We start from the raw sequence: 141646 nt of genomic DNA, 5'->3' as shown, positions 1-141646 counted from the left end.
TTTTCAGAGGTGTACTGAACACTAGCTGCATTCCTCACCTCAGTCCCACCAGTCCAGACCAGGTGCTCTACCCCAGCTGCCTGCTTCTGGTTTAAATACTCTGTGGGACTGCAGTTACCAGTGCCAATAGTCTGCTTATGTTATGATGGAGCAGCCTCTCTGTCCTGTACATGACCCTTGCATCCAAGAGGTGGTCCAAGTCCTACCATAGTAAAATGTCCCCTCTCTGACCCACCATCTCATCCCTACCTTGAGACTCCAACTCTCCACGTTTCCTGAGTCACAGCCCCGGGACTGACAGGGTTTCAGAAAGCACCACAGGCAGGTCCTGGGCACCAGCATCTGGCCAAGTAGTCTGGATGTAGCTGCCAGCCTGATATTCACCTACCACATGGTGTGGCACCATCAGCTTCTCTGCTGTAGTCAGAACATCTCCCTGGCAGTGCATGAAGGCAGTGAGCACCAGGGCATCCTGGTGGGCTTGCTTATGGCATACAAAGTGGCTGCCACCAGTCACTGCTTTCCACAAAGAGCCTGACTTACTGCCTAACCCTGTGATGAGTAAACGGGCCATTTTCTCCCAGCACTTACGAGCTGCCTTTGGCTCGTCTTCACTTGCTCAGCAAACGCCTCCAAACAGGTCAGCACTTTCTTCACAGCAAAGCTATGTGAGGAATTTCTCCTAAGGCAGCTGGACCCTTTCCAAAGATGGTGAGCTGCCAAATTCCCACACACCCCCAGCCCCCACCAGCGAAACAAGGTGCAAACTTGGCCCCTGAAGGCTTGCTGAATGCTTCCACCTCTGCCCTTGTGTCCACTGGAGCTGGAGAAGAAGGGACCCTCTCCTACTCCCCTCGCCATGCCTGGGTTGACTGCCCCAGGGAAAGGGCTAGTCCTGCCCCATCTCTCGCAGAGAGAACGTTAGATGTCACACCTCTCCCCAGATGCAGCAGGTAGAAGACACAGGTTTGTAGCTCTCCACACCCCCCTCTCTGCTCTTAGGCAGTGCCTGGCAATGCTGGGTGGTGGGTAGCGGGCAAGAGGAAGCTCCTGATGTGCAGGCTGCACAATCCTTGGGCACTTGCTGGTATTGTTGCTTCCTGTGATCTCTTTATTTTTTAATCTTGATTTGCTTCACAAGTTCCAGCTGTTGGGTTTGTCAGGTGAGATGCCAGGCTTTCCCGTAAAAGCACACAGCCCTCCCGGCACAGAGAGACACTTGCAGATGTGTCCCCACAGGCATGCTTTCCACCTGCTCCCACTCGGCAGGTCCTGCAGGGTTTTTGCTGGCAAGGCACAGAGCCCTGTGGAGCATGGTGAGTGCCCTGGCCAGGCAGAGGACCGACATGCTTGACGAGTTGGTGAAGAAGCACACCCTCCAGGCATGGATACCAAACCACCCGCTGTGTGTGGCAAAACCAACTACAGCTGAAATTGCTTATCCAGGTATCTGAAACTTCCTGCTATTTATAAGCATGGCTGCCAGCTGCAAAAAGAAGGCTGCTCATCTGTGTTGTGCTGTGGATTCACAACCTCCCTGCCTTCCATGTCCTCCCCAAGGCCCCTGGGGAAGGTGCAGCCCCCCACTGCCTGGCCCCCAGGCCCTGAAGTTGGTTTTTTGGCCCATTGCCCCAGCAGCACAGCTGGCCACTCATGTGCTTCATTCCTCTAGCTACAATTCATGGGTAGGAAAGTTGGCATTTTTCTCCTGCCTGTCTTCTGGGAAGGCAAAAGAGCATCTCCAGCGGATGTGACCCCTCTGTGCATTCACTAGGAGAGTGCCAAGGACCCTTGAAAGCCAGGAATGTAGGAGAGCAAATGAGCAAGTCAGCCTTGGCCACCCAGTGATATTTTCCAAAGTCTGGTGATCCAGATGCACCTGGGATTTCACAAAAGAAAAGATATCAAGCATTGGAGCTACTCTGGGTTCTGATGGAGCATCTCTGCAAACATGGTACCCAGCTTTTCCTCCTTCCCTGAACTGACAGATATCCCCAGAAAACATTCACAAACTCCACTTTAGAAGAGCGGTGCAGGGAAACACATTACAGGTAGCTGGCCACAACTAAACATAGGGACAAGCACCACCACCATGCAGCTTCCCTCAACCCCCATCTTGAGGAGTAGTCCCAGCTAGACCTGAACCCTTGAAGCACTGGATGGCCCACACCTCATGCTCAAACGTGGGGTTGCTCCAGGTGTCAGGCCCTTGAGGGTGCTGATGGGTCTTGACAACCCTGAACAGCCTCACCTGGGGCCCCTACCTACACATCTTACAGCTGTGGGCCCTGCACTCACTTCAGCTCAGCCTTGAGCACCTAGTCCCAGCCTGAGCTCTGTGAGGGCATGTTTATTGATGCCCATGTCTCCAGATGGACCTTGGACCTGTGTAACAGGTAGCTTATCTCAGGTGCTGTCTCCTGTGTGAACCTCATACTTGCGTGGTAGACAGCTTGTGTTCAGCCCATCTGCTGGATGGCCCTGGCACAGACATTGCAGGTAGGTGGTCTTTGTGTCCAGCCCCATCTCCTGGATGGAGCTCTCAGGTCTAAGCTCAGCCTTGCTCCTGGTGTTGCCTCCAGACCCTTCCCCTGCTGCTCCTGTTTGGACCTCGGCACTGGTCCATCGTCCTGCCGTGGCTGCTGACAGACTCTGTTACCTGCTCATAGCACAGCTGGGAGTGAGCTCCTGCAAAGCAGGTCGGGGCTGGAGCGCAAGAGGCACTGGGCTCTTCTGCGCTCACTCTGGGGAGTCTCCTGGGCCAGCTGCCAGAGCAGGGCTGTGCTGCCTGCCTCTTACCCAGGGTGGGTTTGTTCCCTGTTCCCCAAAGGACGCAGGTTTTAAGTGGAGAGTAGGATCTCTGACATCAATGAGAGCAATTTCATTGGCACCCTGCCTGTTTTCTGGCAGGGACCCTGCCCGCCTGGCTGCACCCTCCTAGGGGATGAGGTCAGCTGGGTATGAGATGGATACCCCTGCCTCCTCTTCATTAGCAAGCCACCATCTGTAGTGGGATGATCTGGCTCCTGGGAATTGTCCTCAGTCACCTTTTAGTGGGATTGCCCTGCCCTCTGCCGATCTTTGCAGCAGCAAGCCAAGAGCTGAGGAACAGGCTAGCAGCCAGCAGCCTAGCTGGGCTCCCGGGCAATGAATGCAGGGGAGAGACCTCGACAGCTGCCCTGGAGGGGGTAAATATTCTGGAAGTAAGCAAGCAACATGCACTCTCAGCCACTTGCCTGTCTTGTGCATGTTCAGCAGGGCAGTTGTTTGTAAAAGTAGGCTTCTGCAGCAAGGGACCCCTCTTCCCTGGGTGCTTGCTGCCTTGCTGGAAAATCACATGGATTTGGTCTCGTGGAGATAAACAGTAACAGACCCTGACCAGCAACAGGGATGCTTATCCTGCTACTCCAACGAGAGGGGTTGCTGTTGTCCTAGCTGTGCTGGGAATGACTGCCTGGGGGTGCACCCTGCCTGGCAGGAGCTGTTGCCTCTCCCAGCAGTACTACACAGGCTGCAGGGCAGCAAGGCTGGGTCCTACCAGCTTCCGAATATGGCAAGGTGTTTTCTCAAGACCTCCTGGGACAAAACAGCTCCACAGGGCAATTACCTGGTGGGTGAGCAGTGAGGCTGTGGGCTCCTCCCGTGCTTTGGGAGTCACTCAGGCCGGCTTCCCAGGACAGGAGGGGCCAGCTGGGAGCGCTGTAGTCTGAGAGCCAACACCCTCATGACAGGACGTGCACCCCATTGTGCCATGCAAACATGAGTTCCTGAGGCTGTGTAACATCTCTGACATGACACCTACCTGGTGTGGGCTGAGCTCTTCCATATGCCCTGGCACAAAGGTCCAGGAAGGACAGACAAGCAGCCCTGCTCCCCTGCCCAGCATCACCTTCCCCTTCCAGCACCACCTGCTCCAGCCCTGCTGCTGGGGATGCTTTGCTATCCCGCCTTGCTGTCCGTGTGTAGGAGAGGCACACACTGCCCTTTCTTTGGGGAGCACAGTCCCGTGAGGAGTGGATCAGCCATGGATGGACAGGGCAAGGCAACAGCCCGAGGAGCTCAGAGCTCTTTGATCCTGCCAGGTGCTGGAGCTCACAGGGCTGGCACATGCCGCCCTGCAGCCACCCCATGGGCACTGGGAGGTGGGTGCATGAGTCAGGTAGGTGTGGCGATGAAGCCACATGGAGGGAGTGTGAGCACACAGGGAGGGGAGTGGGGGGATAAATGTTCCTACGGCAGGGACCAGAGCGGCTCCCATCCTATAAGGTGGGAAAAAGAGTTGCACAGGGTGCTCAAAGGAGACCGAAGCTGACCTGAGGGTCATTTCTGAAAATTGCTGTCACCTTTTCTCTGCAGTGTTGAGACCCAGGCCAGATGGAAGAAGATCCTCTTGGGTCACCAAAGGTGATGGGACCTTCAGGACAGGGACCCACCCCACTGGAGGACCTTTTGCTGCGTCCTGCCCTCATTCACCTCAGCACTTGCATCAAAAGACTCTTGCAGCAACCCCTTCAGCCCCAGTGCCTGCGCGCCGGAGGCCATGGGGACAGAAATGGCTGGCACTATGGGCTGTATCCCATCCACCCTGGCTCCATGAGATGTGAGCACTGCACAGAGGATGCCTGGGAGGCAAAAGCTTCTCCCTTTTTGGGAGCAGTGCCCATTCCTCCATTGCCACCAAAGCAGGCTGATTTGCTTGCTTTTAATGTCACTAATCCACGAGCTCATTTTTGTTAAGAACTCCCTGGAGCTGCAATTCTCATGTCTTCCTCAAGAAGAGGAGGATCAAAGCACCCAAATCCCATAGGCTTTTCCTCCAAAAATGAAAGAGGAAAAAAGATTTCCTCTTGCAGCCTGCAGGCCAGGCCACAGGGTGAGAGTATGGCTGGCACTGGTGCTGGAAAGCAGGTATGGCTGCTCACTGTCTCCTAGAGGGTCCCAGTTGCATCAGGACCTGGATTTTCCACTGTTTTGTTTCCACAAAGACACACAGAAGGCAGCACCTTCTCCACAGTCCCGTGCTCAGAGATCACCACCTTCCATACAGTCATGCCAGCTCTGTTGGCTCAGAGCAGGGTCTTGGCCACAGTGCCATGGCCTGTGCAACCCCGGGGGCCCAGGATGGCTACCAGCCTCACCTCAGCCTGCTGCTCCTCACCAGCAGCACCCAGCCAGCCTGCCATGGTGGACCCCCTTCTCCTCCTCCTGGCCAAGCCAGGCCAGCCTAGGCATGGTGCTGGTATCCCTGCTGTCCTGCCTCCACGGCTCCTGCCACAAGGGCGGGCAATGCCTCAGGGAAGCACCATGGAAGCAGGGTGGCAAGGAGTGAGGTGGCTGTGTCTGGGCTCCTTACGGCCTCTGCCACCCCAGCGCCTCAGGGCCCCTCTGACCACCTTGTTCCCTCTGCACCTCCTGCCACTCCACCACTTCAGGGCCTTCCCACCACCTCAGCCTTCCACTGCCCTGACACACCTGAAGACATTCCACTGCCCCATCCCCTCATGGCCTCCTGCCACCTGTCCCCTCATGGCTTCCCAACACTGTGTCCCCTCAGGGCCTACTCATCCCCTCATGGCCTCCTGCCACTCACCCCCCATGGCTTCCCAACACTGTGTCCCCTCAGGGTCTACTCATCACCTCATCAACTCATGGCCTCCCACTGCCTGTCCCCTCAGCATGTCCCCCTGCCCTGCAGCAGCACAGCACTGAAGAAGCTCCTCAGGAGCAGATAAAAAGGTTCTTCAGACCCCTTAACAGCCCAGCCAGCAACACGCAGGAAGAAATAAATGGTGGTTCCTGGCTGGGAGAGTATTTGTGGACATTGCCGAGGGCAAGTTTGTCAGGGATCCACACACAGGCAGCCATGTTTACACAAACAGGAGCCAGTACTGAAGAGGATACAGAGGATGGCCAACTAGTCTGAAAGCAAACCCAATCTGTAAAATGGGTGGTTTTCTTTGGAGCTGTTCCTGGCATCCTATACCGTGTGATTAAATTGATAGCAGGCTGCCCCAGGGCTGACAGCAAGCTGCATATGCAGCGTCATCTGTGATCACCTGAGGCCAGCACTGAGGCAGGTGAAGTGCCCATTCCACCACTGCCACCAAAGCAGGCTGATTTGCTTGCTTTTAATGTCACTAATCCACAAGCTCATTTTTGGTAAGAACTCCCTGGAGCTGTGATTCTCATGTCTTCCTCAGGACAGAGAGGATCAAAGCACCGAAATCTCATAGGCTTTTCCTCCAAAAATCAAAACTGCATGTGCCTTTCACTTCCGTGCTTCAGTTCACAGCTTCCAAGGTGCAGGGTCTCAGCTAAGCTGACAAATATTCAGTGTGCTTTGTTGATGCTTCCTTCCTTGGTTGATACTCTCTAAGCTGAAAGAGATATAAAGAGTAATAACAAGAACCGGTCAGTGAATATAGCTGGAGAGCTTCCACTGCCGCCTCAGTGCCAGCAGTCTGTATGCAACCCTTCCAGAATATAAGGCCTTAATCTCATCTGTATTTACTTTCTATGGCTCACCTGACTCAGGAGGACTGGTATTTATCTTCATGTTTTAAAAAGAAGAAAAAAACCCCCCAATGTTCAGGATCTTTTTTTTTTTTTCCCTTTGTTCAATACTGAACCTGACATATAGCAATAGCTGTTGTTAATTTTAATAAGACTTAAAAGCTGGAGTCTGTTCCTGGAGAGGAGGTTGCCATGAGCATACATTTATGGATAGAGAGATCATGTTCATACAGAAGATGTCTGAACTATAGGCAAGCATTGCTTGGAGGATGGCTCCAGCCACGTTCTTTACCTGGATTCTCTGTCTGATCCTTTCTTGAGCCCCCATTTCTTTATTCTGCAGAGTTTCCCCCTTTGCCCCAATGGGTTAGACTGCAATTTCCCCCACAGGATTCTCATCCTACAGCCCAAAGAGACAAGGAGACAAAATATATGAAGTCAAAGTCACCTCATTTGTAGCACAATAAAAGCACAACCCAGAAAGCCCGTACTGCTTCAGCAAGACATCAGTACTGGTAACAAAGCCAACAGCAGGAATACTGGGAGCATAAACACACATGGTTTAGCAGAAGGCCTGGAGAAAAGTGGCCATAAGAGCTTTATATTGTCTTCCCAGCCTCACAGCAACACTTAGCAGCTTCAGGTGCAGCCCATCATCTTGTCTGCCTTTAATTACAGTGCTTGAGGTCAGACTCACCTTCCACAGTCAAGTGCCTCAAGCCAGCTGCATCTGTGCCATTGTTAGAGACTGTGATGGGACCTGAGCCTTGAAGTGTATCTGCTGTACCTCAGAAAGGGAAGAGCATCTTTGGTCATAGGCTGATGAAGAAAGCTTTAAACTAAGGTTGTTGGAGAAGGAGAACCTCAATCCATCCCACTCCTACCAGTTTGATGCTAGTGCCAGCAATAGGTGCCCAGGCCCCAAAAAGGGCTCACAGGTCAAGAGGAGAGACCTGAAAACCAGCACAAGGGAATTCCAGCCACTCCAGCCAGTAAGTCAGCTTCATTAGGGGCCCAACTTAAATGCCTCTATGCAATGTGTGTAGCATGGGGAATAAACAAGAGGAGTTAGAGATGTGCACACCTGCAGGACTACAATCTTATTGGCATCACGGAGACATGGTGGGATGAATTCTATGACTGGAGTGTTGGAATGAAGGGATGTAGGCTGTTTAGGAAGGACGGGCAGGAGAGATGAGAGGGGATGCTACCCTCTATGTCAGTGACTAACTGGAGTGCATGGAACTCTGCTCTGGCATGGATGAGGCACTAACTGAGAGCTTATGGGTCAGGATTAAAGGGAGGGCAAGGACAGGCGATGTTGTAGTGGGGGTCTGCTACAGGCTGCCAGAGTAGGCAGACTGAGTGGGTGAGGCCCTCTGTAGCTAGATAGGAGCAGCCTCACATTCACAAACCCTGGCCCTCATGGGGGGCTTCAATCACCCTGATATCTGTTGGAAGGACAACACAGCAGGGTGTAAGCAATCCAGGAGGTTTCTGGAATGTGTTGACGGTAACTTCCTTCTCCAAGTGATAGAGGAGCCAATGAGGAGAGGTGCTACGCTGGACCTTGTTCTTACCGACAAGCAGAGGCTGGTGGGGAATCTGAAAGAGCAGCAGACACTGAAGAAAAGCAGGGACTTATGTGGATGAGATTCAGTGATGGAGGGAAGTAAGCACATTGCTTTGATCTGCTTGAGAAGATGGATCACATTGCTGTGCTCTAGAGCCAAAGCCTCTGACAGCAACATGGGGGAGCTCACAAACCTATCAAAGATAACTAAGAGAGTATCAGAACTGTGTGTGCATGTGCCGAATTTGGTATCTGCTGAAAAGATGGCCCATTTCACAAACTCAGACTTTGCTGCTAGAGGATCCTACTCTGGTCTTGCTGGAGCCCATTCCTTGCCAATGTATGGCCATCCATTATTCCTGGACCAAGTCTTCTGGACAGATGGAAACAAGTCTGCCCAGTGTCCATCTGGCAGCAGAAACTAGCAGAACACATCTGCTTCCAGCACTTCTCTTACCTTCAGGGTGGTGGCATCATAATCAGAGACACAGAACAGGTTCTCATCCCAGAGTTATCCCCATCCTCTGCACTCCCTGAAATGTCTCCTTTCTTATTCACCAGGGAAGCTTCCTCTTCATGGCTGTACATTTCTTTGCACAGCAGGCATCTAGTTTTGTTTGGATATCAACTGCTAGCAGCAGCTGAATACACAGCAACCAGTGTTGAACACCAAAGACTGGACTTATTTTTTTCCACAATGCAAGAAAAAAGCCAAAAGAACACAAGGAAACTTGAAAGTATCTCTGTACAAGTTTAATTGACTTGTGAAACTCAGCAGCTCACAATATTTTTGTGCTGCAGGTAATCACTTCCGTGAAAAATCATTCCAGGGAAGACCAACAGCTTCTACATTCTGACAGATACCAACTAGTGCCACCGATTCCTCCAGCTCCTCCTCACAACAGCCACCTGCAAGAGCCAGACATCAATGCACTTTGACTTTGGCTGCCCACTTACAGAGAAGTCACCCAAGGCTACAGGTCTTTGGGGCAGAGGCTGGGTAGCACAGTCTCAATAATCAGTGGAGTGGCAAATCTCCTTCTGTGAGGACACATTCTCCACCATATCTACTGATTTTAGTACACCTGAGACAAAAGGTGTCAGATGAGCATCTGGGCACTTGTTCATTTGGACACACGTTCCTTGTCTGTGTTACAGACAATGTATTCATGGTTATCACAACCCGTGACTTGTCTCAAGGAGGCCATACCAGCTTCTGTGGAAGGCCTCATGCCCTTCCTGATGCGGCTGCTTAGGCAGTCATGGGATGCTCCTTCTGCTGAACTGAGCAGTCAGAAAAGGGACCCATGAGTGAGGTGAGTGTTTGCTTATTTTTTGAGCTGTTACTAGGGTTCATTTCAGCTGTCTGAGACAGTTTCGAGAACAGATCCTTCTCCCAGACACAATGCAGTTGATGAATTGCAGCCGTACCTCAGCTGTAGCTGGAGGGGATGGGCTGGGGGAGATGGAAGCAGACATTTTGCCTATACTTGGCTTCCTGAGACAGTGTTTAGAGCACTCTGCTGTCACATCAAATCAGAGGAAGATGCCATGAATGGCTCACGTCATTCCCCTCTTTCCAAGAGGGCAACGTGCTGTTTTCTCTCATGTTCACTTCTTAAGGTGCTCCTCAGCCATGGCTGTAAGGAGAACACTGGAGCTGGAGAAAGGCCACCTTCTCTTTGAAGTCAGCCTTAAACAGAAGGGAGAAGGACTGTGTGTATCTTGGAGCTCTCCTTCACCTCTTTGCCCTGATGTAATCAGGCTCTTCCTTTTTTCAATAATTAATAGCAACAGTAATAAAGGCAAGCAAGAATAACTGAGGAAACCTGCATGAGCATATAGGACCGTGCATTAAGAGCAGTACAAGGGAACATCTTTTACTGCATTTACTGTCTGTGTGACTCACAGCGCTGTTCTTGCTATGACCTGCACACAGCCAGGTGAGTGCAGGATTTTCCAAGGTACTATGGTGCCAGCTTTCCAAAGTAACTGATGGTTCTGGTTGGCTCTGGTCTTGGCTGGCCAACTCAGAAAGTTTTTAAAGCACCCAGTTTTGCAAAACCAGAAACAATTTCAGTGAAACAGCTTGGGTTGGTTGAACAGCTAAAACTTGCAGGCTCCTCCCTGTCCCCTGCAAATCAGATCAGTCGATATCTCTATTCACACTCACAATCCTCCCTCCTCACCTAAAACTACCAGAATCAGAGGGCAGCTAACCCCAAGACAGCAGGAGTGAGACAGGTGAGGAGTCTCTCATCATAACTGTCAGGACCCTGAGGGCACTAATAAGCCTTGATGGCCCTGACCAGCCCCTCCAGTGGGGCCTCCACTCACAGCCCCAGCTATTGAAGCTTAGCCCTGGATCTTCAGTGCCTGAGCTAGGCGGTAGGAGTGCCAATCTCCAGCTCAGCCACATGGCTGCAGCAGTTTATCCAGATACCTAGGCTTTCCCTAACCCTCACTGCTTCTCCTCTCCATGATGTTCCTCTGGGAAGCACAGGAAGAGCCTTTGTCCTCTCCTTGTCCCTGTCTTTTTCTTTTGCTGAATCTGGAGTTCAGCTCTGCCTGTAATTTAGGTTATGGCCTCTGCCTGCATGCGGGGGCCCTTGTTACACTGGATTGCACTGCAGCAATTCACAGTTGCTATGTTTGACCTGCAATGGCACATGCCGGCCAACACACATTGATCCATCTAGTTTCATTTCTCCCAGGTCCTGCATCTAGCGTCCCCATAACCAGCACTGGGCTACAGTGTTCACACTTGTGATGCTTAGAGGTGCCCCTTCTGGCTGTGATCTTAAAGATCCGGCAAAGCCATATGCATCCAATTTCCCCGTACGGGGCCTTTGAAGAATAGCTCCTATGCTTCATGAAGCAGCAATGTTTTATTCATGAGTCTGCCAAAAGATTCAAGGCTCTTCGAGAGCAACATCAGGGAGAAGGTGGCTACTTCCAAACAGATGGCTCCAGAGGGGTAGGTGCTACCGAATCAATTAAGAACCCCAGGCAGTAAAGGCCTTTGCTGAGATTTTCCGGCCAAGCCATATGTCTGGCATCTAACCCTGGAGATTTGACTACAGTCCCAGGGAGATGTCAGGTTTTGGGCCTGAAAGAGCTTTGCCTCAGGGCAAAAGCTCATGGGAAAAAAGCAAACCACCAGTATCAAACCCTTGTGTTGCTCTCTTAGACCCTTGCCTAAATTTCATAGACTATGAGAGATTTCATTAACCTACTGGGCACAGGGGCACCATGCCTTATGCTTCCATGTATACCTCCAGAAACAAGTATACCTGGAAACGTATGTATACCACTTATGCCTTATGCTTCTGTGTATAACTCCAGAAACATGTATACCACTGGGCACAGGTACACCATGCCTTATGCTTCCATGTATACCTCCAGAAACATGTATACCTCCAGAAACATGTATACCTGGAAACGGCCTTCCTGCAGTGATACCCCAACTCCAGAAAGGCAGAGAAGCACGGCAATTTTTGTTTTAAATCACTTGGACTCAGTTCTAACTACTAATGCAAAAAGGCTCATTACTCGGGATTTCAAACACATCTATTAAAGAAAGACTCTAGGAAACACAGAAAGAGCATTGGGACCTTTCCCAGAGGTGGGAGAAACACTTCTGCAGAAACAAAGGATAAAAACCCATAAAGAGCTTTGCCTGTAGCTTGCAAGAATATAATGAGTAGAGGACAGGATCTAGAAGAGATCATAAATTAATTTAAAATTCTAGATAGAAAGCCAAAACAGCTTCCTTTGAAAAACAAAACATGTTTTAAATGTTGACTTTTGGCAAAAATGTCAGCATTTACCCTGGAAACAAGAAGCTCTTCATTGACATTTATTGCATTTGAAACCCAGCTTCCTATCTGAAGGTTTTTTTAAAGGAAAATGTTGGCTAGCCCTGCCAGTCCTGTGTATAGATCTCTTCCAAGCACAGACACAAAGTGTTGGTTGCAAATCAGAATTTTCCCTGCTAAACAGATATGGCAAAGGGAGAGAAAATATGTACCTGCCATCCCCAGAACAAGCTTTCCCCCAGACTACAGTTCAAAAGCACCAAAATGCTTAATTCCCATAAAATCCAAGCAGATCTTGAAGTACCACAGCCACACAATTATATCAATATCAGGTCAAATGGGAGCAAAAGGTTCAGAAAGTCACAACAGAGCACGTTCAGCTATGGTGAAGCCTAACTTTTCATTAGGTTTGAAGAAACAAAGAAAATTTTAAGTGTTTGATTCAGTGCTTGCTTGTTAATAGGCGAGTCAGCACCGGTGCACCGCAGGGGACACTTCAATGACTGTCTAACAGCAAAGGTCTTGCTGTGTTGGCACCTGGGAGCTCTCTGCCGTGTTCCTGTAGGAGGTTACCAAGATGCAGCCCTGACCTTTGAACCTGCATGGATAAGCTTTGTGACTGTCTTGTTCTTCGTGCCAGCTGACATCTGAATAGTCTGTGGTCTGTCTGACAGAGCTAGGGGCCTGCCTGCAGGCAGATCCTGCATGCTCATCTTTGGTGTATAAAATGCAAGCAGCTCAACCTGGTTTCCATGTGTGCACTGGATGTGGCTGATGTCCGAGAAGATAACTGGTTTGTCAGTGCATGTCCTGCTTCCAAGGACCTCCAAGGGATACAGTCTGTAGGGCAAATAATCCTCTGTATTCATACATTTGTCATCAAATTACTTGTATTTGGAGAGCTGCTGAGTTTAACTTAGCACTGTGCTGCCTGGAAGCAAGTAAAGAAGGTTAGCAAGGAAGCAACACGGCCTGAAATCTCTGAGAGAACTGCTCATTTCAGGGCCATCAGACGTGCTCTTTCCCAATGGGTTAGACAATGGGAGGAGAGAAAATAAAGAGATGCTTGATAGAAGCCACAGTCACACCTAGCCTGCTGTAAAATTATCAGAAGGTCGAGTCCATTTGGCTCTGCTCTGGGTGCAGAGCTTTTTTCAGCTAGATGTTTTGTAATGAAACAATCTGTTTCATTAGGATATTTGCTGAATGCATTTTACTGATGGGGTCTGTCATGCCACAGCCACCTCTCCCTTTTCTACGCTGTGTGGGTTTCTCTCCCTTCCCTCCACACTCTGCTGGAGTATGGCTCTGCTGTCAGCAGGCAGAGGATGAATCTCATGTCCTGCAGCACCACCTCATCACACTCCTTAAGAGGATAAAATCCCTCTGAGACCAGGGAGGGGCTGGCCGTGAGGTGGTTCATGGCTGCGGGACAGCCCCCCATCCCCTGGTTGTGGTGCTTGGGTAGAAGTGAGGCCAGAGGCACCATGCAGACAGGTTCGAGGCTAGAGCAACACACAGCACAACTAAACGAGGAGGCTCCCCGTGGTGTCCCCATGTACCTGGCCAGGTGGGGACTGTGATGGCCCAAGGCACCCTGCGCTGGCCTGCCTGCTCTGCAGTGCCTGGCAGCAGCCTCAGGCTCCCTTTCCATCTCCCCCACCTCGGAGGGCAACGTCTGGCATTGCTGCCATCAACGTCACTGTGTTTCAGGACAGACTGCAATAAAACCCAAGCAAGCAGAACAACCAGCCTGCTGACAAGGTTATTCATAAAAACCAGAGTTTGTAATTGCCTCTGGCAGCTGTTTGCCCAGGGTTTAGTATAGACAAAAAGACTTGCCCATGTCACAGTTCATTAAATGCTGTAGCTCGTTAAGTGATAGCTAGTTTACTTGCACAGAGGAAAGGCTGTTGCTAGAGCTGCTGTGCTCTTCGCATTTCAGGACTGAGCTGAAGCCTTGTCTTTTTGACAGTCAATTGAAAGACTGCTGCTTTCGATGACGTCCCTGTACGGAAGGGAAGCCTGTGGGAAAAGCCAAGGACCCCAGAAGGTTATAAGCAGGTTTCTCTCTCATTGCTTCTGAAGGAGTTTTTGGCTGACTCAGCAGAGTGTTTGGGGGGTACATATTAAGTAGATGGTTGAAAATATTGGAAGTGTTGTCCACAGAGATCCTGGTGCAGATCAGGAGACCAAAGGTTAAAGCCCCTCCAGCTGCCAGCTCAAAACCAGTCACTGAGGCTGGGGGTGCTCACTCACTGGGGGTGACGGCAGGAATTTAAGGGACTGAAATTTCAGTGTAGCCAAACCAAATATAGACAAAAGCATAAGATGATGGCTATGTTATCACATCAGCGGAGGGACTTGCACTCTCATGGAGTAGGAATAGCTGTCCTTTCAAGAGAGCCCCGCGGGCTTTCTCAAAATTGTGAGCAGTTTCTTTTTAGAGGCTGGTGCCACAGGAGGAAACTGAGGACCCTTTTTCATGTTGAATGAAGCCTTCAGTTCCCCCCCAGATGGGTCCTTGAAGATACGGAGCAGCAGAACGGCTGTACTTATTACAGAGACTGCACCGAATGACACGGGATGGCAGTATGCTGCATTCATACAGCTCTGAGCTCACCACGGGGCTGATCTTGCATAACGCAATACACCAAGGCTAGGACACAGCAGCTAATAAGGGGCCAGTTTTAGCAACTGCACAAGCACTTGACAAGCAACAGCACCAGGCCTTGCACTATGCTGTTTTTAACCACACAGCAGAAGATCTCAGCTGTAATTAAGCATGGGAAAAGATACCTTCATCAGCCTATGCCATGCGTATCGCTCTGAGTCTGTCCTGGAAGAATCCTTAGCACCAAAGCAAGTCCTGCCCTTAAGGAGAGGGGAAATAACATCGGGATGGAGAGCAAACCCTGCGTTGCCCAAGCAGATCCCTTGTAGGCTGGGCTCCTCCAGGCAGACTGTCAGCTCAGATCCCAGGAAGCAGATCCTTGGAGTGGCTTATAAGAGCCAAGGCAGCTCTTCTGGCTCACAGACTCAGTGACACAAAGCAGGACTGTTTGAAAGCCCACATTTTTCCTGGTTCATAGAATTGTGATAATTCTATGGTTCCTAATGACATGACATCCTCAACACACATGAAGCATCTCTCAAGCCAGCATGCATTTCACTTGTGGAAAGCAACAGGCTTAGCAGTGGATACTATATTTCTAGGGACACTTAGTCATATAATCCCTCCATGGGAGACAACACCAGAACATCAAACCAAGTGGAGAACCTAGGTGTGGTGGGTTGACCCCTGCCAGCAGCCAAACACTTACCCAGCCTTTTGCTCACTTCCCTCTTTGCAGGATAGGAGGAAAATAGAAGGAAGGTGAGGAGACTTGTGGGTTGGGTAATAAAAGCTTGGCAGCAAAACCAAAAGCTGTATGCATAAGCAAAGTGATAAGAGCAATTCAATCTGTACTTCCCATTGGCAGGCAGATACCCAGCCACTGCCTAGAAAGAAGGGCCTTAGCATAACAGTTGCTTGGGAAGACAAATACCACAACCACAAATGTCCTCCCTTCCTCCTCCTTTCCCTGAGCTTTTATTGCTGAGCATGACATCATATAGTATGGAATATCCCTTTGGTCATCTTGGGTCATCTGTTCCTGACTGAGCAGTGATGTTCATGTTGCCCATACATGAAGAGCTCCTAGTCCATTCTACATCACACAACATTCACTGGACAGTGAAATGGTTTTCCATCTATTCTGTATTCTGATTAACTTATGAGCACTCAGCTAGATTCATTGTTTCTTGAAATTCAGAAGGATGCTTTTGGTCCTTGAGGTCATACTGATGTTAACTCACGCAGATCCCATTCCTTCCACATAGAAAGCCAGCAGAAAAACATACACACCCAATGAGTTTTAAACAGCTGGACAGAAAGACCATCGTCTTGCTTTTTTTCCTAGCCACTTTCAGCTAAGCTCTGAAAAAAAAAAATCATTTATTTTTCAGATGGAGAATTTCTGATGTTTCCTTTTCCTATTTAAAAAAAATCTGGTCTTGGCATCCAGTTTTGTAGTTCTGAGCACTTTGCCTTCTACCTTAGCAAAGGGAAGTCAGTTGCCCTCAAAAAGAAGATAAATTAAAATCCCATGCAGTCAGCCTCTGCTGCCCGCCCCCCCCCCCCCCCTTTTTCCTTTCCCATAGATTAATAGAGTTTGGTTTCCCAGTATTTAGGGCATACCATTATCTGCATGTAAGTGAGCTGTTACCACCTGGAAAGCAGGTTGTGGACTGTAGCAGCTGACTCACAGCACAGCAACTGTCAAAACACATCGAGAAATGCCCCCCCAGCCCAAATGATCAGGATAATCAGGAGGAAGAGCAGAGCCAAGGGGATGCTCCAATGCCCCTGGAAGGGTGCCCACTGCTTGGTCACCTCATCACACAACCATGCACCTCTTCCTCAGGGCAGGTGAGTCTCTACATGCATCCAAGCACGCCACAAGCCACAGACTCTTGGGATCCTGAAGCCTGACTCTTCAACCTCATCTCAGCAGAGAGGAGAAGGACACCCTGGAAGCCAGACAGGGTGTAGCCACCTCCTCTCTGTTTTGCCCTTTGCAAATTGACTTGCTCTGTGCCCTCTGCTCTGCTTAATTGATCTGCTGCCCATCTCCAGCAAACAAATTGTTCTCCTGTCTCATTCATAATATGCTTCAAATAAAGTGTGCTTCTGCCTGAGTGAACACCCTTTGGGGGTACTTTAAACTGTCACAGTGCATAAGGCTTTCCATGAAATCTGCATTTTTATAGTGCTGGGTCTCCACAATGGCCCCTGGAGCCACACTTAATGTATTTCAAGAGATGTAGAGAATTATCTTGCTTAAAGAACTTGGTTAGGAAGGCAAAGCTAGCTATAAACCAAATTCTTTCTGTCCTCCCTTTCCCCCCAAATCAAATGAGTTTTGCTTTTTCATCCTGAAAACAAAGAAAACCAAACTCAAAGAAGTGTTTCTTGATCCAGCTCTGAGAACCCACCAAATCAAAGCATGACCTAGTTGAAACAGCAATGATTCAAATCCTTGTGGCATCTGAAGACCAGCAGCTGTTGCAGTTGATTCATCCTGGTCTTGCTGCTTGAGGAACATCACTGAGGAAACTGGTGAGGTTGAATACACCCCAAAGCATGCTTCAAACAAGTAGCCAATGTACCCAGGAGATACAATACGCAACTGAAATCCCATCACAAGCTTGTAATGCACTCCAGACCTAACGATGGTACAGAAATACTGCTGAAGGAGCAGCCATCACTGCTGATGAGCAGGGAGGAGCTCAGATTTGAGCTTCTTTGCACCTTTCTCATACTTCCAGGACACAGACCAAAAACAAGCAGAAGGTGCCCAAATGCCATCCAGTCTGCATTTCTTTAGTGATGCCAGACCCCTCTGAAGAGCTTGTGTGCTAAGGAACTCAATGAAACGCTTAGAGACAAGGGGTCTAGATTTTGCTTGTGTTTGCACAGATTTAGAAAGTGAACCAGCTCCAACACATCTATTATTAGCACAAGAAAGCCCTAAAATGTTGTCTGTTTTGCTGACAATCTTGCTAAGAAGCATCTTGCATGAGAGAGTGCTCCCATGTTGGTGCAGGACAGTTTTGGGGAGTAAGGAACTCCTCAGCATCAGGAGGCATGGATCCAACTGCTCTGTTTTTGTGTTTGAATCTGCATATAATAGAAAAAAAAAAAAGACCAAGGTCTCACAGCCTTTTCCCAGGAGCTCTGAGATGGGCAGCAAAGCACAAATGCACACCTAGCAGCATGGAGCAGTGCAAAGGTCTTTCACCTCGATTGATGCTGGCAGCTTCTCACCATGCAGTCTGCCTTGCTCAGAGCCAGCGAAAGCAGATTTGGAGCATGGGCTTGGCAGGATATTACAAAAGCTGGGATCAGGGCTGCTTCCCAGCTGGAGTCTAAAATAACTATGAGATTACCTCCACAGGGGCACAGCCAACACGTATAATGCTTGGCCTGTTCTTCTCTGAGCTTGCCACAGTCTTGCCTGGCTTCCCTTCCACCTTTCTTCAAAGCCTCCTTCACTGCAGGAACTTTATTCCTGCAGAGCAGAAAGAGAGGGCTGAGCTTTTCCTGAGTCTCCTCCTGCTCTCCCTCAGGTGCCATGTCCCATGGGGGGATGCTCCGGAGGGCCCCTCTCCCTGCCAGGCTCTCTGGCTGCCAGAGGCTGCACCATCCAATGTCCCACCAGACTCCCAGGAGTGCTCCTTTCCTGCCTGCACTGGGAAAAAGATTCCTGAGTCAACTGCTAGCAGGCATATGAACACCTTGGGAAAACAACTTTGAAATTAACTGCAGGCAAGTACTTGAAGGGCAGGATCAAATCTGTAAATCCCCGGGGTCAAACCCATAAAATCTCCTCCTTCTCCACGTGTGGGAGAGAAGCTTGTACAGGCTGCTATTCAGGGGTAAAGCTGACCCAGCAAAATGCTGCTGATCTCCCTTTGGGGGTAAACTGAACCACATGGGATCACTGTAACTCAGAGTGCACCTCAGAAGAGTCCAGCCCAATGTGTCTGTTATGCTCCACAAATTAGCTCAAATAACTCTACCCACAGGAAGGCAACAAGATCTGAGCAAAAGCAAGGATCTTCCAAAGACACTACACACTGCGACAGCCTCACCAGAAGCAGAGATGACAGGTTTGGTGTCACTTCTGTCCCTAGGGTTGATGTAGAGCTCATTCCACCTCTGAGCTCCTCCACTTTGTGTGCAGATGTCGCATTGTTTGTTTGCTAGATCCTTTAATGCTGGGCTCTGCTTTCTGCAAAGTAATACCAGCTATTGATTTTGCAGAGGGCCAATGTGCAAATGGATTCTCTTCTCCCTCTAGAGCTGCAATTCCCTTTCCCGTGTGTGGCCAGGCCACCATCAGATTGGGCTGGGAATTATAAAACTAATGCTATTTCATACTCAAGCCAAGGGTTTTTCTGGCGTGAACCGTCCTGTGAAAAGGCAGCAAGCACAGAGACACAAACTGTTCTTGGGCAAGTTTGCAAGAGCCGTTTCCTCCCCCGGAGAGCCAAAACCACTAGAGATATCTGGAACAGCTGGGGCTGGAGCCCAGCATCAATGCAGAGGACTGTGCAAGGTAGACATGACACTTGATCCACCTGTTCAGTTTGGAAATCCTCTCAGATGTGTTTGAGGGTTTAGCAACCACTGCTAACAGCTGGCCAGGAAGAAGGGAATTAATGATTTGGTGGAGGGGGGGGCAGGGACGGGATTCAAAGCAAACATGGGACACCATGACACCAAACAGCCCTGGAACACCTCTCTGCTCAGTGGAAAGACATGTGGGAGACATCAGCAACGTAACAACAGCAGTACATCTGTTAGCAAAAGCAGGAGCTTCTCACAGTTGCAGAACAACAACAGACTGCCCGCATGTCAGGAGAAGGGGTGAGAACAGTAACACACGGTTGTAGCCAACAAACAGTGTTAAAGTAATCAGGCATTGGTGACTCCAACATCAGCAGATGCTAGCTAGAGTTTAGCATAAAGCTAATTCTGTTCATTCCGGAAACAGCAAAGTCTCAGGAGAAGAGATCCAACAGACACAGCCACAGTGATGCTGGGGGGGTGTGTCCAAATGAACAAAGTAATGCAGCCCCCCTCACCTCCCTCAGGAAAAGGGGTGAGTCTGCAGATGCCAAAGCTTACGCTCCTGAGGAACCATCCCATCACAGCTGCACATTAGCCAAGCAAGAGCAATGACAGTGCTCCTCCATGAATCAGTGCTGGAGAAGGATAGGTGCTCCTTCTTGGCTTCCCCAGTCTACTGGTGTTGCACTGGTGAGCAAGACTGGCACAGGAGAGGATGACTTCACCCTGTTGCCATCTTTCATTACAGGTATGTCAGCAGGTCGGGTCCTTGCCTGTCTTGGACACACTGTTGCTGGTCCCCAGGCACCTCTGGTGATTTAAATCGCTCCCATGTAGGTGTTCCTCCTGCCCACCTAAAATTAAAGTCCCTTCAAACTTTGCAGAAGGTAAGAAATATAAAATGAGAGCTAATATGCTCTGGGTCGAAAAGAATGTTTCACTGTAGGTTAAACAGAGTGGTGAGTTTTGACTTCAGCTTTCTAAACCCCATTAAGTAAACTGAAGTAAGTTTCAGCAAGAAATAATTAAACAGAGGAGCTGAAAACATTTCCTTTAGAAAGATTTCATATTAGAGTTAAGATTATTTTTTGTGGCACACACATATATCAAACATGGAAAGTTTCAGCCCATCCAAATCTAACTTTCCTAGGTCCAGAAAATAATAATAATGATGATGGTAATATAATAATAATACAGCAGCAATGACAACAACAATAACAACAACAACAACAATCCCATTATTCAAAAGTACCTCCTAGCCGTGAGCTGGTCATTCCTTCCAGGATGATGGCTGATGTGCTCCATCATTCTTTGTATCAGCAGTCAGGCTTGGAAAGTCTTTGGACCTACCAAAAGGACACACAAATGTCTGTCTTTGGGCAGATGACTGGTATGCCATCATACAGGAAAATCACGGCCACAGAGGGCTGTGTACACGGCTGGCCACTCAGCTCAGTATTGGGTACAAAGCATTGCACGTTCAGATGTTCTGAAGTGCCCGCATATTAGGAGGGTCTTTTTACTTTGTCTAAGTTGTTTTTTTAATTATTTAAACCAAAGTGAAAGGTGCCTCAGCTGTTCTCCAGGAACACACTAGTTAACTTCACACCCACCGTCCCAGGTGTCGGCTCTCCTCTCTCCTCCTGGTCCACAGCTCTCCTCTCACCTGCCACAGGAGCTCAACACACCTCTGGCATCAAGCTGCAGCCAACGAAGAGGACATGGGCCAGGCGTGAATGAACACCACCTCCCTACATCCTCCCTCATCTCTATTTAATGCATGAACCATCAGAAAGCATTCTGCTCTGCTGCCCACGGCTCCAGCCCCTATGTATAATGGATGGTGCACGTACGTGGTGTGGGCAAACACCAGGCTGAGCTTTTATAGAAATATTTACCTTGTTCTCCGCTGCTTTGGGGCCCTGGGAGACATCTGCTCCTGGCCTCTGTGATGCCGTCTGGGGACCAGTGCTTTCAGCTGCATGGATGCAGGCAGCAGCAGACGTTACCTCTCCCAGCTGGCTCAAGCCAGGAAACTCCTTTTGCTGCAGGCTGTGACTCGCAGACCCCTGCCCTGGCTGGCATTTGCTGCAGCTTGGGAAAACGGTGGGCATGAAGGCAAGGGAGGAAGACGCAGAGGAAAAAAGTAAATCCCCTTTGCTCTCCTCCTCCCTTGTGCACATGCCATTAAAAGTGCTAAATCTGCTCCCTCCCCAGTGATAATCCAGCAGGACTTGAACAGAGCCCTGACACTCTCACCATTGTTCCCAGGTCAACCACATCCCCTGTTGGGGTGAGAGGATACCAGGGGCTATTCCTTGAGAGGGCAATGGGGCTCACCCAGGCTCAGCCCCTCCTTGCTGCTGACCTCCATCTCCCCCTGCAAGGTGCTGCATCTCATCAGTGCCGGCAAGGCACTCAGACCACAACTGAACCTAAATAAACCTTTGCTTGGGCTGTTCAAACATTAACTTGACTAACAATAAGTTCTCTTGGATCCACATGTAAGTCACGTGGTTTTGGCTGCTCACAACCGCACCAAACAGTCACCAGCAGGCTTGGGCCACGGAGGCAGTAGGGCTAGGAGGGTGTAGGCTGAGCAGAGTGCCAGGTGTAGGGTTTTCACCTCCCTAGTACAGCTGGAGCAAGACCACCCAGAAAAGTCTTACCCTGCTGCCAGGAGGCACCACAGCTCTTCCTGCTCTTTCCTGGGTGGATCCAAGCCCAGAGCTACATAAGCATCCCCAAATCTCTTCATACTCTTTTCTCACACTTTCCTCAGGCTCATCTAGCTCTTCAGGGATGAACACACCCCACGAGACAGAGCTCACTCCAAGTTTGCAAACAAGAGCGTAACAGCCCACCTGCCTGACCCCCCTTTCCTACTGCCACGGCTCAGGGCAGGCTGCAGATGCCGGGATGCCGAACGGTGGCTTCTCCTTTGCTGCAGCTCACGTGGGAGGTTTTGCTCCAGCCAGGCTCCCCGGGCTGGTCCTGTGTGTTGCAAGTCATTGCCATAAAGCCCTGGGGAGGACAAGCAGCAGCTGGTGGGAGGACGGGCATGAATTATGGATGTGCCAGGCTCCTTGGAGAGCAGAGGGCACCTGCTGCAGGGCACCTCCCACTGCAGAGATGATTGCTTTTGCTCCACAGACCTCAGAGAAACACAGCACTGGGCAAATTGACACTGTGGTCAAGGAAATCACAGCACCCTGGTGCCAAAGTTCTCCCTAGCTCACTTTGGCTGCTGGAAAGCCCTTGGGGCTGTGGAGACAAGTGGTAAGGAAGAGGAGAAATCAGTCAGGGTTTTGGCAATGGTATGATTGCCTGTACGTCCAGGACCTGGCTCAAGGAGAAAGTTTGCTAGCAGTCAGGTTGTTCTCAACACTTGGTATTCAATGGACCATTGGAATTCAGTGACCTGCAGCTGCAAGGATGCTTTGGTGCCTGTGCCACAGTGCTGAGAGTGGCCGTCCCTCCATCCCCGCCAGCATGTGTGGTGCTGTCCATAGCCAACTCCCTAGGAAAGAAAAGAGAGAAAAAGCAGAGCAGGGCACAGAAACTGTAAAAGATCTAATTCTCCCAGCCTGTCTCCATCAGACTTAAGAAAAGTTGCAATACTGCCTTGTTATGGAAAAGCAGGTGCCAGGTGGGGGTGGGAATGTTCTGAAATTTAATATTCAGCAAACCAAACCTGTGGTTTTTCTGACTTCCAGATTTTATAAAAAACATCAGAGGGGAAAAGCATCAGCTGGTTTATCTTAAAAGACACTTTATATTATATAGACATTTTATAAATTTATAAATACATACATTTTATATTTTGATAGATCTCTGTATAACTATATATGCAAGGCTGCATGACTACCTCATAGAAAACTTGGCACTTTTACCCCCAACCCGAGCAAAGCTCACATCTCAAACTCCTCTATGAAAGAGAGCTTTCCTGGCCTGGCCCAGAGGAAGCTTCTAGTTCTGCATATTGCAGATACCTTCTTAAATCAGGTCATGCTGGTTGAGCAAAAAGCTTTTACAGAAGTCTGTTGTAACCACACGCTCATCCTTCTCCATCAAATATCTCAGTTAAAAAAAAAATAATCAGAAACAAGTTTGAAATTAACTGGAAAAACAAAACAAAACAACCAAAAAACCCACCCAAATATTATTTTGCATGAAGACCACACTGTACAATAAGAGCAAGCTTTTCACTTTAAAGCAACCAGCTGCCATTCTGGAGAATTTGCCCTGGTCCATATAAACCCACCTGATCTGACCTGCTGGTCTCTAGTTATCCCACCTGATTCTTTCTAAATACTGGCAGAATATTTGCTTTTCCCCCCATTCCTTTAAAATCAGCAGATACTCAGATCATCAGATCAGAGACTCAGCTGATTCTTTTAATACCCCTGGGTACTAGCTCTCCAAACCTACTGAGATTTAAATATTCAGTATATCAGCTGATTTTAACCTCCTGGCTTCTCACTATCCCACCTATCACCTCTCTCCACGTGCCTGTTGATTCCCAAAGGACAGAAGGGGCACAAGAAGTCTGCTTTCTCTAGAGAGAAGTCACAAGCTGTCCCACTAGCCCTCTGAAATGCCACATCCCCAGGGTGTACAAATCCACAACCCACCTTGACGACCGGGTGGCATCACCCACTGGAGCTGGCCACAGATGCTCCCACAATGAAGGGACGACGCTCATGACCTGGACAGGCAGCAGCTGTGCCCACTGCATGGCCCAGCCCACCAACCTCTCCAGCACTTTGGAAAGTGCTCTCCAGGTACTTGTGGGGCTGCAGGCATGTCCATGGCAGGAGCTGGAAGATGGGTGCTGTGCACTTAACATTCCAAAGGCTATGAGTGTTGCTGCGGTGCAGTGGCTGCAATCCTGGCTGCTCACCATCCCAACGATGCCTTCACCTTCAGCTCTTCTAGGCTACACATCCTGCAAGTGGCAGTCCCCAGGATCAGATGGGACAGCAGCACTGAACCAAAAGCAATTGTACACAGAGGAAATTTTTGTTGCCGAGGGATAAGCATCACCTAGAAGCAGCTCAAATCTCCCTGAGCAGAGGGCTTCCTACAGGCAGGGATGGCAGGAGCCAGAGACTAGTGCCCAAACCAGACTGCACACCAGACTCGCATGCAAGCTCAGCTGCCCCCTTCTTCAACCTTGCAAACCTCAGCTCTTCACCGAAGGCAGTGGACAAAGGTCCCCAGGCTGGGCTCTCTCCACCACATGACCTGGGCAAACTCTCAGGAAACAGGTAAAGCAGGTACAAGCTAAGAAAGCTCCTTTGTAGGAACCCTTGAGGGGCTCTGCCTTCCTCTGATGGGGGAAACACTCAGAAGAAGGTCTTTAACCACCCTGATTGCACAGCTTGCAACTGCCTCTACCACGCAGGGGTGAGCCCTGCCTGTCTCCCTTGCTGCAGCTCCTGTCCCGGGTCACCAGCAGCAAGACCCGGGCTCCAACACTGCAGCTGGACAAACCCTGACATGCTTGAGACTGGGAAGAGACACACAACCAGCAAGGGAGATGTCAGGGGCTGAGGTCCAAAACCATTTATTGAAACGAAAAGGATAAAAGTTCACATGAAACCAAAGCCGGAGACGCGGGAGGAGGGATGATGCTTTGTCAGGTTTCTTAAAGGGTCACTGTACTTCCGATCTTTTGAACAGCCAATTTGTCTCATTCCATAGGATGCTACTTTGGGAAGGTAAGAGGGTTTTTTCCTCCACTGGAGTGGCATAAAAATAAATCTGTCAACTCATATTATATACATACATATGGGCTGTACTTATTTTCTGTGGGAAAATATCACTCTATCAGTACTTAAAATTAAGTCTCATTATACTTTTTTTTTTAGCTTACTGGACTTTTTTTTTTTTTTTACAGTAAATCTGAAATATTCTCCTTATGTTAGGCAGCTCCATTACTTATCTGCAATCTTTTTAGGCACAGATGCAAGGTATGGCTTACATGACAATGCCAGCCTGCTCCTGCTGTTTGCGAATGACTCTGCTGCCTGCTCAGGTACTTCGGACCCCATCACCCAGGAGAAAATTTGCTTATCAGCCTACCTGGGCATGTCACATACAGTACAGCAATACCCAGGGTGTTTGCTACAGGAGCTCTAATCTGGATCCTAACAAATGGGAACATCTGGGACACAGGAAAAGCTGGGATGGGGAAGGACCAGTGCAACACAAGAACACAAATCAGGGTTCACTTTCTTTATAAAACAGGCAATATCTGTACAGTTTGGCCACAGGTGTCTGGCTGGAATGGCAGGATATTTAATATCAGAGGTTAAAATCTGCCTTCTCTCTCTCTCTTTTTTTTTTTTTTTTTTTTTTAACAGACGAGTCTTGCATCTGTGTTGGATCATGCATGTAAATGCAAAGCTTTGGTGAAGCTGGAGGACATCAGCCATCAGAAACCTGCCTGTCTTTTGGGGTGAGGGCTGCCTTGCACAGGCACCGCTGGGGACTACCAAACCATGGGAGCCAAGCAACAGCCATAGGAGCAGCCTATGTTTCCAAAAGCCTGGCAAAACGCACCCAAAAATGTACTCAGTTAACAGCGGAACTGCAAAGACTGGTGCGATGGAGAGCTTGCTCACCGGCTTCACAGCAAAGTGTGGGATTTGCCACACAAACATCACACCTTCAATGCAGAAACCTGGCTGGTGATAGAAAGCAAGCCTGTCTTTCCTTTCAGAGCAACAGTTAGTCTCCAAATGTAATTTAAAAGACTGCAGCAACCATACCAGGCCCCAACGTTTCTAAGTTGACTCCCAGTAAGATGTGCAAGCACGATGGGCAGACACTTGCCCCACCAGGGAAACACGAGTAAGGAGGTTGGGTGGGTAGGATGAGAGACAACAAGTGACAAATGTGCTCCAAGATCCTCCAGCTGACCAAGAGCCACACAACTCTTGAACACCATGAGATAAAGATGAGGCTGCGTGAACCGGCTGAACCCCATCACAGCCCAGCTTGCTCCTGTGCCCTAGGGAAATCTGCCTTCCAGCCCTGCTGCCTGTTACTGCACTCCCCAGGCCAGGGACACCTCCACAGAGCTGGCACCGGGAGCCTCAGCAGGGGCAGGATGGTGGGAAGTTGATAAAAAATTTTTTTAAAAAAAAAAGAAGCAAAAAGTCCAGCTGAACCAAAGCGACCAACTTCAATAGCAATGGCAGGACATGTGTGGCGGGGAAGGCTTGTCATCTACAACTTGAAGGCAGCTGCTTCCCCAGGGAATAGTCCTGCTTTGTCCATTCCAGTCTTTTTCTCCTAGAGACAGAAGTCACCGCTGGAGGCATGAGGGTGATCTGGCAGCGCTTCTGCCCGGGGATGTGGCTGGCAGGGGGGAGCCAGGCTCCCCCCCAGCATTGGGTGGTCTCCAGGGTGTCCCATGGGAGAGCTGGGCAAAACACAGCTGCTTTCGGGCTAGGAGAAGAGAGAGAAAACAGCGTGTTGAAGCATTTTGCAGGGTTTTACTAGCACTGGTCAGGCTGATGCCCAGAGGAGGCTGGTCGGAGGGGGAGCAGGTCTGCTCCTGCCATACCACCCCTGGCGGTACAGGGGCTTGGCAGTGACCCCATACAGGTCCCCACACCTTCCCCCAGGTCCTCTCTACAAATGCTGACCCACTGCTTCATTGACAAGAGACTGAAAGCACACAGAAAGCAAGTGCATCCAACCTCCTCAGCTAGCACTGACTTTCACCTACTGACCTGCTAACTGACCTCTGCAGAGCCTGCCCAGGTACCACAGCCCTGCAGCTCACTCATGAAACCTGTCTGTAGATCAGCAGCACCTGGACTGCATCTGAAGCAAGCACCTGGGTCTTGCACCCTTGCTACACTCCTGGCAAGCCAAAACCACGCCAGCCACACAAGGCAGCCACCAGGCACTAGGGATGTGTTGGGGCTGTTCGCTGGTCCTACAAGCTCCCAAACCTCTATGCAGGGCCGGAGTCAAGTTCTTAAACAGAGCTAGAAAGTGCCTGGTATTGGAGGAGATGGATAACGGGAAGACTTGAGGTTAATGCAGAGATGCCTGTGAGACAGCAGGGCACCCCTCCAGTAAGAGAAGATGTCTGGCACGATGCAACAAGCTGCCCTGGGGATAGTAATCACCAGAGCAGGGCTGGGTAAGCAGGGAGGCAAGACAGAACCCAGACATCTCACCCTGCTTGGTGGTGCCATGGGCTGGGGAAGCACCGCTGCAGGGACAGGCTCCTCCAGGACTTAGACCAGCTCTCCATGCTGCCAGCCCCAGCCCAGAAAGTTGATGGTCCTTACAGACATGCACAGCATCTGCATCAGGGAGAAGGGAAAGGGCCAGGCAGCTTTCACTCCCTATGCCCTCCCCAAGCAGCCCCGCTTTGGGCTGTTGGCCCCAATTCCAGGGGAGTCACTTGCGAGGACAGGCCCTGAAGGGCACTGTGACACTCAGATCCAAGGCTGCAGACCTCGCCTTGTGATGCTGGAGGGCTAGCACCAAGCCAGACAGGCTCTCAACAGGGGTTGTGCGCAGGCCAGGGTACACTTCCACAAAGGAAAAACCTTATGGTACAGAAGATCTTCATCTCACATGTGCTTTGTACCACCTATCAAAGCTTACCAGCACATGGCTGGAAAAACTCCCTGTACAGAAACGGCAATTAAACAAACCATATGGAAATCAGACCCAGAGACAGCCACCTTCTAAAGGGAAGAACCCACACTCTGATGTTCTGCTCTTCAACTCTTAGTGCAAAGGAAAGCTCCTAAAGTCTTCCTTTCTGGCCGCACACCAGCTAGACCAAGGCGACTCCTGTCTACCAACCAGACAACGCATGCCTCCCTGTACTGAGACCCGCAGGAAATACCAGCCCAGAAAACACTGAGCACAAGAGTGGAGAAAGGCCCTTACCCTGCGCCTGCTCTCCTGGCACAGTGTGGAGGCGTATGTCCCGTAGGAGCTCACAGGAATCTCCAGAGGGCTGCCGATGCTCCCAAAGCGCCCTGCAGCTGAGCTAGAAAAAGGGTGCTGGGGCATGGAGGGAACAGGGCTCAGATGCTTATCAGGAATAAGCTGGTATGAGGAGGGGGAGAAAAGACTGGAGTATGGAGCTATCTCTTCCTGGGATCCCCCACTGCTGCTGCCCACAGTTTCAGCGCTGCATAATCTGTTCAGGTTTAAGTGTACTGCTGGCGCCCCAGGCCCTGGACCCAAGCAGCCCTGGTGCTGGGAGATCAAGTCTTGGCTGATGCCATAAAAAGCAGGCTGAGCTGGGGACCCCAGGAGCGGGGAAACATAGTCCTGCCATGGGCTGGGGCTGCTGCTGGGAAGGAGGTGTGGAGTGGAGTCAGGGCTGTGACTGCACAACCCATTCATCAGCAAGTGACGGTGTTTCGGCTGGCTGGCCGGTCCCACACGGCCCTGGCTGGGCAGGGAGAAGGACTGGCGAGCATCTTCTTGGGTGGGCGGCATGGCCAGGAAGTCACCCTCCAGCTGCCGAGCACTGGGTGGCTCCTGCAGGCAGGGATCTGTTGAGGGTGAGCTGGGCATCTTGTCCCATGGGGTGCCCCATGTTGGCTGGAGGAAGCGGAGCAGAACCTCCTCCCCAGCTGGCCTCCACTGCACGCCGTCACCCAGCTCTTCCCCCTCAGCCAGCTCCGGCAGCAGCGGGGGCGGCTGGCCCGGCACCATGTGGAGGGGCTGTTCCCACAGCGGGGCGGGGGGCTGGCTCGGGGCAATGTTGGGCTGCACCACATGCTGGGGCAGGTACCGCGTGTCCTCATTCTCTGCGTGGGCCTGGTATGTAGCAGTGCCTCCACCTGGGCTTGGGGATGTGCCTGGCAGGGGGCAGACCTGTTGCCCTTCCTCGTGCTTGTTCACCAGAGTTGCGTGGATGTAGGAGAGAATCTCGTTGCTGGCCAGGCAGTCGTTCAGGGACCGGGTGCGGTCAGGGTCCATATTGACCATCACCATTTTCTCGTCCAGCAGCAGGAGCTCCAGGTCCTCAGCATTCAACCCCAGGCCCTCCAGTGCACTGAAGAGCTCATTGTTGGAACAGCTCTCGTCACTCTTAATTGAGAGTGAGTCCAGGGTGGCCAAGAGAGGGTCCTCCTGCTGCACATCCACCAGCTCCTCTTTGAGGCTGTCCCCCCTTGAAGAAACCGGAGCAGCGCCTGTACTCCAGGTATCTCTTCCTGCATCCAGCAAGGACACATCCTCTAGGTGTCCACAAAACTGCTGCTGAAGGAGTGGTTAGATGTGGGAGCTGGATGGGAGGCGTACACTGCCTTGTCCTGTTGCATCATGGCACCCAGCAGAGAACTGGGGTCAACACCATTCTTGTGGGAGTGCCCTCCATGGGTTTGGGTGGTCTTCTTGGACTTGCTGGTTTTCCCTTTGCTCTGCAAAGGGTCGTGGAAGCCCGGGAGAGGGTAAGCGCTTTGGTATAAGAGCGCCTCTCCTGTAGCAAAGGTAAAGGGAAGATGCATGGACCGTTTCCGAAGGTGCTCTCCTCCTTCTTCATCTCTGCAGGGCGGGAAGAGGAGACTGTGGGTTGCACATGCACAAACACACCCTGCAAAGTGCTTCTGCAATGGATAACTGTGATTCCTTCAAGCCAAAGCCCTTTTGCTCTGACCAGCACACATGTGCTGAGCAGAACCACACACACATGCATTTATGTACAGCTACACACACTCATACATATTTTTATATACACACACACATAAACCCACATATCTTTAGCATAACCAAGATGATACATAAAACACAAAAGGTAACAGAGCTCTGCCAGGCCCAAGTCACACCTTTTCCCTTCTCATCTATGCTGCAGTCACCCCTTAGGACAGGGATGTCAGGCTGCTGCTATACAGCAGCCACATTTGAGGTCCTTGCTATTCCTGCACCCACATGTCCGTACAGCTGCTGGAGAGCCACCACCAGTCTCCCCAGGGCAAGCCTGGACCGGCACCCAGTACACCAGGGCAGGGGTGTGAGGTTGCCTTGCAGAGGGGGATATGACTGAACAGCATCAAAGCACAGTATCCTACAGCTGCTCCTTTAAAAGGCACAAGAAACAATGACAAATCAAACATCTTGCCCTGCTTGGGGCATCCCAGAGCCCACACTGATGGAAAAAGTCACATCCCAGCCTGGGCTGACCCAGATGGCACTTACACAAGGGGTCTCTGCGTGACAATGATGTACTCAGGCTTGCCGTTCTTGTAGACGAGCCGCGCGTTGGCCTGCACCCATTTCCAGCGATTCTCCTTCGTCAGCAGGCGGAAGACCGTCAGGCCACTCTCACCCGTCTTCATCACTGTCAGGAGGAAGCACGCATGCTGAGGGCTGTCAGCACGTCACCAGAGACAGAGCTGCCTCCAGTGACACTGCCATTTCCATCTGGGATCATAAGCAGGTGGGGGTCATAGCAGCAGCATGGCTGGCACATGCAGGGGACACCATCCCAGCTAAATGCCCCTCACTACGCTCCACCCTAAGCTCCCCACAGTGGCAAAAGCATCACAGTAAAGCATAAAGCAAAGCATCCTATGGGAAGAGAGCTGCTGGGTTCAACGTGGCAGCCAACAGAGCTGCTCATAGTCCCAGCCCACTCATCAGCCTCAGAGGCGGGCACAGAAGGGACTCTTACTTCTGACGTGGTTCTCAGCACAGTACAGCATGTCAGCAGCATGGACAAACTGGTAGCCGGTGCCACACATCCGCAGCTCCGCCTCAGTGTAGCCCAAAACGATCTTCCCCCTGTGAGAGACCGAGAATGCACCTAGCCCAGAGGCAGAGCTGGGGTGGGACATCACCCAGGCAGGGTATGGAATGGCACACTGGAAGCCCCCAAATCAGTTCTGCTGCTTACTTGGCATCACACGCCAAGGGGGTGAAGTCCAGCTTGTGCTTCGTCCTGAAGATCATGTTCTTGGTTCGGATCTGCAGGATGGATGGGGGCTGCAAGGGTGTGGAGATAGCGAAGAGAGCAAGCTGGGGTGGCAGTATGGACCCGTCTTCAGACTTTTTGTTCTGCCCATGAAGGAACTTCAGCCTGCCTTGAAGGTTTAAAGCCTGGGAAGAGAAGTCACACAGTGTCACACAGAAAATTGGATGGAGAGAGAAGAGAGGGAGGAGAGCTGCATGGAAAGCAAGCCGTCTTGCTGCAGAGTTGATGCAAACAATCCTGTGACTAGTCTCTTGCAACTCCAGTGCTCCCCACTAAAATACGAGGATCAAAGGGATCCCACGCTGAGCTCCCCACAGCAGCAGCCCACTGCTTTCTTCCCCTGCAGCTGCTCACTGCTGGCCTGGGGCTTGAACACACGGCAGTTGCAGGACAGAGCACACGCTGCAGTTGCATCAGGGCATCATGCAATGCACCAGCTGCTTTGCATTATAACTAGGCTATTTCACAGCCCCATCAGGAATCATAGATTGCTTGTAAACAGGGGACAATCAGGACTCTTCGTATTGAGTTTCCAGACTAAAGCAGTATGAGAAGGAGAAACAGGGCTGCTGAACCCATGGTTATGAAGGCAAGAACCCCATCAACTTGCAGCAGAGAGGAGGAGGAATGAACACCACCCACGTGGTCTCAAGACATGCCCTTAACAAAAACCTAGCAAAACGTGTAGAGGAAAAGCACTTTTTGTTCAAGATTCAGCATCTCTGTGAGGAGAGGAACAAAACCCACATGGAGAGGCTGTAGGTACAGACAAAACCTACGAAAACCAGCAGAAATACCTCCTTGTTGAGACAGACAGGTGCTGTATATGGCAGAAAGGAGTGCTGCGTCTTTCAAAGCCAACTTGTATGCTTCAGTAGTGGCACGAACCCCCTGGGGCAAGCCTGCACCCCCCTCCTGCTATGGAGGTCACAGCATGGGTCTGTACTCACCAGGAAGCCGGAGGAATTATCCAGGAGGCAGCGAAGCGCACACGAAGCTCCTTTCCAGAAAGGAGGAGTTTTCTGGGGGGCAGTTGATCTGTTTGTAGGCGACAGCAGAGAGCCGAGACTCTCCCCCTGGAGAGAGAGGGACGAGAAAGGAGCAACAACGATCCCCCCAGCGAGGGCTGAGGGCCCCAGCATCAGGCACTGCAATAGTTTGCACAGCACAGCAACAGAAACTTGGGGAAAGCCATAAGTTTGGATGAAGCCGTGGCAGGGAGCTGGCCTCACCCAGTCTATGTGGGGATGCTACACATCTTGTGCCAACCAGGATGCCTGCTCCCAGCCTCTGTTTACTCTGGGAAGGCTCACCCTCGGGTGCGTGGTATGGGTTGAGGGCCCAGTGGAGGTTGCGTCTGAATTCCTGCTGGTCCTCGTATGATCGCTCGAGACGCTCTGGTGCATGACATCTGTCTAGAGGAAAAAAGCAGTGTGTGAGCTCTGCAGCCTGTCCCCAGGCACTAGTTTTCACATCCCACTTGGAAACGTCTGTCACAGCCCCAGTTGGCCATATCTTATCCAGTTCCCTGGTTGCTCAAACTAGGTCCCTGGCTGAATGAGGTGGACATCTTCCACCAGAGCTAATGCTGGTGTGAACAGACAACATATCTGGCTCTAAGGACGCCTTGCCCACGTTGAGGCAGACCTCCTCCCCATCCTAAAGAGCCACTAGCATCTGCAATACAGCTCCCTCTGATACACTCATCTCTGTAATGTGGTGTCCTTCAAATCCTAGTGCTGACTTACAGGATGAGATGAAAGCATAGGTTTGGGAATAAACCACCAGCAAAGCCACCCCATCCCACCACTGTTTTCGAGAGAGCAAGGCATCTGCTCCGGGACTTGCTCGCTCTGCCCAGGTGGACAATTCTTATCTACCCCAGATGTGGGGAAGCCAGATGTGTGGGAGCAACACCAAACCACAGTAAATTAAGTAGGTAAGTCCCACTTCCCCCGTAAATCGACCTAGTGCCTTCCAGCTTACCCGGGTGCCCAATAACCACAAAGCATTGGAGGCCATATGGATTTACCAGGGTCACCAGAGGCAAACTGGGTAGGGAACCCCAGACATCTCCCATGGCATCTCCCTCCCACAGCGGGGCCATGAACCTCATAGCCCATCAGGGTGGCTGGTGGAAAGCATCTGTGGGCTACCAAAGTTGCTTTGATGCCTCCCGTGACCACAACTGGCAACACGGGGTCCAGATTTACAAGATGAAGGAAAAGCCCCATGCAGCCACCCAAGACCCTGTGATCCCTGCAGAGCTTCCTCCCTGCAAGGAACTTGGGGCTATTCTCCACCACCAAGGAAGAACCCACTCTGCATACCCACCGCGGCAAGTCAGAGGTGTCCCACCAACCTGATGAAATCCCAGATAGTCCTGTATTGTATGCGAGGAGTAAAATATCAGTCCTTCTGATGTAACCACCAGCACGAAGCCGTTGAGCGCCTAGGAGAGGGAGGAGATCAGCAGGTACACCCCATGCTCTCATCACCCTTTTCTGGCAGGATGGTGAGCCTCATTCTGCTCAAACACTGGTCACCCAAGTCCTGTCCGGTCCCAGCTAGCAGGCAACTGAGCCACTGCTCCACCAAGAGAAAGGTGTAAGGCAGGAGACAAAGCACGGGAAGCCCTGGAAGGAAAGGACACCCTTCCCAATGGCATCTCGCTGTTGTAACCGTGGGTACTGCCCTGGCTCTCACGAAATCCTCCAATGCACTGGTCAAGCAGCTTCTTTTCATACTCTTCCTGCAGGGTGGGAACAGCACCAGGTACCTCCCTCCTTGCAATTGCCTCTACACACGTACCCTGCCACGATGCCAGAGCACGTGTGCCTAAAACACAGGTCTCTGCAGCCCTGACACGTCTGCTTTACCGAGCAGAGGTCAAGGCCTGCAGCTCATTCGCAGGTTTTCCTCTGCTCTGCCTTGCTTGAATAAACTCCACCAACTGAAGGCTGGCTGGACAAAACCGGGGATCAACACCGGCAGAGCTGTTCTCACCGTGAAAACAGATGGTACCTTCTGCTGGGTTTCTCTGAGGTCACGTAGCTCTTCCGTACAGCTGCCCAAGCGTATCCTAATCCAAACTGATGGAAAACTTTGCTTCCATCCCGGAAGTGTTCACTCAGACTCAGATTTGGACATTTATACTCATCCTATGCGAAGAGCAAATACAAATCTCAGAACTGCTTGCAGAACGAAACCGGACACCATCAGGCACTGGTCCATTCTGGTATTCTGGCGGAAACAAGCTTTTCTGACAACCTTGAATCAAAACAGCGTTTCATGTCGGCTGCATTTAATGTTGAACTGCATCTACCTGGGTGGCTCTGCTCACGTGGTTCCCGTCCTCCCCACCACCCAGGAGGGTCTGGGCAGCTGCACGTGGCTTAGGACAGCGTGAGGCTGGAAATGCAGCAGGGGGATGTTCAGTGAAGAGCAAACCCACCGCAGATGGCTGCGTGCTGCCAGCGTTGGCTGCGCATTCCCTGCTGCTGCTTGGCCCATGCGGATGGGGATACTCCTGCTGGTTTGGGAGAAACCCACCCAGCTCCTGCCTTCATTTGCATCCCTCCTGTCCCTGCCAGGTGCCAGGGGAGAGACCTGGAGAAAGACCGTGGCATGCCTACCTGGGCTGTCTGTGGACAAGGAACAAGGCAAGAAAGGTGTTATCTCCATTGCTCTCTCCCTCCTCCAGCATCCATCAATCACCCTGCGGTTGAGGTGGCCAACCCAATGCTGCAAAGAGCCTTAACCAGTGAAAATGGGAAAGGTGAAAACTAAAGAATAAGAGTATGGGTTTTGAAACCATAGCAAAACCATCTGATTTCTGAAAAGCCATCTTCTTCCAAAACAGGAGGGAGGACAGACTGAGTCTGATCCCTGGACTTTGGGGAAAACCACAGAATCACTGGTTGACCTCAGAGCACCTTCTCCTTCCGGCAAATAAATTATTCACCCCAAACTCACAACCAGCAACAACCTGCTGCAAGGCACTCATCCACCCTGTACAGCACTGTCCTTCCAAAGCACCACACAGCAGCAAAAGGACCACGCATCCGTGGTCATGGCGAAAAGGGATGTCTGCAGCCACCTGTGCCTGGGATGCATGTGTTAGCCACAAGATGCTCCCAGCCATGCTCCTCTTCCTCTGGAGCGCTCTCTCTGCGTGGTGTGCAGATTTACACAACGGCAACAGTCTGTCCTGGAGCACACGCTCATTCGTGCATGCCCTCCACCCAAACAGGCTGAATGCTGTGCTCTGTTCTCACAAAAGAAATACTCAAGCTGCTTCACCCATGCAGGTTTGAAGCGCTAAACCTGCCCCACAGAAAACAGCAAATGCAGCCATCAATCTGAAATTTCTGATGCATTTTTAATGTTACACAACTTACATATTTTACAGTTCACTGGTCCTTCCATCCTCTCCTCGAGCTCCAGGACTGCAAAGTCAATATCCAAGGGAGCATTGCATTTCCTGGCAGAAATGGACTGAGCTGCTCAGAGCCTTCGTCTTCCTCAAGAAGGGCTCATCCCTCAAATTTGGGAAGTAATTTGGGTGTTTTCTCTGAGCGAGCAGCCCCAGGGCTAGCAGGGAAGGACACGGTAGAAGGGACCAGGGTGCTGGCTGACAGTGTCCTTTGCACCTGGAGATCCATGCAGTTTAGAAGGTGCAGAGGAGCTTCCCTACCAGTTTGGGAGTGTAGCTGCTGTCCCAGGAGCCCTGGCTTTTCATCCCTGTTTTCTGGCACCAGGCAGGAGCTGATATGCAGAACATTGCTACCACAGGCACCAGCAGGATCCAGGGGAGTAGCCCTAAGTGCTGCAGGCACACAGGCACTGCACCAACCTTTGCCAACCATGGGGAGCAAGCCTTTCTGGCACAGAGCCCCATGCTTTGAAGACCTTGTCATCACCTTGCCAGGGCTGGGAGCAGGTCCATGGGAGTCTCCCCCTGATCCTGAGTGGAAGGCATCACTCTGTGACTCACTTTTCCCCAGCTCTGAAATGAGCCCGATAGACTTCCAGTAAGCACCTTCAAGCCCATGATGCTGCCTAAGAGCAATGGCCATGAAAACCCAAGGAAATCACCAGTTTAGCTTCCCAGAAGCTGCACAGCTTTCACTGTCATGACAGCACTACCCGGACACCCCTCCCTAAGGGCAAGAGGTCCCCATGGGGACACTCCTGCCAGCCTGAAGCAGGAGCCCTCTAGAAGGCAGGGATCTTCCTGCAGCACAGACCCCAGAAGCCCCATGGCTGTCCAGAGCCAAAAATGTCTTGTACCACTGACTTGGCTGCAGGCAGGGAAGCCACAGTAGCCAGCCCTGGCCTGTTTCCCCCACTTTGTAATGTATAGACATCAGGATTAATTAGGGTCTAGCGTGTAGTCTCAGCCAAGTCCAGCTATTGTTGCTGCCAACTCCTGTTTCATTGTCCAGGTCGGTGTTTCTCCCCCCTCGCCTTCCCTTTATTCTGGGCACAAACGCTCTCTCTATTTACTGGGATTGACCTCAGTGTGTGGGAATCTGCTGCAGAGGTTAATTAGTGCTGCGAAATGCACTTTAACCCTTGAGCAGCTTCAGAGGCATTACTCTGCTGCAGCAGGAGTAAGCAACATCTTGCAGCACTCTCTTCTTCCCTCAGGGCACTGACCAGCAGGCAGATTCAATACCCTGCAGCCAGCAGTGTGTAACCTGCATCACCGTGCACCTGGGCAGAGATGCTCCACTCAGTCTCAACCTTGCTAAGGTCTTAGTACTGTTAGAGGGATTTTCATGCTCAAACTCAGTTTAAGTTACCTTCCTCTTGCTGAGATTGCTCCTGGAGAGAGCCTTGGTCAAAAGGCCAGACCAAAAAAAGTAAAGCTGGGAAATTAGGGGAGGGGAAGGGAAGAATCTGGGTGGACCAAGAGTTGAGACAAAGGAAGTTTGGATGTCAAAGGTGACACACCGGGTGGCAGTAGTTGTATAAACATGTAGGAGCGTTTCCTTGGGGCGCAGAGGCAGGTCCTGACTCCCTGCCACATCCAGCAGCATGCATACAGACCCCCGGGAGAGCCAAACCTAAACCCAGAGCATTTAACACCCAGCTCAGTACCTCTAAAAGGATGACATCAAACTGGGAGGAATTAATGAGTAGGACATCAACCCCCAGCATTCTCTGCCAAGCACCGTTTTGTTATATCCACAGCAGAAAACCCTCAGGTTTTTGGTTATTAACCAGCCTAGCTTTAGCATTTCTCTCACTAGACACAGATCCTGGCTCCCCAGCTCTCAAGCAGGACAGTAATTACACTTACTGTTGAGTGAACTTTCAGGAGTTGGGGCTGGCCAGCGTGCTTGGCCCGCTCTGGACAACAGCTAGGCAGGGGACAGTGCTGCAGCCTGTGCTTTGGTGCCAGGCGGGAAGGGGAGACCTGCGTCCTTGCAGGACCTTGCGCTGCTGGAGTCTGACCTCTTCCTATTCACTGTGCACAGGCTGTAGACAGAAGGTCATCTCCTGGCGTCTCTGAATAAACCATGGAAGCAGCAGGCTCAGCCCAGCCACGCTGCAGCATCGCCAGCGTCGCCTCCAGCATCACCAAAGGAGCCAAATATATGCCTCTCGTAGAGCTGCTGGGGTACAGCCACATACCCTGTGTATATGGGCTGAGCATATGGCCCATCAGCACCTGTCTAGGTGCTCAGTGTCATGCATCACTGCCTGAAAATCAGGGAAGACTTCCATGACATTTTCTTCCCTATTTTCACCAGCATTTGAGAAACACCCCTAAGTCGGCACCAGTGTGCTCATATCAAAAACCAAACTTAAAACATCTTGCTCTGCTTGGCTTCCGTGTTACACCTATGGCCCATTTACATGAGAGGGCAGAGAAGCAGAAGAGCTGAAACTCTGTGCTCAGAAATTCAGCGCTGCTTCCACCCAGATGGAGGGTTTATTACACACAGCCAATTTACAGATGGCAATTTTCTCCAGAAAGGACGGGAAAATGAGGGGGGAAGCAACACATTTTCTGCCCCAGGGACCTAAAGAGGTCTTAAACCTCTGCTCAGTCAGAAGCACTATGAGCTACGCCACGTGAAATCACTGCTGCACCAAAACACCCTGAAATCAACAACAGAACAGCCTGCTCTTTGGGTAAAATTCAAAGGAGCTGGAAAGGGGAAAAGAGGAAAATCACTCGAAGGCATCTGCCAGGGAGAGGAGTCCAACGAGGAGCACTAACCTGCAGGAGCAGCTCACCCTCCGGTACTGCTGCCGAGCCCGGACCTGCTCCGTTGCCGCAGTCTCCGTCCCTCTCCGCTTCTTTGGCACCATGATTCTTTAGAGCAACTGCACAAAGCAAAGGGAAGGGACTTCAGTGCTGCAGTAACACACGCAAGACACCACCATGAACTTCCAAAACATGGACCTGGCTGCAATGCTGGACAATGCTGTGCCAGGGGAAGCTGTGATGTAGTTGGCCCTTTGCTTCACCCCTCAAAAGAGATGATTTTAATAGAACTTTTCCCCATCTTCCAATACCCTCAACTTCCCCCCTCCCCTTCCCCGCCACTCTTAGACCTTTAACAACCTACCAGTAAAGACCTTAAAGCCACAGGTCATGAAATCAGATAGGCATCAGCAGAATACCTATGAGGTCCTGTGTTTACTAGCAGTTACTTGCAATCACCAGCCCAAAAGGACATGTTCAGTGAGCTCACCAGCTAGCAGTCTCCCTTATCATTTAGCAGTAGCAACCATGGAGGTCCCCAATCCCAGTCTGGACACAGAGTCAATGCCTCACACCACTCCTTGCAAACAGCAAGAGCCAGCCCTTGGTGCCAAACCACGCACACCCCGCTGGCTCTCGGGGCATGGCAGCAGCTCTGTTCTTGCTGGGGGAGTCACTGCACCCAGCATGTCTTTGTGGTGCTGTACTAGAACGGATCAGCTCATGCACGCCCTGACTGCAAAGGACAGCAGACCAACAGCAGCAGAAGTCTTTCCTACATAAAAAGTGTTGCAGCAAACCTCACCCTTCCAGGACAAGGAACATGCTGTTTTGAAGGGTACAGTCCAGATAGCCCAGTCAATGATGTCACATTACAGTTCAGCAGCATGGCGAGTTTATTGAATCAAATTAAGGCAAGCCACAGCTCACAGTAGGAGAAAAACAACATGGAAAAACACACACGTGGATACAAACGTAGACACCCGAGATCACTGGCAATGTGATAGTGATCAATGCACAATAAACACGGATGAGGAAATCCATCACTCAGTCCAACTAAAAAGATGCATCTGTAAATTTTGTACTGTAGTCACCCAGAGAACAAATCCGAGGGATATTTCAGCGTGGATAATACTTAAAGAGTAAGATAACAACAAGCCCGTGCATGGCAGGCCTGTCCAGGAGACAATGGAGATTGCAGCAAAGCCAGGAAGCTTCTTGCAAGCACCATTGGGACAGAAGACAGCATCTGGCCACTGATAAACTGGCTGCTCCTACCAGTACCTGGGAGGAAAGGTGTGAAGCACCAGCAGGTGCTACCACTGCAGCCTGCCTGGTGCGCTCCCTTGCTCCTGCTCAGGGAGAGCAAAAGCTCTTTGGAATTTGCCTTTCCCAGCTCCTGTGCTACACATGCCAAGGGGCTGCCATGCTCAGACGCAACAGGAGCATCAAGTGGACCCTGGAAGTAATTTAACACCCCATGAAGCTGTCAGCGGGAGCAAAGCCGCAAGCTGAGACAGAGCAGCAAGTCAGAAGGCACAACACACCAGCCACCAGCACGTAAACAAAACCAGGCTCATAATGCTCATCTCACCCTGTGCTTTGCCAAAGCAGCTGCCGAAGCTCAACACCTCCATCTGCGTGGAGCAGATCCTGAAGGAACGAAGCACCTGCGTGCAGAAGCTCATGGGCAAGCAGCTTCCCAGCCGCTGCAAAAGGCAGATGCTCCAGACGCATCTCTGAGCCTTCCAGGACCACGAGGTCTGAAGCTGAACCCAGCAGAACCTGTGTTTGCAGGGCACCCGCGAGTGGAGGGACTGGTTCGGTCTCCAAAGCGGAGTCCCCCCATCTGTCAGCATTTGTCTGCTGGGAAGCCAAGCACATAACAAAGGCACACCACCCTCTCTTCTACCACCACGGCTCACCTTCCGTCCCAAAGTCATCCGTGCCCTCAGCAGGCATTTGCCAAGCACTGGCTCACAGGTGGGTAGGAACAAGGAGGAATGCTGCAGTCTGCAGAGCCTCACTGGTACACATGCGAGGCTTTTTGGGGTAAATGTTCTACACCAGACACAGGACCATCCCAAAGATTGACTCTGCTCCATAACCAAATGCAAAGCACGTCCTGGTTCTACTACTGATTTTAATTAAAAGAAGAAAAAAAAAAAAAAATTGTATGGCAGTGAAACCTCTGCTTCTGGTAGGTCTGGGAAATTCCCCTTGGGCTCGGCCTGCACAGATTATTTCAGGAGCTATTTGAACGCTGAGGGGCTGGCATCCCAGGACTGAAGTTACAGCAGGTGTTTGTACAACAGCATGTCAGTCCAGAGCTTGCTGGGGCAGACATGCACGCACTGCCACGTCCCGGCTGCTCCCCCACCCTGCACACCATCCCGCTGCAAACGCTGCTGCCCAGGGACTGCCTGTGGTCCCTTGCCCGGGTCAGAGACCACCAAACCTGCCCAAAGTCCTGGGTATGGGCGGGCTACCGGGTACAGCAGCATGCAAGCACGGTGGCCGCAACACCCAGGCAGGGTCCTGTGGTGTGGAGGAAGCAGGTTTCTGGCAGCGCCTTTCCAGCCACTCACTTTTCTGATCCCTGGGAGCAAAATGTAGGAGCTATGAATTATTAAAGGTCTTCAGTCCTCCTCTGCTAGCTCCCAGACTGCTGTGCTGGAGGTGCAAGATAAAAATAAACCTGGATGATAGCAGAGCAGCAAAAGGGTGCTGCCCTCTGTTCAGAGGTCTGGTTTAATGGTTTGATGTTTCACTGCAAAAGGAAAGCAACCACTGCCTAAAGCCAGGCTTTGCTATCACCATCTGTGCTGCCCCTAAGCTGTGGGGCTGGAGGAAACACATTAAAAATCGGAGGATGGCCCGCTGTCCTCCGTGCAGGTGCCTGCCACTAAATCCAGCTTGCTCCTGGAAACAGGATCAAGCCACTGGGGCCAAGGGGTTGCTTTCATATAAATCGGAATCTCCATGGGGATTTTCCAGTGACCTTCACCAAACAGCATGTTTTCCATCCGAGCCACCCAAGGAACCCCAAAGACGACATGCTCTTGGCTGGGGACATCTCAGGCTGGCCTCCTGCCTGGTGTCCCCCGGCTTTGTCTCTCCATAAATAGCCCTGCACAGCCCCTCGGGTCAGCAATTCAGCAGAACTGTCGCAGCGCATCAGGCTGACGGAGCGGAGACGAGCCGGAGAGCCACCGCGGCATCCTCCCCGCCTGGCCAGCTACCCCGGGGAAGGGCAAGGCAGCAATGGGGCAAGCTCAGCACCAGGGAAAGGTGGCCTTCCCGACAGAGCGCATGTCTTCATGTCGGTGAGGAGACAAGGTGCAGTCTTTGCCCTCACTGCATGACTGGGAACAGGTATTTGCAGGGGGGGGGAGGAAAAGGCAAAAAAAGGGAAAAAAAAGAAAAGAAAAAAAAAAAAAGAGAGAGGGATGTAGCTTCTCCTGGGCTCCCTCTCTCATGCCACCAGCATCACCTTTGCCGCTGGCAGCGGTAGGAGGAGGAAGTGAGGACAGAGAAGTCAGTCACCTGAAAGCAGCAAGGCTTGCACATTTTTCTTGCTATTTCTTCAAAGAAAAAAAAAAAGAAAAAAAAAGGAAAAAGAAAAAAAAAAAAGGAAAAAAGGAAAAAAAAAGAAAAAAGGAAAAAGAAAAAAAGGAAAAAAAAAAAAAAAAAAAAAAAAAACAACAAAAAAAAACAAAAAAAAAAGAAAAAAAAACAAAAAAAAAATAAAAAAAAAAAAAAAATAAAAAAAGGAAAAAAAGAAAAAAAGAAAAAAAAGAAAAAAATAAAAAATAGGAAAAAAACAAATAAAAAAAAATAAACAAAAAAAAATAAAGCAAAAAAAATAAAAAAAAAAGAAAAAATAAAAAAAATAAAAAAAAAGAAAAAAAAGAAAAAAAAAGGGAAAAAAAAGAAAGAAAAAAGAAAGAAAAAAAGAAAAAAAAGAAAAAAAAGAAAAAAAAAGAAAAAAAAAGAAAGAAAAAAAAGAAAGAAAAAAAAATGAAAAAAAAAGAAAAAAAAAGAAATAAAAAAAAAATAAAGAAAAAAAAATGAAAAAAAAAAGAAAAAAAAAAGAAAAAAAAAGAAAAAAAAAAAAAAAAAAACTTCTGCCAGGACCTGCAGGCTATTTTGCCACAAAAAGCTTTTTAGCTGAGAGCAAGAAAATCTCTCCCCGCCTGGCCCCATCTCCGAGACAAGCCCCCTGCCCACCTCTGCCTCCCCACAGGGGGATGTTTTCTGCATGGTGGTGGTCCTCACGCACAGGTGCCCACATTGCTCACCCAGTCTCTGCTGCCTGGCCCTGTGCTGTCACCCCCCCAGGAGCAGCAGGGCTGAGGGGGGCCAAGGGAGTGGATTTCCTCCCTCCATCTCCAGGAGGGTGCTTCCCCCCGGCACCCAGCCTGGGAAGCTGTTTCACGTGATGCTGAAGGGACACCTCGCCGCCTACCAGGTTTGCCAGTGAACTCCTGAACCTGCCAGGGCTTTGCAGACCTGAGAAATATCGGCACCAACAAGCGGGTATTAACATTTTTGTGAGGATATCTCCCAGCCCCCTTCCCTCCACATGGCAAGACCTCCACGTGGGAGCAGAGTTTTGCATTGGCTGCTGACTGTGAAGGAGGAAAACGAGACGACTCTGTCCCAAACCCACTCCAGGCATTGATGCAGGGAAGGCAGCAGAAGGAAACCCAACAGCTTCATGGCTCTTCAAGAGCAGTGAGGGGTCGTGTCTCCCCACCACTGCTGGCATCATTTAAAGGCGGTGAGAAAACACTAGACCCAGCTGCAAGTAATGGCAGAGACATCTGCATGGCAGTTATTAGTCTGAGCAGGACCTGCCAGGGGAGAGGGGAGTTTCGGTAATGGTGCTCCCTGCAAGCATTCTGCCATAGAGCTCAACACCCTAGCACACATCAGTCATTCTCTGGGGGAAGGAGAGACTGATTGATTTATTTATTAATTAGATTGCCTACTATCCACCTCTCTCTGCCATTTGTGCCAATTCCCTGAAAAGCAGGTCCCCCACTCACATGGGAATAAAAACCTTACTACGAGATACCTCCAGATCTTCCTTTCCCACCCACCTCTTCAACTCCAAGACACAGGCAGATGGACCTGCAGCTCTGCTGTTCTGTACACACCCTCTTACGTTAAATAACTCCTCAAAATTGTTTTCCTGCACTTTACTGCAAAGAAGAAATACAATACTGGAAATCTAAAAAACACCCTCTGGGTTTCTTCTGAATAAACTAGAAGTTTTTTCATGTTTAATATAAACTTTTAATTTAGAAGAGTCACACAGAAATGTGGTTTTGCCCGCTCTCAGAATAATACTTTCCTTTAAAAATAAAAAAGGGGGGGGGGTGTCCCCGTAACATAAGAAATGTTTTGCTGATGAGCTCACATGGGTCCCAGGTTCCCTACCATCCATCTCCCTCCTCCCTCGGCTGGGCAAGGTCTCTCTGCTAACAAGGGCTTGCATTGCCTGCCGCCCTCCCTGGAGGCACTGCCCTGGCGATCCTCCAAGACCTGCCACATCCACCCCTGACAGCAAGTGTATCCAACCTAAAAATGCCAAGGGAGAGCCCAGCCCTACGCTTCCAGCACGACACATGAATTCTGCAGTGCTCCGGTGAAATCAGCACAGGAGCTTTCATTTCCACCAGTGGGAAGCCCCCAAGTGACACAGCTGTGTCTCAGCAGGAGCATGCAACGCAGAGAACAGCAGCATGATACTAAGGGAGCAAAATTTGACCAAATGCCACCTTGATTGCCACGCTCAAACTGGTGGAAAGTTAAACTGCTGTTGTGAAGGCAGGTGAAGTACTGCAGCCTCCTCTTTGGCATCTCCGATGGCACCTTACGCTGTCAGCTTGCCAAATCTGATCACTGCTCCGTCATTTAATCCACATGTTTTACAGCAAGCTTACACATTTCCAACTGTTTTGAGAAGCAAAGAACAGAAACATGCACTCAGTAAAATGTATCCCATTCTGTTTTGGTTTTTTGGATCTTTGGAGGTTTTCTTTTTTGTTACTGTTGAACATGAACTGAGCTCTTACCAGTCAATTCAAAATTATTCCACTTCCACATAAAAGGAAAACTTAGTGGATATAGCCAGCAGCTCCTCCGATGAGGAGTGTCTGAAATGCGTTAGAAGGAAAGAGCATAATGGAAATGGTGAGAGAAGCAGGCAGAGATTTGCTGAAACTAAGCAGCAGAGCCATCTCCTCCCCAGCTTGATGAACCATCAGTTCGGATCTCACCGCTGAGCTGTACAAAGCCCATTTTCTAGGAACTAGCAAATACTTCTTGAGTTTCTCTTTGCTTATTCATAATGGATATTATGGTTTTACTTACCATTTCATAATACCTGGCCCAGCTCCCCGTTGACACAAATTTCATTAAATAGATGAATTATTTATCCCTTGCCTGAATGGTGTGGATATACCACCTTCCGTCAACATGTGTGGTGAATAATGGATGTCCTGTTAAAAGATCTAATTGCACTTTTAAAAGCAAGGAGGCTTTGACGATGTATAGCTTTCTGTCGTGTCACCAAAGGCACTTGTCTCAAAGGGAGAAGCATTTGCAGAGGTTTAAACCAGGACAAAGATGACAAGGACCTGCCAGGCTTTCCCTCCTTCCTGCAGCATCAATAGCAGTGTGAACTCTCCCGCTCTCACCACTCATTCCCCAGGAGCTTTAGGTGTGCATTTCCCACCTTGGAACCTTAATCTGGAGTTTCTTGCCAGCTCTGCTCCCACACCTGCGTTTCTAGGAGCCTTGAGAGACCTGAGCTGCTGGTGGGCAGCAGAGCTGGCAGCCATCAAGAGCCCAGTGCAAACCCCAGGAACCTCTGACAGCTTCCTACCAGCTACTCTCGTGAGAGCCATGGAGAAGTATTTGGCAGGGAAAGCACACAGTGGGAAAACTGCCTACCTAAGGGAAGTCACAAGACTTTTCCAGCTTAAATTGCTCCTCCAAGGCCAGCTCATTACCTAGGCAATTAAGAGAACAGGACTAGGCTTTATTTTCTTAAACCGTGCCTTAGGCTTTATTGCTACAGCTATCTGCAGTACGTGGCCAACAGCTCATAACGTGGGAGAGCAGACCAAGTGAACAAACGAGCAACATTACTCATCTCTAAACACATCCAGAAATGCACGTCCCAATCTCAAGACCTCACCTCTAAGCAGAAGTTTCAGGGGCACTATTATATGGTCTATAATAACTATGTAATTTAAAGCACTTTTCCAGTCTGACCCAACTGCCAGGGAGCAGCTCGGGCACTTTTTGGGCCATCACAGCTCTAGCAGTAACTGTCTGGATTTGTACCATAGTTTAAAGGGTTAAGCTCAGCCCTGAGGCTGCACCTCGATCCTACAGGTGGCCAGCTAAGATTTTAAGAGGACTCCAGGAAAACCCCCAAACCCTCAACACCCGCAGGAGTGTTATTTTTTAAAAAACACATGAGAGGGGCAAACTGCTTCAGTTTTGGATCCACGACACTGACCTTCCTTCCATATAAAACATACCATGCATAGCTCAAAATCACATACAGCCCAAAACGAAAGCTGTGCCTCCTCTCTGATCCGCGATGACAGACTGTGCAGCTGATAATCCATCTTAAGCCAAAAATTTCTAACACCACAGTACATGCCAAGGTATTTTCCTCCTCTCCTCCCAGCCAGCGATGCATCCAGAGTTGCCCAGAGGATGTGCCTGGCTGCTGGCAAGCCCAGCTCTGTGGGTAGGATGCTGCGTACAGGCAGGGGTGCATCTGCATCCCTGAGGAGCCCCATTTCAAAGCAGAGACAGCCCGTGACCGGCTTACAGCAAGGCTCAGCAGGGGGGCTCAAATGCATCTCTTGGCATCACGGACTGAGCTTCTCTTACCCCTGCTCCTACAGTTTACAAACCTTAGACGTAATTCAGAGCCTCGGGAGAAATCCTGTGAAACAAAGGCTGCAGGTCAATTGCTGAATGTCGGTGCCAGAGTGACCACCCGAAGCCAAATGGCCGTGTGCCAGGCAGCGTGCTGCCTCCTCCCCAGGTGCAGTTTGGGGAACGGCTGGAAAAGCCATGCTGCGTTGTAGCCCTCCAAAACAGCACAAGCCCATGAAAGCCCAGCTGAGGTCATTTCAGGTGACTGCAGAATCCTGGCAAAGCCCCAGTGTGCTGGCACTTGGGAACAGAGCCATGGGGACACAGGTCTGTGAGAGGCACAGGACCCCCTGGGGACACCGAGCTGGCCTGCAAGGGCAAGTGAGTGCTCATCGGGGGCTAGCTTTCACACTGCAGAAGCGCCAGGCTGCCTGTAGGATGAGAAGCAAAGCTTGGACAACCTTCCCAGCACACTGCAGGAACAAATTGTGAGAGATACTTCTCGAGACTGAGCCCTTACCCATTCTGAGGCCTGCCAATTGTCTTCCCACCAGGTGCTTAAGTGGACCAAGCAACACAGATGTTATCCAACAGCCACATGACAAGGTATCTTTGAGGCATCTTCCTTTTTTTCAAACAAATCATCAAGCAGGGTGAGACCCAGCGACAAACCTTCCCCTGGAGCATCTTCCCTTCTCTCCCCCTTTCCAGAAGGTGAGGGAGGCAGAAGAAATGGGGACCCCCACATAAGCCAGCAGTGTTTGCCAGGCCCTAGTATCAAGGGGAGGAACAGGGAGGGATTACAGGGGAGCAGCCTGCCAGGCACCGCCGGGCTAAGCCGCTGGCGCTCATCTGGTATGACGTGCTGTGCAGACCCCGGCACGGTGGCACCGGCTGCCCAACAGCAGGACACGGGGGCTAGGGGTGAGGGAGGGCAGCATGGCAGGAGCAAGGCGGCTTGGCTTTGCTGCACTGCTCCAAGGACAGTCCTCAGCACCAGAGGGGAGAGAGGAGAGGGCTCCTGGGCTCGGGGGGAGATGCAGACCAGCATGCCTGGCTCCTCAGCTCTGGGCAGTGGCAGCCCTGCAGCACACTCCCACCCCTCCCGAGCCATACACGATGAAAAAGCCTCCTGCAGGACAGGGAGGAAGGTTAAGGCGGTGAATGAAAATTAAAAATATTTGTCTCACCAAGGAGGAATAAAAAATTACAGCACCTGGGGGGGACTGTTGTGAAGGAAAAGAGACCTGGATAGGAAAGGAGAAGGTAGAAGCCCGTCAGCCACTGATGTTGGGATAGGACCCTCGATTTGGGAGCCAGCTTCAGCTCCTTTTGGTCCTCCTGGTCCAGGCTAACGGTGCTGGGTTCAGGTCAGTGCCACCTCACCCAGCAGGATGGGATGTGGGATGGGCAGGGCTGGGCTGGACCATCAGCCTGGTGAGTCCGCCAGGGAGGCGGGACTTCTCTCCCAACGTCTCCAGCTCTTCCGTGGCCCGGCTCCCCCACCTCCGTTCACCTCTGTCATGGTGAGCAGCGTTCCCATGGGCAGCATTTGTATGCACTTTGGGCTGCAAAGCCAGGCAATGGGGTAAAAGAAATGCACCTGCACGTCTTGCAGAGGACAGCAGTGCTGCTCCATCACAAGAGAAGCCCTTCCACCATGCCACAGATCAGCCCTGGCATGGTGGGGTGTGCTTGCCAACCATCCTCTTCAGCCCTGTGCCATGCCACAGGAAGATCTACTGTCCTGGGGCAGACACTCTGCAATCCCAAGACATTTTGCTTCTCTGTATCCTAGGGGCCAGAGGGTCCTTCAGATGGTCAAAATCAGAGAGAACCTCCCGTCTGACATCAGGACGCCTGTCCACATGACTTATCCCAAGACTTGTCTAAACTGTGTTTTATCAAGTATTACCACACACAAAAAGCAGTGCCTCCTTCCAGGAGGAGACCATTGCAAAGAGCCAACATGGCCAAGAGCCCTCCTTCTCCAGAGATGCTGAACACACATGGCAAGCACCTGGCACTGAACTGCATCCCAATTGGTTAAATGGAAAAGATTTGCCAGACCGCAAAAAAGGAACGGATTTAGTAAACAAACACACGGATGCTCTGGTCCTTGGGACTTTCAAAGACCTGTGGAAGATCAGCACCTGGCATCAGGGGCTTCACCTCAGAGACACCCAACCCAGCACTTGGCATGACAGCCTGAGGAAATGTTTGTTTAGGCAAATAACCCTGCTTAACAAAGACAATGTTTGATGATCTCTAAACAACTCCAAAGATTAAATGACAAAACATTGAGCAGCCTTAAATCCTCTGTTTTCCATCACCTAGTTGCAGGCCTTTAGTCGTGCTCCCAGACAGGCAGAAAGGGAACAGGGGCAGTCATATGAAGTGTAAAAATCCCCATGTGCCAAGGAAAAACATGTCTCTCAAAAATCAAAGACCTCTTGGCAATATGTCCCCAAACTGATGTTCAAAACACCGCTGTTCAGACAAAAGCCCACGCAGATGCTTCTCGCACACAGTATCTTGACCATCTCTGACAGCTAAACATCAGGTTTGCTTCCAGTGCACAGTCAATCCACCCCGACCTGTGCAGATCATTTACATTACAGTGCAATCTAAATGCAGGTACATGTTTCAAGAGAGCTGTGAAGCCTGCTCTGCGTTTTGAGGAACGTATCATATGGTCAGAAGGTGATCAGGAGCCTGAAACAAAACGACAGAAGCTCCCAGAGTTTCTACCAGCGACCAAGATCTAGAAACCATTCGCTTTTTGATCACTTAAGCCCATACAAACTTCCCCATACAACGATGCATAAATCAAGATGCCAAAACGACATTAAAAAATAATTAGTTTTCAAATAGCCAGGAGGAGACATTTCTGGCACCCAACAAATTATTTAAGATGGGCTGGAGAAAAGGCAGCTGGCATAAACCTGCTGGGTGAATTGCTGTCAGCGATCATCGGCACCACCCGAGACCTGCTCCAGGATGACATGCTGCAAGGATGTTTCTCCTCACAAGGCATGGCAGCACACCCCAGTTTCTGCCCTTGCTTTTCCTTGATCTTCTTTCAGGGAGCCCTCAAGCAGGGATGCACTCGAGCAACGGAGGTGCCAGTTCCTCCTTCCTCCTGCGCCAATACAAGGGTTTGCACCGCCTGTTTCTGAGCTGCCTCCAGACAGCTCTGGGACAGGCTGAATGCTCTCAATAAACACAAAAAGACCCCATACCACTCGTGTTTTATGATACAATCTCACCTGACACTTGTCAGCATTCAGCAGCTAAAACTATCTCCTCAGGATCCCATTTCACATTTCCAAGGATGCTGAGCCAGAGTGGGAGCACAGGAGCTCACCCGGCTCAGCAGTGAGCAGGCAGGCAGAGCCCAGCCACTCCAGCAATGTCCTAACTTTATTCCCTGACAGACCTAGGGGAAAAACCCTTAAACATGCAGGTGACCAAAAAGAAAGAAAAAACAAAAAGGAGAAGAAGGAATAAGCAGAGTATTTTGAACAGGAGCCTTCCTTAAGGTGAACTTCATCTCAGCTCCAGCACAACTTGTCAGAGAGCAAAATCACTCTGGCATTTGCATCAAAAGGAATCAAGTCACTTAAAAAAAATCCGATTTCGTAGATGGGGTGGGATTGCCCAGAGCTCCTTTTAAGGATGTTTTTTTAAAAAAATAGCTCTGCCATCACTATTTGCATCTAAAAGGATGGGAAAGCCCATTTTATTACAGTGACCTGCCTTGAATCGGGCAGAGGCAGGTACCATCCCACGGCTTCAGACACACCAATGCACTCCACGGTTGGAAGCCGGCACCACGAAATCAGATTAGATGGAATGACAGAAAAGGCAAAATGAGAAAGAATCTCAAAATGAGGAATTTTGCAGTTTCTCACAATGCAAAACCAAAGTAACCCACCATGCGGGGATGCAGGAATGGCACACCCCAGGACACACAGCTCTAGCAGGGTGCTTGTGGAGCAGTGGGACTGTGTCCTCTGGGCTCATCCCACGCTCAGCTTTTCCCGGCTGAGCGGGCACAGCATCCCAGCACAATCACCCTGAAAAGGGCGACAAGCCCCAGAGCAACTTCTGCTGTGACGCTTTGCAACAAGACCAGCCGTTTCAAACCTGCTGATTTAAGGAATCACTACCACCCCTCGTTTTGTAAATTCATTGACTGGTGAACTTTAAGTTATTAATATTTCAGGGGAAGAGCAAGGCCCGCACTGCGCCACGGACTCCCACCCCATGAACAAGTGTGCTCTCATGGGGTAGGGAGCCTTCAGAAACACCAGCACCACGCTGGTCCTCCTCTGCTTCAGAGCACTGTCACAGACGATGGGTTTGGGGCAACGCGTTCATCATTGCAAAGGCTGATGCAGTAGAGCTCCTTTCCAGGGCAAAACCAGCGTGGAAAACACAACCGATACAGTCAAACAAACAAATTGACCTGACGCTGCAAGGCAAACAACTCCTCTCTGAGGCCATTCATTTTTCATTTCACCCCCTCGCCAATCCTACAAGCAGGGTTTAAAAAGAGAATGGAAAAGGGGAAAAAAAATCCCAAACAAAACAAACCACGTTCAGTACATTCAATGATTTGCAATTAAAAAGAGAAATTATGGTGTTTCTGAAGTCATATGCAGCATTCCCAAGCCACTGCTATTTCATTAGGCAAATCCAGGGCTGCACAAATACCCTCCTGTGGGCTCCTATTAATTACAATCATAGCCCAATGGAACACAGTCGTGCCTTTAACACGACCTGATTTAAACGGTTGCCAAATAAACTGTAACCACATCACAGGTAATTACTATTCATTTTCAGCACACTAAAAGTATTTCACTGGTCTATTATAACGGGGGAAAAAAAAAAAGTCACTGGCACGGTGAAACTTTCCAACTGGGCTGCACAACACACCGCTGCCCTCCCAGCTGCGCCCGCCGGAGCCTTTGCCCAGCACCACGCAGAAATCCAGCCGAAACCTCAATTCTCTACTTGGGCAGAACCCCCAAACAAAACCAACTTCATCTCTCCAGATCCCTCGAATTCCGAGCAAAGTGCGAGCTCTGCTTTCGCCCAGGCGCGATGCATCCTGAAGCCTTGAGGCTTATTGCAAAGCAAGAAAATCTGGGGTTAGAAAAAGGGGGAAAAGCAGTTCTCGGGAGGGAAGGGGAGGGATGCCGAGGGGGGGATGCTCCCGGCGCGGTGCCTTACCGCTGAAGAAGCTCTTGGCTCGGAGGTAGCCGGCGCTGAGGCGCAGGACCGACAGCTTGTCCAGCCCGGCCACCACCTCCTCGGGGAAGGGCAGCAGCCCCGCCAGCCGCTCCAGCTCCCGGTTCAGCCGCTCCCGGTGCCGCTTGGACGGGTTGGAGGTGCCGCCTTCGGCCGGCCCCGGCCGCACCCTGCCGGGCAGAGCCGCGTTACCGGGCGCCGGTCCCGGTCACATCCGTGTCCGCCCCCCCCCCGTCCCCCCTCCCCGGGACCCTTCCCCTCGCCGCCCACTCACGCCCGGGGCACCGGCTTCCTCCGTTTGCGACCCGCGTACATGGCCGGGGCCGGCAGCGCGTCCCCCGGCAGCCGCCGCCGCCGCAGAGCCCCGAGCGGGCTGCGGCCACCGCCGCCCGGCCCGCAGCCGCCCGCGGGGAGAGGGAGCGGGGCCGCCCCGCCCCCGCCCCCGCCCCGGGAGAGGAGGGGCTGGGGGTGGGGGGGAATGGGGATGTGGGGGCTTGAGGGCATTAGGAGGTGATGGGTGGGCGGGTGTGAGTGAGTCGCGGGCTGGGGGGGGGATGTGGGAGATGATGGGTGGTTGGAACTAAGGGGGAGACGTGGGTGTGACGGCTGGTGGATGGAGGGTAAGGAGGGATGGTGGGTGGGTGGGGGTAGGTGGGGATGTGAGGTGCTGAAGGGCATTGGGAGGTGAGGGGGATGTGGGGGGTGGCGGGTGGCTGGAGCTAAGGAGGAGAACATGGGGGCGATGGGGGGTAAGGAGAGATGATGGGTGGATGGGTGGGTGGGGGTAAGTGGGAATGTGGGGGGCTGAAGCGGATTGGGAGGTGAGGGGGGTGATAGGTGGTTGGAGCTAAAGAGGGATGTGGGGGTGATGGCTGGTGGATGGGAGTGAGGGGGGATGTGGGGAGAAGGACGGGTGGGTGGGGGTAAAGGGGAACATGGGAGATGATATGGGGCCGACAGGGACTGGGAGGTGAGGGGGGATGTGGGGGGCTGAGGGGAATTAGGGTGTGAGGGGAAATGTGGGGGGCTGAGAGGAGGATATGGGGGCAACAACGGCTGGATGGGAGTGAAGGGAAGAAGGGGGTATGGGGATGATGGGAGGGAGGTGGGGATGGGGGCAATGACAGGCAGGTAAGCAGGGATGTGAGGGGCTGAAAAGGAACTGGGAGGTGAAGGGGACATGGCAATGACAAGGCAGATGGAGGATGAGGGGAGGAAGCAGAGCTGTGATCCCCACCACCCACCTGGGCGAGCGGTGGGAGCACTTGTGTCACTGCATCACCCTGGCATGCTGGGATGACTGTCAGGGTGACTGGGTGCACATCAGTGTGCATGTCCCTGCGCATGAGAGCGCCTGTGCACATGCGTGCGTGGCAGTGACACCCAGGAAGCTGTGCGTGTGTGTTGGCATCACAGGTGACCATGCCTCTGAGCCCCACCGCTGCACAGGGCAGTTGGGGGAGCAACAGGGGGACACTGTCACACCTCTGCTGCTGTGCACACCCACAGTGGCTGGGGACAGTGAGAACGTGTGTCACACACCTGCCCTGGGCTGGGCACACATGGCTGCACTCTAACCTGGAGGCAGGGTGTGCGTGCATGCACCAGGCATGGTCACCCTGTCTCTGTCCTTCCAAAAATGCTCCACCAAGTCACAAGCAGCAACAGGGCCAGAGCACGAACACCCAGGGCAGCAGCCTGTGGTTTCTTTGCCTGTAATATTGGAAGGCACCCACATGGCTGCATTGCCCCCCAAAATTACCCTGTACAAGGCAAAGCACAGCCCTTCCCCCATCTGCGCTCCCAGCCCCATGCCTCCCCGGGTGCAGGAGGGGGGCATGAGCCAGGACTGTCCTCCTTCAGCCAGCGCTCAAAGCAATTGGACTCTGGGTTAAGCCAAAAGCAGGCTTTTTCAAATACTTGCTCAGTCAAGAGGGAAATGAAGAGACACTGTTTCAGGTCAAAACAAATCATCAGCGCTATACAAAGCAAATCGCCCTTTAATACGTAACCAAATACAGGGGGTGAGTTTCAGGACATCTTTTTCTCCTCAGCATCATCTGTCTGCCAACAGCAATACAAAGAAATCATAAAGCGTAAAATGAGACACTGCCACGAAAATAGATGTTATATGCACACACACAACGTAGGAGGAGGTAAGACACAAGTAACGCAGCACCAGGGGTCTCTCTTGGCCCCAACCAGCAGAGCCCGGCAGGGTGCCCCCTCCCCAAGGCACACCTCTTGCAGGACCCTGGCCTGGGGCCATGCACTATTTCCCATCATCTTACACGTGCCAGGACAGCAAAGGCTGGTGAGTGGGGTCCATCCTGCTGCTTTTTGGGTCCATTGATGTGTAAGGCTCCCTATCATCACGAGTCAGCTCCTTGCCCCACCCTCGGTGCTCCTCCAAGGCCACTTCAGAGATGTCTGGCACATCTCCAGCATCGCTTGGCTCCCAGCCTGCAGCCAGGACACTTCCTGAGCCCCATCTTGCCCTGTCAGCAGCCCCGGGAGCCCCAGCACAGTGAGACAAAGCAGGGCACAAAGCAAGAGACCTAGGGAGATCAGGCCACCCCACGCCAGTACATGTGCAAGCCTGCTGCTGGGCTAGCCCTGCAGTGATTACCTGATTTCACTTGCTTGGCAAACTAAACGCTTAATGGTGTGAGAGGCAGATGTGATGCTCAGGGTGGCAGGTGCAAGGGGGGAAGATGTGGAGGCCCCCACTTACTCTGACCAAGCTGGCTTGCTGTGTCTGACCTTGAATCACACCACACACCTACCACATACCTCCCATCAGGTTTCCCCTGATGGATCTGGGAGAATTTGCCCCATGGCAGGGGGGAAAAAAAAAAAGAAAAAAAAAAAGTCGTCACATCTTAGGTTAAAAAAGTACAAAAGAAAGAGAATTCAATGAAGTGGTTATGCTGGTCTCCAGGACAAAGGTTTGAAAGGCACAAAGTTGGTCCAAAGTGGAGAGGTAGAAGACAGTCACTGCATCCCTTTCTGCCGTTCTCACTGCTTTGGCAAAACCACACCACCCTGAGCAACTGCAGGAGTAAACCCCATCACCCCTCTGCCTGACGGCACAGCGGAGAAGGCAACGACAAGCCAGTCACAAATGCAAGGGGCGTTTAGTTGGAGCTTCCCCACCCTGCTGCCCAGAAAGGTCACAACAGCTTGATACCTGCTTCTCCCAAATTCTCCAGGAAAGCTGCTGAAGAGCCCAAAACCCTGACCTGCCTCTGCTCTCACCAACTCCACCTCCCACAGAGACCCTTCAGATGCTGCTGAGCTTCTCCAAGTGCTTGGTAGCATCCCCTTTCCTAAAGGAACTACATCACCATGAGCTTGGGAGGAGGAGGGGGGATGGAGAGCTCAGGAGGGAGGGAGCAAGGAGCAAAGCAGAGGGACTCAGGCAGGCTGAGATGATGCAGGGGACTGAACAGCAATGTGACAAGGGTGGTCCACTCATACAGGTGATGAGGAGACCATGCTGCATTGAGAAACAGCAATTCAGTGCTACACACCTGTAAGGCAGCAGGTCCATCTGCAAGAGGCTGCAATGAGTGCGCAGGCCAGCAAGCAGGGTCCTTCCTCGGACCCCGAGTCTGAGAAACCTCCCCACTGGCATGGCTGCGTCTCCCTGAAAGTATCATAGGAAAAAAACCCCCAAAACCAAAAGACAAAAAAACCAATAAATTACTTCATCCTAGACTGCCTGAAAGCTCTGCTAGGGCACCTCGTTTCAGGCACTGGAAGAAAAAATCCTGAACAACCAAGAAGCATGGAGCACCACTCACAGATGTGCACGGCCAGAAGAGCTCGTAATTGCAGGTGGGTTTTCAAAACGTGGCTCCTAGTTCACAGTAAGGCTTCAAACCAGGCTGCCCACGAACGATGCTGTGCCTGCATTCCCCTGGCACCACCCCTCCCTCCATCCATGCGAGCTGGTGCACCCCTCAGGTCCTGCAGCCCTCACACCTCACCTTGGGCTGGACCTCGCAGGCGCAGCGCGGCTGCCCGCCGGCAAAGGATGCTGATGGGAAGCCAGGGCCCCGCTCAGAGGAGGGCAGTGCTTCTGCACCCACCTTTGCAGGGAGAGCTGCTGGGCACCTCAAAACTGAGCCTGGTGAGGAACATGATGCTCCACGGTGGCTCTCACTGAGGCAAGGCAAAGCACCCAGCTGCTGGGGAAGGGATATTTTAGCAGCATCCCTAAGAAAGCTGCTCTCAAAAAGGCTACTTCTATACTGGCACTCAGGCAGCACAATGTGGTCCAGCTGGTGGGTGCTGGGACCCGTGTTGGACCCCAGCAGGAGCCCGCTGTGTTGCACTGAACCTGCCCTGCTGCATCTCTGAGGAGCTGCCCCAGCCTGCAGCAGCCACGGCTGGCGCTGCGTGACCCACTTGTCCTCTCGGAGCGCTGCCTGCTCCCCTGCCCAGGAAATGCTGGGCTCTAGGTGGGGTATGAGCGGCTGTTTGGGGATGCCACCATCCCCTGACAGCTGGCTGACTCCTAAGGGTGCTGATGCTCGTGCAGGGAGAACAGCCTCCTCATCACAGAGGTCCCCAGCCCCAGAGAACAAGGATTCATGCAAGCCCTGTGCAGGGCAAGGAGCAGGCTGGGAGGGCAGTAACCACAGCCCAGCCCCCAGGGAGCTCTCGGGGCTGCCAGCCAGCAGAGTTTGTGAACCCATGTGCGTTCCTGACACTTCCAGCTGCTTCGGAGCTACGGCCATCCAGGCCTCTGGTGGGCAACATCCAGGAGAAGCACTCTGGCCCAAAGCATTGGCTGGGTTTGCCTGGACCAGGACACTGTGCCACTGAGTCACCAGCGTGTTTGAGTGCAACGGAGGTGGGCAGCTTGAGCCCACCAGCTTGCACCCGGGCTGGCTCTGATCATTAGGAATAGTGTTATCTACAGGAGCAGAGGTAGCAACCTCTGCCTGAAGCACTTGTCCCGGGTTTGCCAGCTGAAGTGCTACAGAGGACTTGCCGCTGGAGACCAGGACATCCAGAACAGTTCCCCCCATCAGCCTGGCTGAGTGAAACGGGACCTGCTGTTCTGGCTGAGCAGTGCTGACCTCAGATGTAATGGAGACTAGAGAGACCACAGCATCTTGGCCTTGTGCACCAGGTGCCTGGGGCTGTGGTGGGCCTTGAAAAGCTGAATTCATTGCCCGGCAGTGCTGGAAATGAGCCGCAGCACTGTTTTCCTCATCGCAGAGTGATGCACTGCAGTGCGGGAAGTCCATGCTCTTCCCAGCATCCTCACTGAGGAGCATCTGCTCCTCATAGGGCACCACCTCGGTGGCCAGCCTCTCGCCACCCTCCTGAGCTGGCGGCTCCTCTGCACCCAAGCTGAGCAGAGCCTCCTCCCAGCGCTGCAGTTCTGCATTGTCCACGTTGAGGCTCTGGAGGGTCTGGCAGATGTTTCCATTCACCTTGCTCTTCTCAAAGAGTGTTTCTATAACAACCAGGAGGGAGTCGCTGTGCTCTCTGGCATCACCAGCTTCCTCATTCTGGCTCAGTCCAGTGGGCTCAGCAATGACATCTGGCAAGGAGAACTGAGGCACATCAGTGTGGGAGATGTATATGGATGCATCTTGCTTCATCATGGCCCCAAGAAGAGAGCTGGGGTCTACCGAGCGCTGCTTTGAGTGCGAGTTTGCTTGTGTCTGCAACTCCTCCTTAGCCTGGAAGGAGTCCAGGAATTCGGGAAGGTCATTCCCGTACAAGACTGCTTCCCCCGTGGCAAAGCTAAAAGGCAGCTGCAGGTTTCTCTTCCGCAGATGTTCCTCCCCTTCTTCATTCCTTCAGGGCAGAGGGGAAAAAAAGATGGAAACAGCATGAGCACCTCCTCTGAGCCAGGCAAAAATCACCCTGCCAACCGTGAGACAGGAGCTCACAGCCTGCCCTGGCTTTTCTAAAGAAAAGGGTGCTGGGCTGAGCTGGCTATGATGATGCTGGTGGAGGACCAGGGCTCTGGGGAGCCCACGGGGAGGTGTGCGTGGCTGAGGGAAGGGCTGTGTGTCCGGGGCTCACCCCAGGCAGGGTGAGTGTGTCTGCAACCCCCTTGTCAGAGCTGTTTCACTCATGCCCACCTGCTACAGGAGGGCACGTGCTGCAAAGTGCCAACCATGCAACCCAGCCGCCCTTTCCTCCACCCTCACTGCTTCCACGTGCCTCGGGCAGCACCACGGCCACCCACGCCAAGAGCAGGCGAAGGCAGCTGGGGATCTGGTGATACTCACGACAGGGCTCGCTGCCGGGCAATGATGCAGTCGGGTTTGCCTGCTTTGTACACCAGCCGGGCATTGGCCTGCACCCACACCCAGCCACCTTTCTTGGTCAGCAGCCGGAAAACCGTCAGCCCGCTCTCCCCTGTCTTCATCACTGGGGCAGGGAGAGAAGAGAGGTGGCACAGACACGGTTACTCCGCGGGCGCAGACAAATGGCACGTGCAAGAGGCCACAAGGTTGAGCATCACCTTGCACCCGTGCGACGGGGGAGGAAGATGCAGGACGCAGCCAGCACATGATGCCACGTGCTGTGCTGTCCCTCTGCCAGCTCCCTGAGCAGGTATGACACCCAGGAGGGGAGAGCCTTTATCACAGCCGCCTCAGACCGGGGACAGCCCACCCGCTGAGGAGCAATGGTACTGGCACAGCCAGAACTGCACTGGTACCAGGGAGCCGCAAGGGCTCCCACAAACGCACCCACCCCGACGGCCCCTCCAGACAGCGCCGCTGCTCCCCCCAGCACTCACTTCTCACGTGGTTCTCCGCACAGTGCATCATGTCAGCCACGTGCACAAACTGGTACCCGGACCCCCTCCTGCACAGCTCCGTTTCCGTGTACCCCAGGACAACCTTCCCCCTGCAAACAGTGCAGAAACACAATGACACCAGGAGTGGATCCCCCACTTGCATCCCACCAGCCAGACGTGATCCCCTGCCCAGAGCGCAGGCAGCTAGCCAAAGCCTCCCGCTTTGGGGGGGGTGCAGCTCTCCATCCTGGGCTGAGCCACATCCCCTCTTCCACAAAACCACCCATGCTGGGTGTTTGCTAAGCTAAACCACAACAACCAAGAAGCACTGGTGCCCAGTTAATCTGCTCCCCATGTTGATGGAGGGCGGCAGCAGATGGAGCAGAGGTATTTAAAGGATGCGTAGATGTGGCACTTAGGGACCTGGTTTAGTGGTGGGCTTGGCAGTGCTGGGTTAACAGCTGGACTCAATGATCTTAAAGGTCTCTCTCAACATAAAGGATTTTATGATTCCATGGCAAAAGCATCAGACACCTTGCTGTGGGAGCTGGGTCAGAAGTGCCCTGTTCCTACAGGCTCTGGTTTTCTGCCCAGCGCCAGGGATTTTGCCATGAGGAAGGTGAGAGATGTCCTACCGGGAATCACAGGCCACGGGAGTGAAGTCCAGCTTGTGCTTTGTCTGGAAGATCAGCATCTTGGTCCGAAGCTCCAGGATGGAGAGCGGCTGGAGGAGAGTCGCGACGGCGAAGAGAGCAAGCGGTGACTTGTCCAATGCTGACTTCTGCTGCCCCAGAAGGAATTTCAAGCGCCCGCGGAAATTCAAGGCCTTAGAGGGGATTAGAAAATGTGGCTGTGAAACAAACAGGGTGATGGGGACTGGCTGTGCTCCCACCCCTATGGGACACGAGCGGTCCCTCGGGAACACACTAGGGGCAGAGGGGTGTCCGGGTGCTGGGCTGCGTTACCAGAAATCCCGAGGAGTTATCCAGCAAGCAGCGGAAGCGGCAGGTGAAGCTCCTCTCCACAAAGGAGGGCTTCTCGGGATGGAGGTGCTGGGGGCTGGACACAGCGCTGCATCCAGCCAGCAGCGGCTGCTCGCTGGGAGAGGCTGGGAAAGCAAAGGGAAAAGGAAGCTTTCCAAGCTGCGCACCTCAAGCTCATGGCCACCTGCTCCTGGTGAAGACTGCTGCTCAAGTGAACCCATGATCTTCACAAGAGGGGTAAGACCTTGCCATGGGAAATTACCAGTTCACAACAGTTTCTGGTCCCTTGCCTCTCAGAGAGGAGCAAGGCAAGCCGCCCTCACTGAAATAGATGGATTTCAAATGCTGAAAAGCTGAGAGGTTTGAGGGAAGCATCCCTGCCCCTCCAGCACAACAAAAACCAGCACGTCACCACTGTTGGCTGCTTTTGGTGGCAGGTGGCCATGTCAAGCCCCGCGGTAAGCTGTGAGTTCCAGAGGGAGGCTACGGGATGCTCCTTAGCACAGGGCTGTGCTTGGTGGCTATAAATGCCACCAGGAGGGTTTTCCAGCAGAGGGTGGCCATGCAGATGTGGCTGGCTGGTCCCCAGGGACCGCCCCACACTCACCATCATCATCAGCAGGCTGGGTGCTGCCAGGCACCGGGGCTCTGTGCAGCTGGTGGCGGAAGGCAGCTCTGTCGTCCGCGTGGATCAGCTCATACACGCTCTGGTAGATGAGATCCGACTGGAATGACACAAGGGGAAAAAAGCATCGACTTCTGCCCAGCCTGGCAAAGATGTCTGGAGGAGGACAGGGCAGTAGGCTTTCCTTTTATTTCCTAATTATTTTTTTCCAGACTTATATGGGGTTTCTTGCTATTTGAAAAAAGGGTTTTATAATTTTTTTTATTCCAAACCAGTGGGAATCTGTATCCCAGTGCAAACCATCCTCCTTTGGTGGACCACCAGGAAAGACAGACGTGCTGATGCTGGGAAGGTTGCCCTCACAGCAGAAACACCAGCAATTCCTCACACCTCCTGCTCCCAACACAGCCCCCTTCTTCTAGGGCCATGCCTTGGACCAGCCTTTCCCATCACGGTCCTGCATGCTGTGGTGGTCAGCACAGTCCTGCTAAGCTCACAGGTAGCTCAAGCCACCAACTGCCATGTCCCGGCCCTCAGAAACACACCATAGCAGAGCCTCCTGCTTAACCAGACATACCAGTACCTTGAGAAGACCGGTCCCTGACTGACAGCTGTTTTGACTTGGGGCATCAGCCCACGAGGATCCCAGTGAGCTGGGAAAGGGTACAAACAGAGGACAAAGAAAAAACCACATCAGTGTCTGCAGGTGCAGGAGGAACCCATGCAGTGAAATGGGTTTAGCAGTCTCACAGCCCTCCTGTTGACTCAGCCCTTTGGCCAAAGGAGCTGAACATCAGGGGAATCAGAGCTAACAGGGTGGATATGGGGAGAGACCTCCTTTTCCTTGGCATTCCATGTAACCCATGGCACTTCAGGGCACTGACACTTCTCACCGGCAAGATACCCTCAGCCCTCCGTAAGTGGGAGCATATGGGCCCAGCAGCACGAGACAAGAAAAATCTCACACCCCTCTTCCACACAAAGACAAGAAGATACAGAGCCTGCCATTGCTCAGCTTGCATCTGTTCCCACTAAAGTCACAAGCATGTTTGTTGGCTTCCACAGCCCCCAAAGAACATGACTCATTTGAAAACATACATCAAAAATGACCCGAGGGAGCCGTGCAGGGAGAAGAAAGCCCCTGGCATGGCTCTCAGCGCCTCCTTCCCAGACCTGGAGTGCATCCATCTGTTTACAGCCAGGAAAAAACAGTACCCACCTGATGAAAGCCCAGGTAGTCCTGCACAGTAGGGGAGATGTAGAAGATGTAGCCATCTCCTGTCACGGCGATGACAAATCCATTGAGTGCCTGAAAGCAGAAGTTAAGCCCGGAGTTACTCTCCCTAGCTTCAATCAGCTGAAAGATGAACGTCTTCAGGTGTTTCTTCAGCATTTGGGGACAAAAAGGGACCTTCTTCATCAACAAGAAACCCACAAAAAGGAAAGCACCTTGTGACCATACAAGACTTTTTATTCTGGTTAGCTGGGGTTTGGTTTTTTGGTTGGTTTTTTTTTTTTTTGTGGGTTTGGTTTTTCTTTTTCTTTTGTGTGGGTTTTTTTTTTTTCTTCAGTGTTAGCATGAGCAATGATCCAAGCTGGACTGACACCTTTTTCTAGAGCCATCACTGAAGCCCTCTCACTGCAGGCCAGCTCCTGCACCAGGAGGTACCAGCTAAGCTGAGGTTTCATGGAGGACCTAGAGTTAGTTACCTCCTCTCCGGCTGTACCAGCTGGGTATAGCTATACTCTTCTAGCATCCTGATTTTCTTTAACAAATCTGCCTATAACTTCAATAATAAGTGGCAACTGGTTGTGCAGAGGGAAGGACGACTGCCCTGAGCCATGCAGGACCCTGGTGACTCCAGGAGGAGCCTAGCATCGGTTCAAGCGCAATGGAGCCTCCAGAGATAGTAACCAAACTGCAGCCAGTCACTGACCTGACCTATTTATCCACTCATTCATTTTAAGGATGACCTCCAAAAACACTTCAGGCCTTGCTCCTCACCCTGAATTTTACAGTTAAGAGGTTATACCAGCTTTTTCTGCATTTCTGTATGTCTTCTCACAGTTTCTCCAATCACCCCCCAAAACCTGCCTTTTAACCCTTAGCACCCGAGGACATTGCTGTCCCTCAGACTCCTGCTCTCAGCTCCAAGGGTACATGAACAGCTCATCACCAAGTACACGAAGCAAGACCAAAGCCAGTCACCGTTATCATTCAAAGGTGGTAACCGAGCTCAAAAAACACACCTACCTTGAAAGCAAAAGAGGTGGGAAAATCTGGAAACTCAGATCTCAGATTTGTGAAATCCCTGATGTCACATCTGTGACGCCTTGACGTGGCACAGCCTGGTCCGTACAAGCGTGCAGACTGTTCGACACCTCTTTGAGGGGCAACAGCTTCCTGTTCTCATCAGTATTCCATCACACAGGACCACAACCTCTTCTGATTTTGTTCTTGTTCCTGACAAACAACTCAAGAGGTCCCATTGCTCGAGATGTTTGTCAGGAGCAAACCCCATTGCCCCTCACATATGTCCTGGCATTGAACTCCCACTATGAGGCACCATACTGGGAAAATTACTCTCTTCTTGCCGATATTCTAGACGGCTTTAAACACAACCCCCCTAAATCTCTATAAAAAAAAAAAAACCACACCTTTGTGCTCATACCCTCTGCCAGCTTCATTTCTCACCTTGCACTCTGTGATTACATATGGATGGCCTGCAGCTAAATCCATACCCAACTGGTAGCTCCTTGCTTGAAAAAGACCAAGCCCACACCAAATTAAGAGAAACTATTGCAAAACTATAGGAGATCATGGCTGGGATGGAGGGAGGGGAGCTCACACATCTAGTGAATACCCAGAAAAAGAGGCAAGAGGAAGATCCAGAGATACCTGGTGGTTTCTGGCTGTTTTCCTCCAAAAGGAAAGCACTGCACTAGATAGTCATTCATACCCCCTGCTCTTGTCTGCAATACATTTGATTAGCGAATAGAAGGAGAGAAATTAGGAAAAGAAAACCCTAAGTGGAACTCTGTTTAATCAGGATGTGGGTAGAAGTCTCAGCAGATCCCATAAGCATCAGGCCAGGACCTGCCACAACTATGGACTGTGCCCTCGCTGCCCAACTCTGCCACGCTGAGCTGCCCCCGGGGGGGGGGGACCACGGGGATGTGTCGCTTGCTTCAGACCAAGCTGGAGAGGAGGGTCCAGCTGCCCATGCTGCTCCTTCGGCTCTGCTCACCCTGTGTCCCCACGCAAAGAGGAGGCAGGAGCAATCTGCTGACACAGCTCATGCATTTGCCCATTTACAGCGACGCTGGGGCTCGCGTGGGCTGGCTGTTCTCAGTAACTTGGATCATTTGAAAGGTTGCTGGGTTGAGCGTGTTGCCTGATACTATACAGATCCAGCTTGCATTGGGACTGGTCCCTTTGTGTGCTGCAGCCCCCTGAGGGGCCCTGAGTCAGAGTTTTCTGCAAATTACAGTATCTGATTAAAATGCTATTTGGGGAAAAAATAAACCAAACCCACCCCCAAAACATCAGGCAGCTCAGCTGAGGGATTTCTGTCACATTAACACCTCATAAGCTCTCCAGATGCTTTCAATCACCCAAGGCTGCCAATGCTCTGGTGGCTCAAAAAATTGCCATCATAGGTCCAGCTCAAGCCCCCAGAGAGCACTCGGGAGCAGCTCCGTCGTGGGACTGGGACAACCACAGGCTCCCTCCTGGCCATTGTGTTATTCCAGCTGTTCCTCTGTGACTATCTCACTCGCAGACAGCTGCGATGGCTCCTGGGAGCGAAGCCCACATGGAAGACTTCATGTGGTCCAAGCTTCATCGCCAAAAGTCACACTGGGCTCCCAGGAGTCACCACCTCAACAAAATCCCCCAAGGGCTCTGCTCACACCTGCCTGTCCGTAACAGTGGACGTTCATGTAAGGCTGTGCAGGACAAGGCTGAAGGCACCAAAGTCAGACTTTAAGGAAAGCCAAGCATCTGTTAACTAGCGTTTGGAGAGGTGGAAGAAGGGAGAAGAGGACTGAAGGCCCAGAAAGCACAGACACATGTGATGTCAGGAACACAGCCATGAAACAACTGAGGGTCTTGCATGGACTTGCCCTGCAGCCCCAAGGAGCAGCATGTTTTAAGTTGACATGCCTAGATGTTTACTCAGCGACCAGCCTTTCCATGTGACCTTTCTATCCCATTTCTTTCCAGCTTATATTTATAAATTACAGCCCAAACAGCAGCATTCGGACCAGCTGATTCACCAGCTCCTTGCTCTCCGGAGTTCATTGGCAGCGATTCCATTAGACACACACTGGCCTTTCTACAAAGCAAAGCTCCCACTGCCCACTGACTTTGTCCACCACTGTCTTCCAAGATCCATCTTCCCTTCTTTTCCTCCCCACAACCTAAAAACTGAACCTGGACTTTTTCCATCCCAGGCAGGTTGTGAACTCATCCTAGGGAGCTCATGCAACACCCCAGGCAGGGCAAACAGCTCCTGCTGGGTGTTTTCTCCTGCAGCTTTTGCCATGCCCCTCTCGGCACTTAGTAGAGCACAAGGAACCCTCCACGTTGGAGAAAAATCAGGGAAGAACCCCTACACTGCTGTACGATACCCCTGCACCTCCTGGTTGGGACGGGTGAGCCTGTGCACGCTGGATGCCAGCTCTGGGCTCAGTGACAGCTAATGCCAGCAGCCACAGGCAGCACCCGATGGCTTTGCGGGGACACAACCCCCATCCCTGAGCCCTGCTCTGCTCACAGATGCAGTTTATGGCTCAGCCCCTGCAAAGGCCCCTCAGTGTAACCAAAGGGGCATCAAACTGTGGTGCGGGGTGGGCGGGAACAGGGACCTGTCCCAGTCAGGCAGCGTCACTGGTCCTTGTCCCATAGTGCTCAGTGCCTGCCAGAAATCACAGCAAAGCAGCTCCCGGCAAGGCAGGGTCTCCTCTTGCTCCACAGATGGGACCACGTGCTCCACAGCCGCTGCATGGCTCAGCAGAGGGGACCAGCCACCGGGCCCGGCAGATGGCAGGAGTTAAGGCAAGACCCCGAATGACCGAGGTACGGCAAGATACCTGGAGCAGCAGTTCCCCCTCAGGAAACAGCTCCCTGTCGACCTGCGGGTCAGTCCAACTGTTCCCTCCTGGGCCCCTGGGCTGATCCAGCATGCGGTCACCAGTGTTTGTAGCTGTGGCTGCGAGTGAGAGGGCAAGAAATCAGAGTGGAATGGGCAAGCTGGGAGCCTCTCCCTCCTCCTCCTTCCCACCCCAGGGCTGCTCACGCACAGCTGCACCATGCTACCCAACACACACGGAGCCAGGTCAGAGCAAGATGAGACCAGCAGGAACTTTGTAGAGCCATGCCCAGCTTGCCCAATGCTTCCTCCAAGAGATGATTACCCCTGCCTGGTCCCACTTCTGGAAGACCTTGCTTCTGCCAAGGTCTGCGACAGAGATGCAAAGGATAGAGGGGAGTGCTTCTGGGCTGCCCAGGCTAGGAAACACTACACAACACAGCAAGAAGCCTTCAGGTTAGAGCCTGGTAGAGCTGAAGTTGGCTTCAAGCCACCCCAGTGCACCATCATATGCTTTCCTGCCCTTCAGGGCTGAGTGGCAAACTCTCCCAAACCATCTGAGATGCCAAAGCCCCAATATTTCCCCCCCCACCCCACCCCTCTCCACCTTTGGCTGCTTGGAAGCAGAACAGGGGGTTGGTGGCCATGGCTCTACCAGTAGGACACCTGAGCAACTCTCAGCTCTCAGGACTTGCTGCCATGACCCCCCAGGCCAATTCACCTGCTGCCTCACGCTTCCTCACTAGATGCCTTCAAAGCAACACCCATGGGTGCAGCCAATGTGAAGCCTCCTGCCCTGGCTGCAGGACCTCGAGCATCACGGGACACACAGAAAACCAGTTGTTCAGGGAACAGGAACGAGGACAGTGGCTCCCAGGGACTTTCCCAGCATGGTACTTCATCTGCTGGGGAATTATCATTGCAAAACTCAATACAAACTGAGCTTTCAACAAAAGAACAATTTTCAGAGCGTGTTTTTGTGCCAACTCGACCAAAAAACCACAGGACAACCTCAAAGCGCCCCCCACACAGGAACCACCGCGCCCCTGCCACCACCAGCAGCTCCTGCAGTGCCCTGGGGTCAGGCAGAGCTTGCACTCCCTGCATCCAGCCACCTCCCAGCAAAGCATCGCTGCCTGCCCCACCTGAGCCCGGGGTTTCTGATGGTGCTGCATGACCTTGGCAAAGGGAATAGGTCTTCTGAATTTGGGGGAGAGGTAGGAAATGAGGAAAAACCCCAAACCATCCCAACTCTGACCACACATTTAATCTTCACCATGACTGAACCTCTCACCTCATCACTGAAAGGTTTTAAAGGTTTGGGTTTTTTTTTTTTTTTCTTCTCCCAGTAGCACCAAGTTCAAAGCCAAAACCATTCCAAACCTAAAAAAAGTTTAATCTGAAACTGCCAATATGAGACCTTTTGCTTTTCATCATACCATCAATATGCAAAAGCATTTTCCCTGACAGATCTGCGTTTTTGTATTAAACAGTTTGAGATCAAAACATCACTCTGATCTATCTACCTGTGGAGCCTGAGTGACAACAAGCTCCCGCTTAGGCAGGCTTCCAGCAGCCAGGCCCACCCTTAACGATAATTAGCGACAGGTCTTGTATAAAGGTGCCACAAAGGAGCCACACGCTCGCAGTCACACAGGTTTAAGCAGAAGGGGAGAGGACGCTGCGAGCTCATGAAGCAGCATTAGCCTCAGTCTCTATTATCGCTGATAGAAGTGGGCGCCTTCAGCCTCCCCCAGGCCTTGAGTGCTCCTTGGTGATGCTCGGGCAGCAGTCGCATCTTCTGCCCTTTCCATCCTGCACCCTCGCTTGCTGGAGGAAAGCCCAGCTGGTGGGCAAGCTGCCAGGGGACATGCCTCATTGCCCCTCACATAAGCTCACATTCCTGTTTCTGCATGGGGCAACCCTCTGCATAGACACTTCCCAAACCAGCAAGAGGAGGATCAGCCAGACCAGGGGATGCGAGGCCCCTAGGAAAGGTGAGGTTCGATGCCAGGAAAGCGGTCACCGTGCTCAGTTTACTCATCAGTCAAGGAAAGGCACGTCCCCAGGAGTTTCAAAAGGCAGGTTTGAAGCAGTCACCGAGCAAAAAGCCTCCTCACACGACTGCCAAGCAAGCCCCAAAGGAAAACATCCAAAGCCCATCTGGACCATTTGATGCTCCGTGGGTATGGCTTCAATTTGCACATGATGGAGCAGAATAGTTTCAAAATGAAACATCAATTCTTTTTTTAAATTTGAATTCTTTTGAAGGGCTGACTCTTCTCTGAAGCATTGAAATAAGGCAAGCTGGCAGAGAAATTCAAAAAGGAACCAAGTTCTTCCAAAACAGAGCTCCAAAAGAGCAGAATGCGTTTTGAGGGGATGCACATCCCAAGAGCACATGGTCTCCAGCTCTCTCCCAATATCCACCAGCAGCATTTGCAGGGAGAGCTGCAACGATTTGCATTCTGGAAGCCCACAGCAGCACTCCACAACATGAAACACTTATTTGCTCATTTTGTGTTTTCCAGCAGAACTGTTTCTTCCAATTCCCTCATCAAGCTTAGCAAGGGGCTTTTAATCTCCCATCAGAGATGCTCACTACCCCTCCTTTCAAACACAGAGTGGTCCATTTCTGCACAGCTGAGCTAGACAAACCTGCAGAACCACTCTCTCATGGGACACACTCTTCCGAGCCGGCTTGGGGAGAAGGCCTGGAGTACTCAGAGGGTAGGAACCCAAAGAAATGGTGTCTGCCAACTGCTTTGCCACCAAGTATCGCTGCACTGGGGTTGCAAGGTCCTAACTGCGGGGTTTGTGGATTGTAACTGGTGCTCCTCAGTATGGGTGGTGCAGAACAGCTGGTGTTTACATCCAGCCCAGTCCTCACCATCCACAGCCAGAGGCCAAGGAGATGCTGAGGCCAGCGCTTGAGGCAAAATACACGGCTCTCCCACCAAAATCCAGGAATGTGTCACATGAGCTCCCCTTACTTCCATCATCAATTCAACATCTGTGGCCTGGTCCTGTTTTTGCAGAGGGCTTCTCTGCTTTGAGACAGCCACCCTGCTGGGGATGGACAGTGGTGGAGTGAGCATCCAGCAGACAGGCAGGGCTGAGGCTGCTCTCAAAAGCCACAGCCACTCCTCAGTGGTCTGGATGATCCAAAGACCTCCTGTACCCATTTTCAGGTGGTGACCCTCTTCATGTTCAAAAATGTCATGACTGGGTGTCCTCCCTCCTCAACCAACAAGCGGGGAGCAAAGTGTCCCCTGTGGCTCTCCCCCTCCAAACAGGTCTCTGAACTCATCCTTGGTCAATCTGCCAAGAACCACAGGGGTCGGGAGCAATCCCAAGAGATGCCTGAGCACATCCAGATAGAGAAATCCAGGCCCACGTAACCACCATGGGGTACAGAGGCTATTCCCAGACACTTTTTGACTTGGAAAGGAAAAAAGAGAATAATTTTAATCAAAGTGCAGAAAAAACCCACCCCATCTGCAAAATGGGTAACCTCATGGGAGGGAGGATCACTCCTGAAACATCCCCCATGTGCTTGAGACAAGTTACTAGTCTCTGGGGCATTTTACCAGCACATAAATCCGTGCTTGCCAGAAACAACTTGTAGGATGATCACCCTATGACAGGCAATGCTGGCTCCATCTCCCAGTGACACAGGGTGATGGCTTGTAGCCTCCTTCCCCTCCCACAGCTCCCCAGCACAGCTGGGTGAAGGCAATGCAGAGAGCATCTCTGGGGTGTGCTGCAACTCCAGAGCAGAGCTTGTGGCAAGGACAAGCTGGAGCCAGAGCTACCAGGAGCAGGGAAGACTGAGAGCCAGGGCTCTCCACCTCAGCGGAGCAGGCTATGTGATGGGGAGATGCCACCCCCTGGAATCCCACCGAGCACCCTGGATCCCTCAGCACGAAGAAGTCACATCTCCAAGGGGCTGATGGCTAAGATGCACTGAAAACGATTGGTGGCAGGAAGAAGAGGAGATCCCAATCCACTGCAAGGCAGGAAAAAGCAGGTGGCAAGCCATATTAAAAGCTGGCTAATTCACCCCGTGCTTAACATACTCATTGTAATGGACTGTTACATGCTGAGACTCCTTTCCACATGAAGCAGCTGAGACCACAACATTAATGGGATTAAAAGAAACAGGTCCAACATGCGTATGAGCTACAATATACCCACAGTAAAAGAAACGGATACAAGGATGATGCATGTTTGCTGTTTGTGCCCAGCTTTTTCAGTCTCCTGCTGTGCATCTTTGGGAATTAATGCAAGACTGAAAAGACCACAACAAAAGTGATCTGTGGTTACCAGACAAATTCTAGGCATTTGCTGCAGCAATTTGGTGATCGTTTATATTTTCAAAGTGCTTTTGGTGTGTAATGTTTAAGAGAGGAGGGGGAAATTCAGCTCTGTCCTGAAGCCCTACACCAACCAGAGCACTGGAGGAGGCTTCCTGCTGCTGGTGTGATCCCCAAAGACTGGAAGGCTTTCATTCAAAAGGAAGCCAGGGGAGATGTCAGCCACAATCAGTAACATTTTCAGTATTAATGAATCAGGACATTCCTGTACATCCCCAAGAGCAACCCCTTTGGGTTGGCTTTCTTGCCTCTGCAAGGTTTCTTAACCCCTGCAATTTGGAGGAAAGACCTCAAGCATGAGAAAGAAAGAGGAACAAAGCAATCTAACCTCCTTACTTTTTGCTCATCACATTCATGAAGAAAAACACAGCAATGCACCCATGGAGGCCAATACATCCCTTGCCTCTGGCATAGTTTTGTCACTAAGAAAAAGTTACTCGTTAAAAATCCTGGAGTCAGCTACTGCTCTCATGGACTGAGCTACGCCGGTGGAGATGACAGACTTCACCCATGGCAAGCATTTCTAACAGAAGCCAGAGATGCCTGGCATCAAGTAACCAGGAGCCTCCAGTTATTCCAGCAACAAGCCATGCACAACATTTTTCCTCCTGGACCCGATCCCAAACCCCATCAAATTAGCACCAACCTTTGCCTCAGCTGTTTAACAAAGGCATCATGCCAAGCAGAGCAGGCTCATGCCATCCAAGCAAAACAGGCAAATGCCAAAACCACGGATTATAAACCTATTAGAAGAAGTCACCCCGCATTTTTCCAAGGAGCACAGAAATGCTCAGGGGAGGGCTGGCAGCCTCGAAGCCCACGCCAACCTCTCCAACCTGCTCCTGCTGCTGCAAACGCTTCCTCACGGTCCTGCAGGATCTTGCCCCGGGAGGGATTTAAGCTTGACTCCTTTCACTGCATCAGTTACCTTGGGTCCAGACCCCTGCAGCTCTGGCCCATCGTAACAGCAAACAACGAGATGAATAAAAAAAAAGCTAATTTAATGCCGACTGCAGTGAGGTTACCCAGAGAAACCTGGTGCCAGTTGGCCCACAGCGGAGCACTGCAGGGTTGCACAGCAGCAGAGGTGGGAAGGAGCCTGGCCAGATCTACTACAACAACCCTCTGCTCCAGCAGGGTCAGCCGGAGCAGGCTTCCCAGGACCACGAGCAGTCCCTGGCACAGACAGCAGATGGAGATCTTGGATCTAACCTTCCTAACTGCACCAGTGCAGGGATGGTCAATGTCTGAGACTGCTGGTGGGAAGCACAGACCTTGGAGGATTCACCCTGCTCTCCTCCATGGGCAGGTGACTGGAGACCCACCAGGATTTCAGCTCCTGTGGTGGCAGGACCATGCCACCCAGCACATCCACATGGGATCCATCTCTGCTCTGGCACCTGCTGGTGTTCAAATGCCAGCCTGCAAACGGCAGGTCTAGGCCTCACTGTGGAGCTAAGGGGATGCCATCGTGGCTGAAAGGTGGCAGCCAGGATCACTGGGACCTGGCACAGATGAGCTGTAGTCTAGCATGGACCAAGCAGAGGATCCCTTCATGGCTGTCTGGAGAGCCTTAGGTGCCCAGGGGAAAGGCTGCATCTTGCAAGACCTTCCTTAGGTTCATCCTAAATACGTTGCAGCCAAGACATGGGTGCAGTCCAAAAATACATCCACACGTGTAAATGCCAGTGGCAACACTCCCTGCTCTTCATAGCCTGCGACCTGCCACCTCTGGTGCACCAGCATGAAGAACAGCCCCTGAAGCTGGTCCCACCTGGACCACTTTTCTCCACCAAGCCAAAACACCCGATAACCTCGTAGGCAACACCTCCAGGCCTCCAGCTGTGCTCGCAAGGTGCGGAGTGAAGCCTGCGAGGGAGACGGGCTTGCCACGTGTCGGTTGGGTCACAGCTCCCGCAGGATGCTCTCCCTTATGCCTGGGCAGCAGCCCAGATGGGGTGTTTGGTGGAGGTCTGGCAGGAGATGAAACGGAACAAGGAGACATGTGTGGACCACACTTTCTCAAACACACGCACGCACACGTGGAAAATGGTGTCTCCTGCCCCAGGCTGAGCCTGGGCTGAGCGTGGGCCAGTGGGCTACAGGGAAGTACGCCACTATTTGCCATTTGTTCTGCACTGTTAGTCATCTCAAGCTTTGCCAACCTCCAGAGCATGGTCTTGTACCAGGAGAGAGTTTTCCACTGGTTCTCTCTATCGTGGACCTCACCACCTGGGTGATCTTAATCTGGGAAGGGGGCATGGCAGCACGTACCCTAAAAACATCCTTCTCCACCTTGCAGAGCATTTTAAGCCCGAATTTCGTGCTGCTCTCCCCCTGGGCAGAGCCACATGTGCAAACCCCAGCATCTGCTGCTTTTGTTACACAAACCCTAGGAAACGAACCCCAGCACAGATCTCCAGCTAGCTGGAGGTTTTCCAAGCACTCAGCACTAAATAAATCCATTCAAGCTTTCATGAGATCTCACTGTTTGCAGCAAGCGGAGCTCCTGTCACACCACACAGAGCCCAGAGCATCATGGCAGCCAGCAGCATTGCTAACATCGACACAAACTTTCCTCCTTTGGGCAGTTATTGTCAAGGAGACTGGGATCAGCAAAATCACTTCAGATTTATCTGGGAGACCATCAGATATATGTCCAAGTGGCAACCACTGCAAATTGGTTTGCAGACAGAAGCTCAGTGCAGGTCTGGTGGTGAGGTTCAGCCATTTTTTTATGCAAGTGACAAAACCTTTAAGTGCCCTTAAGGCAGGTTTTGATAGCACCAGAGTTGCCATTGCCATCTACCAGCACTTAAAGGCTGGATCTGATGAGCAAAGCTTGGAAGAGACCAAGCCCTGAACTTCCAGCTTGCCATGTTTTACCCATTTAACCTTGGGCAAGATTGAAACTTTGCTGATGCTCAAAGCAGGCTCTGACCCTGGGAGCATGGAGGTGCTTGATCTAGTTGAGGAGAAGAGCAAACACAGGTCCCCATCTGAGGTATAGCCAACTGCAGAGGGCAAGCTGTTCCCCTAGGTGGGCATCAGCCACAAGCAGGTGACAAAAGCATGTTGCAAAGCCAAGGAAGGGGGAAATCCAGACTTCTGGGTCTATTCCTCCTCCTGACTACGGGGAAGAATCAAACCCAGGGGACATAGCCACCACCACCCTGCTGGCACTTGGCACACATCATCCGAAGACCACCATGGCTTCAGACACACATCTGCCACACGCCAAGCCTGAGAGTGCTGCCTTCAGCTTCACCAGCGGTGCTTTGTGCTACTCCCAGGAGAGCAGGGAGACCAAGCCTGCCAACTTGTGTACTGTAGAAGAGCTTGGCTAAAATATAATGAGATTTTAGCAACCCATCTCAAAGTCCAGTCCCGCCTGAGCCCAGGGGAAGGAGCTGTTCAGGAGCTGACATTCATGGCCAGCCCAGATGATTTCCCTGAACACCCAACTTCAAACTTGCATGCCAAATTTCCATTTGTTGTAATTTTTTTTTTTTTAATTTGCACAGGGAAGACTGTGATACAAGGCAGGAGAGAGCTGTGCAACATCTGCAGCACTTGCACCAGGGGCAGGCAAGTTACAGCAGATGTGCATATGCCCCAAACAAGCCTGTGGATGCATGGAGCTTCAAGAGCTTTCCTCTCAATACCTGAAGCTCGTAATTTCCAGCAAATTACAAGTTTTTCCTCATTTCTCATTAAAGCACAGACAGAAGAGAGAAAACACTTAAAAGCAAAGCAGATTTAAAGATGATCCAGTGAATCATTACCCTGCAATAGCATCTCCTGGTTTCCAAACAGCCCTATGCTCCAGAACCAAGTTCAAATCCCAAAAGCTCTTTCAACTTGCAAAAATTAGATCCTTGTGACCTTCCAGCTGTGATCCTGCTGCCTGCTTATCCAACTGCAGACCCCAAGCATAAATCATGATAACCATGATCCTCCCCAGGTGGGAGAGGGGAGGATGCAGAAGCTCCCGTGTACCTGCTGCTGACCTTGACCCTTACTTTGGTCATCATCCTTGCTGTGCCCACCGACCAGGTCTTCCTCACACCCCAAGGAAGGTGATGGTGAGCGAAAAAGCAGCAACACAGGGATATCCAGGAGGAGATATTTGAGTTTCATATCAGGCAAGCACAAGAAAGCCTGAGCTTGGGAACCAATTCCCTGGAGAGTTTGGCCATCAATTTATTTTCTGCTTTGAGTTTGTTGATGAGGCTGGGCAAACAGCAGCAGGAAGGGGTACCCTGGCCAGTGCACACCCTGCTCAGCACCAGCCCACTGAGCAGGGCAGCCAGCCAGCCCAAAGCCTGGCCAGCTCAAATGCCACTGAAGTTTCCCTGATAACTCCAGCAGGTGTTCCACACCCTTCAGGACAGCGTAGTTCTCTCCATCTGGAGAAGGAAGTGTGTGGATCCTTCCACCACCCCGAGAAGCAGCCAGCCAAATACCCGTCACCTCTACACCGTCTTCCTGAGATGGTTTCCAAACCAGCAAAAGCCGTATGAGGGGCACCAGGATAAAATAGCAGCCGATGCAGGCAGGCCAGGGAGGACCAGAGGATTGTTCAGAAGCAGCAGCATCCATCTCATCTCTTACCAGTCTTTCCCCAAACATTTGAAAACAAAATAAGAAAAGCTAAGAAACTCGCCATCAGCAACAAAAAGCCAAACCCAGTTTGGTTTGTCTGTACCCCCAGGAGCACGAGCACGCATCAGGCAGTACGGGAGACTTAGAGCAGGGAGGGAGAGCTAGCAGAAGGACACCAAATGGTGGGCAGCAGCTAATTCCTCCTGCCTTTCTCAATAACCGCTCTATCTCCTGCCCCAAAGACTTGAATACCTGCTCCAAAGACACAAAGCTAAGAGGAGGCAGAGCCTCAGATGGGCTTGTGGCACACGCTGCATTCCTTGCAAAAACCATTCTAGCAGTACATGGGATTTTTACTTTTAACCTGTGACACAGCCTGAGCAGGCATATGTCCAGGGTCACCCGCCGGCATCCACCTCCCTGCCAGACTGGTTATAACCACAGACTTCGGCTCCACATAGACTTTGTTAACTCTGCCTAGGAGAAAGGGCAAGTGCCTCGACCCAATAGAAATGCTTGAAGAAACAAACCCTCTATCAAAACAGCACTCGTTAAAGCTGCCTGGACACAGGCAACGGGCTTGGGCTGCTGATGGAGAGAGGTCAAGCAAGCAGAGGACAGGGATGCTCACGAGGTGATGCCATGCTCTCCTGCTGCAGGAGAGGAGCCTGCACAAAGCAAAAAGCAGGCAACAGCAAAACGGAGTGTGAAAGCGTGGCACCAGGGCTTTCACCATCTCCCCCCAGAACGCCTGATGTGATACACCATGAGCAGGCTGCCGGGTCTTGCGGATGACATGGGTCTTCATCAGGCAAGGCTCAAACCAAAGTCGACCTTGATGAATCAGTGGGAAGATCTGAAGTCAAACAAGATGAACTTCAGGGCAGACACGAGCAAAGCAAGGGGAGGGAGCTGGAAATCACAGGCACAGTGGCCAAATGGGAGTAATTGGCCTGGCAGAGCAGGTCTCCAAGGAGGGGCAAGGCTGCCACCGAACGTGAGCCCATTCAGTGATGACTGCTCTTCCAAAGCAGCTCTCACGCTGGGAAGCACATGCTGAGCACATGCAGCGGGAACCGCTCCTGCTTGGAAGCGGGGCACCCAGCTGGAGAGCTTGGCATAGGGGTCTCCTCCTGGGGACCAGTATCCCCAGCTGGAGAGGGCCCTGGGAGAGCTCCAAGGGACTGGGCATGGGGCAAAAGCTAAAGGAGCCAAGTTTATTCAGTCAGGGGGTGTTGGGCGGAGAAGACACAATAGGAGCCTCTAGGTATAGAAAGATGCTGATGGCTTCCTGCCCTCCACATGCTCTGCCTTCACCAGTCCACCACCCATTCCATCAAGCCCAAGACACTGGAGGTGAAACACGTCCTTGTCCGTACATCTTGACCCCTGCCATGCCATGCCATGCACAAACACCAGTCCATGCCTCCCCCAGATGCAAGAGTCACCCCAGCCCTCGAGCACTGCTCCACAGCATTTTAGCAACTGCTTTTGTAAGTAGGTTATGAAAGCAAACCCTGGCAGCCTTTCAGGCTTTATTTGCACTGCAGCCTGCAGTTCAAGTCCTGCTGGCAGGCAGGGGAGCGTGGTGACTGACAGGCATGCAGTGACCACCCTCCCAGCCAGGCTCTGCAGCCCCATTCTCCCTCTCAGCCCAGGCACGTGCTGGGTGCCACAGAGTCTGGCCATATCAGTAAGGATGTCCGATTGCTGCCTTGTTTTGAGTATCAATGGAGAAAGCAATGCAGGTTAATGCTATATCAGCACCGCCTTGGACAGAAGAACCTGTCATATTCCCAAAACATCCCATCTTGCTAGCACTGCCTTCTTTCTCAGCTACCCATCCTACATCTCAGACAGGCAGGGAGTGAATCCCGTTTCCCAGGTTTGACCCCCAGAAAGCAGGCGATGGAGGAAGAGACACTCAGCAAGGCCTGCTCTCAGTCCAACCTCGCCTTTGAGGAGCACAACACCATCCAGAGCGCATCCAATGCTGTGCATGCAGCAATCACCTCTCTTGTGCAAAGGCAGCCAGCACAAGACATTTTCCCCTCCACGGCAAGGTGCCTTTTCATGCTTCCATCATGTCCTTTGGGGTCCTGCTCCAAGGAAGGACCTCCTGGGTCACAATCCTTCTGTCCCAGCCAGAGTCAGCCAGTACCAGAGCAGGCTCAGCACAGCTTTCAGCAGCTGGCACCTCCAAAGATGTGCCAGAGGTGCTCAGAGAACAGCTACCACCACGAGAGAGGCCAGCCCAGCCCCTGGGGTCAAACAGTCAGCATCTCCAGGGCAAGGATGAGGGTTTACCACACTCACAGCCACAATGGATGGTCTGCCAACCACCAAGTCCTTTGCAGAGGCAACACACTGTTGTGATGCTGCAACATTGCCCCAGGGATGGGAGTTGGAGCGGGAGGGAGCTGCTCTGGTTCCCACCTGAGAAATCAGCTCTGCCAGAGAGAGCTCACCATTGCAACCCCATGTGCGAGCTACAGCTTCAGGAGTAGGAGCTGAACCATCTGCAGCTCCTGGGCCTGGGAGAAGCTCCTCAGTGGGGTACAGCACGAGCACATCAGCACAAAACTTCCCTGGGCTATGGCTCAGGTGAGAGGGTGGCAAGCAGGTCTGTGCACCCGAGATAGCTCGGCTGGCCTCTTTTTTGCAGTATCTTTCTTGCTCAAAGATGGCACTGTATCAGGTGATGTGTAATGTGTACAAGGCCCCCTGCTCCTCAAACCCAAGGTCTGTAGAATAACACTGGAGCCCCAGCACAAGTGTTTTCACCAGCAGTATCTATCTCAGATACATCAACAACTGCTGAAAAAGCAGAGGGCAATCACTGCTTTGACCTGTGAGCAGTAGGTAGGAGCCACATGCACGTGATCGAAAAACACCCCCAAAAGCCCCTGGAGCCAAGAGCAGAAGCAAAGTAGCACCGATGCCCAGCCACAATCACTTGCCCACTGTGGTTGCTGCCCTGTCCCCGGGTCTCTGCAGCAGCAGGGCTGCAGAGAGGGAAACGCGAGGAGATCTGTTTTCCAGGCGTATCTGCGCAACCTTCCATCCTGCAAAAATGAACTGGGGTCCCTGGGTATAAGGCATCACACTCAATCTCATAGAAATGCTAATTAGGAGAAGTATAATAGACCCACCACAGCTGAGCGCAGCAGTGCCAGGGTGACAAGCGCAGCGGTAAACCACCACCATGTGAGATGCCCCCCTCCAAGGAAGGGGAGAAAAAATGAGCTAACAAGGTGCCAAACCCAACAAGGGCCTTAGAAACAGCCTTGTTTAACCTGCCAGCCTCAATGAGCAGAGCAGCCCTGTAGAACACCTCCTACCCTCACCTGCCCATCAGGGACAGCAGCCCACAGATTCAATTTAATTTAGTTATAAACCACAGTTCCAGTTAGATGAGGGAAATGCTGCTGTTCAGCAAGACACACTGTGTTACCTACTGCTCCCTTCTTCACCAGAGCCTGGTGGGAGTAGGATGCAGGTGGGGTTTTGGACATCAAGGAGGGTTAGTATGGCGGCTAACGAGAAGCAGACAGAAAAACTTTGCAGGAGGCCTCAGCTGCTGGGCAGGCACCCAAGCTGCTCCCCTCCACCCACGGTGCCATTTCTCTGCCAGACACCCCCTCCGAAAGTGATGGGGCCAGGGTCTTCTGCCCTCAACACCCCCACAAACTCTCACTTGCCTGCCTGCTCTTCAGCCCTGCCCCTCAGTTTCCACAGCTGATCTAGGTGGTCTCACTTGCCCAAGGATGTTGCTTTTCTGAGACACCAAACACCCGTAACTGACTGAAGAGGATGAGACTCAGGCATGCAGCATCCAAACCTGAAGGTGATTCCTTCCAGAGGGGACACAGATAAAGCCTGTTTCATGGCAGCAAAAGATGACCTGAGGGGTAGATGTCCCATGAGCATAGCACCTCTCAGCAACCATTGTCAACTCCTCCACATTTCTGGAGATGTGGCACTTTCCTCCCCACTTGTTCCAGGGCATTTTCAATCCAGTACCTCAGCTAGAGGTGCAACACTGATGCATTAACATACAAAGGCCTGGTACCACAACTCATCATCATCATCCTACCTTCAGGAGACACAATTTTCCATCCCAAAGCAAGGATAGCTTGGGATGGGATGTGAGCTGAGCAGTGGCGATTGACCCCAGGGGCTTTTTTACCCCTCGCAACACGGACACTCACCCATCAAGTAGCTCTTCACCTTCAGGTATCCGACAGTCAACCGTAAGATGGAGAGTTTATCAAGCCTGGTGCGCACATCTTCAGGGAAGGGCAGCAAACCCATCAGCTTGTTCAGCTCCTGGTTGAGCCGGTCTCGATGCCGCTTGGAGGGGTTGGACTTCACACCCTCAGGGGGTGGTGGTTTGGGGCTGGAAGAGGCAAAAGAGAGTTTAACCAAACAGGGCCTGTCTGACAGGTTCTTTCCAAATCCAGCATTGACTTCCGTGCAGCCACAACCGTAAAACATCAGGTGGCCAAGGTAAGGCCGTGGGGCAGCAAGAGCAAGCTCCAGCAAGCCCACAAAGCAATGGCAGGAGGAGACATGGCCATCCCAGCTGGCCACCTTGTGCAGCCCCAGGCATGATGTTCTCCAGCTGGAGTGTGGGGTGATCCTCAGAGGGGCACCTTAATGTGCAGCCTGGCTGAGACAGCTCAGCTGGATACTGCAGCCTTGCTCCCTTTCTTGCTCCTGCTGCTGAGCCCTGGCAGGGAAAGGGACACTGAGGGCAGAGACCTACACACCATCGGAGCATCTCTTGGAGGTCTGGTTAGACTTTTCCACCCACACTCTGCTCTCTCCGCCCTTTCTCCTCTTCTCCCTCATCCCATACCTTTCCCACGCAGTGGGTCTCTCCCTGGCCGCGCTCCACGTGCTCACACCAGGTCCTCACCACAGAAAGCACTTACCTTGAATTGCTCAGGAGATTCACATCAGCTGTTCCACCTGCCCAGGACTGAGCAGCTCTCAGCCAGGTCTTGGCAATGAGCACATTAAATAGCAAGAATGGAAAGCAGGAAGGTGCAAAAAGAGATTTTTTATTTTTATTTGAATTTATTTCAATTAGCTTCTTTTAAGTTTCCTCTGACTGCTCAGAGCTTGGATCCGTTGCCTTAATTATGAATATTACCAAGAGGAGCACATGTGAAAGTTAGTGACAGGACAAAGATACTGCATTGGGTGGTTTCAGGCACCGCACTTACAAAACAGCATTTTTTTTAAAAAAAAAAAATAGTAGATTTTTAGAAATTTTTTTTCTTTCAATATGCTGATTTCTCATCCTTTCAGGTAGGCATTTCCAACCTAATTTCCAACTTGGCACCAACCCTCAGTCTGCAGGAGCAGGGTCCACAAGAGCAGCTCTTGTCTGTCTGAAGCTGACAACGGGGACCCGTCTCTATCAGCTGCAGTTATTTCACATGCTACAGCGGTAAGAGGTTAGTTAACAACTTTAATGAGTCCTGGATGTCACATTGTCTCCTGTGGTTTTTAATGCCAATTTGAATTTTCTAAATTGAAGAAAAACCCTTTGGACCTGCCCCCCCTCCCCCCCATTTGGTTCGACTGCATCCCCTAACATGCAGCTCATGCTGTTTTGACGTAATTTGTCTAACCACAAACTCCCTTTCTGCAGGCATCCTTGCTTCACAGAGTAGCTTTGGATAACAGGATCTGCCAGTATTTAGCAGCAATTTAAGCTTTCCCCTCTACTATCGCTCTCAAATCTTGTCTGGCAGGGCTGCTCGCATGTGTGACACGAGAGGAAATGAGCATTAAATGAAAGGCAGTGAGGTGCCTGTGGAATGTTCATTGCACAGAGCTACAAAGGGGTCTTCCAAGCATGAATGGAAAATTGTAGTATTTTTCCAGAAAAACTCAGTCGTGCTGTTTTGTAACATCAGCGTCAGAAGGGATATACCCTGCTTCTCAAAGAGGATGGGCACAACTCATCACCAAACCTGCCCATACAAGCTGGGCAAAACACACTGGCACCAGTGTTTTTATGTACTCAGTGTGGCTTCAACACTTTCGAAAACACAGTCACTCATCAGGAAGGAAAAAATTAAATAGTTTTACTTTGATATGACTCTGTCTCTGATTAAAAAAAAAAAAAAAAGAAAAAAAAAAAGAAAGAGAGGCAAAGAAAGTTATTCTGAGTTTACTCAGACATCCTTTAAAGAAAAGTCCTCTGCCCACTCACTATCCAAATCTAGTCCACAAACAGCCAGTAAGAAGTAAAAATGAGACTGGACATGAGCAAGGAGTGCTGCTCTGTATGGCAGTGGGTAAAACACAGAGGTCTAATGGGGTCCCTTGGAAATTTTGACCAAGCACTGAAAATGCTCTGGCTGAGACACCTGAGGTGACACAGCCAGCAGCAAAGTGCCACGTGGTTAAAGGAGGACACCGCAACATCTCTGTTCCTGCGTGTCCCTGCAGCACATAGGGTGTTTCAGGGCCACCCTTGGAGAGGGGTGATGATGAAGAAGAAAGATGAAGAGGAAAATGGCTCTGGCGATGCCGGGTGGCTCTGTTGACAGGCTGTTCCCATAGGCACACTGCTGTACCCTGTGCCCAGGCACTCCTGGGGCTGGAGGCTTCACAGTTCTTCATCCTCATGGATGCCACAGCAAAACAGCTTCCAGGTGCTCATAGCTAACAAATCTGTTCACACTCTGCCACGCAGTTATGAAGTTCCCAGGAGCTCCATGCAAGCCAGCAGGCAGGGCCAGGAGAACTGCCAGCACCCATCATGCACACTTGAGGTATTGACTTGAGCACAACCACATTATTAGCCACCAGAGAATCTGCACAGGTGAGCCCTGCAGGAAATGTTTCCCACTGCTCACAGAAACAGCGAAGCTTGGTCTAGTTGTTTAAAGCCTGTTTAAATTCCCTGCCTTTGGGACTGCCTCCATCCTCACTATCCAGCTGCCCCCTCTTCACAGGGCAACGCACTGTGCACCGTGCAAGGCTGTCCCAGGAGTGCTGCTCCCCCAGCACAATGCACCGAGCCCTGCCATTCAACAAAGCAGCTGAACACCTACACAAGAAGCAAGGAAAAGGCATTTGAAAGAGGTCTGAGCCCCCATTCTGTTTGCAGGAGCCCTAACGCAGCACATTATGAACTGGGTACGGTGCAAAGCTCCGCACGGCCGTGCCATGGAGTCCACCGTGAAGCTGCTGAGAAAAACTGCTGAGAAAAGCTGCTGACCCTGCTTAGACGGGCCAGCGCGGAGCTGCAGGGAAAGCTCAGCTCCCAGCGGGGCAAAGGCTGTGCCGCTGCTGCAGTGTTATTTTTCCCCAGCTGCCCTTTGAACGGGGCACCCAGCAGGAAGTTTATCACTTTTGCAAGCTGGCAAGTGCCAAGTGATACTATTAACAAACAGCTGAAGTTGCCTGAGCTAATATACTGTCTCCAAATTTTTATTAATTTTTTTAATAAGTAAAAAGCTCTGGACAAACTGTAAAGGGGCCAGAGAGCTCCCTAACCTCACCCTTCCCTCCCAGCCTGGCTGGCTGCACATCCCGCTGCCCTCTGCCCTGCTCCCCTTGGCCTCTCCCAGCAAGACCCTGCCACAAGAAGTGCTCCGTCACAGAGGAAATCATCTCTTCTGATTCCCAAGGCTGGCCCTGCGGTGCCAGGGACTGAGGTCCCTCCTGCTCCAAAAAGACATCTTCTCCCACACCCTGAACCACACAAATCCAGCCCAAACTCTCAGTCTGGCCACACCAGCCTCACCACGGGGCTGGAACCACTACTTCGAGGTGAGCAGGAGAAAGGTTTGAAGCACAACAACCACCCTTTGCGTTTTCACACTTTTTTAAGGCTCCCTAATAACCACTTAAGAGAGGCTCTGGCTCACCTTCTTACCATAGATTTATAACACTGATGCTCCTTCCTTCACCCCAGGCTTGGGCTCAGCTCATCTGCCTCCCAGAGCTATACACCCCCTTATCTCCCGTACACCTGGGAACCTGAGGTAAACAGGCTGATGCAGCTCCAGAGCCAGTATGGGGGAGGCATGAGGGTCCCACAGCCAGGCAACTCCAGCAACACATCGGGGGTGGGGTGAGGGGGGCGTTATGCAGCAGCTATCGAACGGCATGCTAATTAATTATTGAGGAACAGCAATCTTTTGGTAAATAGTAGTTGCTGTGCATTTGATTTACGCTGGCCCTGCAACTCAAACCGGAGGAGAGCTGAGCATCAAAATGGGCATCTCAAACTCCCCGGCGAGCCCACCCCCCCAGCAACACGGGGGATGCAGGATAAATTCCATCGGGATTTTTATTTTTTCACCAGCATGCCAGAGCCTACAAAGCATTAGCTCCAATTAACCCTAATTAAAACAGAGCAGCCCAAGCACGCTGTCCCCCCATCCCTTTCGCTTCTCCAGCTGCTCCCATCCCCACCACCACTTTGCCTCTCACAAACCAGTTTCCACCCCCCGGCCTGCCCCAGCTCCCTCCGCCCTCCCAGCGCCTGCCAAACTGCCGCCCCCGGGTGGTACCAGGGGAAAGACCCTCCCCGGAGCACGCCCCCCCCCCCCCCCGCACCCACCTCTTCGGCACCGGCTTCTTCCTCTTCCTCCCCGCGTACATGCCGCCGGCAGCGCCGAGCGCGGGGCGGGGGGCGCGGGGCGGGGCCGGGGCCCGGGGGGCGGGGCCGGAGCCCGGGGGGCGGGGCCGGGGCCCGCGCCCGGGGGCGGGGTTGAAGGAGGGTCCCGGCGGGGCGGCCCCAGCCCCTTCCCCGCCCCGGGGACCTCGGCCCGGCCCCCACCGCCTGGGGGGGCGGCTGCGAGCAGCTGGGGTGGCGGGTCACCGTGCCCGGGAGTGCCGTGCACAGGGGACAGCTGCCACCGTGCCCGGGGGGGGTGTCACTGTTCCCGGGGAGCCGCTAAATCCTGGGAAACACGGTGCCCATGGGCCACCAGCCACAAGGGGCCACCAAATACACCATGGCCAGAGGGTCACCATCCTCAAGGGGCCACCAAATGCTGGGGAACACGGTGCCCATGGGCCTCCATCCCTAAGGGGCCACCAAATCCTGGGAAACACGGTGCCCATGGGCCACCAGCCACAAGGAGCCACCACATACTGGGAAACACTGTGCCTATGGGCCACCAGCCACAAGGGGCCACCCAAATACTGGGAAATGTTGTGCCCACAGGCCACTGTGCCCGGGGAGCCACCAAACCCTAGGAACACCATGCCCACCAGCAGGTTACCATCTCCGGGGAACCACCATGTTCTGGGAAACAACATGCCCATGGGCCACCCAGCTCATGTTGCTACTGTGCCCATGGGCCACTCTTTCTGGAGTCACCGTGCCCATGTAGCCACTGTGCCCTGGTGGCACGGTGACCCTGGCTGGACACTAGGTACCCACCAGAGCTGCTCCGTCAGTGCCCTCCTCGGCTGGGCAGGGGAGAGAAAATACAACAAAAGGCTCGTGGGTTGGGGTAAGGACGGGGACATCGCTCAGCAGTTACCGACATGGGCAAAGCAGACTCGACTTGGGGAAATTAGTTTAGTCAATTATAAATTAAATCAAACTAGGATAATGAGAAATAAAACCAAATCTTAAAACACCTTCCCTTCACCCCTCTCTTCTTCCCAGGCTCAATTTCACTCCCAGTTTCTCTCCTCCCTCCCCACAGTGGCACAGGGGGATGGGGAATGGGGCCGTGGCTGGTCCCTCACGCACAATCTCTGCCGCGGCTCCTCACACTGTGCCCCTGCCCCAGCCTGGGTCCCCCCGCAGGCGCAGCCCCCCAGGCCCAAGGGGGTCCCCAGCCCTGCCCCAGCCCGGGTTCCTCTGCCCATGGGCCACCAGCCCTGCCTGGAGCTGCCCCAGCATGGGCTGCCCGTGGGTCACAGCCCCCTGTGGGCACCCCCTGCCCCGGGGGGTCCCTGCTGGGCTGCGGGTGAGGGTCTGCTCCCCTGGGGGCTCCATGGGCTGGGGCCACCATGGCACCCCTGGCACCATGGGCTGCCGGGGAGCCTCTGCCCTGGCACCGGGACACCCCACCCCCACCCCCCTCCCGCCTCCTGTCCTGCCCTGGGGGGCTGCAGGGCTGCTGCTCTCACATATTCTCACTCCTCCCTCCAACTGCTGTTGCTGTTGTGCAGTAGCTTTTCCCCCTTCTTAAACATGTCATCCCAGAGGCGCTGCCACTACCACTGGTGAACTTGGTCTTGGCCAGCGTTGAGTCCATCTTGGAGCCAGTGGCATTGGTTCTGTTGGACATGGGGGAAGCTTCTGGTAGCTTCTCACGGAAGCCAGCCCTTTAGCCCCTGACCAAAACCTTGCCACACAAATTAAATACAGCCCAAAAGTCACTGTGTGCACAGCTCACTGTGCCTATGGGCTACTGTGCCTGTCAGCCAGCATGCACAGGGGGACACCAGATCCTGGAAGCCACCATGCTTATGGGCCACTTCTTTTTTCTGCAAAAGGTGACCACTTCAGAGCAGTTTCCATGCTCCTCTCCTGCTGCAGGATGATGTTCATCCACAGGCTCCATGTTGCTGGTCTCCATGCACTGTGTTCCGTGTCTGTGTGGTCCCTCCTGTGGCATACCCACCAGCCCCAGTCCCTTCCAGGGCAGCCAGGCTGGTGTAACACAGGAGATGTAGTCCTGCCCCACAGCCAGAGAGGCAATGCAGAACTGGAGTCACCTGAATTACTGCTCTTTTTCAACATTGAGGTTTTTTGTCGTGCAGTCACCAGTGAAAAACAAAGAACTGAGCAGAGAGATGCAATAAAATCCCTTATTGTCTGGCTCCGTGGAATAAACCTTTCTATTTTCCTAACCCTGCAGGTACCCTTAGTGCTATGACTCCAGGGCTTTGCAAGATAAGCCTCCCCACCTCCCAGAGCCTGATCTCACTTGTCCCTCTCCAGGAACAGCCAGCCTGTTGCCTCTCACTTTGCATTTCCTTGAGTTAACACTGCCCAAAGCTTCTGCTCTTCCACCCCAAAGCCACCTTCAACTGCTGTTGTGAAAACAGGAGTGACAGACAGAGACATAACACCTGACCATGCTTTGGTTTTTACCATAAATCTCTTGTCTTTAAAATCAAACCTGTTCATGTCCCAGTGGGAGGAAAGCATGGTGGACAACACTGTGTTTTCACAGCTGCATTGGTGGTACCGGCAGCTACGTGCCACGGCACAGAGTGGTGGCACGTTGGGAGGTGAGTCTGGCTGGTATCCAGCAGCAGCCACAGCAAGACTAAGAATGGGACAAGCAAATTTGATATTCCCCTGAGGAATTTCCTGGCCTCCAACTATTTTTAGCCTAGGTGCTTTCCTTAGCCAGATATGGCTTCTACCCAGTAATGCTCTTCCAGGCTCCCCTTGAATCTGCGTGACCGTTTAGCACCGTTTGGCAATGAGTTGCGCAGTCCGACTCGCACTGCACGAATGCCCACCTTCCCTGACCTGGTTTGAAAGCCTGGCTTCCGCCACTCACGTGGTCACTTGGGTCTTTGGTTTTCCTTGTTTGCCCTCCTCTGAGCTTTTTCTCATTCCACCGTGTCCCTTCTGAGGTGAGAAGGACAGCAAAAAACCTGTGGATTCGTACTGGTGCCAAATGATGTCCTTTGTTTTCCTTGCTCCACCTTTCCTCACGACTTTCCCTTTTTGATCCTTGCTGAGTTGACATTTTCAGGGATGAGACACCTCTCCTGAGCGGCGAGGCGAGGCTCAGAGCCCCATGTGTTATGTGTAGGCGTGAGACTGCCTGTTCCCACCTGCATCACTTGTGCTGTTACCTGCACTGAATGGGACCTGCTATTTTACTGCTCCATCCTGTAACACCCCTTTGACATCCTCCCTAGGACGAGTAAACATCACCAAATGCAGCCTCCTCACCATTCACACCCCATTTAGGACACTGGTGTCAAACAGCAGAGTTTCCAGCATGGATCGGGCAGAGCTTGACCTCCTGGAGCTGTGGGAATATCTCTCTTATTCCCACGTGGGTGCAGAGGAACACGGAGAGATGGTCCCTGGGATGTCAGCTCGTCCCCTGCTCTGGTCACCCCTTCAGCATCCTGACAGCCCTACAGCCTCCACTGCCGAGTTTTTCCAACCCTCTCACTGGAAAGACTTGCCTGACGTGCCAGCACATTGCAGACAGAGCTGTAAAGGATAGAAAGCCAGACCCACACACATCGTATGTGGTTTGGTTTTTTTAAGCTGTTTGCAAATTCCAGGGATAAATTTTTGAAATGACACTCGATCACTTCTTGCCAAAGGGCAAAGCAGAAGCAGCTAATGATATAAAAAATGTCCCAGGTCAGCAAAGCTGATGTCAGTTTGATGGGAAATGTGTTAATACATTTGTTTATAACCTTCCTAGACCATACATAGATGCACAGTAATTTAGCCATGCTTTTAATAAGGCAGGCAAAGATGCAGCCCAGCCCTGGAAATTGCACTCCAGTGTCTCCATCAAGTGGAGAAGGGAAGCTGGGGGAGGAAGGTGTCCCAGCTGCCAGCACCACGGGCTGCCCAGTTCTTGGGTGTCTCGGGGGCAGGCAGGGCTGTGGGAAGGCAGTTTCCAGAGGACATCCCTGGGTCCAGATTTCAGCCACTGTGAAACTCAGCTGCGCAGCTCTACCAAAGCAAAAGGCAGAAATAAGTGTCTGTGGGTTTATAACTGTTTGCCTGTATCCATCTCTCCTGCAGACTTGAGGTTGGGAATAGGTGACAGGTGGAGGGAGAAAATCTGGCTGTTGTGCTTTATGAGAAAAGTGCCTAAACCTAATCATGGCAGAGCAGGGGCAAGCCTTCACCCAGTAAAAGCTGGTAGAGCTGCCTTGTCTTTGATGATATTCATCATCTCCAGCACGGTGACTTCTCACAGTCCCTTGTACAATAGTTAGGAAGGTCAAAAGTCTGTTACTGGCTTTCACCAGGGCACTGATCTTTGGCCATCCAGTGCAAGAGTATCCCTGGAGGTAAATCTGACCATAATGGCCTGAGCTCAAGGACAAGAAATGGCAGCAAGGAAACCCTCTTGCCCAGTTTGGAAGCCATGGAGATGCTCAAGCTGGAAAGGAAGAAAATAATTCATCTCTAGTATCAAAGCAGGTCCAGTGTGTAATTGAGGATTTGTTGTGCTTGAGACTCAGTGCTCCGCAGAGTGATGGCATCCCCTCCCATCCCAAATCCCAGCCAAGGAGCAATGGAAGCAGGGCTGTCCTGGGGGCTGGATAAGCCATAGGTGTCCTCTCTGATGAAGCACCCAGGGGAAGTGGCGGTGCCATGGGCAGCCTCTGGTGACAGCCCTAGGCACAGCTCAGCCTGGAAGAGCCCAGGAGCAGCAGGAGATGGAGGGTGAACATGAGAGGAGGCTGCAGCATAGCTCCAAGGTCCAGCGGGGAGACAGGACCAGGGACAAGGCTACCTGCAGCATAGATCCAAGGGCTGCCCACGCACAGGGCCATTAGAGAGGGACACACATAGACACAGGCAAAGGTACAGCCTAAGCACAAGTCTAGGTGCTTGAGGCTGAGATTAACAAAGCCTACAGAGCCGTGAGCAGAGCGTGAGGTTGGCTGGTGCTTGCGGAGACCTGGCAGGTCATCCACCAACATCCCTCATGCAGGTAGATGTCCCTTATGAAGTGCTATGCCTGTGGTGGGTCACCATGGGGCTTTGTCAGGGTGACACCAATCTGGGGCAGGGACAAGGCATGGGGGCTCGGAGCTGAGACAGAGATGGGGATTTATAAAAAGCCCCCAGAGGCTGAGTGGGGAGGGGGTGGGGGTCAGTGCTGAGGACCCCCAGGTTTGGGAGTAATTATGGAGCCCAAGGTCATAGGCAGGCAGGATTTGGGGGAGTGAAGGGGGAAAAGATCCAGGGGAGCCATGGGGGCAAGACCCTGCAGCACTTGAGGGCCAAGGCTTGTAGTAGAGGCAATGAGATGATGAACTGGGAGCCAAGGGGGACCTTGGCACAGGCAGGGCCCATGCTGATGTGATGCAGCCCCACAGCTTCCGCTGGATAGGGCTCAGGACAGGGCTGGAAGTGTGGCCATCTCGCTGGCAGTACCGGCAAGGAGCTGCCCTGCCTCCCCCACAAGCTACGCCAGTCCCTAAGGAGACAGCAGGCTGGGAATTATGTGATGGTTGAAAGCAGGAGATAAAGAGATGAAGAAATGTGATTATGGAGGAAGAAGTCAGGCAGAGACTGATCACAGGTTAGGGAGCAGTGCCAGCCCCTGCCATGTCAGCAGAGCATTGCAGGGACTAACCCTGCAGGTGACAGTGATGGTTTTCTGCCCCCCTGGCTCTCCGAGCTGGCCCAGAGTGGCAGCAGACCTGCTCTGCAAGGCAGCAAAGGCAGCACTAAGCCTGCACTTGCTCCCTTTTCTGGAAGAGTTTCTTTTCCAGCAAATTAAAGAAATCTCAGCCCAGGGAGCGTGGTCTTAGGTACCAGGGAGATACTTGGCAAGGGGCACAGCTGTCCCTTCCTGCTCTGACGTCTCCTTGATCTGGCTCCTTCCCCCACCACTTGTTTCATCGAGGCATTTCCAAGCTCGGTCAAAAGCTGAGTGTTAGAGAGCCAGAAACTCTGGTTGATTCAGAGATTTCTCTGCAGTTTTCTGCTCCTTGACCAACACAGGAGGTCAGGCTGGCCAGGCAGATGGATATTTTCAGATGCAAAGCAAATCTGCTCTGCAAGCTTCCCAAAGCAGAACAGTTTCTCCAGCTTTCCTGTTGGCAAACATGGAGCAGCAAAACAAGAAGTAAGGGGAAGCAAAACTGCCACTGGTCACTGCAGCAGTATGGAGACAGGAGCGGCTTCTACAGAGAAGATGCTTTGGATGTGATACCCCCAGATGTGAACAGCATCTTGGCAGCCTTTCCAAAGTCTCCAGCAAGCCCTGGGAGGTATGGGGACCTGTCGGTGCTCCTAACACAGCTCCACGGGACAAGTCATGGTGGCGGGCAGGGGGAAAGCAGCTTTCCTTCAGCATTACCCAGCCCCATCTTGTGGCAAAGATCAGCAAAACCTCCAAGAGCAGCGGTGAAGTCCGCCACCACCACGTCTGCCTGCTGGGTGGGCATTAGGGTGCTTTCCAGGTGTCTTCTCCTGCCCTAAGGTTAAAGCATCCCTTCTCCTGCAGCACCCCCAGGCCCAGCTGCAGGCAGCAGTGGTAGGGTTGGCCCGAGCTGCAGCTGGCCAGCTCCAATGCTTGCATGAGGAGCTTGTCCTTGGCTGCTGCCACCCGAGCACTGAGCCTGCTGCGGGATTTGCCCAAACAGGCTGGGTACATCTTGATTGCAGAAGCACACGCTGGTGAGTTGTCCCCCATGTCCTCTCTGTGCCACCTCATTGTAGCCTCCATTCCCAGTCCATCTTTCATTTCTGGAGGCCATCAATGTTATTGACTCCCATCCCTCCTGAAGGAGGCCCATGCAGCTCTGCCACAAGCAGAGAGCAACAGTGAGAAGCACCAGGCAGATGCTCTTCGCTCTGCAGAGAGTTATGAGGGTTCTCTCTCCATGGTGGCCAAGCAACCTCAGGCTGGCAGCTGGTGGCATCAGAGAGTGACAAATGCACATGGAGGCTGATGGACCTTCACCATCCTCTTCTTTGAGAACAGCGAGAATCCAGAGAGGGAGGGGATGACTCTAAGGCGCTGGTATGGAGGGTGTCACGCTGTCCCCTGCTAGCAATGGCTAGCAAACACAGCCCAAATCAAAGGCCCAAAGCAGAGGGTAGGAAGCATTTTAGATGGGGAAGTGGGAACTGTCTCAGGTCACCAGCTCCCAAAGAGCTGGAGAAGGAGGTAGGTCTTGGTTTCCACCTCTTTGGCTGTGTAAATCCGGAATGCTGTGGGTAGCCAGCCACCGGGGCCTTCATTCTAACGGCTGGGTCCCCACCAGTCTGGAACGGGGAGCAGTTTTTAGGGTTAGGGGTTTTTAGGGTTAGGGGTTTAGGTCCCGCCATGAGTCTTGCAGCCCCCTGCCGGGTAGGAGGTGAGGCTGCCTTGGGTGCCCCGGCGGGGGTGAGGAGGCAGGGGGGCGCCCGGGCTGCACCCTTCGCGTCCGACTGTGTGAGCCCACACGGCGGCTGATGGGAAGCGACACGACGGACAGTGTGGCTGGAAAGCCTGTCATGGCAGAAAAGCCAGGAATAAGCAACTCGCATCCCCACAGCTCGAGCCCTGGCAGTCCCACTGCCCCTGACCCACGGACCCAGCGGGCAGGGGGAGCGTGGGGGGCTGTGGCACGAGGCCGCCTGCCCATTTGGGCCGAGGGGTCAATGCCTGCAGAGCCACCAAGGACACCATGCAGCCGTGTCATTGTCCCACCACCGGTTCTCCTCCCAGAGCCGTGGGACTTCCCGAGGGAACAACGTTTGCCAGGGAAGCGACACTGGAGGCGTGAGGGAGCTCTGCTTTGCCGGGCACAGCGCGGGAGAGGCGGGCAGCTCCCTGCCCCTCGCCCCCTGCCCGCTCTGCCTGTACCGGGACCCCCCAGGGCCAACCCGGCGCCCCCGGGCCCTGCCTCCCGCCGGCGGGCCACAGCGCGGCTGCCCGCCCGCCCCGGCTGCGCTCCCAGGGGCTGGGCAGCACCGGAGCGGACGGGGGTGTCACCGCGGGTGGCGCTGCCACCGGCCCCCGCGGCCAGCGGCGGGAACAGCCGCGGCGGGCACCGCGTGACCCCGGGAGGGGGCGTGGCGCCGCGGGGCTATCCGTGACGTCATCACCCCGCGCCCGCAACTTATCGTCGCGGCGGGGCCGGCGCTGTCACCTCAGCGCCGCCATGTCCTTGTGGGTGGCCAAGCTGGGCCCGGCCGCGGCCGCCGCCGCTCGGGGCCGCCTGGGGAGCTCCGTTGTACCGGCGGTGAGCGGGGCCGGGGAAGGGGGAGGGCCCTGTGCCCAGCCGCGTTCCCTCGGCTGCGGCGGCCGCCCCTCGGCGCGGCCGGGCGGGCTCACCTTGGGGTGCCGGGGCCGCTGCGGCCTGTGCTGCTGGCGCCCTCTCCCCGCCCTTCAGCAGCGGGGCTGGGCTCCCGGGCCGGCCTCTGCTCGCTCCCACCGGCGTTCCTGCGCTCCTGGGAGCGCTGGGGGCCGCCCTAGGGCGGGGGGATGCTGGGCTGCCCCTTAGGAGGGGATATTCCCGGTGGGCCAGTGCAGGGGCGATGGAGAGGAGGTGAGATTTAAGGTAAAGGCATGAGTAAATACCTGAGACCAGAGCGTGGTGACCCAGTGACCTTCACCTTGGGAATGTGGTCTTTGGTGGTGCAGGCGGAAGAATTTTAAACAAAAATAAAATCTCATATGTGTAATGCCACTACGTTGCTCAGAAGAAGACTTATTCGATTTTTGCCAAGGTTTCTGGGCAGCTTTGCTGAGCAGGGCTCAGTAAGGTGCTGCTTTCAGCTTTATGGGTGGTTATTTCTTTCCACCTTTGCCCAGATACTGTCTCATGCAGAAATGAAGCTGGAACTCGCCTGAGAGTCTGGGAGGAAGTTCTGAGGGTCTGGGGGAGGGTTTAATGTTAATATCTACCCAACAACAAGCAAACAAACAAAAGTACAAGCAAAAGTTTACTGTTTGATCTCCCTTGGGAATGCAGGGCATGTCATGTCTCTGGCCTTCAGTAAATCTGAGAAGTTTCTGTCGTTGTGTAGGTTCAGAGTGGAGTTCTGGCAGAGCAGTCCCACTTCAAGTTTTAAAGGCACTGAAAGTTGTTTTATGGTTTCTGCCTTCTCAGCCTTGCTTTTTCATGAAGAGCTTCTCAGCCTAAATATTGCTTCAGTTGTGAAGCTGAAATGGCAGCACTATACTGTATGAAAATTCCTTGCATTAGATGTGCGAGTATGTATCTTCATGCATGTGCAGAAGGTCTGAAAAAGCTGCATGTTGAGCATGCCCAGTTCAGCTAAGAAAACTGAAAATTTAATTTTGGTGTGTTTTTTTTTCAGGCAAGAATTCATATCAGCCCCAAGTGGAATTTGGAGTATGGTTGGCTGGCTTATATGTTGGGAGACAGAGCTATGAGAAAGTTCACTGAATACAGCAAAGTCTTTACAGTGGAGGGAAACTTATCTTCTGGGAAGGGCAAGCTTGCAAAACTAGTAGCAGAAAAACTAGGTATCTCTTATTTTACCTATTTCTGTAATAGTTAATAGAATTTGTCATTACGGTTGTCATTCTTGTGCAAAGAAAGTTAGTTCACCAATAAACTCTTGAATTATTACTTAGGCAGTGCCACAGTTGATGTGGAAAGCTTATTGGTAAGGGGAGAGTAAAATGTTGGTGAGGCTTGAGATGAGGATGGGATATTTGTCAGATCCGTGGGATGCTTGTGTAGGTATGATTTGTTTTGAAAAAAATTCAGTTCTAATGAAGTCATTTTGCTCACTGGGCTCCTACCTCTGATAGAGTCACTGAGCACCTCGAGAGGTAGGATTTTCTGCATGGGTGTACACCAGAGCATCAAGGGGATTAGAGGATTGGTGGCAAAAAGATTCTGCGTAGAATGATAGCTCAGCTCGCACTGGGGAGGTGGAAGGTGGCAATACTTCAAATTTGGGTTTGTCTGCCCTCTGTGATGTGATTGACCAAAGGTTTTTGTGCTGTTTTCAAGAGTTGTTCAATGTAAAGCTATATATTTGAGCTGCATAGATGTTTACTGTAAAGGAACAAAACTTATATATTGATTGGTGCTCTGTTGTGGGTTTCTTTTTTGTCAGGGATGAAATACTTCCCAGAAGCAGATATCCATTACCTAAACAGAATCACGGCAGACGGAACACTGCTGCATGAGAAATTTAATGGTTTCTGTAACCTAGAGAGGTTTTACAATGATCCGAAATGCCCTGATGGACACTCTTATCGACTGCAAGCTTGGCTGTTTGGTAATCGTGTTTTACAGTATGCTGATGCATTGGAGCATCTGCTGAGCACAGGTTAGATTTCACAGTGAATAAATTTCATTTCTGAATTAACATCTGAGTGTAAGTTGCAAGTAAGCTGTGTAAGTGCTTTGCTAATACCTGCATTTTAAAATGGAAGGCTCTTGAATGGTTAAGCTTTTTATATTTTTTTCCCCCTTAGTGAGTACATGTGAGCAGCCATTTGGAAAAATACTTTGCATGTTTTCTGTTGGAACAGTATCTTATATCCTTTCAAGCAAAGGAAATATGTACACATTACCAAGTTCATTAGTTTTCATTTGGCAAGCCCTGATTATTCTCAAAAAGGCATTTTAAACATACCAAGATAGCTTTGTGTTGTATGGCCTTTTTAAAACTCTTCCTAGACTTAGTTCCTAATGGTGTCTTTTGTTCAGTCTTTATTTCATTAAATACTGTTGTGTGGTGGTGGTGTTACAATTTGAGTGTCTTCTGTTGAGAGAAGATTTCCTATACCAACACTGATTTACCTGTTGCTTATGCTTTAGTAAGTGTTTCCCAAAAAAGATGAAAATATGTGGATACCAGAAAGTTTGACACATTTAAGTACTCTAGTAATAGGTACAGTAGGAGAATATGTGGGTGAGACAGGCATGTTCAGCATACGTATCCAGTATGTTTTAGTGAGCCAAAAGCTTGCTCTTTGATTTTATTTAAATTTTCTAGAAAAGCATTCAGAAAATTGACTGTAAGAGAAGTATTGTCTATAATTTTAAATGTTTCTGCCAGCAGTCTCTTTGAGCCTTGCTGACTGGAACCTCCTTTCAATTGCAGGACAAGGTGTAGTGATGGAGCGCTCTCCCTACAGCGACTTTGTGTTTCTGGATGCAATGTTTAAACAAGGCTATATCCACAAGCGATGTAAGTTACTTGCATGCCAAAGGAAGTTGTTTTGCTGTAATCTGTCAGAAGTGTGGTAGTTTAGGTTTTAAAAAAGAAACAAAAAAGCCTGCTTGGAAGATGGTGTCCTTTAAATACTCAGAGTTGTTTGTAAGGTGCTTAGCACCTTGCTGTTCTGTGCATCAAGGACCAACCTCCAGCCATGAGACTTCCAGGTTTTCTTTGAGGCTTTGGTTCTGCTGATATGTTAAAGAACATGTATTCTGTGTATTGCTCGTGTCCTGTCAGCCAGAGACTCCTGTAGTTCCCTGAACGTGTGGTGAGGATGCTGATGAAGACTAGAGGTCCTTTGGGGAGACCATGATCTTGGAGTATTAGGTGGGAGGTAAATAATGGGCCAGCAGGGTTTGTCCTACTTGCCTTAAAGAGCCAGGCCTGCTCCGAATGTCAGAGAAGACAAATGTTGCCCTTGTCTTCAAGAAGGGCAAGGAGGAGGATCCAGGGAGTTACAGGCCAGTCAGCCTCAGCTTGATCTGATGGAGCAAATCCTCCTGGAAGCAATGTCCAAACATATGAAGATGTTTAGGTGATGGATAATAGTCGTCATAGTTTTATGAAAAGGAAATCACACTTAAACAGCTGCTAGTCAGCTCCTCATAGCAGGCTAGCTCAGTGGATGAGCAGAGAGCAGTGGCTATTGTTTATATTAAGCAAGGCTTTCAGTGCTGTCTCTCATAACCTCATCACTGAAAAACTGATGGTTTAGTTATGCAGGCAGTGAATTGAAAAGTGGCTGAACTGCTGGGCTCAAAGGATTGTGATCAACAGTGCAAAGTCCAGCTGGAGGCCAATAACTAGTGTATCCCAGGGGACGAGGATGTTGCTCTCATCAAAACTGGAGTACTGTGCCCAGTTCTGGGCTACCAGTTAAAAAAAAAAAAGATGTGAACTTACTGGAGGGAGTCTAGCAAAAGCCCTGAAGGTCATTAAGAAAGTAGAGCATCCAATGCATGAGGAGAGATTGAGAGAACTGGGGCTTTTTGGCCTGGAGAAGAGAAGGCAAGGCTCAGGGGGGTGTATAAATCCCTGATGGTGTTTATGTCTAAAAATACTTGACGGGGGAAAAGTACTGTGTGGATCCAGTCTCTCCTCAGTGGCACTTAGTGAGAGGACAAAAGGCAAAGGGCCTTGAAATACAAGAGGTTCAATTTATAAGAAAAAAAAAACATTTTCTACTGTGAAGGTAGTGAAACCTTAGAGCAGATTGCCTGGGGAGGCTGTGGGATCTCTATCCTGGAGATACTCAGAACACTCGGACACAGTCCTGAGCCACTTGCTCTAGTTCACCCCATTCTGAGCAGACTGGCTGAACAACATGATCTGTGGATGTTCCTTCCAACCTGGGTGTGATTCTGTGGTTTGGGGTTATGGGTGGTGAGCTCCTGAGCAGTGCAGTGTTACTGTGCTGGTGCCTTGTGGACAGATGCATAGAGTCTCCATCCCTTGGCTAGGAATGGAGCAGTTGTGAGACACATAGGAGACCAGCCACAGCCAAATGTGCAAACTTAGCGCTGAGTTTGAAAGTATGTAGAAAATAACCGTAAAGCCCTGTCATCAGCTGACCCTTTAGTAAATTGCTGTTGAAATTCTTGTTTCTGCCTGTTCTTAGCAAATCTGGCATTTTGACTACTCATCAGGTGAAGATAATTGTTCCCCTGACTGCCTCGTGCTGCTTCAGTCCTGTTTGATTTGGCTTAGATTTAGGAGGTGTATATTTGTTTTTTAACACCTGCTGTAAGTTGCAACTTTTTGCTGAATGTGTTTGAGAGCTGGTTGTAATGAACTGTCTTACTGCTCTGTGGTGGTGAGGCAAACAAAGCCCAGCGACCCACAATTTCTATTTAATATAAAATGCTAGTAATAAGTAATGGATTGCTGGAATCCTTACACAGCATACATCTTGATTAGAGGTACTGCTGACTTACTGTGGTGCCAAGCACAGTGGGCTTTAAATTTTTCACAAGCTGTTTGAATTTGAAAGCCTGGCACTACATTTCTAGCTAAGCCAATGAGCCTTATTGAGGAAAGCTTGCACTAGATTTAGGTTTAATGGAGCCTGTGCTATTGGTGCCATTTTAATTTGAATTGATGCTTCCCCTGAACCTGTGTGGCTTCCTAATCACCAACTATTACCCACAAAATGCTTTAGGTTATTGATGTGGTAGAACCACAGACCTGACCAGCTCCTCTCAGATACATTTTTCTGCATGGGAAGGTGAGGTCCTCCAAAGGGCAGCCTGGTGGTTGTGTTTTTGGAGAGAAGATCTGCTGTTGCTCACGTGGAGCACAGAGCTACTGAGTAACAGTAGTGCACAGTATGCCTCCAGTACAGGTGAAGAGGGACGTTGCTGGATTGGTGATGCCTTAAAATATTTGGTTTTCCTCAACATGATTTCTTGTAGGCATTGGAGGGCAAGGCAGATGCCTGCCTCATCCTTGGGTTTCCCCCCTTGTAGAAAATAGAGTACAAGTTCTTGCAAAGTCTTCTTGAAACATGTGACCTTCCGCTGAAGCGGTATCATGAAACAGCTCTTCTGCGGGTGGTGAGGCTTATTTAATGTGGCATTTTAGAGCCACCGAGGGCGCATGCGTTTTCAGTTCTCTTCCAGTAATCAGTAATGACCTCTGGGACTTTAGTTGTGTTTGTTCACCTTTGCCACACTGTCATCTTTGTAGGAGGTTGGGGCCATTTATTTTGTGGATGAGGCTGTGGCAGAAGGCAGCCCCAGCCGGTGGTCACCTCAGGTGACCTGAGTGCTGCAGTCTCTCCCTGATGTTTTGAGGGGCTGTCTCTAAATGATGGTGGGCAAAACCTAAGTTTCTCTAAACTTGTTAGAAATAAACCCCCTCTTTGATAATAGCTGCTGTTAGATTCTTGTGACAGTGCATGCAGCTTCTTAGTTTAATTGTGTTTTACTTTCTGTTTCTGGAAGAGTGTTTATTCTAAAAACTTCCTGAATCCTATTTGAAGAAAACCCTACCCTAAACTTGTTGTATCAGCCAGGAAGAGGAGATACAAATACAAAGGTGGAGGATGTGGTTTAATTGCAAATAGAATGTGTTTAGCAAGTGCAGGAAAAACCACTCAGGAAATGATTGAGGGTTCATTACCAGACAGATTATAATCACACTGTTCCTATTGCACTTGTCCTCGTTTGTGAAGTGTGTATGTGTTCAGCTGGGCTGCCTTTAGCTCTCCAGTGTATTTGGTTCATTTTTTTTTGTACAGGTCTCGATCACTACAAGGAGATCAAAGAGAACAGCATTTGTGAATTCCTGCCACCTCACTTGGTCATTTATATAGATGTACCTGTCCCAGAGGTGCAGAAGAGGATTCAAGATAAAGGCGAGGTAATTTTATGTCTTGCTGCTGTTGCTGACTGTTAATGTCTGTTGTAATCAAACCTTTATGCATGAGTCCTGTGGGCTTTGGTGCAGAATTCTGCTTCTGAAAAGGTTCTTATCCTCTTAGGTGTAAGAACTGTGTGTTGGTGGTGACTGTGTGGGTATTCTGGTATGTTTTCTCTAAAAAATGCAAAAATCAACTTTTTGACTTGCAGCAGTATGCTGCCATTTCTGTACTGAGAAATTGTATAAAATTCACCAGCTCTTAAAAACCAGCCTCTGTAGCTGCCACATCAGGAGTCATATCCAGGTAATGTGCTTCTTGCAATACACTCTAAGATTATCTGTACTTTTGAGTATCGGAAGACCCAGCTGTGGTCCCTGTCTCCAGCTTCCCCAGCCGACTGCTTTTTCAGACCCACACAATGTCAACACAGGTCACTTGTGATCAGCAAGTTCAGTTAACTTTCTGAAATTAAGAAAATTACTGTTTGGTGCTTTTGTATTAACACAGTGAAACCACCAGTTTTAAACTGAACACTAATTTTGTATAGGTATTCCATGAAATACAAAATTCAGGGTGTTTTCTGGCTATTCTGATGTAAAGTTGATGAGAAGTCCAGTTGCTTCTTGTCACTAGTGCAACTTCAGTCTAGTCTGAGGTCATGGTATGTGACTCTTACCTATTACTGATCTTTGACAGTTGTGGAACATTCTCACTTTTGCTCTCAGAACCCTTTGAGGGTGGCATAGTTTCTCTCCAAGATAATCTGTTCTTGAAGCCGTGGTATTGGATGGAGACTACTGGTAAAAAGAAAAGAAAATAAACTTAGTTCTGTAGCATTGTCTTCAAATTACCTCTCTTTATATCAACATATTAGGTGGCTGGCTTGTTGAAATAGTCTTGGATCGGAAAAGCTGTAGGGTGCTTTTCGATAATGACTAATCTAAAGAAGGTTTTTGGTCTGGGTCTTTGCATCCCCCTTCTGTGATACTTGGACATGTGCTTGTAAGTAGTCTCAGATGTGTTATGACGATTAAATAATGTTTACCTTGTACCTTGTTCAAAGGCTATGGAAAATTTCGTCGAGTGAAGTATTTAACTGTGGAAAGCCTGATAGATTAATAAAGAAAAGCTTTCTTGTAGGAAAATTGTCGGGTCTCTTAAATGCTGGTGATGCCCGTTTCTCTCGAAGTGTGTGTGTGAGTGTGCTAGGGTGACCTAGTAGCATTTCGTTTTGTGGTTTCCTGCTCATTTAAGAGGGAGCCTGATGATTGCCAAAGGGAAGCGGCATCAAAGCCGTAAATGGAAGGCTGCCCTTGCCGCTTTGTGATCTGCATGGCCTGAGTTGCTTAGTCTGCTGGTTGAATGGCTCTGCCCTTCTGCCCTCCAGCAGTTTAGGCCATGACTGAATGTGCCTCTGCACTTTAATGAACAAGATACTCTTGTACTGGAAAACCATAGCGTTTTTCTTTTGGCAACTTCAGTGACAGAATTAGAAACTTTTTAATGTATCGTGGGAATTTGAGTTCTTTTTCTTTTGTAAGCATAAAAGTTGGTGGCATTTTTGAGACCTTTAGGCAGAAATTGCTGGTGTAACTTGTAACTTTCTGACTCAGTGGCACTACTGAACATTGTAGTGCTTGTTTTGGGGATGGTATTTTGGGGAATTCTGCCGCCTTGGCAGATGGAATGTTTGATGTTCAGCGTGCTGTTGTTGCAGGGCACTGGAAAAAGAAAAGCCCTCCAGTAGGCCCAACAAGCAGAGACACAGATCCTTCCAACATAATGGGCAACTTGAATGAGCATTTCAAGCAGGAAATGTATTTTAATTTTAGGATTGAACTGAAGGAGCAATGGTAGATTAGAGAAACTCCTGGCATTTTGCAAATGTGGCATTGAAGTACACTGTGTGGAAGATGAACTGTTTTAACAGTAGGTATGATATCCATTGAAACTTTAAAGAAAGATTTTGGACTGGATGGTTGCCCATGCACTTGACTTAGACAGCAAATGGGTGCATGTTGGCCCTCGCATTGAAAAGGCAGTCTCAGACAATCTTCCATTTTCTGGATGTTTATATAAAACTTCCTTGAATGGGCAGGTAGCTGAGATTGATTGGTCCTTGGAAAGCTGATCTTTTTGAGGCTGTTGATGTATGGTTCTCTTAGTTTATGTGAGCCTCAGGGCAAATGAGGTGATTCCTGTAACAAACTGAAATAAATTGGAAGAAACTTTTTCGCTTTTAGATTCTTCTGTTAAACCTGACTCCCTTTCTTTCTAGATTCACAAGCTTATCAAAAGAATCTTACTGACATGGCTAATTATTAACACCATGGGCATAATAGTACAAGGCAAAGCAATGATTAACACAGACTGACTTGTTCCTTGGGGTACTCTAGATATATTTACTGCTGTGTAAAAAGTTCTAAACACTCCAAGTGTGTCTTAGTTCTTTGAATTTTCATTGATGTGTACATGGTTCATTCAGATGTTTCATTGTTAATACAAGAGTGAACTCTTGGCAGATATTGTGGCAGTGCCTTCTGTTTAGGCTGGAATCTGTACTGGTGGGAAAAGAAAGAAAAGTAATTTCACATCATTGTTTTCTGTTTGTGTTTTAGCCATATGAGAAAAAGGTGTCTCCTTTGTATCTCCAGGGCATTGAGGATGCTTACAAGAAAACCTTCTTACCAGAGATCAGGTTAGCAAACCAAAATGTTTCATCTAAGTCTGAATAAAAATGTGTGCAAATCATAAAATCTCTGACAATCAAATAAAATCCTGTTGTGAGAAATCGTCCTTGTGCTACGTGGTATGGTATTATGTCCTAATGACTGGGTATTGCATTCATGGCATAACAACTGTACGTAATTGTGTTGCAGTGCTGGAAGAACAAAAATGAAGCCTTTTTGGGTGTGAGCTTTGTAAAGCTGTTTTTTGACTCTGAATAGATTCAGAGTGTGGGAAGTGTTGTACAATAGTAAATTAATTTGATTTCATTGACCTACCTTATATGTTGCAAAACTAATGAGCCCTGATGTGCAGTGTATTTTTTTTTTTTTTTTTTTTTTCCATCCCGCTGTCCTGGGCATTGTGACTTTGCTATCATGGAGTCAGGTACAAGGAAGTATAAATGTTTCCATAGTTAAGAGCTCTTCAGGGGCAAACCCAGGAGTCTGGTCAGTTCGCATCGTGGAAACAAGTTCTGTCTCCCTTTCTGATGCTATTTTGTATGTGGTTGTCATAAACACCTTTGCTTCTCTTTGTGGTAGCTTGCAACAGTGGTTAGTGTGCTTTCTTGGAGCTATAGCTATAGATGTGGTTTTGCGTTTGATGATCTGAAGAGAGTGTGATGCAGTATAAGGCTTTCTCAGGCCTTTTTGGAGAGTTTGGAATTTTTCTCTCCTAAAATTTCCTTTCAGTTGTCACAGCTTTGGCTAGCTTCTTGTCAGTGGTATGGTGGGAGAGGTGAAAGGCTTTCAGGTAAGGGACCGTTCCCTTTTGTAGTTGTTTCTCTACCTCATGAGGCATATACCTGATGCTCTTACACATTTAAAAAGGATTTGATGGGTTTGTTGGTGCTGGTAAATAAAGACTGCACTGCTACTTGCTCTCAGAGTTTAAAGGTACTTGTCTCTGGGTTCTCCTGGCTGTCTCTGTCTGGGAAGCAAGGATGTGTGCACTGTAAACTTGAGATGAGACTGTTATAGTTTGCCAGCTATCCAAATTCTTATAGAAGAGCTCTATCCAAAATCAATTTGTCTGAAAAATCTAAAAGTACATGAATGTAAAGTAGTCTTGGTCCCTCAAACAGCTTTCTGGAAGGGAAACTCTTAAAGGTCACAGAGCCAGACCTACCTTACATCAAAACAATCAGTAATTGTGCAAGGTTCAGTGTATGCATGGAGCTGATTGAGTTGCATTTAAATCACAGTAGGCCTTCAGGTGTATTGCAGCCTGCTTGTTTCACCTTGCTTTCTTGCTCCGTCTCCCAGGGTAAATCAGTGTAATTGCGCTGTCAGCAATTGAACTGGATAACTTCGTATTGAGCTTGTCATTCATACAGGGCAGAAGTTGTTGGTGCGGTGTATGGTCAGCTGCTTCCCAGTGCATCCCCCACAGCTCTTGGAAGGGAATGAAGGGGGCTAAGGATGGAGAGGGAGGGTGGGAGGCCTTGGGACTGTCATCTCCCTGAGGGCAGAACTGTTTTGAATTCACTGGCGAGAAGAAAAATGCTGCTTGTTCTTTGGATCAAATTGAGCTCCAGAAATATACCGTAGCGTTTAGTGAGGCTAAATCCTAGACCTGGTCCTGCTGTGATTTCAACTCTTTCCCCTTTGTCTGTACATGGTCAGTACGCTTACCAAGCAAACGCCCTCTGGTTGTCATCCTCATCAGCAGATGGGCTTACAATAGCTTGTCAGGTCAATCTTTGTGCTCGGGTCTGAAGAAGGATGTCTCTTTCCCCTTGATGTGGGGGAGTTCTGAATGTGTGAAACTTTAGCTTTGTGCATCTCTGGACCTCACTGATGGCTTGTATATTGGATAAATGTACAGAAGCTTCACCTGCTGGCTTGCGGGGTGATGCAGTGAAGAATATTTATGCCTGGTTCCTAGTCTGTAGGCAGACTTAAGTATTTGATTCCCTAACTCTTGGGGATGACCAAAATCTGGGTCAAAGAGGCTAGAAAGAGTTATTACAGACTGTTGAACAAACTCCTTCATGCTTTCCATGTTCAAGCCTATGTTTGCTTGTTCAAGCTTGTGTTTGCTTGTTCTCTTGCTTTTCTTGAAATGCAGCAGGAAAACAGACTAGTTTGTCACTTAACAAAATTCCTGTTACCTTGTTCCATTTATTTGGAGCAGCTTGATGCTGCTTGAAATGGTGCGTTTTATAATGGATATCTGGCTGTCTTAAAATTGGTGCTTCCTCTCTAGTCCAGCGTGTTTATGAATGTCTTTCAATGTTTCTTTGGGTAGTGATTTGTGAGCTTGGTGCTGTAGCAAGTAGTACCTCATGATTTTGAACAAAGAGCTCTTGTTTTTAGATTTTTCTTTTCCTGGTCCAAAGCCCTAAGATTGCTAATGTTCTCTTTCATATCCAATACTGCTTCCACTGAGCAGCTGTCTTCTCTTAATGAAAGCCCTAATAATCTGCAGAGTATCAAGTGATTTGATCTGCATTGTTAATGCAATTGCCAGTATAAGACACTGGTGAAGTCTGACCTTGCCCTTCGATTACTGACAGTTGATATTGAAGATGTGGGTTATGCGTGCTACGCTGTCAAGCAGCTCCCTTTTAAAAAGAGGTCATTTATTTTCTCTCTGTGACTGAAGAGTTGTGGGAGGCATTCTGCTTTGTTCTCAAGTTGAGAACAAACTCTTAAGTAATTCCCCTCTCAGGAGCAACAGTTGAATGGCTGACTAGGAGCCTAGGGGTCTGTAGGAATAAAGGCATTTTATAAATGAATTTTTATACTAGAGTTGTTTTCACTGACCAGTGTTAATGCAGACCGGGAACTAGTTCGGACTGCTGCAGTTAAGTTGTTTTGATAACGTGACCACTTAAAGTAACTTAGATTGCCAGCCTTAATCCTGATTAAACTTGGAAGTGGTTGTGCTAAGCAAAAAGTCTGCAGATTCTTCTCCATGCCCTTCTGCTTTGCTGTGTTTGTTATATGTTTGTTTGCTATACTGTGCACATTGGGCATCCATTTTATTTTCTCTTTAAGTTTTTGTTCACTGAAGGAAAGGCCTTCCAGGGTGGCTGGAGCAGGTTTGGCAATGACTGTTACTCAGGGCAGCTGTGCATATGTAGTAATGAAACGTGTTCATATGGGAACTCCTATTGTGGCCCTGCTGTGCAAGTGACTTTTTCTGAGAAGGTTGATGTTTGAATAAGAAAACAATCTTGTAACCGGGAAGCTATCGCCTGTCTTAAATGTTTTTATACTTACAGAGTCTGCTGCCTGCCTTTGTATTGGTTCAGTTAGCTCAGTCTTACTAAATAATGATGAATGAAGGTATTCTTTTCTTTGAAATTAGCCACAGGTGTTAATGTACTTCTGAAAAGCAAGGTCTAATGAAGTTTCTGGTTGGGCTGGTTGAGAATTTCACTTGGCTTCAAATAGATTGGGCAGTTGTAATTGGGGCATGTATCTGTACTAGTGAAATGGAAAAAATTCATAGGTGGAATTTTTCTTTTGTTTCTTTTGAACTGAAACTATGTAGATAACACAGGCCCTTTGCCCTTTAAAAACAGTTTTCCACCAAGAAAGAAGCAACTTACAGGTCTAAGAGGAATTCTGTTGCAAGAACTCCATAAGCATTCTAAAAAATTGTGATTATTCTGGTTGTTTTTGCCTTTTAACTTCATTTCTGCTTCGTTTCAGAATAGGGGAAAAGATGGGTAGAGCAGTTGTCAGGGAAATTAAATTTTTTTTCCTCTTTGCAGTGAGACCACTGAAGTCCTGCAGTACACAGCAACTGAGGCAGAGGATGTGGAGAAGGTAAGAGTTTGTTGCATATATTGATTGTTTTTCTTTTAAACTTACAAGAGTGAAATGTAAAGAGAACATGTTGTCCTAGATAACAAACTTGTTAACTATTTAATGCATTTAGTGTTTGTTGCTATAACAAAGATCTGGGCTGGGTCTGTACTAGAATATTTTGATGAGTACATGTCATTTTGTCAGGAGAGGGGAAATCTCACCTGCCATCCTTTCTGCCAAGATACCTGGCTGGCTGAGTAAGCAAAACCTCCTGTAAGCCACATGATTATCACTATCATTTTTTAGTATCTTTTGTCTGCTGTAACTTATGCTGGGTGTTTCCAGATTTGGTTTGTTTTTTCCAAGAAAATTCTGTGAGGGAGGTGAAAACAGAGTAGCCTGAGTTCTTGCTGGGCTGTGCAGTGTTTGGCTGTTCAGTCAGCATCCCTCTTTGAAGTGGCTGGTGGGATGTGCTAGGCTCTTCATAGCTCAGTTTGGTTAATATCATCAGTTCCCAAAAGGTGAGTCACCCCCAGCATTCAGCTGAGGCTTTGTCTACCAGTATAAGGTCTGTCTCTGTTGGCTTTGTCATTGCAGCTTCCTGTGATCCAGGCTGGTATATAGGTTCCTATGTGATAAAATAGCTGTTTTCTAAAAGTGCATCGTTATTTGGTTGTGATGAAGAGCTGAATAAACAGAGCTGTTATAAGCTTTGTAACCCGGGGTTATTCCTTTGTATGAGCTAACATGTGGTATCTAAACTGCATTTTTTTTTTTCCCCCCAAATGTTTTTGCCAGACATGTTAGTCCTGGACCAAGCCAGATAAATTGCCCTCTCATTGCTAGAAATAAGCCATCTCTTATGTGATAAGATTAACCTGAGATCACTGCTTCTTCCCACTCAACTGTGTCATTTCTTGGAGTAGGTATAATATATTTGCCTTATTTCAACAAACGTTCTTGCTCATGGAGGGTCACTAGTGGCATAACAAGCCTTTTGCTTTCCCATTGTTAACTTTTCTCTGTAGCTGCTGTCCCTTGCTGGAAAGAGCAGTGAGGTTTTGGTAATCCTGGACAGGTTTGTAGTGGGTGCATTTCAGTTCGAGGGATGAAGGTTATGCGGCAAGGCCCTCAAAACTCACTCAAATTCTAAAATAGCAGTAAGGATCTCAGCTGCGCACATTAACTGAAAAATAATTTTTCAGATAGGTCTTGCTGATTTTTAATATTTCATTCTCTGTGTTTCTTGTTTGAAAGCTCTGATAACCTTTCCAGAGTCCACTTAATGCTCTCCTTTCCTCTGTTAGAGACGAAAAGAAATATGAGACTGGTTATATTGTCTTCTGCTTTAGGAAGTAGATCCAGAGCTTTATACAGCAGTATGCAATTAATTCCTGATTCAGCTGGGAAGAGAGAAGTGGCAGGGTGATTACTTTGAGATGGAAAACTTACTAGTTCGGTGAAGGGGAGAAGTTTGGGAAAGCATAATGGGGTTTCCCAAATCAGATGCGAAAGGAAAGCAACATTCATTTTGGTATATCAGCACTCATCCACCCACCCACCTGCACTACATATGACACTCAGCAGGTAGCAGGCCATCTTACTGGAGGGGTTTGCATGGAGTTCTGTGGGGGCGCTTCCATCTTGCTATGGGACATGCCCTAGAGCCTTTCCTAGCTCAGCTTCCAAGTCAGTGCTTCACTAAAGATCCTTAAGCCCAACCTTGGCATTCATAGCAAGGGAGGTTTCTGACTGCTGACTGCCTTTGTGAAGCTCTCAAAAAAACCCCCAAACAAAACACATTCGAACGTTTTGAAGTGTTGCACAAGGCAGCCTGTCACTGCTGTGCTCACTTGCTGATGGACTGGGTTTGACAGGGATCAAGTTAATTTTCTTTGCAAGAGTGTATATGGTGCTGTGCCTTGGATCTGACCAGCCCAGTGTTGATAACGCACCAGTATTTTAGCTATTGCTGAGCAACGCTTGCGCAGCGTCAAGGCTTTCTCTGTTTCTCATTCTTCCCCTGGCAGTTAGGCTGGGGGTGTGCAGAGGTTTGGGAGGGGATGCAGCTGGGGTGCCTGACCTGGACTGACCAAAGGGATATTCCACATCCTGTAATGCTGAGAGCAGTCCTGGGAGCAAGGGGCTGGAAAATCTCCTGGATCTTTCAGCTTGGGTCCTGCTGTAGGAGTTGGCGATGAATCTGTTTCGGTTGAAGTCTGCAGTAAACTTTCTTCTTTTAAGACTGACTTTTTTCAGAGGAACGAAGTGTAGATTTTAGTTAGCCTTGTACATTAAAATATCCTGCAACTAATATCCTCGTGTTCCCATGCAAAATCTTTGTGAAGCAGAAGACATTGATAAGGACTTTCCTGGTCCTAAAATTGGACACGTTAGCTGCATTGCTGTGTGTTTCTAGGCCTTTTAGTTCCCTTCGTGACAATATGGTTGTGCACCACACTTTGGATCCTGCCTTGCTGTAGCTGGATTTCTGGATGCTCATGCACTTGATAATAGAAGTTATCGTTATTAACCAGTAGATTCGTGAGGCAGTTTGAATTTATACCCACTAAAAGGGCTAGTGCCTTTGGTGTGACTGCAGATAAATAGAAGTTCTTTGTGAAATCACACTTCAAGGAGGCAAGTGCTTGCATTTGGAGTACTGCAAAATTTCTAAGATCTCTGGAAATAAGGTGGGTTTGGAAGCTTCAAAAAAACCCCACCAAACCAAAGGCCTTTCCCTTTGTTCTGGGATCCACTGTATTTATGCAGATAGCTACCTGCAACTTTTGCCAGCTGATGATTCTGACATGAATCTTTCTGTATCATTTTCAGGAAGGGGAAAAAATGCCTTGAGGAGGGTAAATTTTCACCTTTTTGCCTTAGTCCTGAAATGACCAAATAGCTCTTGAATCTTTTGAGGTTTCAGTCTTGCAAGTAACCCTGTGAAAGACTGAGAGTGCAGCCTCGTTGTTCTCATGCATAAGAAGCTATAGTATTATTTTAGTGCTAGCAGGGTAGGGGTGCCCTTGCTTCTGTAGTAGCTAAGGCATGTAGCAGCTGGAAGACACTCCTTGTTGAAGTTCATACACTTGCAGCCACCATGAAGATTCAGCTTTACAGTGGAAAGTGTCCTTGGTGGCAAGAAAGATCAGCATCCAGGAATAATATTCTCTGTTGTGTTTGCAGATGTTTTTTTGAGCGACAAAAATAATGAAATGAGAAGAAGCTGAATTGAACAAAATATCGAGGTCAGGGTGTGAATGTTAATATTGAGTAATTCTAGTATTTTTTCCAGATAACATAAAGGATAAGATTTGAGAACTGTGGTGTTTCAGGAAGGGTAGCCACAGATGTTCGGTAGAAGAAGTAAGAGGAAGTTGGGATGAGGTTGGTGTTTGTTTTTTCTCCCCTTCCTTCTCTCTGAGTGTGTCTTGAAGTGGTCAGAATAAAGCAGTTTGCTGCTTCTTTTCTTTTTTTTTTTTTTTGTGTGTGTAGTAAAACCAATTGCTAGGGATTTAATTTTAATCCTTTAAATCAGGATTTAAAGTCAGCTAAAGCTCTTACTGCTCAAGTAGAGAGTCTACCAAGCTCAGCAATCTTGTGTCATTACTCTACATAGGGTCATCAGTATGCGCTGATGTAGTTCTTAATTTGGTTGGACAAATCTGGACTAGAGGAAGGATTATTATTTTGAAGTCAAAGTACAAGATGGTATCATTTTCATTGTTAGATGTTAGCTATAGCAATTGGTACTCTTTCCACTCCAGAAAATAAAGTTGTTTTTTCCCACTTCTGTTCAGATTCAGTTTATCTTTGGAATGAAATTGTTGAAATTTGGAAATAAAGGTTGGCAGGAGGGATTTGGCTCTGTCTTGTAGGATGTTTTGTTTACACAGCTGTATCCTGTTGATAGCAATGTTTAACTGTTAGCTAGCTTCAATCTACAGACTATTTGCTGTGTGATTTGGGAGCTTAATTTTTTTATGACCTTATAGTTTAATGGCTTTTGATTTGCTCATAGCAGACGTATACAACTTAGAAGTTACTTTCGTTTCTGAAGTGTGTTTTAAATAGATCAGTTGGGGGTTTATATTGTAATTAACGTTGGTTGTAGTGGCTGAAACGAACTTCACTAGGGTTTTTCAGACTGCTTTTGCATGAGGATAAAACTGGAGGTAAAAACTTAGCTGGATACTTGTTTAAATTTTTTAGAAGCCCTGGGTATTAAAAGAGGTGAATGTAGAAAAGAACTGAAACTGAACTGAAATTGTTTCTATTCCTCTTGTGTTTGTGGCTGGTGTTTTGTATTTATGTATCAGTTTTACTCAGCGTCACCAGCTTGCCTGAGCTGGAGAATGTGGTGAAGATAGGGGGCTGCTGACAGAGCAGCTCTGTGCTCTGTCCTTCGCCAGTACAAAAGTGAAGTGCTCCAGAGGCAGCCTGCAGGAATTTTTCAGTTGTAGGTGCTTTATGTCAGCTGAACTCCTTCCTACAAGTTGTGTTCTGAACTCTGTAGGGTTGTAGCCTGCATTGCTGCTTCTATCTCTTGCCTAAAGAAACAACCTGTGAGGGAGGAGTGTGGGGAGAAGTCATCTGAGAGAGCGGCCTATTGAGATTTGGTGGTGGTGTCCCCCGTAAACAAGAACAGTGTCACCTTCTGCCTGCCACCCCCCAGCTCTTGCAGTAACAACACTGACTGGATCGCTGTGAAACGAGCTTAGAGTTTGTAAGATGCTCGTATTGGCTTAGTTGCAAAGATTATGGAGAGGGGTCTCATTATTGAAACCGTTTTTTCTAAATCCTAGTGTGCTCTGCAGTATATTAAGACCTGATCTCTCCTGTACGTTATTACAAGTTGTGCTGTGATCGGGTTTAAATCATTCATTTGCTGCTAATTCCCAGGGGGTACCAGGGCATTCCTTATAAATTAAGCTGTTCTAGTCTGGTCAGGCGGCTGATACTATTGTTAATGGGCTGCTGGGAGAAATATATTCTGATGTGATAATAAAGAGTGTGCAAAACTAATTTGGATACAGATTACTTTTTCCCCACAACATACTCTGAGCTCTATTCTTAACAACTCTATTATTAGTCCTGTCATCAGCCATAGTGGTGAATTTCCAAAGCTTTGCTGTGGAGTAGAGAAGTAATTGCTTTTGCATAGCTGATGGGAAGTATGGTGGAGGTTCAGCTTTTAAATTAAATAATTAAAATAAATAATGAATATTTGAACTAGCTTACCATATACCTTTCTTTCTCTTTACATCATTGAATGCTTATCTAGGGAAGTTATGTTACAACAGTCTGGTAGGAAGAAGGGGTTTCTAAATACAATTTTGAAAACTCTTTTAAAAAAAATGTTATGGCGTAATTTTCTGTAGTGTTTTTTGAAGATTGAAATATTTTCCATCAACAGGTGGATTTGTCATTGGCTTTTTTCATTGTGAGAAGTAGGTTTCATATGATCTCAGCTACAGTATCTGACTTATCAACTTTGCCTCTTTGTAGGACATTGGAAATGGTTAAAGAAATCTAAACTTGCTTGAAGCTTTAAATATGCTTTGGCAATGTCATATCAACGATATTTTTTAAGTCTATCAGCAAAATTAGTTTTAAAGAAATACAAATGCCTTAAGGAAAAGTGATTACACAGTCATAGTCTCTAAGCCATTATTTCTTAACATAAAAACATAATACTGGTAATAGAGTAGACCTTTATAGTTGAAACTACTTTGTAATAGCACTTTGTTACTGCCTTTTAAGTGGTAATAGGTGGGATTTAGCATTTCCTGTGACTGCAGGGAATAATTATAGTGGATTTATTGTATGGTAAAGAATAGGTGCATTTTTCATTTGTTATTTGATCACTCATTTTATTACTGGCATCTGCTTACTTGTCAATGGATCAACAACGTGTCATCAGGATTTTGGTCCTGACCTCATAGCTTTATCCTTTCCTTCTGGAAAAGACCTCTGAAAAGTAGTGTTTAGAGCTGTAACAGTGAGCTCCTTCCCAAGTTGTTTCAAGCTACTACCTACACCTTGTCATGCACCTTAAGTGCATCTTTCTGACACTAGTTCGGGTTTCCTTCAGATCCAGTCAGTCGTGTGTGATAACCTCAGGCTTGCGTTAAGCAATTACCCAGTGGAGCAGCAAAGATCTGTTTTCTGGTGGAGTAAGGCTTTAAATGAAGCGCAACTATGGAATTGATAAGTCTGGGGATGCTGAAGGAATGATTTGCTGAGCTGGTGTTACTTGATGAATGGTTCTGGGTGCTGAGCTGTGAGTTTTACCTTTCTTTTCTGCTTGGGGTGCATGCATGCGTGGGTAGGTCCTGATGACCGATGAAATTGTGAGGCTTTGGACTTCCGTCAGTATGGCTACTTCAAGTGTGTTGGAGTTTTCCAGCCTGAAACATACCTCTGTTTCTGTGAAGTGAACCACACACAGCAATACTGAGAGGGAGCTGCCACAATTGCTCCTCAGCCTGTCTCAGTTAGTATGCCACTGAGCCGTGATGGTGTTTGTTTGCAATGAAAGGGGGTTAAATTTAGACTTACTTCCATTTCCTCCTCATTCTGCCTTAGAGGTGGGGTTGTACCTTCCTTGTTTCCTTTCAGCCCCAATGGCAGGTTGAGGAAGAATGTCTTGGATCAGGTAAGAATTTGGAAATAAGGCACCTGAGCCGATTTATTCCCTGCCGTCCTCTGCTCACCGAGGCTGAAAGCACCAGGAACTTCAGAGCTGCCCCCACATGTCTGCCCAGTGCTTATGGCAGGGCCATGATCTGCAGAAATATGACTGGGAGATACGTGAGCTCTAAACATTTGGGTTGTTAATGCAGCTTTAGCAGTGAAGGCTTTCTGCTGGGTGACTTGTTTAATAATATATTTTGATTATTTAATTCATTTGGGGGGTATGTGCATTGATTTTGGATCTTTTGATCAGACCACCAATTAGTGTGATTTTTATCTTCCAATTCCAGGTAATCGAAGACATTGAGTACCTGAAGTTTGACAAGGGGCCATGGCTGGAGCAGGATGATGTCTCTTTCCATCATTTGAGGCTTTAGTAAGTGTGATGTCTTCCAGTAACTGAACATTACTTAGCATAAGATCTCAGGGAAAATGGTTAAGGCCTTCAGTTTTTAAGGGTATATTTATATTTGCACTCTGTCTTGTTTGTTCTTTGTCAGAAGTCGGTGATAGCAGGCTTTTGTAATACTGGTGCTTGGCACCGTAATATGGTGTGGCATATTGCTGCTGCTGTTAATTGATTAGACAAGAGACTCCAGACGAATAGATCCCATTCCATTAATAAAGCAGAAGAACTCTCCAGGCATTTCCTAAGTGCTGTGACCTGTGGCCCCTAGGAAGGTCTTTTTTGTGAGCGCTTCTGTTTCTGGGTGATCACAGAAAAGCATTTCATTTTAAAACAGAGCATTTATGCAGTTGGTGTGGTGGTTTCTCTGCTGCCGTGGGCAGCATAACATCCTTCAACAAAGCCTTGTTGACAGAGCAACCTTGTAGCAAGTTTTATATGTGATACTGTTTAGATTGGCTGTGTTGAGAGTGTTTTTTCTAAAACTAAACTAATTTCTTATGCTTTCTGCTTTTAAGTATCTTTCCAGCAGTCAGGTAGCTGGCTGAACAGAATATAGAGGGGAATTTTTGCCCCATTCCCCTGACTCCCAGTAAATAATCCTAAATAGATGCTTTAATCCTAACTTACAGAATGAAGTATTGTATTTCTGTTGTTCATTCTCCATAATAACAATGGGGGTTGTAAAGTACAAAAGTTTAAGGGTGGCTTTTTGGTGGTGGTTTTTTTTTTTGGGGGGGGGGGCATGTTTTTGCTTGGTTGTTGGGTTTTTTTTTGTTTTTTGTTAAGGTCCTTGTCTATGTAGTTGAATGTGAAGAGAAACTCAGTGGAAAGTGCCTTGCTGGAATAGAATCAAATTTGGTTTATAATAATTCTTTAGAAGTACTCCATGGTTATCTGTCCTCCAATTCAGCTGTGGAATGCTACTGGTGGGGCTGCATATGTCCCCAGAGTAATGCTGAAATAAGAGGTGGCCCTCCAAACTCCAAAATCTGTTGAAGCAAACCACTGATGTCTAAAGAAGTGAGATCAGACCTAAACTTTTATCCGTGTGTTACAGACGAAGCATCAGGAGTGCTAGTCTGAAGCCAAGCTGATGAACAAAATACCCTCTGGGTAACCCTGTGTAGTGAATATATCTACATTTGTAAGGCTTTTAATAGAGGGAACCTTGCACTGAAGTGAGACAGGCTTCCCGTTTTGCCAAACTTCATCTTTAGACTGCATGGGCAGGTAGCAAGTGCAGTATAGTTACTACAGTTTAGAAATAAAATTGAAAAATTGTTCTTTTCATATTAATTTCTGGTTATCCCTCAGGTTAAGAGAAACATAGGGACTTTTAAATTTAATATCTGTCTCTGAATTTCTGAGATTGTGATGCGCATTGGAGTAGTAAGTTAAACTGTTTTGCAGGCTTCTGATATTCTTTGCTGCCTTTTCTGTGCTGTTACTTCAAATGCCTCCTAAAATTAGAGATAATGTTCCTTTTCTATGGCCCATCTATCAAGGGGTGAAGGTAGATCTCAGAAGAGCAGTGTTGGGTGGTGTCCAAGAGAAACAAGTCATGATTCAGAGCCCTTTAATTATCTAAGAAGAGGTTTCTTCATGTAGTAATTGAAGGATAGCATTTGGTGACTTAGACCCTGCAAAACTATCAGAATCAGATTTCCTTTGAAAGAGAAAATAGTTGTTTGTTTTCCTATAGCTTTGCACTAGTACGGGTATTAAAGGATTATTAATGGCAGAGTGTAGGAAGGAGGTAAAGGAAAGCATACAGTTAGAGCGGTGTATTAAGGTATTGTATGAAAATTCTACTTTGCAGCTGTAGAAGGGAATAAATTGCATTGTTAAGGACTGAATTCTTCATTGAACCCTAGGGGAGGGTGAATCTCCTGTGCAAGGCTCTTGTCATTATAGATAATAGGAAATTATTTCTTCTGTTGGCAGCATGTGGCTGTTGTAAGATCTTACAAAGCAAGAAACCGCTAATTTAAATGTTCTTATGCTATGAGTTTTCCTGGTTCCCTTTTCCTTCAGAAGCACATTGTCAAGATAGCATTTGTATTCAGACACCTGATGAATGTGCTTGGTGTTTGCTATGAATCTTGTTGAGATGCTGGGATATTAGGGCATTGATCAAATGTGTAGCAACAGATCCTGTGCCAATTTTGTGCTTGTGCCTTGCTCAGCTGAATGAGAAAATAGCGCACAACATATCGGGCAGTCTGGGAAGAGCACCTTTGTAATTTTTTTATAAAATTGTGTCAATTTGGACATCATCTTTTCTCACGTTAAGTCCAGAAGTGCAGGACCAACATGAGTCTTGTGTCACAGCTTGCACAAAGGTCACTCATGAAAACGTCAGGCCTAGTGCCAGAAGACAAACGTGTAAGGACCGAAGAAACACTGCAGGGAGCCTGCTGCGTGCAGTGTTGGAATTGCATCCGGCAGCATCAAATGCCAAACTCGGGTGCTAGTTCATGAACTTTGAAGCTGATGCTTTCCTCACTTTTCCAGTGCCCAAGTAGAAAAGAGCTTGTGCTACCCAGCCTTCCGCAGATTTGCAGGTTTCCCATGCCTACATTATATTTTTTACTTTCAAAAAGATTAATTTTTAGCACTTTCCTGCTGGGCTGCCTGTTCCATATGCTGGCACATGCTGCCCTCTCGTGGGTATTTCTGGAAAGCTGCAGCAGGTATTTGGTTTTCCATCTGCAATTGCTTCCTCCCCTGATCTCCCAGCATTTTGCACAGCCCACTCATTCTGACTTGGGCTATTTCAGATCTGATGCTGTCAGAGGGGCAGCACGCTCTGACCGGCTGCCGCAGCGGGAGGCAGGATGCTGTGATCGTAATCCCGCTCCGGTGCCGGCTGGTCTGTCGGCAGCTTTACCTCTTCCACCTTCGGCTTGTACTGGTGTGTCTGGAGGAAGTGGATCAATGGGCAGGGCTGAGGATAACTTTTTTTCATTACACGTGTATAGGGTCTAATGCGCACAAACCCCAGCAGGGCCTCTGACTACTTTGGTCATGCAAATAAGTAAGCTAATCAACCCAGTGAGCCACACCCATGTAAAATCAGTTGCATAATGATACCTTTTATCTCCCTGCCTTGGCCTTGAGTACTCTCTCCCTTGCCCTAATAGAGTAGTGTGGTTGTGGGGCTGAGGTGTGTCTTGGTAAAAGGTTAGAAAGGTATACATTTCTGTATGTAAGGTGGAGGGATCTCGCAGAGGATGCCTTTCACAACTTTCCTTCCTTTCCAAGTGTGGAATCCAACACAAACCATTCTGCTGGCTTTTTGAAATGTCTCAAGGAGTTCCTCTGTTGCCACTGTATTGTCTCAAGCACGTTTTAATCTGTGCCCTTCCCAGTGAAATTGTGTGTCTGTCTACACACTTTGGAATGAAGAACTGTAGTTTGTGTAACGTTGCCTGTGTTACTTTACCAGCTGGTGGGGGGAGCTTACTGCATTTGACTTGTTTCATCAGACAAGTCCACAGTTAAACCTGTTATATTTCCACAGTTCCTTCAGAATTTGCTAGAGCAGAACATATTTTGTATGGACAAACTTCAGCTTTTTTCAGCCACCACTAATTTCATTTAAAAAAAGATAGGTATTGGCATTTGCTTTATCTTGATGAAAAGGGGATCTATTTCCATTTGGAAACAATCTAGCCATGAAATAGTTTGCTACTCATCTATTTGATGTTATTCATTAATAACTATTAGTGTGCCACAAACACTGTGTAGTAAATCCTTCGGTATTGTATTTGGTGGGACATCAGACGTGCATTTTGAGATTGTTACTGAAGGACCTTGTATGTGCAGTAACTAGTCATTTTCTAAGTTCTCTTAACGTTTTTTTTAGTTTCTTGGACCTGTTGCTAACCCCAGAGCTTGGCTCCTATTTCCTTTCTGTACATTTTGTTTTGGTTAAATGAAATGTTGCAACAAGGAGGCATGGGGGTGAATGAGGGAGGGTGGCCCTTTAGCTCTGTTTCGCTGTGTAATTGAGCTTAGCGAAGGGAGGAAGGATCCACGTCTGAATGTCTGTCTTGTCTGATTTCATATAGCAGGACTGGGCGTGCTTGCAAAAGGTGTTTTTGGTGGACTTGTTTTTGAAACTTTTTGTCATGGAGGCTCCAAAAATCTCATAAACCATTCATTATAAAACTTCTGGCACTATTAAAACCTGCTTCCTTTAACACCTTACTTCTCTCTTGCTTCAGTTGAAACAGTTCTTTGTAACTTTCTTTTTACAGTGTCTTTTTATAGATTTGAAGAGCTGTGTTACACCTCACCTTCTCTTGTAGATGTGCTTTTCTTGGAAAGCTTTTTTTCTTTTTTGCTGTTCATGAAGAGTGTTTGTTGTTCACCAAGGGAGTGGCCATGGTTCTCCTTGGGCATGGCATACTCGTTCTGCCTAACTAGACGGTGGAGCCTGAGCTGCTTTGGCAGGAGGAGGTCTGTATATCATTGCCCTGCCTTTACAAAGTCCTGGAGAGAATGGGCAAGGGCAAAATGACAAGCAAGGAGAGACATGGGGGGGACACAGTCTGTGGCTGTCATAAATACTTGCTGAATGAGCACAGGAGCGGAGGAGGTCAGTATGGTGAGAGCTGGATGCAGGAACCATCTCTCTTATCTAGCTCTGTGTGCCTGTGGCTTGAGTCAGGAGCGTTTCTCCTTTTCTCTGCTCTCACAAGTAGGGGCAAAGTTGTGAGCTATCACATGCTCGCTGGCTCACTTGCATGTGTTGTACCCTACCCATGGAAGGCAGGGAAGCTGACTGCAGCAGGGGTTGAGGAGCCCTGGCCGAGGTAATATGGGTGTGAATGGCAGAGGAATTGAATGTACCTACTGGCTCGCCTTCAAACCTGAAACACAGTAACTGGTTGGCAAGAAGCTGGTTTCCAGGTGTGCGAGAAAAATGTTCTGTTCTTCAGTGGGATCCACCTGCTATTTCTCAAGTTACTTTCATGAATAAACACAGAATTTAACTTGATATGCTTTTGTGTTGCTGGCTCTAAGCCTGTTTAGACCAGTGACTGCTTTCAGGTAGGAAGTGTGGTTTTCTCATGCTGCGTATTGTCACTTCAGTTTTTGTGACTATGCCAACATCAGTTGCTGAGAAATCATGGCTCAGGCTGTGCAAACTGAGTTTTTTGTTTTGTTGACTAGTTGGGGTTTTTTTCCAAACTGTCTCACTTCCTTTACCTTACCTTGTACTTTTAGCAAATACGTTCATGAGACTTTCTAGTGTTCGTTGTGGTAGGCAGTCTTGGGACTTTGTTTTATACATAGGTGGGACAAAAAGCGCAGTTACTTGTGTGTCATCAGTTTTCTGCGGGTGCCCTGAAAAATTTCTGTATCCTTGCTGTAAGCTGCCTGTAAGGGAAACAGGACTTCCTCCTCTGGAAAACAGGCAGGAATGTGTTAGTCCTGATTCCTCAGTACGTGCTCGTGCATGTTGTGCTGGACATAGTGTGTGAAGTAGGTGTGTAGTAGATGCTTTTGGAAAAGAGATGAGCTGCTCATTGGTGTAGTATACTTACAAGTATGATTCCTGTGTAGCAATGGGAAACACCTTAGTTCATAGAATTATGGACAGTTGCAACAATGGTGAGCTAAAATCTGATATTCCTACAGTATTAGGACCATGTGGTCACTTCCATGCTCTCAGTTAAGTTTGAAATGTGACATAAACTTATGGGTAGGTAAAGCATGCTCTGCAAAGCTATGCTACTGTGTGATGAGAGCTGCTTCAAGAAAATATGGTTAAGAGCCAGAAAGTAATAAATAGTGATAATTTTGTGCTGGGGAGAGAGAAAGCTAAGGAAACATAAAAGCTGCCTTTAAATGCTTCCTGCTGAGCAGTGAATTAGTTCTGGCAAGCGAGTGTGGTTTTGTGGTTAGACATTGTTGTGGCAGGTGTCTTTGGGTGGTGCTTTTAGTTAGTATTCAAAGTTATTTCTTAAGGTCGGAGCAGAGCTGAACCTGGAGAAGCCATCTTTTGGTAGCATTAGGCTTGCATTTTTTTTGTTGTACAGTGGGTTCTTTGGAGGCAGTGGTTGTGAGAGCAAAGAATTTTTAAGAACAGTAGGTTTTCCATCTTAGTCATTAAAATAAATTGTGCCTCAACACAATTTATTATATATAACTAAAAGAAATTGTCCTCTACAATTGCTACTTGGCTGATATTCATGAAGGAATGGATTAACTGTAGACTGGTTGACTACTAGACTCTGTTATACTTCATATATGCGTGGACAAATTTTATCTGCTTTCTCCTACAGACTTGGAAGGTCCAGAACATCTGCTGCTACTTGGCAGAGAGCAGACTCCCCATTTCTGTGGGAAGAAGGGACGGAGATGTGTTTATCCACTGATAGATGAGTGGATCTTTCACAGTCTGTGCTGTTAAGTCTGAGCTCAGCGAAGTCTTTAAACATTGCCTGCACGTGGTCCTGTTCAGATCAAAACTCTTAGCGTGCTGTCCTGACCGCTGCTTGTCTCTGCTCTCTGCACAATGGAAATAGAGATTCAAGCTCGTAACATCGGTACTAGTGTGGTTACAGGCTGGACGGCATTTAAGTGATGAGGAGCCCATACCTGAAGGGCTGCTTTCTGCTGGGGTCTGTTTGTTTTAGTTCAAGGTTAATTAGCAGCAGAAACCTGAGAGAGGAGACTTTGGAGGTGCAAGGGTGTGCTTCCTGAAGTATGCTGGGATTCAGAAATAAAACTGGTTGCATTGTCAGATCAGTTTTGGGCGAGCTCTTCCATCTCAGCTTGGTTATTCCAAGCTATCCTGGAGTGGGAAGGCTGGGAGTGGCCGACAGGAGGGCCGGTGCTAACATGTCATGAAGAGAGCTTTTGCTGTGTTGGTGAGGAGGCAAAAGAGGGCTCATTTTCCTGGCTTCCAGCATGTGCAATAAACATTTAATGTACGTGTAGATAGATAATATAGTAGTTTATAGGAAGCATCTTTGGTGTTCATTCTGGTCTTGTGAAAGGACATCTATCCATGCCTCCTCCCATCTCAGCTTCTTCTAGATTATTGTATTTCCTTACTAATTTGTCGGTAGTAGGTTAATTTACAGTGTGCGTGTCAGGATACGTTAGCATACTAGTTTACTTGTTGAAGCTGTCCAGTGCTGTGAGGTAAGGTCCCAAGGTTTGTGATTTAGGGGGGAAAAAAATGGCTTAAAAATTAAGAACTTTGCTCAGGGATATCCTTTATGTGTATGTAAATATTTGTAAAGAGATGTAGTTCACTGGGAACAACACAATTTGAAGAGTTCCAAGTGTTCAGTTTAGAATTTGGTCACTGCTGACTGCAAATTGATGTATTTTTCCCCAAATATGTATAGGTGGCACTGTGGGTCTATGTATAATACCAGTATGCAGAAGGTGGATTTCTAGCAGTTTCTCAGACGTTTCACGTTTGGGGTGTTTGAAAGTGCTGGCATTGTGCAGCATGGACTTTTGGTGGATCCTGATATGTGTTGTTGCAGCTGCTGCAGCAGGCTTCCCCCGGTTACTCCCAGGCAGGATGCTAGAGGCACTGCCTGCTCCCAAACCCCTGTGATTACCTTGGTGTCGGTCCATTTAGGATGGGAGTTTGGGGAAGAGCACCACCTCACTTTAATCCTTTTGAGGGTTCATTTGTGAAAATTAATTGAGCAGTAGACAATTAAATGAAGTTGATACAGCAAGATAGTGTGTGGGATTCAATAAAACCACTGGTTTTACCTTGATAATATAGGAAAGCAAAAACCTAGAGGTGCCTTTTGGAGAAGGCTCCCAGAAATTACAGAGCATCTCCAGGGATGAAAAACCTGGGGAGAGGAATAGAGAAGCAGGGAGAAGTTGGAGCAGGAGCAAACTGGAGGCAAGGGTGCGAGGAGTGAGGGAAAGGACCAGGTATTCATTGCAACCAGAAAATAGCCTAAACCTGTGGAAGTATTATTTAACAGAAAAGTAGTTCTTTAATATTTGGCCAATCTCAGAATTGATGCTGTTGCCATTGGCGCAGGATGCAGACTAACTGCTCCTTTTTCTTTCTTTTTCTTTCTTTCTTTCCCCTCAGTGTTCAGGACAAAAGCGGAGTGCTGGATCCTGTAGCCATCCCTCGCTTCATTCCAGAAGTCACAATTGGAGGCAGCGAATATGATAAAATCTATTATGAGTATCGATCGGTAAGTAATACTGGAAGGGGAGCAGTGATATGATAGCCGGGCAACCACCCTGCCAAGGTGTAAGCACGTTCATAACTGTCCTGTGCACAGCCTGGGTGTCAACCTCATGTACAGGGATACACACTTCTAAGAATAAGTTCTGGATTTTGCGCAGATCCCCACCTGTTTTTTTGAAGTCTAGCTTCCCCACAAGAGGAATCATGAAGCAAATGGTTTGTTTCGTAAGCTGATTTTCTTTTTTGATCTTTAGATGAGGACTAAAGGATAAGTGGTTTTCATTTGTTTTTGTTTCTCCTGCCCCGATTAGTCTCTGACCTCTGAAATCTACAATCATCCTTTGAGTCAAACAAGAAAATTGGAAACCCGTGGTGACTTCTGTAAAGGAGACCGCTTATAAAATGCTGAGGGAGGGGGTGTTTTTTTCTAGAGTAGGCTGAGGAGATACGAATGTTACATTGCTTCTCAAAACTGTTGTTGCTTTAAATAGTGTGTTTCTGTACGTAGGCACACATCCAAAGCCTGTTGTGGCCCAGCGCTCTCTTACACCTCATGCAGGCTCCCACACAATGTTTTAATTAGCTGCTTGCCTTTCTGGTTCTGGAGACAACGGCTTCCAATTGACTTAGCACTTTGCCCTATTGCGTATTGTTATTTAGCTGGCATGGGGTCCTCTCACACCATGTGGTGTTTTTCTAGGGCCCAGGTACTGGAAATTCTTATTAGAGAAATTCTGGAACTGATGACAACTAATATTGATTGGATGAACTGAAGTTGCAGGTGATGATACATTTTCAGGTTGGGTTGAAATCTTCTCTGCCGCTGCGTTTGTGGCTTTTTTTTCCCCAAGCAATTACTGAAGACGAAGGAAGATCTATATAAATTGTTGTGAATCATGATTTGCATAGTCAAAACACTATCATTTTTCTGTTCCTGTTAGTATACAGTCTCTTACTGAAATTAAAATGTAAGATACAGGTTGCGGACTTGTTTGGAAACTGAACTACCAATGTTTTCTTCTGGAATAGTCAGTTCAGATGTCCCTGTGGATATTCAACATAATTTATTCCTCCTCAGCTAAGTAGTGGGGAGGCTCCTGGGTTCATGCTATTCTGCCTCATTTGAGATGGTCTTTCCAGCTTGTAAAAAGGTGCTAAAGATTAAAGCAGTAGAAAGCATGTCTGTACTCCTTGAGGTTGTCTAATGGGTTTGAAAGCTCCCTGGTCCACCTGAGAAGTTGCTGTCAGAATTTTGTGCTTCTTGCTATCACATTTTTATGTCCAACACTTCAAGCTCAGACTAAGGATTTTTGGAGTCCTTCACTCCAAGAGATGTCTGTGCATGTGCAGCACATATTTCAGAAGGATCTGCTGCATGACTTGTCGCCAGCATGCAACATCCATCTGTACTGACAGTGCCTTTCTTCCCGAAGATGATAGGGTTTTTTTGGCTGAAGTGTCACTTTGCAGTGGAGCTGGGAATTACTGAGGCTGCCTGACACACAGCTAGATGTGACCTCGGTGCTGCGTGCTGAGAACCAGGGGTAATACTTCTGAAAGCTTTTTCTCTCTAGCTGTACAACAGCACATTCCTCTTTGTGCTGGCAAGAAACTGTGAATGCCCTGGCTCATCAAATAGCTGGCTTACAGGGAAAAATTGTGACTTGCCTTGCAGATGTAGTGAAGGAATGCTCAGGAGCAGGAATATGAATACCTGGGAAGGAAAGCTGTGCTCTTGGATTGCTCTGCTCGATGCTAGTCATTTGACAGCAGAAGCTGAGCACTGTCAGTGCAAAAAAATATTGCCAAAATACAATCTCCCTTCTGCAGGCGTGCTTTTAGGCCCTGAATTGGGAAAGTACTGTGGAAAGTGATAACGTCCTTTGGAATAAGGAGGAGCTGTACATTTCATGAAGCAGTCTGTTAAATTTAGGCAATACTAACTACTCTTTTTTTTTTTTATCTTTTTTTTTTCTTCTCTTCTGAAAGCTTAAACACTTGTAATCCTTCAGGGATGGGGTGGGGGGTGGTCTATAGGGATGGTGTACAATGCAAAATGTTGAGTTTTCCCCCTTCTTGTAAGCTGCTGCAAGGGGAAGCACAAAGCCAACCCCACCCACTGTTTTATGTTCTAAGAATTGAATTCTTTGAAACTTTGGAGATCTGTGTTTTTCCTTCCAACTTTGTTTAGCAAATGAAGGTGTGGATTTCTTTGAATATAAGCCTTGTCTTGCAGAGGTAATGCAGCATGACACCAGCCAGTGCAGGCAGAAAAAGCAGATGAACTTGTAGACATACAAATCTTGGCTATGAGGTTGCTGGGTCTAATGAGAGGGAGTCGTCAGCCCTTGCCTTGCCCATGTCTATGCAGGGATGGTTACAGCTGTGCTACCACTTTTGCATTTGAAGACAGATAAAGATTTTAGGCTCACATGACTTGTAAGTAAAGACTTAATTATGGTATAATTACAGAACTTTAACTTTTCCTTGTGGGAAATACACGCTTTTAAAGTTAGTGTAATGATGTTTACCACATAAATACAATGATTTGCGTAGGGGATTTTCTTCCTCAGCAATCCTATAACAAGTCATAAATCCTTGATCATACCAATAGGCAGCTAACTGCTGTGCTTTTCAGAGTTGCATGCACACAATTCATGCTGCTTAATAATGGTGGGTTTTGGGGATTCGCAAATTCCAGGCAGAAGCTGGTTTTTGTTCAAAATATTCATTAGTCAGAAGCAACTGAGGAGGAGGAAACTCTTTGGAGTCCAAGACTTTAGTATGTGTGCCTTTCTGCAAAATAATGAGGTAGCTGCATACAGCTCTGAATACTAGAAACTTGCTTTTTTATGTACATCCTCTAAATTTGTTCTGTAAGCATACTGCTTACATGTGAGGAGGTGGCTTTCTGCAGCCTTCTCTTACCATAAAGTCATCTGGCAAGGTTCAGCTGTTCTGTTCAGGCATTCATAAACTTCTAAAGATCTTTTCTGGCAAGGGAAAAGTAACCTTTTAGTCAGGTTCTGTAGATCACAGAGATAAGCATGTTCATTCTTAAGTGAGGCAACATTATTTTAGGAACTGTCAGACTAGTAAAGACTTGACTACTCTTTTTTTCTTCCTTTTTTTTTTTTTTAACAACTGCTGTATCTCTCTGCTTTCTTCCAACTGCGCACAATCCCCATGGGTAATGCTCCAAACTCCATGTGCGCCCTGTGAAGCTGGAGCACTTAGGCAGATGTGTTTGCAGAGAAGACGAAAACAAATGGTTCTGTTTAATGGAATCAGTGTACTTAAATAATGTACTTATGTACTTCACACTCCCGAATGCTGTTGGCAAGTCCTGCTGAATCTCCTAGGGGTGGTGAGAAAAGGCTTCTTTTATGTGCATGCTCTTTTCTGTATACATAAAAGTGCAGCTGTCTAAGATTCATATTCAAGTCATCACCTACGTCTTTACCTCTGAAAACAACACTGGAGAACTTTAAAATGGTCTTTGCCACCTCTCCCTTCACTGCAGAACATAAGGAAATGATCAGCATTTCATTTCCACTAACTTTGTGCTTAAAAGTACAAAAAAATTAGTGGGCTTGCTTATCACAAGGTGTACTAGAGCCTGGAGTCCAGTGCTTGCTGGTGTTCACTTGGGCTCTGGAGTGGAGAATTCCTTTGCTAGAACAGGTGAAAGCAAAATGGCTAGAAACTACTTTCCTTTCTCATGTCATCAACCCTAGCAGGAAACTTTTATGCAAGCCCACTGACCCTGGTTCATGTAACCCAGCTCCTGTGTTTGCCCAGTGGCTGGCTACAATGTCTTTAAAAACAAGTCTAAGAAACAATGAAGGAAAAAAGGACTATTTTTACTAGTACGTGGCTAAAAACTGTGGCTTGCATCTTGCACCCTAGGATTTGTTTGGTTTTTTTTCCCCCCCCCCCATCCTTTTCCCAGGGGTGGGCAGGTTGTGAGTCTGCAGTGGGAGGAGTATTCTATCCCCCTTATAGTTTGCTGTAGTTCTTTAAATATGTGCTGGTATGTGTATTAAAGACAATGACCAAATGCTTGGGCACACAGGTTCTTCTTCAGAGGAGACAGGCCTATGCACTTAGAAGTTCCTTTTGTACTAAGGCAAATCTCATATCAAAATGTTGTATCTTTTGTTAGCCTAACTTACACAGTTAGGGAAAAAGAAGTCGGGATGCGTACCTTACCCTTGAAGCAGACAATTATGATGAATTCTTTGAAGAATTTATTCCACAGTCTTGAACTATTTTCAAAGACTCTTCCTATCCCAATATGACTTCTCGCTCTAGTGAGTGCATGTGCTTGTGTGTAGGGCTTTCTTAGATCAGTTTTAGTTGTCATCTTTCAGTCTGAAACGTCCTTTTACTCTTGCATTGAAATGGTGAGCCACATGCTTCCCTTCCTTTCTTTACCCTTTTATTGCTTTTCCCCACCATGCACTGGCTATTTGCTGATCCTGGCACACTTCAGCTTCCTTCATCGGCTCCTTTTGTTGATGATTCTCATTATCTTTCTTCAGACTATCTAATTGTGCAGTGTCACTTTCTGTGATAAGATAAAACTTTGCACACGTGCCATATTCACCACCTGAGGAAAGCAGAGGCATATTTGGCAGTAGTAATGATTCTGCTGTGTCCATCCTTGTCAGTGTGGCTCCATGTTTATCAAGGACAAAATGAGCAGCTCGTGTTTCTGCCGAACATTTAACTCGTCGAGTAAGTGAATAAATATGACGCTGAAAGGGTAAGAGAAGGCTCTCACTGTGTTTTCCTGCCCTTTTCCTGTGGTGGAAGCCTGCTTTTGGAATATGGGGATGCTGACCCTGAGGCAAGGAAAGCTTGAGCTAGCCAAAGGCTTAGTAGCTATTTGCTACGGGGTGCGATCTGGCTCCCATAACTGTCTCTGGCAAGGCCCTTCAGCGTCGTAAGTGAGCAGGGATGTATAGCTAGTCTTATGCTAGATTGCCAAACTGCATGGGTTGCTGAGGTTAGGTGAATACCGGAGCTGTGGAAAGGAAGTAGCAGCAGCGTGTGGCTGGGTAAGGCATGGCTGCCTTCCCACAGCAGCTGCATCAGCTCAGCTGCATCTTTGTATCCTGCTCCCCAGCCTCCTCCGTTCAACCCCAGGACCTGGGAGTGTGTGGCTGGCAGTCCCCTGCAGTCTTGCATAGCACGGAGTGGAGAAGAGGCAACACTTCCCCAGGCTTTTTTATTACCCTCTTATTCATAAGGATGCAACCTTAGGAAGGGAAATCCTCAAGTGTGCTGTGCCTCCAGTTATATAGGTAGTTGCAGGGAAATGGCTGTAATGCAGTGAGCTTTTGAGCCATGGGAAGGTGAGCAACATTAGTCGACTCTCGGCCTCACAACGCAAAAATGAGAGTATCGTAAGTGCATGTGTTTATGATGTGAAGATCATAACTAGCCCAAAAGGAAGAACATGAAAGGGAAGACTTTTTGCAGGTATGATGTGGCCCAAGTTGGATGTGAACTGCAGCCCTGACGCTTCTTGGCAGCTGGGATTGCAAGGGGCTGAAGATGGCTGCTGGAAAATGGGAGTTTTTGCATCTCCTCTGAGAGTGCAGAGCACTCCTGGCTCTACACACAGATCATAGAATCATAGAATGGTTTGGTTTGGAAGAGACCTTAAAGACCATCTAGATCCACCTCCCCTGCCATGGGCAGGGACACCTTCCCCTAGAGCAGGTTGCTCCCAGCCCCATCCAACCTGACCTTGAACGCCTCCAGAGGTGGGGCACCTACCACCTCTCTGGGCAACCTGTTCCAGTGCCTCACCACCCTCATAGGGAAGCATTTCTTCTTTACATCTAATGTAAATTTACCTCCTTTCAGTTTAAAGCCATTCCCCCTTATACTATATGCCCTTGTAGTAAGTCCCTCTCCAGCTCTGGAAGGCTGCTGTAAGGTCTCCACGGAGCCTTCTCCCATTTAAAATCTCTTAAAAATGTCCCACTTAAAATTCCCTGACCTACAAAAGAAATACTTGAGCTTTCAGGAGCCCAGAGTCTGGATCAAAACCAGAGACAGATTGTGCCAAAATGATGCGCTCAGGCTTGATGTGATACTGTGTGGCAGGGTCCTCAACATCTTGGCCTTTGGCTGCAGATTTTCAGTTACAAGAGCAACTACAGGCTTCTAAAAAAACCCCAAAACCTGGAAAAAAACCTCCTACACCCCCCCCCCCCCCCAAACCAACCCCAAACCCTTTGTACTTGTATGGACAGAGGATGTTACCCATGCGTACATATGAAGTACAACTGCTGCAATAAACCTTATCTAAGCCATGAATTGTCTTCCACAGTACTCTTGCCTTTGCAGAGACAGGGAGGTTAGGATATCTTTGTTCTCCCTGTGTTTGTGATTGTTACCATAGCGGCTGTCTTTGATACAATCTTCTGTTTTCTCTCTCCTGCCACTTTTTCTTCGCTTGATGAAGTTTTCATTTTTTTAGGATCAAGGTCTTCCTTCCTAATTCTTATTTTAGTGGAGGTGTTTGACAGCTGTAATGCCCAGCCCTGTCTACTCTTGAATACAGGAAGGAATGGAAACAGACACACAATAAATTAGGCTTAATTTAAAGTTGTTTTCTATTTTATCTCTGCAGAAATATTTTAAGCTCTTTTTAAAATAGCAGGATGTTGCCTGGCTAAATATTGCTAAGACCAGAGGATCCTAAAACCTACAAATGATGAAGTTGTTCCTGAAGGGTACCTAGAAAGGGATGAGCATAGGCATGTAATCTTCTCTTCCTACCTTCCCACTCCTCTTCCACACTCACCAATCCACAGAGAGACTGTGAAAGCAGCCCTTTTTCTTCTTTAGAAACTCATAGCTTCTATACCCTACTCCTCTTGACAAATATTGTGGGAAGGGATATTTGTCCCAGATACGGAGGGGAAGGAACATGAGAAACCTTGGGACTATTTCAAATCTTGGTCTTGGTAGTTGTGTCTGTTTTGTTTTAGATCATAGACCTTGCCATCCCAGACACTGGGTACCTATGTAAATCAAAAAGACAGTAAAATCTCGCTGGCATTATAATAATCCATTTCAAACTTGATGTTCTGCCACTGAGCCCTATGAAAGAAAACACTTTATATGGCAGCACATCCTTTCTCAAATGCCTCTTGATACTGTACCCATGTAGGAATGTGATCCCCAGGGTAAACCTCTATTAAGTAAAAAAAAAAAACAAACCCAAACCAACCAAGGAAAATAGTTTGGAAGAAAGATCTTTTGTTAGTGATTAAACAAAGTGGAGAAAAGTTGCAGGTGGACTACTCCCACTCCACTATTCTGCATCTTCTAGGAAACTTTAATTAAAAAAAACAAAAACAAAAACAACATCCAACATTCGGAGGACAGTTTCATTGTGATGCCTTGATATTAAAAATCATGTTTTACATCCGGATACATCAGGAAAAGGTTTTATTAAATCCATAAGGAAGAATGCTTGTATTTATTTCTCACTCTCCCTGCTTTCCTACAGCTTGTTAGGGGGGACATCTCCATGGGTCTTAAACTGTGAAATAGTGTTGGTTTGAGGTGTTTAACTGTGCTGGTGTGGTGGTACAGGTTTGAGTTGGGCTTGTGTTGGTGTACGATCTTCCTTGTTTCCTGAAGTATTTTTATGCTGCGAAGTGCTTTTGGTCTTTTTTAATATAGAACTGGCATTACTAAGACCTGCTGCTACCTTGAGTAGTATAACATAAGAAAAGCTGTTGTAAGAGGCTTTTTTTTACATGTTACCTGTCCAGTTAGAAAAGCCAGCCTACAGTTAGTGTAACGCTTTATCTGGCTTAGCTGTAGCTACTTGGCTTTTTCCTGTAGTAGGTTTGCACTGTATAGTGGATAACTGGTATTTGTAATGTATTTGCTGAGGAAAACCAAAGTAGGTACTATTCTGCCACTGTAGCAGTAGGGCAAGTAGGCACTGTGGGGAAAAAAGCTGCAATAAAATACTTAGCTGTACCCTATTGCTTGCTTATTCTTGGCTGTCCTGCAAAAGCAAGGCTAGAGATATGTGTTAGATTGTTTATGGTGTTTGTAGTTGTTCAAATTGTAAGTCACAAATTCATTTCTACAAATCAGATTCCTACTTAAGCTCACTTAAGTTGTTTGAAATAAAAAACACTGAGCTTTAAAGAAATGTGCTGTGTCCTCTATATGGACGCTTCTCTTTCCAAAAGTTTTCTATTGTTTGTCTTTGAATGAATGAATGAAGGTTAGGACAATGTTCATTGAACGTTTTCTGCAAATTGGAATTGTTTTAACCTCAATTCAGTAAAGTGCTTGAGTACTCTTGTTACTTGGACTATAATGAATGTTAACATCATTAAGACTTTTGAGTAAAGAATGGCGGGACTCAAGCTGTACACAAACATTTATCTATGTCAGTCCTTTGGAAACCAAACCATACATACCCTGAATGTGTGTTTGTGGGGTATTACAAACACCCACACCCCACTTTTTTATAGATTGCCCTAAAATATAGGAACCAAACCCTTCCAGAGCACAGCCAATGCACGAAGTTACATATTCCTAGATCTTGATTTTAGCTGTGTGCCAACAACAAACACTGGTAATAAACTTCTGGAAGTCAGGATTTCTACTGGAAGAAGCAGTAGTCTTTGCTAACAGCAGTGATGGAAGGTGCTATTATTATGCTTGTTATAAACAGCCACTGAACGAAAAGGTTTGGATATTGATGAATGAGCCCGTGCATGCAGAGTAATGACTCTGTTTTTAAGTGCTCTTTGATCAGCGCTGCTCAAAACATGCTATTTATAGATCTGTTTTGCTGTGAAGCCCAGCCATTAGTAGAAGGCAGAGCAGGAATAGAAGGAAAACGCGGTAATTCTTTTTGCTTCTATAATGTTGGAAGGCAGGCTCTAAACTGATGGTTGTAGACCTTTTCAGATTGTTAAAACTTTTCAGAGCTCTACCTGTACATGTCTGGTTTGAAATGGTTTTGAGGAGCTATGAAATGCAGCTGCAGCATATAGCAAACAGCTGGCTGAAGCTGTTTGTTGCTACTCTGCAGCCTATACCACTTTATAGGGCTTTTCATCATGTTTATAGTTTTGACAGACACTTCTGTGGCAGAGTTCTTAATTTAACTGATGAGATGATCTTGTTTTCATCTTTTTACTAATGTTCTTTTAAAGTTGAGCAGTTTCATTCCTTTGAGCTGGGCTCTACCTTTGGGTACAGCTCACTTCATTAGTTTCATGCTCGGTGTGGTGGATTTTTATCTCATACTTCTCGAGGTAATCCTTGCTGCCAACTTTTAAGTTCTGCACAGTGTAATGCAGCAGACCCAAGACCTGATTCTCCATGTCATCCATTTCCATGGAGTGGAAAAATCTGTAACTTGGCAGTGACCTTGCAGGAGCTCGTGCTTACCTCCTGCCACAGGGATGTGTGTGAGCTGTTGGGTTTGTTTAGTGGTGCCTCTGGCCCAGTGTCCTCATTAAGTGCTTCTTCTCTTGTAAGCTCTTGAGGGCAGAGACTGAATTCTTGTGTTGCAAAATGTGTGTCTAGATGGCTGCTGTGATAAGAGCATAGCTGTTCTTACTTTTTCTGGGAAAGATGGTTCAGCTTTGGTGTGATAGCCAACTGCTTTCCCTGCCACTTGGTGCTGGACAAGCCTGTTGGCGGCTCCGCAGGTCTCCTTGGGCTGATGTCAGTGAAGGACCTAAGAGGGTTTGAAGGAATTTATTTGACTCTGTATGCTACTTCTTTTACTTGCCTGTGGAAATGTGTTGTTAATAGTTAATCATGCATAATGGGATGCACTATGATTGTTTTTAGTGTGATCATTGTCATACCTTTCTTTTGGTCTTAAGTGTGATTTGAAGGTAACATGCGGACTGTTCCTGTGAATGTGCCAGCCACTTGCAAATGATGTGGCCTTGCTGATTTCCATTATAGTTCGGACTGGGAGACTTGTAATGCACAAGTCTCATGGAAAGTGCAAGTCTCTTCCAAGTACTTGCCTGGTTTCCCATCGAGCCCTCTAAACTTTGTCAGCAGGAGCACTGAGCAAGAAGTCCTTCAAGCCATTGCCTTCATTTGATGGCACCTGTATCCTGTCCTGGAAGAGACAGTGAATATTCAGGCCCCCTCTGTGTTCTCTCGGCTACTGGCAAGTTCTGCAGAGCTTTGTCCTATCTCCTTCCCATCATCTCTTCTCTAGGCTGGGCAGGCTGCCTCTTCTGGCTGCAAAACCAACAGCCCCAGAGCTGGCCGCTTGTTCCCATCCCTGCCCTTGTGCTGCCTAAGCAGGTGTGGGCAGAACAGGCTGGGAGCTTCGGCTGGGTGCAGTTTGGAGCACCAGCTTAACCATTTGTTGTTACCAAAAGCAGCACACCCTACCACTTGCCCTGTGTCCCCAGATCTTCCCTGGTGCTCCCACCAGTCTTCCTTGCAGTGGTCTGGTATGTATTTGGCTGACTGAGCTTGCAGAGTCACCAAAAACTAACCCAGCCAGGAGGAGTGAATAGCAGCTTCTCACTGGGCAAGGGGGTTGATGGAGCTTGTGGAATGATCCAGCAAAGCTGCAGAGCTGGCTTCGACTGTGCAGCAGAGAGATGAGAGGATGGGTGCTGCAGGACCTCTTCTTGCTGGCATCATGCTTTTCAGTCCACTCAGCCACACCGTGCAGCATCGCTGTAACACTTTTCATTTGGCTGTTTTAATCCGGGCTTATCATGACATTGAGCAAATGCTTGTTCTGGCAGGAGGTAGGCATGCGAAGAGCTGGAGGGGAGGCAGAAGAGCACAAGAACAGGGGTGACTTCTGTTCAGTATTTTTCCAAATGCTCAATAAGTGGTAAAAGATCACCAGCTTCTTCCCCTCTGGGACAGACCTGCCTTGTTCCCAGTTGTGCAGCTTTTTTACTATGGTCACAGCTGTAAAACGTGAGCTTTGAAGAGCGTGTTCCTAGGAAGCTGTCTATGTTACTTGTACCTGGCACAGATAGTGCACAGAAAATAAATTCACATAATTCTGCTCACTAGGTAATACGGGATTTGTCTACTGTGCCTTCCTCTTCCCATTTTTTGGTGGTGTGGTTTTTTTTTTTTTTTTTTGCTATTTTGAAAGCTTGGCTGTAACATATCCCAAAACTCAACTGCCTTTGCCAAGGCCCACTGTGAACGATGGAGTATGGATGAATACTTATTATAAAATTTGCTTTGATGTATTGCATGTCTTTAACCAAAGGCACATGGGGAATTTGTTTTGGACAATGAATTTGAATTCTGTTGGGATTGATATTGTATCTTTTAAAGAGGGCAGATGTACCCAGAAACAAAACTGTAAACTCCTGTATTTTCCCAGAGAGCTCCTGTTGCTTTAATAATCCTAGTTATCTGGGAATCTCTTGAAGTATCAAAGGGCCAATTATGTGCTGCCTGGAGAGGTTGAGGGAGAGCTGTTTTTGTGCTAGAATTAATAGATACAGGCTGGTCACAGCAGGTCTGATGTCCTCCCTAGCTTACCACTGTAAATTTGTGGGGCAGAGATAGTAATCATTTATTTTCATCTCTCATCTCCTCTTTGCTCAGCAGGAGTAACTCTTAACAGGACTGCATGCTTTCTTCTGATATTTAGACAAGACATTAAAGACAACTTTAAATGAAAAACTGATCACAAATGGCTTGTAATGGCTTGTGACAAGGCAGGGTGGGTAATGTTACATGAAAGAGGTAGAAGTCTTCTGTTAGCTTGCTGTTTTAGGGAAAGATGTGTCTTGTTTTCCGACCTTCAAATAAACCCCCCAAACACACACTTCCCCTCCTTCAAAACAACAGGCTTCATCCTGGATTAAATAGCTGGGTTTGTCGCCTGAGTATATATACCATCAAGAATGGGTCTTGCTTCTCCCTGCAGAGGCAGCTATCTCAAACAGGATACTCTTAGAGCTTTTCGAAAGGAAAAATCATCAGGATAAGTGCAGTGCTTAAGGATGTGGTTTAGTGGTGGACTTGGCAGTCCTGGGTTAATGGTTGGACTTGATGATCTCAAATGTCTTTTCCAACCTAAAAGATTCTAGGATTCTGATTCAGGGGTCCTGTGTGAAACCAGTGTTTGCGTGGAGATGAGCAGATGATCTATGCTTAATTATTTGTAAAGGCTGCCAGGGGACAGCTTATTTTTAAAGGAAGAGTTTTATTATAGCATCTTTGCTTGCTTCAGACTTTCTCACAAAACTAATTTGCTTTTTTGTAGTGGTTTGCTTCTGGGTTCTAGTATCTCAAAGATGGATACTGTGTTCTCTCTTTCATTCCTGGATGGAGGAAAGGGAGGTTCTAGAGATAGGTCTTAGCTCCAAAAGTAGTCTAACCATCTCTGACATTTCAGATCATGGTCAGGACTTTCCAAAGGGGACTGCTTTAACACCTGAGGCACAGAGGTTGAAGTGTATCTGCATCTTTTTCCTCCTTAGGATCCCTCAGTTCAAGAGGAATTACCAAAGTAGATACTTTATGCACTGATCCCGTTGCTGGCAGGCTTTGTTCCCGTGGCTTAGTTATCTAGTGGGTACAGAACCTGGTTTATGTTTATTCAGGCTGAAACGGCGCTAAAAATTTATGTTGCTTTTGCAAAGCAAGTTGTTGGGAGATGATTTTGATGACAGCGTTTTTGGCACGCTTGTGTTGAGTCTTCTGTCACATAAATGTGCTTTTGCTGACCCGATGCAGCCTCCCTTGCCTGAAGGAGCACTTTCCTTGCCTGCAGGGAGAGCACGTACGCTCTGTGAGGGGAGTTTGCTATTTTAACCATGCTGGCAGACTTTCTCTTCTAGTCCTCTGTGCTGTCTTTGTAATCCCTTAAAATGGCTGCTACTTAAACAGTCTCTTTTCCCAAATCTCTAAAGCTGAAGGTGGAACAGCTTGGCTGCTGAATTTTTTGTCTGTAACGCTACCTGAGGTCATTTGCAATGTGGCTGCAGCCAGCAGCAGGCTGAGCGGGCCAGGCTTGGCTTTCCGTCCCCCAGTGCCCTCTTCCTCCTGAACTCTTGTGGAAGGCTTTGGTTGCTGTGGGTCGTCTGTTCAGCTGGCTAGATGGACTGCCGCAAAAGGGGTTGTGTGCTTCAGGTCCCATGTCCTTTCACAGACTTGGAGGTAACAGATCGTTGTCTCCAGGCCAGGACACAATTCCTTGAACTCCCAAATGTCAAGGCTCTGTTTAGGCTACTGCTATTCACTTGCATTTGCTCTCATCTCAAGTGATCGTTGGCTTTCCCTCCCTGGTGAGGGTGCAGACCCCTCCAGCTTTCCTTGTACATCCGATGTGCCCTACTCCCAGTGCTCCAGTCCATCTAGCCTGTCCCTCTGCAATGCATTTCTTGGTTCACTAGGCTTGACCTGCTCCTCGTGTGATCCTCTTGGGCTGGTTGTACAGGTTACAAGCTCTTGAGATGCTGCCAGAAGGAAAAGCTTCCTGCTGCAGTCCCCAGCCCTCTGCTGTCTCGTGAACAGTGAGTTGCAGCAGACTGTACGGAGAGGTGACGTTGCGTGGCAGCACCGTGGCTCCTCGAGCCCTGGTTTGGGAACCATGGTACAGAAAGGTCAGTCAGGCTCACCTGTGTGTCTGAGCTGCCAAAGCGGGGGCTGTGCCAGCCACGTTAAGGGCCTGTGGAGAAGAGTTGCAGCCTGAAAAGGTAAGCGAGGTTCAGAGGCAGCAAGTGAAGGCTGTTGCTTAGGTCCCAGGGTACTGGTGAAATTTGGATGGGGGGGGTCAAGAAACTTCATTTTTTCTAGTGAGTAGTGGTTTCTGGCTTTGCTTATGAAGACAGGCAGATACTGCTTTTGCTTTAATGAAGTTAAGTTCAGCTCTTGAAGGCTAAATATGCAATTTCATTTGAATGGTTTAATTTAATATAGTAATTAACTCAGTATTTCATGCATGAAATATTTCGTGTATTTAATAATGTGTGCCTATTTTGGCATGAGATTCTACTGACTGATTCAATTCTACTACATGCTACAGTGAGAGAGGTCTTCCTACTAAAACTGGGAACAAGGGTGTGTAGGGAAGAAGTTAGATGAATCCAGGTGTAATATGCTGTTGTGCTGTAGAGTTTATTGACTAGTTTTTATATATATTATGGCGTAGTGGTTTTTTGTGGGTCCCCCCCCCCTTCAGCTGCACAGGTCAACTTTTTCCAAAGGGACTGATTTTTCTTTAAGTTCTAATTACTGTGTTCTAAAAGCGCATTTCATGTTGCACTTCTGCAGATGCCACGAGGCACTTTACAAAGAATCTAAAAATTTCTGTGAAGATTGGAAAGAGAAATGTTTCTGACTGAACTTTCTGCTTTCTCTAGCTTCCTGGTCGCAAATTTAGGCAAGGCTACAATGCTGATGTTGGTGACAAGTGGATCTGGCTGAAATGAAAATCTGCTCCCTTTGGAGCCCTAACCGCGATGGACCACAGAACCTGGGTGAAGAAGAAGCAGAGTTCAGCGTGCCTGCTCCGCATCAGTTGTGTGGCACGAAGAAAATGCTGGTTAAATCATCTTCCAGCTACAGCGTAAGAGAATGGACTCCTAGAAGAGAAATCGCTTTTTTCTGGTTTGTTCTTCCCCGATGAATTCAGGGTGCTTTGTCTTTGGATGACAGATAATCAACGTGTGATAGCAAAGCGATCTGGTATTACAGGGGCAGACTGAAGATCAATGCTGAACTTTCTCTTCTTCAAGACTGTGGCATGTTATTATACAGGATTATTGTTGTTTTGCTGAATCAAGAGAAATTAAACCTGTATCCTCCTGGCTCTCACAAAGTTAATTTCTTGCTCTGTCATGCATGGTGTTTTATTAGTTTCATTAGAAGAGCGCACATGCTAAAAACAGTGCTTGCCTCGTGTTCTGAAAGCCTCTTACTGGACATCAGCATCAAAGTAGGCAAGCATAAAAAAGGTCCTTGAGAGGAGGAGATAAGTGTTGATCTCAAACAGCAAAATATCTGTGCTTGAAAATATAAAAGAAATTATTCAAAATAATTGCCAGCAGTTGTACTCAAAGCTTCTTCCTTTGAATGGGCGCTGTAGATCAGAATGTTTGTTGTGTATAAAAGGCAAATGTAATTATTATTTTTGCAAGTCTCTGAAAGTCCAAGTTGGAGGTTTTTTAAAGAAATTATTCATTTGGTATTAGTTAGTCACAGAAATGAGGCACCTTGGCATTGGTTCAAGCAATGCTGTCCAGATTTAGTCTGCAGTAATTCTGCATTTCCAGCAAGGGGCTAACTACTTCAATCACTGAGTAAAAGTGCTGCCAGGCATTCCAGTATTCAGGGCAATGCCTTTGAATTAAGCAGCCAAGTCTTGCCCATGCCCCTTCCTGTATCAAAACTAGTATGAAAAGACTCCTTTAACAGCAGCCTTGGGGGCCCGGTTAGATACTGAAATAAATGAGCAATGGGATAGAAATGTAGCTCTTCTCGTTGGTCCCTTAGCTCTTTGTTACCATGTTTTATGGCTTTATAGAGTCTTTCCTCTGGTCACAAAAAGACTGGCTCTGCTTTGGTGCCGCTGTGCCACCCTGCGCTCATGCGGCTGGTGGCTTCACGATGATGAGCAAGTGCCGGGGTGCGAGGCACTGTGCCTTGGACTTGGGTGAAAATGCAGCTGAACTGGTGTAGTCAGTCCTGTGAGGCTGTGCGTTTATTTAACTGCTGCAAGATCTTTATGTGTTTTCGCTTTCCGGAGGCTGATTATCAGGGCACTGACCTATGCGTGTTGCAGCTCAGCAGCGTGCTTCCTCATCCCATAGCTCCCCCAGGAAGATGGATCTTAGTGTTCTTGTGCTGGAGGGTCTGCCAGCCCAAGCCACCCTTGTCTTCTCTGCAGTGAGATCCTAAGCGATTACTGCTAGCTGTTCTTTACCTGGCCAGAGTATCATCTCACAGCAGTGAGTAATGAGCGTGGAGATGAAAAGAACATCTGCTGTGGCTTTAGGTTCCCTTTGGAGTAGTCCAGATCTGTCCTTACAGGTGTCCTCCATCTCGGTGTTGCTGTGTGCTCCAGGTGCTTAAATTCAGTTGGCAATGTGCGTACAGCTTGATGTTGGATCTCCTAGAAAGGCATGTTGTGCTGTGTGTAGTGCTGGGGAAGCTGCTGTGTTCAGCTTTGCCAATTGTGGGGCGCAGTGGGGTGCAGAGCATTTTTTAAGAGCTTTCCCTACCTGCTCCAGCAGCACACTGAGAGCTGAGCTGAGCTTTGGATGTAAAGGACTTAAATTCCAGTCAGGAAAAGCAGTGTTGGCTTGTATGGCAAGCAGTGTGGTATGACAAAATGCATGTTGAATGTACTTTTTTTTTTTAATCCATGTTTTAACTATGCTTTAAAAGTAAAGCTGTTTATAAACTAAATCTGTGAAGGAAGTAAGTTTCTCTCCTCTTGCTGTAGGAAAGAGTGTTAGCTGTGTTTTTCTCTTCCCTCCTTCCCACTCCAATACCTCAAAAAAACATCTCTTCGCAAACCAGCTGTAAAGATTTTGGCTTTTGAAGACTATGTTGTGCCAGTTGGATGAATCTATCTACAGTTCTTTACTAGATTGGAAAAGATAAAATGGCTCAGGTCCTCTCCACACTTCTGCGTAGGTGTGCGTGTGATGTCATCTGCAGTCTGTCCTCTTACCCTGAGTTCCCATTGCCTGTGTTAATCCATGGGGAAGTTTGCCTTTTGCCCGTCATGTCCCATGCGTGATTCTGCCTGTTTCACAAAGGCAGAGTCCCTGGGAATGGTGGTCTTCCAGTTAGTGCCATTGGCCGCGTTTTATGGGCAGAACCGCTGGCTTTCCCGATGGCTGCAGTTGGTCTGTCCCGTAGTCCAGCGACTAACTGCCCCTTGGGCTCCCTTTTTGGTTGTACGGGAGGGGGTGAAGGGGGAGAGGAGGTGGGTGGGAATGGGTCCTGCCACCAAAACAAAGGCTTGACATGCTGCAGCTTCAGATGACGTTGCAAAGATTGCCTCTTAGCCTCAGGAACTGTGATTTCATGCCAACACCTGTCCCACTCGAAGAACTTGGCTTACCGCATTTCAGATTTGGTCTCTTAACCACCCCCCTCTGGCCTTTGCTGCGGTTGAGTAGTGCATGTTTGTTCTTTCCCAATATCTCCATTAATAGCTTCCTTGTCAGCTGGGGGACAGCTGAAACCATCCAGGGTGTGACAAGGTCTGCCCCTCTGCTGAACAAACCTGCGTGTGTCTGAGCCTCCTCGTGCTTTGCGCTTCAGCTTGAGGTATTGACTCCTCACCTGCCCCTACCTACCCCCTTGTGCTCTTCAGCAGTGGCGCTTGGCCCGGCGCTACAATTGAGAGATCCGGTGAGTTTCTTCTTGCCTTTCCTCCAAGGTGTAAGTTTTATGTCTTAATAGCAGCGAGGTTTGGATATTAACCATGCTGCTTCAGTTCTGTGAAAGGAAAGAGCCTCTGCTGCCGCAGTGAAAGAGAGGATGTGCGTTGCTGTGCCCCCACCACAGGCAAAGATTGAAATGTGTCCCTTCTGTGGAAGAGCTTGCTGAGCAAGTACAATTTAGGTGCACAACAAATTCCAGCTGGCTTCGAATGCTGTTTACAAAAAGACTGGGTAAAATGAGTCATTTGTGCAAAAGTTAATGGAAGCACACAGAGCAGAGGGGAGGTGGGATGGCGCACCGTAACCCGACAGGCCGCTCTCCAGACTTGCTCAGGGTTAGTGTAAGCTGAGCATTTGTGGACAACCTCCAAAAGCCATTTGCATTCAAGGAGGTCCAAAGATCAACGAAAAGGATTGACTCTCCTCCTTGTGTTCGTGCCTTTTGTTGACTTGTATGTGATGCTGGGCAAGCTTCTCAGAGGCGTGCGGCCCTGGGAGCTCCCATCCATGTTGGTCGAAACGGAGCCCACCTGACAGCGTTGCTTCCCGTGGCTCTGCTTAGCTCTTATGTGAAATGAGCATTTGGTAAAACGCAGATTGAAAGATGGGATAGGCATTCCAAGTGGCGTTCTCTGCTTTCCTCGCAGCTGAAGGGAGGTAGGGTCTAGGTTTCTCTGGCAGAAGGGTGCAGCTCTGCACAAGTCCCAGCCCGTCTTTCTGCCGCGCTGGTAGAAGGTGCCATGTGTCAGTCTTGCTGCAGCGATGAGCAAAGCCTTGGCCACCCAGGAGGCTGCTTTGCTCCAGTTCTGATGTTGTGGGTTGGGGATAGTCTATCACACTGCAGAATGGAGCTCGTGCTGGAGAGCTTTCCTGAGGAAGGGAGATTATTTCCCCTTGCAGTTGCTCTGTAAGAAGCTCTTGATTTGCGCTGACCCTTTTAACCCTGATAAGAGGGCAGCATTCTTTAGATAGCTGCCGCTCAGATAGCGTCATCCGTGAGCATCGCGGGTGGCAGGATGGCATGAAACTTGCAGGTTCTGCTCCGGTTCCCAGCTTTTAAGTCTTTATTTGCCAAATACATATTCACAGCGAGATCAAAACAAGCGTGCTGCCTGTTGGCGCGGTGTTATTCTTCTGCAGGTGGTGGAGCCCAGCCTAGCTACTTCTATCTGATGGGACTGCTCCTGATTATTTGATTCCTGCTGGTGTTCTCCACCATCCCAAACAAAAACTGCAGGTACAAATGATACCTAAACTTTACATGCCTGAGAAATGTGCCTCGAGAAGTCTCAATTAGCTTAGTGGGTACTGAGTGCCTTCAAAGATAGTTGGGCATTGAAATCTGTGGCAGCCACTGCAGTTCCCTCTGGGAGAGGCAGACACCACACCTCATTCCTCCACCTGCTTGTGGATCAGCAGTTCAGGGAGCTGGCCTGGAGACACAATCCCAGACAGTGATGCTGCCTGGGGGGCTAAAGGCTGCATTTGCTGGTTGGTGTGCAGGCTGCTGCACCTAGGAGAGCGTTCCCAGCCCTCGGCGGTGTCTCTGCACAAGTGTAAGGCAGAGAAGCGGGAGTGTGTGGCCGGGGAAGGATTACTGGTAGAGCTGGCTGGATGTGGGGTCGCAGGCACGCCAAACAGGAGCGTGCTTCTCCCAGCTGTGGGCTAAAAGTTGTGGCAGAGCAAGGCCTTTGGTTTCTCTGGGTTTCTTATCTCGCCGCTGCAGGCGCCTTCCCCTCAGCGTTCATGTGGCTTTGGTAGAAAGTGAGGAACCAGCTCCTGGGGCAGACGGGCTTGTACTGCGTTGTGGGGCTGGGGTAGCACAGCAATGCCACTCTGCGCTTCAAGAAGTGGGATGGAAGCATGATTTATCAGTCCACTGGTGTACAGCTTTGCTCTTCTCTGGTTCCTCTTCTTGCTTACAAGAAGGCTGATCCAAACAGATTGCTGCTTTGTGTGGAAGCTTATTTCCTTTTTGGGAATCGAATTCTTACATGTAAAACTCTCAAGAGTTTCTGTTGTATAAATGAAGATGATGCATGAAAGAAAGAATGCACAAAACAGTGCTGTGATAAAGTAGGTGTGAGCTGTCCAGCCCTGGAGTGACCAGTGTCAGCCCCCAGACTGTGCGTGTTTGCTGGTGCCTGCCATCATCCCTGGGTGTTCGGGGAGAGGAGGTTGATTATTGTTGTCCTGTGAGAGAGGTGAGGGTGTTCAGAAGTTGGTGGGAGCCGCCGCTGAGCAGGGCGGGATTTGCCATTACGACAGAGAATCCCATTTGCTGCTTTTGGGTTCTGGCTTCTGCCTGCTTACAGGAGAGACCCAAGGCTGAGGGAGGAAGAAAGAAGGAACTTGACAAAATCCTTTGCTTTTCTCTTTGTTGGATGCAGGTAAAACTCAGTCTCCTGTTGTCCTCGGTGACTGGCTGAAGTGATCCTGGAAGTCAGGCTGGTGTGGGCAGGGGTAGCACCTTCAGTGAGAACGGGAAACCGAAGCCACCACGGGCTCTGAGAAGTCTCATAAATCCCTGCTGACTTCTCCCTAGGGTGCTGCTTCTGTGCACGGGTGAGAAAGAGATACTGCAGCGTGACAGCAGAAAGGGGGTGAGGGACTAAACTGGAGTGAGGTGTCAATGCTGAAGCTCCAGTTGCTGCTTCCTGATTCCAGTCTGAGTTGTGCTCAATTGTAAACTGGTGAGACAGACTCACCACCAATCCCCAGGCAGGGCTGGGGAGATGAGCATGTCCTTCTGGCAGGGCATTCGGCTGAGGGGTTGCTTTCCAGTGACTTTGTCCAGTATATTAATTCAAAAGACAGGATCCTTACTGCTTCCAGCAGTTCCCCATGAAGGATTGTGAAAGGTCGTTGCTGTGTTGGGACAGACTGGTGCCATGCTGCTCTCCAGGTGGTGGAAAGCAACGGGGTTGGAAGACTGTGTGCTCAGGTTTGTGGATATAGCTTCCTTACACGCGCCAGCATGTCTGACAGCTCTCTGACCTGCGTGTACCACTATGCGCCTCTGAGAAGAGTAGCTCCTAAATCCTGTCAGCAGCTTCAGACCCTGCTGTGGTAGTTCCACGGATGGCTCCAGATTTTCCCTGTGCAAAGTAAGGCCAGGTTGGTGGGTCGTGAGGCTGCTGCCACGTTCTGGTTCCCCTTGGGCTGGTGAGAACAGGTGAAGCACAGCCCTGGTGTTTCCAGTTGCAGGTCTCTAGTGGGAGGCGAAGGGGGTCGGCAGTGGTTTGCGGGCGGGGGTGGCAGGCTCTGCACCCCTGGGCTCCTTCTGATGAGGTGTTTGCACAGTAAGGCTGTTGAAGGAGAATGCTGTGGGCTCTTCCCAGGAAACGTTTTGGTGGCTCTCTGCTTTGAGTCACTGCTGGCTTACTGCATCTCCCAATGAGGAGCTCTGTGGGAGGGCTGCTTCCCAGCCTCCTGCAGGGCTGGTTTTCTTGGGCCGGGGGAGATGGCAGCAGGTGAAGCGAGTTGCTTGGAGCCACACAGCAAAGCTGGGATTGTGGCAGCTGCTGTGCATCGGTCCCTGCCTAACTTGTCCTGCGCTTTCCTGGCACAGCCGCCCCCCCTTTCTCCTCGCCATGCTGATTGCCACCCAACGGATTCAACATCCATTGCTGGAGTCCCTGTGGGTCTGGTTTTCCCCTTGGTGTCTGTTTGCATGCAGCCTTTTGGCAAGGAGGCATGTTTAACTGGACAACATATCCACTTCCTTGAAGAGCTTAATATTAAACATGCTCTGCTGGCCGGAGCTTTTATGAGCCGTGGAGGCAGTGAAGGGAAAATGACTTCGATACCCAATAAAGCTTTTGCCTGTGTGCTCAGATCGGGGTTGTGATACCGCTGGGTCACACAAGCGGTTGCCTCACACTGGTGTTCCCTGGCACAGCGCTGAGTACACAAACCCGCTCGCAGCCTCCACGTCCTCTTTGATTTGTGCCCCCCTGCAGTGTTTTATATCACGGTGCCGGGGTCGTCCTGACCAGAAGATCTCTGCAGGTGCAGGGGAGCTGGGTAAGCATCTCCACCTCTTGCAGAGCCTCCAGGATACTGGTGTTGCTGGTTTCCAGTAAGTTGCACAGGGCTTTCCCAGCACATCCCATTAGGTGGCAATGCAGCCTGTTCCTCTGTGCGGCACTGGAGGATGATGGCAGCGAGCATGGGGGTTCAGCCTGCCTGGGGGGAGTTGGCTGCAGACACTGCAGTGGGGTAGGCTGGGGTGGCCAAGGCTCTGAGCACACAGGAAGGACGATTAATTCTGTGCTTTTAACTCTGCTTCAGCTGCTGACACTGAGAATAACCCGGGGATTTGCCATCCTCCTGGCTTTGAGGTGCCCTGTATCATGTGGTGACTGTGGGGATGCTTGGCCCAGCTCTATCCCTTGCGTGGGCTACACAGATTCTCTTTGCAAGTGCTTTGGCCTCTGTGTCCACAAGCCTGGTGTTCCCTGTTGCCTTATTTCATGTCACCTCCAAGCAGGGCAACAGGCGAAAGTGCCCAAGTGGCGTCAGGGCAAGAGGGGCACTGAGCATCTTCCCTGGGGTGACCGGCGAGCGGGGCAGCTCTTGTTCATCTGGTTGCCAGCCGTGCACTTGCCTGCTTGACAGACTCTGCCCCAGCTCGAGCTTCAGACAGGAGAAGGCTTCTGCTCTCCATCCTCCTCGGCAGACTTTCCTGTGCCTGCAGAGGATGGAGACACCTGCAATGCCCTTGGCCAAAGTGCTCAAGCTCTTGCTCAAAAAACAGGTGAGTAAAGAGCTCATCTGGCCAAGTGCTGACGGGCATGCCGGACTGCGGCCAGGGGACTTCCCAGGACGGCTGCTGGGCCAGACGGCAGCATTACTCACAGCCTGGGTAGAGCATGGCCTGTGTGAGTGCCCCGTGCATTGGTGGCAAGGAGATACCTGAATTTCAAATGGGAATTGAGATCAAAGCATGGGGCTAGAGGCGGCATGGGTCCCCCCAGGGGAAGCATGGGGGACTGGAAGGCACTACGCGGGTTGCAGATGCACCGAACGGCCCGGCCACCACTCAGCTCGGAGGCTGTGCATCATGGGTGCCCCACGAGCAGCCCCATGCTCTGTCACCCCTCCTCCTGGGCTCTGGTGCATCCCATGACCTGCCTCTCCCTTGTTTAACCAGGATGTTATCTGGAGATCACCAGATTGGCACTTGGGTCCAGATCTCAGAGAGCAGCATTTCATGTCAGCCTGGCTGAGGAGAGTTAAGTGTGATATTTCAATGCTGTGTAATTAACTTCAGCTGCTTTCGAGCTGAAACAAATTACCCTCAAAGACCATTTTTGT

General features: G+C 49.2%; 3 protein-coding genes across 10 annotated transcripts; 1 reads left to right on the top strand and 2 right to left on the bottom strand.

Moving 5' to 3' along the window:
* Nucleotides 1–23197: 23197 nt before the first annotated feature.
* LOC119152687 (aryl hydrocarbon receptor-like) lies at nucleotides 23198–51839 on the bottom strand. Its single transcript, XM_037398291.1, is given in 14 exon segments — nucleotides 23198–26539; nucleotides 28010–29325; nucleotides 29328–29623; nucleotides 30275–30416; nucleotides 30750–30859; nucleotides 30972–31174; nucleotides 32000–32036; nucleotides 32038–32125; nucleotides 32348–32434; nucleotides 32437–32464; nucleotides 33412–33501; nucleotides 38284–38390; nucleotides 51418–51605; nucleotides 51710–51839. Coding segments are annotated over 14 exon segments (2889 nt in total). The 5' UTR covers nucleotides 51751–51839; the 3' UTR covers nucleotides 23198–26383.
* A 1569-nt stretch (nucleotides 51840–53408) lies between these two features.
* On the bottom strand, nucleotides 53409–91866 carry LOC119152913 (aryl hydrocarbon receptor-like). Of its 8 annotated transcripts, none has more exons than XR_005105977.1 (10): nucleotides 78104–82343; nucleotides 64913–65031; nucleotides 61038–61127; nucleotides 59801–59918; nucleotides 59176–59318; nucleotides 58846–59036; nucleotides 58211–58320; nucleotides 57696–57837; nucleotides 54969–57255; nucleotides 53409–53898 (listed from the first exon to the last, which is right to left on the bottom strand). XR_005105977.1 is itself a non-coding variant. In XM_037398699.1 (10 exons), exons 2-10 carry the CDS (start codon nucleotides 78204–78206, stop codon nucleotides 55401–55403), a joined length of 2871 nt encoding a protein of 956 aa, XP_037254596.1. In that variant the 5' UTR covers nucleotides 78207–78291; nucleotides 91133–91866; the 3' UTR covers nucleotides 53409–55400. The 8 variants fall into 8 exon arrangements, 7 of the variants coding, with proteins under 7 accessions (XP_037254596.1, XP_037254594.1, XP_037254595.1 ...); XM_037398699.1 differs by adding an exon at nucleotides 91133–91866 and having other exon boundaries at nucleotides 53409–57255; nucleotides 78104–78291; XM_037398697.1 differs by adding an exon at nucleotides 82486–82563 and having other exon boundaries at nucleotides 53409–57255; nucleotides 78104–78291.
* Nucleotides 90662–133754, top strand: NDUFA10 (NADH:ubiquinone oxidoreductase subunit A10). The gene is made up of 10 exons (XM_037398704.1): nucleotides 90662–90794; nucleotides 91876–92044; nucleotides 92647–92862; nucleotides 93643–93729; nucleotides 96998–97119; nucleotides 99739–99818; nucleotides 103572–103626; nucleotides 110598–110683; nucleotides 118806–118914; nucleotides 133292–133754. Exons 1-10 carry the CDS (start codon nucleotides 90714–90716, stop codon nucleotides 133358–133360), a joined length of 1074 nt encoding a protein of 357 aa, XP_037254601.1. The 5' UTR covers nucleotides 90662–90713; the 3' UTR covers nucleotides 133361–133754.
* Nucleotides 133755–141646: the final 7892 nt, after the last annotated feature.

Source organism: Falco rusticolus, chromosome 8 (genome assembly GCF_015220075.1).
Source record: "Falco rusticolus isolate bFalRus1 chromosome 8, bFalRus1.pri, whole genome shotgun sequence".
NCBI classification, from domain to species: Eukaryota; Metazoa; Chordata; class Aves; order Falconiformes; family Falconidae; genus Falco; species Falco rusticolus.
Note: the sequence above shows the minus strand (reverse complement) of the source record. Positions and strands in the feature narration are given on the sequence as shown.

Bases quoted from the DNA above. Each gene is read 5' to 3' on its own strand.
- NDUFA10 (XM_037398704.1), top strand. From the start codon at position 90,714: ATGTCCTTGTGGGTGGCCAAGCTGGGCCCGGCCGCGGCCGCCGCCGCT. The intron at 97,120-99,738 runs GTAATTTTATGT...TTTGTGTTTTAG, and splicing joins GGATTCAAGATAAAGGCGAG to CCATATGAGAAAAAGGTGTC. The intron at 99,819-103,571 runs GTTAGCAAACCA...TCCTCTTTGCAG, and splicing joins ACCTTCTTACCAGAGATCAG to TGAGACCACTGAAGTCCTGC.
- LOC119152913 (XM_037398696.1), bottom strand. From the start codon at position 78,389: ATGTTTTACGGTTGTGGCTGCACGGAAGTCAATGCTGGATTTGGAAAG. The intron at 59,319-59,800 runs GTGAGTGTGGGG...TTGCTTTCCCAG, and splicing joins CCAGCCTGCTGATGATGATG to CCTCTCCCAGCGAGCAGCCG. The intron at 57,838-58,210 runs GTGAGTGCTGGG...TCCCTGCCCCAG, and splicing joins TGCGGAGAACCACGTGAGAA to TGATGAAGACAGGGGAGAGC.